The 132,639-nt window shown below is 46.5% G+C and overlaps 5 protein-coding genes, 1 long non-coding RNA gene and 1 pseudogene across 13 annotated transcripts; 3 read left to right on the top strand and 4 right to left on the bottom strand.

The window, feature by feature from the left end:
* Positions 1 to 4,342: 4,342 nt before the first annotated feature.
* On the bottom strand, positions 4,343 to 23,786 carry Pou6f1 (POU class 6 homeobox 1). 4 transcript variants are annotated; one of them, XM_048364298.1, is made up of 12 exons: positions 23,658 to 23,786; positions 20,868 to 21,087; positions 19,861 to 19,952; positions 17,153 to 17,348; positions 14,008 to 14,123; positions 12,999 to 13,224; positions 12,245 to 12,498; positions 11,478 to 11,606; positions 10,318 to 10,521; positions 8,113 to 8,254; positions 7,158 to 7,326; positions 4,343 to 5,337 (listed from the first exon to the last, which is right to left on the bottom strand). In XM_048364298.1, the coding sequence occupies exons 3-12, from the start codon at positions 19,906 to 19,908 to the stop codon at positions 4,992 to 4,994; spliced, it is 1,830 nt and encodes a 609-aa protein (XP_048220255.1). In that variant the 5' UTR covers positions 19,909 to 19,952; positions 20,868 to 21,087; positions 23,658 to 23,786; the 3' UTR covers positions 4,343 to 4,991. The 4 variants fall into 4 exon arrangements, with proteins under 4 accessions (XP_048220255.1, XP_048220262.1, XP_048220245.1 ...); XM_048364305.1 differs by lacking the exon at positions 20,868 to 21,087 and having other exon boundaries at positions 23,658 to 23,752; XM_048364288.1 differs by lacking the exon at positions 23,658 to 23,786 and having other exon boundaries at positions 20,868 to 21,262.
* Positions 23,787 to 38,385: 14,599 nt separating this feature from the next.
* Positions 38,386 to 61,614, top strand: LOC125364658. Its single transcript, XR_007213552.1, has 3 exons — positions 38,386 to 38,518; positions 39,317 to 39,319; positions 61,597 to 61,614. It is a non-coding gene; the product is annotated as an uncharacterized LOC125364658 (long non-coding RNA).
* Dazap2 (DAZ associated protein 2) lies at positions 40,577 to 45,450 on the top strand. Its single transcript, XM_048364234.1, has 4 exons — positions 40,577 to 40,723; positions 41,732 to 41,850; positions 42,762 to 43,007; positions 44,045 to 45,450. The coding sequence occupies exons 1-4, from the start codon at positions 40,711 to 40,713 to the stop codon at positions 44,171 to 44,173; spliced, it is 507 nt and encodes a 168-aa protein (XP_048220191.1). The 5' UTR covers positions 40,577 to 40,710; the 3' UTR covers positions 44,174 to 45,450.
* Positions 46,359 to 66,206, bottom strand: LOC125364640 (small cell adhesion glycoprotein). Of its 4 annotated transcripts, none has more exons than XM_048364255.1 (4): positions 66,141 to 66,206; positions 65,166 to 65,237; positions 48,156 to 48,239; positions 46,359 to 47,059 (listed from the first exon to the last, which is right to left on the bottom strand). In XM_048364255.1, the coding sequence occupies exons 2-4, from the start codon at positions 65,197 to 65,199 to the stop codon at positions 46,881 to 46,883; spliced, it is 297 nt and encodes a 98-aa protein (XP_048220212.1). In that variant the 5' UTR covers positions 65,200 to 65,237; positions 66,141 to 66,206; the 3' UTR covers positions 46,359 to 46,880. The 4 variants fall into 4 exon arrangements, with proteins under 4 accessions (XP_048220212.1, XP_048220226.1, XP_048220201.1 ...); XM_048364269.1 differs by having other exon boundaries at positions 65,166 to 65,219; positions 66,141 to 66,159; XM_048364244.1 differs by lacking the exon at positions 66,141 to 66,206 and adding an exon at positions 65,950 to 66,073.
* A 3,625-nt stretch (positions 66,207 to 69,831) lies between these two features.
* Bin2 (bridging integrator 2) lies at positions 69,832 to 107,370 on the bottom strand. Of its 2 annotated transcripts, none has more exons than XM_048364223.1 (12): positions 107,251 to 107,370; positions 93,931 to 94,011; positions 89,123 to 89,177; positions 88,751 to 88,845; positions 87,903 to 87,998; positions 83,131 to 83,238; positions 82,761 to 82,846; positions 80,433 to 80,508; positions 79,616 to 79,698; positions 74,056 to 74,818; positions 71,316 to 71,390; positions 69,832 to 70,334 (listed from the first exon to the last, which is right to left on the bottom strand). In XM_048364223.1, exons 1-12 carry the CDS (start codon positions 107,329 to 107,331, stop codon positions 70,305 to 70,307), a joined length of 1,629 nt encoding a protein of 542 aa, XP_048220180.1. In that variant the 5' UTR covers positions 107,332 to 107,370; the 3' UTR covers positions 69,832 to 70,304. The 2 variants fall into 2 exon arrangements, with proteins under 2 accessions (XP_048220180.1, XP_048220174.1); XM_048364217.1 differs by having other exon boundaries at positions 69,834 to 70,334; positions 74,056 to 74,821.
* A 3,033-nt stretch (positions 107,371 to 110,403) lies between these two features.
* On the bottom strand, positions 110,404 to 127,385 carry Cela1 (chymotrypsin like elastase 1). The gene is made up of 8 exons (XM_048350617.1): positions 127,343 to 127,385; positions 126,687 to 126,769; positions 124,464 to 124,564; positions 122,049 to 122,174; positions 121,143 to 121,279; positions 119,578 to 119,723; positions 112,074 to 112,223; positions 110,404 to 110,610 (listed from the first exon to the last, which is right to left on the bottom strand). Exons 1-8 carry the CDS (start codon positions 127,380 to 127,382, stop codon positions 110,593 to 110,595), a joined length of 801 nt encoding a protein of 266 aa, XP_048206574.1. The 5' UTR covers positions 127,383 to 127,385; the 3' UTR covers positions 110,404 to 110,592.
* Positions 113,857 to 114,036, top strand: LOC125341892 (annotated as a pseudogene).
* Positions 127,386 to 132,639: the final 5,254 nt, after the last annotated feature.

The raw sequence follows: 132,639 nt of genomic DNA, 5'->3' as shown, positions 1-132,639 counted from the left end.
ATCTAAGGATTGAAGTTTGAAGTCAGTCTAGGCAGGAAAGTCCATGATCTCCTGTTAGTGACTAAAAAAAGCCAGAAGTGGACATGTAGCTCAAGCGCCAGTCTTGAGTGAAAAAGCAAAGGTACAGTGCCCAGGCCTGAGTTCAAGCCCCAGTACTGGAACAAGAAGGAAAAGAAAGCAAAGAAGGAAGAATGGGATGAAGGAAGGAAAGAGAGGAAGAGGGAGGGACAAAGAGAAAAGAGGAAAGAAAAGGAAAGAAAGAAAATAAGAGGGAGAAAGAGGGAAAGAAAGGGAAAAAAAGAAAAGAGGGAGAGAGAAAAAAGGAAAAAGAGAACGAGAGGGAAGGGGGAAAGAAAGGGAAGAGAAAGTGAAGAAGAAGAAGAAAAGGAAAGAGAAAGAGAGAAAGAAAAAGGAGACAGAAGAAGAAGAGAGGGAGGAAAGGAGAGAAGAGAAAAAGGATAGAACTGTATAAATCAAACTAACTATTCACTCTATATTTCTATGTATCTAGATTAAGGCATGGTGGGAGAGCCCTCAGTGATCTTAAAAAAAGAGGCCTGAGGGAATGTTTGCTTTTTTGCTCTTTCATCATGTATGTTTCCAATGTAAAGATGTATATGTCACATCAGACACTAGATTACCAATGTCTTCATCTTTTACTTTATACTCTTCATAACTGTGAGCAGTTTATAAGCTACGCAGTCTAAGGTACTTTGTTATAACATCCCAAAGACTATTTACTTATTTGTATTTATTGTCAGTTTTGTGGGGCCTGAACTCAAGGCCTGGGTACTGTCCCTGAGCTCTTCTGCTCACGGTGCATGCTCTACCACTTGGAGCCGTCCCATAGCACCACTTCTGGGTTTCTGATGGTTAACTAGAGATAGGAGTCTCACAGACTTTCCTGTCCAGGTTTTGAACTGAGATCCTCAGATCTCAGCCTCCTTACAGACATCAGCCACCAGTGCCCAGTTCCAAAGACCTTTTAGACCTATAAGTGTGCATACCATCAGCGGAGTCTGCCAATGTTATACCCAGAGAAGAAGGGTACAAGAAATGAGGTTGGCAGAAGATTATGGGGTCCTTCAAAGAAACATGGACTCTATGGCCTCCCTTATTGGGAATAATTAGTACAGGTTTAGGCAAGCCATTGCAGAGCATCACAAGGTCCAATAGTTATACCCTTATGAACACATAAGATGATGCTAAGTGAAATGAACTCCATGTTATGGAAACAATTGTTATATCACAGTTGTAACTACTTTCAACGTCCAATGTGTATGTGTAGTTTCTATTATTGATGATGTTCTTGTATCACCTTCCTGTGGTTGTACCTACACTATCTCTGTAATCTTATCTGAGTATATTGGAAACCGTGTTTACTGGTATTGGAAGTAGGAAATTCAAAGGGAATACCAAATTTGAGAGACACAGGGTAAAAAAAGAGAAACAACTACAAAAGCAATACTTGCAAAACTGTTTGGTGTAAGTGAACTGATCACCTGGGGGGGGGGAGGGAAAGGAGGGGAGGGAGGGGGGCATGAGGGACAAGGTAACAAACAGTACAAGAAATGTATCCAATGCCTAACGTATGAAACTGTAACCTCTCTGTACATCAGTTTGATAATAAAAATTTGAAAAAAAATAACCCCCCCCAAAAAAAGAAGATTATGGGGTCCTTGATACCAGGAATGCAGCCTAGAAGGAAGAAGGGGTCCTGCAGCCCCATAGGGAGATGTGAAACTGAGGGCTAGACCAGGGGCTTCTGAAATAGGTTAACAGGACCCTGAAGCTCATCATTTTCCAGGCTGCAAGTTCATAGCAAAGGCAGTTTTCTGGCCTCTGATACTCATTCCTTTATGTTTCTACCTTGAGAAGTGACCAAGAAACAAGCAGAGTAGTACAAAAGAAAAAATACTGTTTATTCCACACAACTACATCAAGTACTTCTCCTCAGTTCTCCCCTTTCCCACTTCTTCCCTCCCGCCTCCCACCGGCATTGCTCAGCACCGAGGGACAGTCAGAACTTCAAAACCAGAATCTGGCCTGGGAGGCAGGAAAGGAAAGGAAATGTGGGCATGAGAATGTGACTGGATTTCTAAGAACACCAAAACAAGCAGGTTTATCATTCCATACTCAGTGTGTTCCTCAGTCCATGTGACAGGGTTCTTTCCTGGACTTTGCCTGAATAAAATGTCCTAGATTGTGCAGGGTCAAAGGCTCCAGCTGACTCAGCAAGCCATAGAAAGTTTTGGTCTCTCTTAAAAAAAAACCCAAATCATACAGTTAAACCATTCCTGCCCATTCTCGTCTTTTCCATTCTTGTTTTAACCCTTGCAAAGAAGCCACAGAGCTCTGGCTTCAGTCCAGAAAAATACTTTAAAAATAAAATGTCTATCAAGTCCCTGATGGTGTCTGATGGTATGAAAAACAAAAACTGCCTTGGGTAAGTGACCCAGGCCCCAGGTGTTTCACAGAGGTCCTTGGTAGGGAAGTTAGGACCAGGGATCACTGGTGAGTGAGCTCTGCTTTGGGTACCCTTTGGACACCTCCATTTTGGCCTTGGGATTGTTCCTCTGGTTTACTATTAGTTCATCCTTGGGAAGACAGATTTAGATGAGGGAGGGACTGAGAACTTGTGACTAGGCCTAATTTAGACCAGTGGTTCATGGGGTTTTGTTTTCCTGCCACGCCACAGGGCAGATGGTATCTCTTCTATACTCTGTATTATATGCTACATCTAGGACACCAGCTGTGACCCACTTGTCTCCCAGAAAAAGAAAGCACTGCTGAGTACAAGTGTTGGTGCAAGTCCCTAATTCACTGAAGTTTGAGTCACTGACTCCTTGACCAACTCAGGTACTGGTGATAATTCGGAATGAAAACTTGTCGACAATACCCCTCCCAAGAGGGCTGGTCATCTCCGGCAGGCAGGTAATAGCCATGACCGAGAGGGTGAAGTCTCTCTCTTGGAGATATATTCTCTCCTGGGAGGCTGAGTCAGGAAGCTGTCCACCTGGCTCTTCACTTCCACCACACTCTGGAAGGCTTGGTTGATGCAAATGGAGCATGGGAATGAGGGGACAGCTGCTAAAGACCAGGCTCTGGGACTGTGCTCATTTATGGAACAGCATACACAGCAAATTTGGAGAATCTAGAGTCACATGCTACATTTTTCTTTTTAAAAAAAAAGTGTTTGGGAGAGAATCCAGGTCCTTGTGTATTGATTGTTAGGCAAGCTCTCTATGGCTGAGCTGCCTCTCCAGCCCACAAACCAAATTTAAAAAGCTACCCAAGCGGCCAGGCGCTGGTGGCTCACTCCTGTATTCCTAGTTACTCAGGAGGCTAAGATCTGAGGATAGCAGTTCAAAACCAGCTCAGGCAGGAAAGTCCGAGAGTTTGTTTTCTCCAATTAACCACCAGAAAACCAGAAGTGGTGCTGTGGCTCAAGTAGTAGATTGCTAACCTTGAGCTGAAGAGCTCAGGGACAGCACCAGGCCCAGAGTTCAAGCCCTACAACCAATTTAAAAAAAAAGCTCTGCCCAGCCATAGTGAGGCTGAAAACTCCCTTGGTAGCTTAGATGAGATGTCCAACCTTCCACCATGGCTCCTCCCTCTAGAGGCAAACCCCTTCCACTCTGGAGCTTTCTTGACTCAGAAAACTGAGGGGAGGGGGAGGGGGACTGCTTACATACATGGTCTATGGCTCTGCAAGTGAGATTTCTCCACTTTCCAAGGTTTAAAATTACAAAGAACATTAGGTTTAAGTCAGCTTTTACACAAGACCTCCCCAGGCTGCCATCTGCTCTTTCTGGTGCTAACTTTCCCCTCAGTGCCTGGCTGTCTGTTTAGAAGTTCCAGTACTGGGTTAGGTATGAGAATAATGGTAGAGAGAAAGCATTTCTTTCCTCATTTTTTTTTCCTCCAGGATTGCTGGCTTGCTTGACTAGTGTAATGTTTTCCAACTCAAACTTTTTGTGGGCAGATGGTCATGAACAGAGATTAGATGGAAAACTGGAAGGATGGCCTTATAATGACTAAATTTCAGGGCAGCAGCAGACCCAGGCAACAGGTAAAGTTCACTGTTGCTTCCTTCCAATATTGATTACCCAAGAAAAAGGTTCTGTTTTAATGTCATCCCCTCCACCAAAGGAACCATGAGACAAACTCATGTTCTGTCCCAAGCTTTGGAAACCGTCTGACCTTGAAGGTCAACATAATGTTGAGGGCTGGGAATGTGGCCTAGTGGTAGAGAGCATGCCTCGCTTACACGAAGGCCTGGGTTCGATTCCTCAGCACCACATACACAGAAAAAGCCAGAAGTGGTGCTGTGGCCCAAGTGGTTAGAGTGCTAGCCTGGAGCAAAAAGAAGCCAGGGACAGTTCTCAGGCCCTGAGTTCAAGCCCCAGGACTGGCAAATAAAACAAACAAACAACATAGTGTTGAGTCTGACCTTCTACACTTTCCTAAATTCATGTCTGGGGTCCTTCCAGGGGTTTAGTATGTCTGTATGCAAAGTAGAAGAGGGCAGTGTAAGGCTGGATGAGTTGTCATAGCTGCCACAGTAGCACAAAGGAGCAGCAAAGGGGGTGGGTATGTAGAAAGGGAATGTCATCAAAAACAAGAGCTAATGCCACTGGACCCCAGGAGGTGCCACAGCCCTACTCAAACATGGGGTATTTCTGGTTCTCAACCAGAATTTACCCTTCAGAAACCATGTCTGCAAAGTGCTTCTCCATGAGACACTACACATGCCCTCCTTGGGAGTGCCTAGAGCCCAGAGCCTGGGGCTCTCATGTGGCCCTGTCCCTCTGCCTCCCAGGGTGTGAAAGATGTCAGGGGAGAAGAGGGCGGCATTGACACACATGCACATGGTGAGGCTCATGACCTAGGGCCAGAACAGCTGCACATAGTACTGTCAGGGCAGTGATGACAGCTGGGTGCCAAGGGAAGAGTACAAAGTGCTGGAACACAGGGCTGGGGACTGAGCCCTAGGGAATCTGAAAGACGTTCAGCTTGCTGGTGTTTTTGAGTGTCTGGCGCCGGTTACAGAACCAGACCCGCACCACCTCACGGTCATAGTTGAGCTCCTTCGCAATCTCCGTGATCTCCTGGCCAGTGGGCAGTGGGTTCTTCTCAAAATAGGCATTGAGAGCCTCGATGGCCTGTGGAGTAAAGGAGGTGCGGCGTTTGCGTTTCTTAGAGGGCTCACCTCCCACAAATTCCATCAGATTCTGCTGGCCTTCCTGGTTCCGAAGTTCAGCCTCGTTCAGCCACTTCTCCAGCACTGGTTTCAGCTTCTGAGCACTCTTGGGTGTAATGTCCAGCTTCTCAAACCTGCAAGTAATACAGATCCAGCAAGGGACACAGAGAGTGTCTCCATCTCCTTGGCATACTCCACACCTGGATGAAAGTACTATCCTCACAGGGTGGAGAGACTCTACCCAGGGTGCCCTCACTGCCTGTGTTGAGGGCTTGGAATGTGGCCTAGTGGTAGAGTGCTCGCCTTGCATACATGAAGCCCTAGGTTCCATTCCTCAGCACCACATAGACAGAAAAAGCCAGAAGTGGTGCTGTGGCTCAAGTGGTAGAGTGCTAGCCTGGAGCAAAAAGAAGTCAGGGACAGTGCTCAGGCCCACAGCAACATTATCCCAAGCCCAGACTCCTCAGTTTCTCCAGTGCACCAGACCAGGCCAGAGGCCTCATATCAGCAGGGCAATGACAGTTGTACCCTAAACAACAGGCCTAAAACTTTCACATTCAAATGAAAGAAGTCATCCTGAGTAGCCTGTAGAGGTCGCCAGTGTCACCAGTGTCACACATAGCTTCATAACTCACAAGTCAGGCTGTTCCTTCAAACTCTACTCAGTTAGCAGCAGCAGCAGCAGATGTAAACATTCAGCCATCAGTGAGCCATGCACTTATTCCTGTTCAAAATTCTAACTATCTCTCTTCTAATTCAGGCATGAAAACAAATTTACAAACTGCACACAGAAAAATCCAGCCCTTGGGGCTGGGAATGTGGCTTAATAGTAGAGTGCTTGCCTCGTATACATGAGGCCCTGGGTTCAATTCCCCAGCACCACATATACAGAAAATGGCCAGAAGTGGCGCTGTGGCTCAAGTGGTAGAGTGCTAGCCTTGAGCAAAAGGAAGCCAGGGACAGTGCTCAAGCCTTGAGTTCAAGCCCCAGGACTGGAACTGGAGAGAGAGACAGAGACAGAGACAGAGAGAGACAGAGAGAGAGACAGAGACAGAGACAAAGAGAGACAGAGACAGAGAGAGAGACAGATGAAAAACCCAGCCCTCTTACTTTCTAGTTATATCTTACATGAGGGGGAGGTAGGGGTGTGTCAAGAGTATTGAAGGCCAAGAAAAAATACCCATTTTTGTGTTTCATTTTATAAAATAGCCTCTCTCTCTCTCTCTCTCTCTCTCTCTCTCTCTCTCTCTCTCTCTCTCTCTCTGTGGTGTGTGTGTGTGTGTACGCGCACCAGAACTGGGGCTTGAACTAAGGGCCTCAAGCTCTCACTTGGCTTTTTCTTCCTCTACTACTTCTGGCCTGTTGCAGATTTTTTTTTTTTTTTTTTTTTTTTGCCAGTCCTGGGCCTTGGACTCAGGGCCTGAGCACTGTCCCTGGCTTCTTTTTGCTCAAGGCTAGCACTCTGCCACTTGAGTCACAGTGCCACTTCTGGCCATTTTCTGTATATGTGGTACTGAGGAATCGAACCCAGGGCTTCATGTATACGAGGCAAGCGCTCTTGCCACTAGGCCATATCCCCAGCCCTTTTGCAGATTATTTTGAGATAGGGGTCTCACTGACTTTTCTGTCCAGGCTAGCTTTGAACCAGGGTCCTCAGATCTCAGCCTCTTGAGTAGCTAGCTAGGATTATAGGCATGAGGGCACCAGCATCAGGCTTATAAACTACCTTTTGTGCTATAATTTCTAAATAGACCTGGGCCCTAGAATGACTCAGGCTTTGGTTACTGCAGTTGTGTGCATGCTCATCCTTAGACTAGACTTCTTTATCTGGAAGGATAAGGTTGGTAAGAAGGGGAAATATGGAAAGAGGCTGGATGCCCTGGTATCCATGAGTGCCCAGGGACAACAGGCCCTGAGCAGGTCTTGTGACCTTCTCCAGGGCACTCTTACTCACCGACAGATGGCGGACTGGCTGTAGGCTGGACCTTCTGTTGCAGTCAGAGCCTGGCCTACTTGAGTCTGTGTAAGGCCCAGAGAGAGCCGCCGAATCTTAAAGTTCTTGGCAAACTCCCGAATCTCTTCTAAGTTGATCCCGTCCTCATCCAGACTCGGAGTATGTGGCTCTAGGCCAGAGGAAGGGACCAGGGATGATCGTGTATCAGATGGGAATCATCTCTACCTATGTGACCCTTTGGCCTGGACTAGCTCAGTGGTGAGGGATGGGTGCACCCATCAAAAGGCTGTTTACCTTTTAAGATTCCTGCCAGGGAGACAAGCAAGACTTGTGGACAAGGGCCCTGAACCACCCTATGTGGGAGGGGGTGGTAAGATCCATTTTCAAGTTCCAGCTCTAACTGCTCCCTAGTCCTGCCTCAAGCATACATGCTGGCCATCCACATTCCTCAAATACTGGGTAAGAGAATGCAGCAGAGATAGCCAATGGTTTGGCATCTCTGAAAAACAGCCAGTCAGGAGCAACCTTCACTAATATCATGCTCATGCCTCAAATCCCGCCCAACAGGAATGGAAATAACAAAGTCAAGCCCTCATTTTGGGCCTTTTCCCTTTCCTTTGGAACTTCAGGAAGTAAGTTTCCCTCTTTCTCTTGGTCTTTCTGTCTGTCTGTTTCTTTCTTTCTTTCTTTCTTTCTTTCTTCCTTTCTTTCTTTCTTTCTTTCTTTCTGACAAGGTCTTGGGTCTCACTATGTTGCCTAGACTTGCCTTGAACAACTAGTCTCAAAAGATCTCAAGAAATCTCCTGCCTCAACTTGTGGAGTAGCTAGGATGACAGATGCATGCCTGGCACCCAGTTTTAGGAAGTTTATTAAGGAAAGCAGTATCTGAGGAGGTTGAGGCAACCCCCCCCACCCCCTACCCCCATTTCACATCCCTCTTCCAAGAGCCACTTACTGGATACCAACTGGCTGACTGTAGGGGTCTCTGAGCAGGTGATGGGGATAGGAGCAGAGGCCGATGGTTTGGCCACCGGAGTGGGACTAGCAATGACCACAGCAGGCTGGGGTGCAGCTGGTGTGGGCTGGATGGGCTGCACCTATGAGAAAAGAGAGAATCCTCTGTTGGTCCCTGCCAACTCAGAAAGTTGAAACTCCTGGGTAGATCAGAGGCAGGACAGAAATGGGCATGAGATTCTCACTCACCAAGCACACTCCTGTGACCTAAGCAAAACTGGCAGTTGCTTATTAACTCACACACCATGATAATGACCTTCTAAATATGCACAGCAAGATGTGCCACCTGAGACACAGGCTAGGAAGAGGCTCAGAAAAGTTTAGTGTACTTGGTCAAAGCCTCAATAAATAACCAGCCTTGTGCTAACTCTTACATCCTGCTTTCAAAAGAGAAACCTCAACTTTATTCCAGACTCTAAAAGTCTAGGAGTAGTAAACTGGTAGGTAATCACTGGCATCTTCCTACAGTGACAGAGTATGTAGTCATTAAAAATTATGGCTGGAAGCTAGACACTGGTGGCTCACACTTGTAATACTAACCACTCAGGAGGCTGAGATTTGAAGGTCGTGGTTCGAAGCCAGCCCAGGCAGAAACATCCATGACAGTCTTATCTCCAATTAGCCACAAAAAGCCAGAAGTGGAGCTATGGCTCAAGTGGTTGAGCACTAGCCTTGAGCACAAAAGCTCAGAGACAGCACTCAGGCCCTGAGTTCAAGCCCCAGGACCAAAAAAAAAAGAAGTAAGCTGGAGATGTGGCCCCGAGGTAGATTATGCACAGCATACAGGAAACCTTAAGTTTGATCTGTAGCACAGACCACCCCCCCCAAAAAAAATGTATCTCTGAACTACTTTGAATCATAGTGCTAAGTAAAAAACAGAAAGGTATGAAAAAAAGAAAGGTTTTATGGAATTCGCCTTTTAAAATACATATGAGTTTCCATGAAAAAAATAGAAAATATAAAATAAGCTGTCAACAGAAGTCATCTTTGGAGGTAGAACTAGAAGGGACTTTTTCTTTTTCTTTCTTTTCTTTTTTTTTTTTTTTTTTTTTGGTACTAGTGTTCGGCATTAAATCCAGGGCTTCATTCATGCTAGGCTTGCACTCTATCACCAGCCCAAGGACTTTTTTTTTGGAGTTCCAGTGGGCTTTTATTGAGATTGAAAAAAGAAATCAAGATTTTACCAACCGTCTTTTTTTAACCTTATTGACTCTGGTCCATATACGTGTACATAAAACCTAACACATCCCAACAAAAACAGAGCCTACTGGAACATCTACCAATTAACACAAAGCCAATTTTCCCTTTCCCCAAAATGGTTTCAAAATTTTGAGTTCCCACTGCTCCCTCCCCAGTGGAACTGGTCCCTTGTGGCTAGGGACATTAGAATTTTCTCCCATTTTTGCTGAACAAATTACATTTTTCAAGTTTATTCCAAAAAAGGGAAGTAATTTTGTTTTATCCATGCACCCCTCCCCAACAACCACTGGTTAAAATACAGCAGACTGTATCTCAATTGCCCGGCCCTACCCCCACCCCTGCCTTGCCCTGCCCTGCATTGTCTACTGGAGAATTTAAATACACTTCTGTTGGAATCTGTCAGCTGTGGAGGGCAGCCCAAGGACTTTTACTTAGAGCCAGGGCGCTGTCCCTAAGCTTTTTTTTGGCCAGTCCTGGGGCTTGAACTCAGGGCCTGTGCACTGTCCCTGAGCTTCTTTTGCTCAAGGATAACAATCTATCACTTGAATCACAGTGCCACTTCTGCCCTTTTCAGTGTATGTGGTAGTGAGGAATCGAACCCAGAGCTTCATGCATGCTAGGCAAGCCTTCTACCACTAAGCCGCCTCAGCAGAAAGTGAGGAGTGGGCAGTGGCAGGGGTGGGGGGGGGAAGCAGAAGAAGGGGTGCAAAATAAACTCCTGGGGCTTTTCTGCCAGTTTGTTCACCCTGTAGCTTAATCCAACCCATTCCACTTTGACCACCCATGGCACCTATCAGTTCTCATTGGCTTCTACTTGCAGGCCTCCCTCACTGTTGTAGGTGTCCTTTCCCAGAAACTTCAGAAGCTGTTCTGCAGCTCAGCAGTGTGACAGGAAGTAACCCATTCCCTCCCTCCCTCCAATCCCCAATGCCTCCATCCCTAGTACCTCACTCTTCACAGGGGACTCTGGAGTGCTTGGCTTCCGGACAGTCACAGGTGGAGGCAGGGGGCTGCTAGCCAGGGTCGCAATCACCTGGCCCTGGGCATTTAACAACAGTTGAGGGGTCACAGCCTGGACCTGAAGGCTTTGGGCTGGTGCTGAGGCAGCCACACTAGCTGAATTCACCACCCAAGGAAGTGTTCCGATAACCTGAGAGGAAATAAAGGAGGGGCCCCAAGTGTGAGAGTGGTATTCAGCTCTACCTTCAGCCCAATCCCCATACTGGCAGAGGAAAAAGCTAACGTGAACAAAACACATAAATCCTCTGGCTGTTTTTCTCATCAACAATCCATACCCTGGAGGCTCCTTTCTTTATTTCATCCTCAGAGTTGAGATATAGCCCTAAGTGGGACTATTTGGGAGCCTGAGACCTGAATGCTGATCAGTATTCTTAACCTTCCTTCTTTCCTTCCTTCCTTCCTTCCTTTCCTCCTTTCCTTTTTTTTTTTGTTCCAGTCTGTGCCTTTCTTTCTTTCTCTTTCCTTCCCTCAATTTCTCTCTCTCAATTTCTCTCTATCTCTCTCTCAATTTCTCTCTCTCTCTCTCTCTCTCTCTCTCTCTCTCTCTCTCTCTCTCTCTCTCTGCATTGGGGCTTGAAGCCAGGGCCTATGCACTGTTCTTTAGCTTCTTTGCTCAAGGCTGGCATTCTCCCACATGGTAGTTAATTGGAGATTGGAGTCTCCTGGACTTTCCTGATCACACTGGCTTTGTACTACAATGCTCAGATCTCACCCTCCTGAGTAGCTAGGATTACAGATGTGAGCCAGGGGTGTCCAACTTAGCTTAATATTTCTGAATGATTTTCTTCTCTCTAGAAAAATAAAAATCTCTACCAAATCTGTACTCAGAACAAAGTGAAATAAAGTACAAGAAAGCACCCAGCACAAAGACTGTCCATAGTATATGCCCCATAAATTAAATACTGCAGGTAGAATGGGTGCCTCTAGGGGACTGCGATGGTGGACCCCAACATCAGCAAAGTCACAACAGGGAGCTAGGGTTGACAGCTCGACATGCAGTTTGAGTTTCTAGGATGCTTACTTAGCCTTAGAGCTGGCAAGCTGTTCCACAGCACCCACCCCTCAGCCCTGGCTTTCACCACTTGCCTGTCCCTGAGCATTGGTGAGGATCTGACTGCTGATCCCTGGCATGCCGGGAATGGCGTTGGTAATGACCGGAGTTGTAGTGAGGGAGCCCAGGATCTGGGTCTGTCCCCCAAGGGAAGCAGCACTGATCTGTGGATGGAGGAAGAGCCTTGCTCAGAGGCCAAAGGGGTGAAAAGAGACCCAGACAGAGGAAAGGATGCAAGGACATTGGGGTGGGTGGGCATAAATGAGGGCTGCTGGCCCATGCCAACTAGATGAATACCCAGAGCAAGGTAGGGACCACCCAGGGCAACAGGGAAGAGTAGGGCACAGTCATGGGCCAGTTATTCTGTTTAATCTTTCCAGCCAGGCCTGGAAGGGCAGAGGGGCCAGACTGGAGGGACTGATGTGCTCTTAGTCACATCTGGCAGCTCCACTACTAAGCCAGGAGCCACATTATGAAGACACTGGCACAGAGCCGTGAGCCTCTAGCTGCGCCTTAGCAGCAGCTCACAAGGTTATAATCCCTAGACATCCCACCCTCCAAGGCTCATCCGGCGGTTCAGGTTCTGGAGAATTTGCCCCGGCCTCTTGGTAGAGGTTGCTTGCTTTTGTCTGGGCTGAACAGGCTGACAGCTGCAAGAAGACCTCAGAGGGAGCCCATCTCTGCTGGTGTTGGAAAGGGCTGGATTCAAGGGGCTAGTCCTCCACTGTGGGAAGGGTGATTTCCACCCGTGCCCAAGATTTGGTCCATCCCTGGTTAGCCCTGGGTGAGGGCAGCAGCTTACGATTCCTGGGCTAAATGCGAAGCCTGCAGGCTGAACAGTGATCTGTGGGGTGGCGTCCACTGGCTTGGGGGTGGGGGCAGCAGCGGTGGCAGCAGTGGGCTGTGGTATGATGGCAGGCGTGGTCTGTAGCAACGGCTGGGTCTGGAACAACGTCTGGGGCTGAGCTGGTGGCCGGGGTTGGGCTGGTGAAGCAGCCTGGATTGGTGGGGCAGCTTGTACAGGTGCAGGAAGGGCGGTGTTCAGCACAGCAGTTGCTATGGAGCAAGGCAGAGACAGAGGTGCTCAAGTGCCTAGCCACCAGCCCAAGAATGACAGGGGGCTGGGGCAGTGGGCATGGGAACAGGCAGCTGTAATTCCTTGGATGCCTGAAGGCCTGATGCATGTCAACATCTTTCATTCCCACCCCCCTCCCTTGGGCCAGTAGATGTATAGGTTCAAGAACCAGACGTTGAGTCTTCTTGCAGTCCTTCTCAGGAGGCTGGTCATGGATGAATTCTGGCATGGGGAAGAGAGCAGTCTCAGGCAGTTGGCTGAAGAAAGAAAGGCCTGCTGGCTGGCCTGGTGTCCTGGCCTAGAGTCCCAAAGTTGGTGCTGTGTCTCTGTGATTAGGTGCCGGGGACACTGGATCCAGACTCCAGGGCTCTTGGCCTGGGTGGGCCTCAGGTTCTGAGTCCAACATGGGAAGTACGCGTGCAAGGGTGGAAGTGTGGGGTAGTAGGGTGCCTGGTGCGGTCCTGGGGAGAGTTGCCATTACCTTGGAGACTGGCTAAAGGTGGCTTGAAAATTCCCCCCGTAGGAGAAGCAGCGGTCAGTCCTGGGAGGGCAGCCACAGTTGCTGTAGGAATTGTCCACACGGCCAGCCCCTGCTGCCCAGCCACTTGACCTGCAATACTGATGGGGATAAGAAGAGGTTGAGTAACTGCCCCTGCTGGAACCATAACTCCTGTCAGAACTGTGGCTAAGTTTTCCTGAGTCAAGACCTGCAAAAGCAAACAAGATTTCAAAAAAGAAAAGAAAAGAAAAAAAAAAGAAAAAGAAAAAATCAACATCCACAGAGAGCAAACACTGGGTCTCTCAGACCCAGTTGAGCACAAACAATTATTCTGAGGGCAATGGGGGAAAAGGCCACAGGAGGGTGAGGAAGAGCCCAAGGCCTAGCTGGAGGCCTCACTCTGAGGGGTGCCTGGACCAGATTATCCTGCCTGCAGAGAAGTAACCCAGCTCACCCCAGGGACCAGACCCACCCATAGACAGGGATGCACATGCCTCTTCCCCTGAAGCTTACTGCTTCCCCAACCTTCCCTGGGTCCTTGCCTACAGGACCAGCAATTTGTGAACAAAGAACAAGGGCAGAGGTGCAACTAGGTATAGTCCAGGGCCTTCTGAGGCTTACAAGAACTTGTGGTGGAGAATAATACCTTTGCCTGAATGCCTCAGAGCATAGTGCATAGAGCAAAGGTCACCGGGACTGCAGAACCCCACACATAGCCTCTCACTGTGCTGGAGATGCTCCTCAGCTTGGCAAGGAGAACCCTGAGACACCCCTTAACTTTTCCAAGCATGAAAGAGATCGTGTTGTTTCTACAAGGAGATTGCCCAGCAAATGCAAATCCTCCTTTCCAACGGGCTTTATCTAAGGCAGGGGTGTCTAGTAGGCATAGCCTCTACCCTATACTACCTCACAGTTTCTCAGACCCCGTGGCTCCTTCATGCCATACTCCTACCCACTGCCCTCTGGTCCAGCTCCCTGGGGTGGTCCTTACCTGGGGGGCAGCTTGTAGAGCCAGTGGTGTCAGGGTCTGTGGTGCCTGAGGCTGGGTTGGGGCTTGGCTGAAGGTGGCAATGGCAGGACTTGGAGGGATTCCCGGGAGTGACTTCACTTCACGTGGCATTGAGAGAAAGAAGAACAAGGAGTGAGGAGAGGGGTGAATGGAGTAAAACATCTTGTCTGCAGCCAGAAGTGGGAACTTCCAGCCCCATGTTTATTTCTTGCATAACAGAATACCAGTTGCTGGCTTTCTCTGGCCCAGCTTTCCCAGTGCTGCTCAGTGAGTGTGAGACTTAGACTGGAGAGCCTAGGTCACACAGGAAAGATACGCCACCCTTGTCTTCGCATCAACATGAAGAAAATGCAGGTCTGTGCACAGCTGGGTACCAACTCATTTCCTGGATCTAAAGGACAGTATGACCTGCTACTTAAGCAGTGGGATGGGGAGGGAAAGAGCTAGAACTGATGGGAACAGTTAAGGGGAGGTCAGCCAGCAACGGAATTCTTCATCCCATCTTCAGGCTACTTTTTGGATGCAAAAAGCCCTGGCTTAGCTGGACGCCCTTGACTCATACCTGTAATCCTAGCTACTAAGAAGACTGAGATCTGAGAATCTCAATTCTACGCCAGCTGGGCAGAAAAGTCTGTGAGACTCTTATCTCCAATTAACCACCAGAAAATCGGAAGTAGAGCTGTGGCTCAAAGTGATAGAATACTAGTCTTGAGTGAAAAATCTGGAAGTGGACCTGTGACTAAGTGGTAGAATGCTAACCTTAAGCAAAAAAGCTCAGGGACAGTGCCCAGGCCCTGAATTCAAGCCCCAATAAATAAATGTTTGAAAAATGCTGGCATGGGAATTCTTACAGGGCAAAATCCCTGAAAATTGGACATGTGTTTACCAAACTACAGGCTCATAGGAGCTCTTTAAGCCAGCCAGCTTTTCTCTGCCATCCCTGGAAGTCTGAAGTCAAGAAGAGTTTTTAGCCAGGTACTGGAGGCTTATGCCTTTAATCCTAGCTAGCTACTCAGGAGGCTGAGATATAAGGATTGAGGTTCAAAACCAGCCTAGGCAGGAAAGTCCATGAATGAGATTCTTATCTCCACTTAACTGCCAAAAAAAAGAGGTACAGTTCAAGTGGAAGAATGTCAGCCTTGAGTGGAAAAGCTAAAGGACAGTGTCCAGCCCTAAGTTCAAGTCCCAGTACTGGCACATACACACACACACACACACACACACACACACACACACACACACACACACACACAAGAAACGGGGGACAAAATGGATGGATTCAGAAAGGAAAGTGAGGAATGGGTGACAAATGGAAATGATAAAAGCTTACCATACAAAGAAATGAAATTTCCATCCCATCAGGATATATTTCCAAGATAGAACCATGAGCCCAAGGTTTGCATGTATTTAGAGGATTTTGTTACTTCTTGCCATGGAAAGACTGGTTTATAGAAAAAGGAAAGTCTTCTCAGAATCAAGGTTTCTTCACAGTACCACCCAGGTAGGCTTTTATCACTGTTTATATTCTGCCTTAACAGGCATGTGGTACCTTAAAAATCAATTTTTCCCCCCAAGTGCCCTGGGGCTTAAACTTAGGGCCTTGGTGCTGTCCCTGAGCCTTTTTGTAGTCAAGGCTAGTTACCACTTGAGGCACAGTGCCACTTTTGTTTTTTTCTGAGTAGTTTGTTGAAGATAAGAGTCTCATGGACTTTTCTTCCTGGGCTGGTTTGGACCTCAATCCTCAGATCTCAGCCTTCTGAGTAGCTAGGATTATAGGAATGAGCCACCCACACTTGGCTTGCTTTTCTTTTTCTTTCTTTCTTTTTTTTTTTTTTTTTTGATGACTTCCTTCTATGTCAACAATTGATTTCTCCTCAAAAGGAATTTCAGTGGACTACACCACTAGGAAAAAAGGACCAATAAAAGATATTCAAAGCAGTAATGTTTATAATAAGTAAATAAACAAACAAATAAATAAGCTGAGTGCCAGAGACTCACATCTGTAATCCTAGCAGGTTGAGATCTGAGGATCATGGTTTGAAGCCACCTCAGGCAGGAAAGTCCATGAAACTCTTATTGCCAATTAACCACCAAAAAGCTAGAAGTGAAGTTGTGGCACAAGTAGTAGAGCACTAGCCTTTAACAAAAAATCAGGGACAGAGCCCAGGCCCTAAGTTCAAGACCTAGGACTGGCAAAAAAAAAAAAAAAAAGGAAGGAAGGAAGAAAGAAAGGAAGGAAGACTTTCTGCAGAACAAGAGAGACAATGTCAACCTCTTGACAAGGTGTTTTAGTCAATGATGAGGAAAGGGTAGTCCAGGGCTGGAACGGCATCTAGGCCTATAGCTTAGTCTCCAGAACAGCCCTAGTTGTCTCACAGCTGTAGTGCACAAGCAGCCAGCTCACACCCTAAGGTCATCTTTGGAGGACAGCACTATAGGTCTGCTGAGAGGAGGGAAAAGTATTTTCAGGGTCCTAGCTAATCTGTATCTATAGTCTGAGGAGGGTAAGATGCCCTCCCATCTTCAGCTCCTGGAACCTTCCAGCTCTATCATAAAAACGATTGAGTTTGAAGGGCTGGCTGGGCGGAGCACTGGTGACTCACTCCTATAAGCCTAGCTACTCAGGAGGTGAGATCTGAGGATTGTGGTTCAAAGGCATCCTGGGCAGGAAAATAGTCTGTGAGACTCTTATTTCCAATGAAACACCAAAAACTTGGATGTGGCGCTGTGGCTCAAGTGGTTAAAGCACTAGCCTTGATTAAAAAAGCTCAGGGGCAGCACCCAGGCCCTGAGTTCAAGCCCCACAACTGGTAAAAAGAAAAGAAAAGGCTGGCTAGATCCTGAAGGTTCAGACCTCTCTGCATTGGACCGACACTCTAGTTTGTACCTAGGAGCCCACTGAGGCAGGTTCAAATTTCTTTTCTTTCCTCGTGTGTGTGTGTGTGTGTGTGTGTGTGTGTGTGTGTGTGTATGTGTGTGTGTGTGTGTGTGTGGTCATAGGCTATCCAGGAAGCAGGAAGACAAGGCTGTAATGCCGCTTGGGTCCCCAGGACTTATGCTGGCTCACCAGAAAACTGCAGAAGGGACCCAAGGGGAGCAAAACCACATTGGAACAATAGCCTCATACCGGCTGCATCGGCAGAGGGGTCTGGGTTGTTTGACCCAGCTTCACCAGCGGTTTTCCTGGTTTCAGCAGAGCCTTGGTTCTGGGAGCCCACGGTAGCCACACCCTCCAGTCCTTTCCCCTCTTCCTCAGCTGGCAGCTGGGCATCCACTCCAACCTCCAGCACGCGGATGGTCTCATGGCCCGACATCACAATGACCTGAAAACAGAGGATGGGGGATATTGCTGGAGGAGGGCGAGGGGCAAGTGCTCTGGGTATGGCTGGGCGAAAGAGGAGAGGGCGACTTCAGGATGTTCACCTCCTACTCAGATGACTGTGTCCTCTGGGGAATCATCAGAACCTGGGCCAGGCTTCACTCCCTAATTCCAGGGGAGAAGCTACTAAAACAAAGCAGGTCTTGGGGACAGGAAGTATGGACTGACAGAAACTGGGAAAAGTCTCACACAGCCAAAGCACTTGGGAGATATTCTTATTTGCTGTATTGGACCTAGTGCAGGCAGTGGGAAACGGTCTGACACCCAGCTTGCCAGGACAACCTCTTGGCTGCTAGGATATTGGAATGTGGCTATGCGGGCTTCCACTACTAGCTGTGTGTCCACATTTTAGGCTGGGCCATGACACAAATCCATCTTTACTTTTCTTGAAACCCTCTAGAAGTTTCCCAAAGATTAAGTGGATAGAAAAATGAGTGCTCCACAATGCTGAGAAACTGTAAAGCTCCTGAGACCATTATTTCCAAAACTCTGGGGTAAAGGCTTAGAATTGTCCTGCAAGCTAATTTCCTGAAAGAAGGGTCAGGAATCCTGAAGATGCAGACTCTCCTGCCTCACCCCGCCTTGATCCCCTGGGCCAGGCCTGGTGTCCCAGGGAACCTTCTTTCCATGTGTGCATGCTCAGACCACAAGGGCCCCTCCAAGAGCCTGTGGTGTGGACAGTCCTGGACCTTTCTTTCACTGGGGTTTCTTCTCGAGTGCCAGGCACTCAGCTCTTTACTCTTCCCCATACACGAAAATGCTACTGTTAGGACCTGGATGAACTCTATACACTAAAAAGTTTGTAAGGACTAAAGCCAGTGGCTCACGCCTATGATCCTAGCTATGTAAGACATAAAGATCTGAGAAAGGTTTGAAGCCAGCCTGGACAGGAATGTCCAAGAGACTCGTATTTCCAATTAACCAGGAAAAAAAAAGTTCAGGTTGGAAATGTGGTTCAAGTAGTAGGACACTAGCCATTAGTGCAATCCCTGAGTTCAAGCCCTTGTACCAACACGTGCATGTGTGTGTGCATACCACCCCCCACCCACACATATACACACATAAAGAGCTTTATGTCAGTATCAGCTCTCCCTACCCTTATCTGGTGTTTGCAACCTCTTCTACAATATACTCCTGAAGCTAGAAAACTGGAGCCAGCAGAGACTGGTCTTACTTTTTTTTTTCTTTTTTGCAGTAGTGGGATTTGAACTCAGGGCCTGGTACTTGCTAAGAAGGTACTCTACCAACTGAACCATGCCCCAACCCTCCATTATGGTTTAAGGAGTGTTAACCTTTTTTTCTGCATTTAAAAATAAGAAAGAAATAAAAATCACAAAGAGTAGGGGCTGAGAATATGGCCTAGTGATAGAGTGCTTGCCTTGTATACATGAAGCCCTGGGTTCGATTCCTCAGCACCACATATATAGAAAAAACCAGAAGTGGCGCTGTGGCTCAAGTGGTAGAGTGCTAACCTTGAGCAAAAAGAAGCCAGGGACAGTGCTCAAGCCCCTTAGTCCAAGCCCCAGGACTGGCAAAAAAAAAAAAAGTAAAGTTATTATGAAAAATTGCTATACATAAATAAATGTGTGTGTGTGCAAGAAGAAAAATGAAGAGTAAATTACCTGATGCCCAAACCTTTCCTCATGTAAACTTATATATACCTTTTTTTTCTTTCCTTCTTTCTTTCTTTTTTTTTTCCCCATTGTTGGTCATGGGGCTTAAACTCAGGCCCTGGGCCCTGTCCCTGAGCTTTTTCACTCAAGGCTAAAGGCTAGCACTCTACCACTTTAAGCCACAGTGCCACTTCTGGTTTTCTGATGGTTTACTGGAGATAAGAGTGTCCTGGACTTCTTCTCCTAGCTGGCATCAAACCATGATCCTCAGATCTCAGCCTCCTGAGTAGCTAGGATTACAGGCATGAGCCATCAGCACCTGGCTTATTGTTCTTCCTCCCTTCCTTTCTCCCCTTCCTTCCTTCCTTCCTTTCTTCCTTCCTCTCTCCCGTCACCCCTTGAGTGTATGCACACATGCATGTGTGTAAGGGTGCTGGTTCTAGGGCTTGAACTCAGAGCCTCACACACTTTCATTCATCTAGGTTGCTTGCACACAGCTGGTGCTCAATCATTTTTTTCCTCCAGCTCAGCTTTTTTTTTTTTTCTGGTTAGAGATAGAATCTCTCAGATTTCTCTGCTTTGGCTGACTTTGAACTGCTATCTTCCAGGTCTCAGTCTCTGAATAGCTTGGATTACACACATGTGCCCAGCTTTTAACTTGAATTTTAAAGTCAGTTTAAGTCCTAATCTCACCCCCTGAGAAACCTTGCCTGGTAACTCCCTCTACACAGGTGAAATGACTATGAACCTTCTAAGAAATCAACAATGAAGTCTTCCTCCGCTGCCCACAGCCCTTGCACCATAACCCTCACCACCCCTACCTCTTCTGGTCCCAGAAGATACCTGCTCATTGACAGTCAGAGATGACTCAGAGCCGGCTCCAGGATCCATGGTCACTGTAGGTTGGGGTGGGCACGGCCCACACCTAGTGCATCCTGGGTAAGATGGGATTGGAAAAGCAAAGGCTGATATGTCACAGTAATATAATTTCCAACCATCTAGAAAAGTTAGAAATAGTATGGTAGGAAGACAGAGGAGAGAAATGCTCCCAAATTTCTGGAGAAGTAAAGGAAACAGGATTTTTTTCTTTCTTCTTTATTTTTTTGGTACTAGAGTTTGAGCTCTTAGCTTTTTCTGCTTAAAGCTCTACCTCTTGAGCCACACCTCCACTTCCAGCTTTTTAGTGGTTAATTGCAGATAAGAGCCTCAGAGCCAGGTGCTATTGGCTTACTCCTATAAACCTAGCTACTTGGGGGCTAAGATCTGAGGATCACAGTTCAAATACAGCCCAATGAGACTCTCCAATTAGCCAGATGAAAGCCAAGAGTGGAGGTATAGCTCAAGTGGCATAGCATCAGCCTTGGGTGAAAAAGCCAAGTACAAGGTCCTGCGTTCGAAAATCAGTACTTATATACACACACTTTTTTTTTTTTAAGTCAGATTTGTCTGTCTGGGCTGGCTTTGAACTGTGATCCTCAGATCTCTGCCTCCTGAGTAGCTAGGATTACAGGCGTGAACCACCAGCACCCAGCAAGGAAACAGGATTCTAAGAACTTCTGAGTTTCACTCCCCCAGAGTGCAAGGCAAATCCACACTCAGGAGGAACCAAGGGTGACCAGAGCCAGACATTTGTCCCAAGGATTCTCCAATCCAATGGGAGGCAGTAGACCCAGCAGAACCCAAAGTGAATCTGACAAACATTTAGAACCTTAGATAAGGTAAACAGTACTCTGGGTTATCAGAGTGCTTTCTTAGAAGAAAATCTGGGCAGACTTCCTAGAAGAGATGGTAAAAACATTAACCTATGGTCTCAAACTTTAATATGCATGATTGTTACTTGGACAACTTACTAAAAAATGAAGATCTTCAGCAAGTCCCCCAACAGGCCTTGGGGTTCTACACAATCAGCTCCTGGATAATCCTGTGGCAGTGGCTCAAGGACCAGAGCAGCGTGCACACAGGAGGTAGGACATGGCCAATGGTGGACCAGCCTACCACAAGCAAGGACGAGTGACCGAACCCCATGAAGACAGGTTGTCTGTCTGGAGCCACAAAACAGAGTCACAAAAACTAGAGGAAATAATAAAGGGGATAAAGAGGTTTACACATGCACATAGAAAAGAGAGCAATTAGCATTTCATTTAAGTATTGATTGTGGGCTAAGTATTTTATATAATACTAATTAATATATCACTCACCCAACAATGGTGGTAAGTGATACATGGGGGGTTGAAGACACTATTATAACTTTGTTTTGTTTTGTTTTTGGCCAGTCCTGGGCCGTCAACTTAGGGCCTGAGCACTGTCCCTGGCTTCTTTTTTGCTCAAGGCTAGCACTCTGCCACTTAAGCCACAGCGCCGCTTCTGGCCATTTTCTGTATATGTGGTGCTGAGGAATTGAACCCAGGGCCTCATGTATACGAGGCAAGCACTCTTGCCACTAGGCCATATTCCCAGCCCCGACACTATTATAACTTTAACAGTTGAGCAAATGAAAGCCAGAAAGTTCTGGATTCCTCACCTTTCCATTTCTTTTCTTCCCCTGAGGTTGTTTTTCTGTTTGTGTGTTGGGTTTTTTTTGTGTGTGTGTGTGTTTTTGTTTTTTTTTTTTTTTGGCCAGTCCTGGGCCTTGGACTCAGGGCCTGAGCACTGTCCCTGGCTTCTTTTTGCTCATGGCTAGTACTCTGCCACTTGAACCACAGCACCACTTCTGGCCGCTTTCTATAGATATGGTGCTGGGGAATCAAACCCAGGGCTTCATGTTTACAAGGCAAGCACTCTTGCCACTAGGCCATATTCCCACCCCTGTTTGTTTTGTTTTGCTTGTTTTTGGTGCCAGTACTGGGACTTAAACTCAGGGCCTAAGAGCTGTCCCTTAACTTTTTTGCTCAAAGTTGATGCTCTACCACTTGAGTCACAGATCCACTTCCGGCTTTTTGGTGGTTAATTGGGGTTAAGAATCTCATGAACTTCCACGCCAAAAAAAAAAAAAAAAATTCTTAGCTGAGCACCGGTGTGTGTGTCTGTCTGTGTGTGTGTGTGTGTGTTTGTGTGTGTGTGTGTGTGTGTGTGTGTGTGTGTGTAATGAGTTTTAAACTCAGGGCCTTGCTCTTGGCCAAGTCCTAACTACTCATGACTCTGAGATCTGAGAATTGTAGTTTGAAGACAGAATGAGAGGGAAAGTCTATGAGATTCCAATTAACAAAAAGTCAGTGGTTCAAGTGGTAGAATGCCAGCCTTGAACAAAAAAGCTCAGGGTCAGCACCTAGAACCTGAGTTCAAGCCCCAGGACCTGCACCAAAACAAAACAAAACTTGTTCCCAATATATTGTAAGTTCCAAGACAGCAGGGACCAACTGGACTTAGTACCCTTTCCTCCCTCATAGCTAGGATTATAGAGAAATGTACCATTTGATAGGTCCTATTATAATTTTACAGTGATTAAATCTGTTTTCATGTTTATGACCTCCCTGCCCACTTCACAATGCCAACTCCAGACAGAAGAGGCTTCATCTGAATTGTTCAGATGTGGCCTTTGCTGGATATTTTTGTTTAGCCTAGGAAGGAAGGAATCAAATTGTAGAGAACATAGGCAAGGAAGATCCAATCCCAGAACCTCACCCTAGGCCTCTGTCTGCAGCCTATATGGCTTAGGCTACCAAGATAAGGAGAGTAGGAATGCAACCACGTGGGCTGAGGGCCAGCCCTCTACTTTTCAGAGGAGGCATCTTGAGGAGCAGACAAGGCCAGAATCTCTGCTTAGAGCCTCTGCTCCGTGGCCCAGTAAAGCTTCCTGAGGGCTTTTTATTTCCCAGGCCCGGCGGCCTAGGCGGTTCCAATCCCAGCCTTGAGGGCCATCTCAAAGCTAAAGTGAAGGTCAGAAGCCCTTCCACCCCCCACGCTCCGCGGACCCCTTGGCCATGCCAGGTATAAATGACCAGGGAGAAGAGATTGAGCCCATTTTGTGACTATTATTAATAGTAATATTGTGATGAAATATTTATGAGGTGCTCGGGTTCTGGGCAACGGTGACCCTCCCACCACTCCCCCACCCTTCCAGCATCCTCGGGTCTCTAACCCGGGAGTCTGCCAGTCGGTTCTTCCGTAGCGAGGTGACAGGTGGCCCAGACTGACGCCGGTTGTCGTTCCCCCCCCCCCCCCCCCCCCCGTCACCGGGAGTCCAGGTTGTCCTGGGGGGGGGAGGGACGGATCTGCTCTCGATCGCCATAGGGGGAGGGTCTGGGGATAGAGCCCCCTCTGTGATCAGTACCCCACTAGGGCTCCCGGGCCAGAAACGGGGAGGGGCCTGGGCCCGGTTCCCCCGCCGCGCCCGCGCGCACCTGGCGGCCGCCCCGCCCTCCCGCCGGCGCCGAGCCGGGCCGGGCCCCGAGGGGGGTCCGCGGCCCCAGGTGGGCAGCGGCGCGGCGCCCCGCTCCCGAGCTCCCCGCTGCCCGCCGGTCCGGGCCCCTCATCCAGCCGCCCCGGGTCCCGCGGCTTCCCCCACCCCCCCTCTCTTTATCATAAATATATAAATTATGCTAATTACGGGCATTGCATATTAACCAAACCCGAAACCTCCCCTGCCCGGCCCCCTCCCCCCTCCGTGCAAACCCCTCCCCGCCCCGGACCCCGCTACTCACCGGAGCCCGAGCCGCCTTCGCCCCGGGTGCCCGGCGGCCGCCGCTTAGAGATCCATCTCACAGCCCGGGCCGAGGGACCGGGGCCGGGGGCCCGGGCGGCCGCCGCCCGCAGACAAAGAAGCCAGGGCGGCTGGGCCGGGGCTCCGCTCGGCCCGGGAGTCGGTCGGGACCCGCCGCCGCCCCCGGGGGCCCCCCGGGCCGGGGCTGGGCAGGGCCGGAGGGGGCTCTGTGGGCTGCCGCCGGGCCGTGGAGCACGGCCGGGAAGCGGGAGGGGGGACAGCTAGGTGTGGGGGGGGGGCGGTCAGGTATATGTTTTTCTGCTTTCCCCCTTCCTCGGGCCCCCCCGGTTTCGCTCCCACCCCCCCTTTTCCCCTCCTTCGGCTACTTGGATTTTTTTAGCTGCTGCGTCATGAGCATAATTTATGCAAAGAGCTTTGCCGCATGCTGCACCGCCCGCGCCGGCCGCCGGGGGCGGCGGTCCGGGGAGGGAGGGGGTCCGGGGAGCCCCGAGCCGGGCGTGGGGGCGGGGCGGGGGCCCGGCGGCCTAGGCTGTGGCCCGGGTGCTCTCCCCGAGGTACCGCTGGAGCTGATCGCATTCTGCAGGGTTGCGCGGGGGCTGGAGCGCGGGAATCCGAACTGGGGGTTGGGGGTGGGGGGACACCCGAGGTCACCCTCGCTTCCACGGAGGGCTGGGGAGGTGACCGGGGTGACTCCCGGCTGCTGCCTTTCCTCTGGAGGTAGGCAGCTGCCCCTTCCCCACGTGGAAAGTCAAGTTCAAGTCTCCCATCCCTCAGAAGGACTTGGCAACAGCTGTGCCCTAGCTCCAAACCCGGGGGGGGGGGGAGGGGGTGGGGGGGAGCGTCCTGAATGCTCCCTCCCTCCCTCTCCCCCCACCTGCTCCCCACGCCATCAGCATCGTGGCCTGCCTCCCTTGCCCTCTTACCCTCTTGTCCAAGGGGACAGGATGCAGAGGAAAGATGATGGAGGAAAAGCAATGCTCTCCTTGGGTGGCCTTGGTGGTGATGAGGATGAAAGCAGGGAAAAGCTTTAAAAGCAGACTTGAGGGCCATGGGAAAGCAGATTGGAGAAGTAGTGGATGTGAGGAACATGGAGGAGAACGGAAAAGGAATAGGCCGGACTCGATCAACAGGCAGGACTCTTTATTGAGGATCAGTGAGGGGCGCAGACCTTCCCGGCTGTGGGCTTGGAGGTTGTGCCAGGGGGTGAATTTGGGGGTCAGGCTCATAAGGGGTCTGAGCAAGGAGGCAGAGGTTAATGAAGGCATCACTAGGTCTAGGAAGTTAGTGGCTTGTCCTTGGACCCCCAATGGATTGTTTATAGCTGGGCTCAGGAGAATTGCCCTGCTGGCACATCAAAGCAGGTCAGCACATATACCTGGGGTTTTGCCTGATGCCTGTATGGGCCTGGGAAAACTGGGCAGGGGTCAATCCTTCAGTGGAAAAGGAAACGGGGAAGAATTGGGGAGGAGGGAGGCCCCCTAAGTACAGTGAATGAATGAGATTCCAGCATCAGGCCCCTTACTGTCAGTTCATGGGGTCTCATTATCACGCCCCCACCTCCCTATCCTACCTTTGGTAGTCCATGATGAGCTTGAGTTGGTAAGAAGTAAGTGTGACAGAAAAAAAGTGGACACTAGAGCCCTCCCCCAGATGGTTCCACGTGGTATCAGACAACTGCAGGGGAGGAGGAGGTAAGGGGGTGGGGAGGCCTCATCAGCTGGACCATGGATTGATACTGGTCCATGTTACTTGGCACTTGCTCACGCCCAGAGGCTCTCCATAGCAGCTTGCCTCAGGAAGCCTGGAAGCACCATTGGCCAGGTTAGTAGAGCTCAGATTTTGGCCTCCTGAGCAGGTGAGGAGATAGCCTGTTGGTAGTTCACGGTTAGCAGTCAGAAGGCTTGAGTTTTAGTCTAAGCTTTTTTGTTTTGTTTTGTTTTTGTCAGTCCTGGGCCTTGAACTCAGGGCCTGAGCACTGTCCCTGGCTTCTTTTTGCTCAAGGCTAGCACTCTGCCACTTGAGCCACAGCGCCACTTCTGGCCATTTTCTGTATATGTGGTGCTGGGGAATCGAACCCAGGGCTTCATGTATACGAGGCAAGCACTCTTGCCACTAGGCCATATCCCCAGCCCCTAGTCTAAGCTTTTTACTACAGCCTAGGCAAGTAATAGAACTGCATTTCTAATAAAAAGAGGCATCCTGGTACTGGGAAAGCTGAGGCAAAATTTTTTGCTTCAGTCCAGGAGTGTCAGACCAGCCTGGGCAACAAAGTGAGACCCTCATCTCAACAACAAAAAGAGTTATAGCTGAGGGCTGGGAATATGGCCTAGTGGCAAGAGTGCTTGCCTCTTACACATGAAGCTCTCAGTTCGATTCCCCAGCACCACATATATGGAAAACGGCCAGAAGGCGCTGTGGCTCAGGTGGCAGAGTGCTAGCCTTGAGCGGGAAGAAGCCAGGGACAGTGCTCAGGCCCTGAGTCCAAGGCCCAGGACTGGCCAAAAAAAAAAAAAAGAGTTATAGCTGGGAACTAGTGGCTCACACTTGTAATCCTAGCTACTCAAGAGGCTAAGATGTGAGGATCATGGTTCAAAGCCAGACTGTATGTGGAAAAAAAAAAAAAAGACTTGAAAGGTGTAAACCCTGTACAGTTATAAAGTAACACTACCTCTGCAATAGTTTGAACCCATTTTGATGGACTTCTAAATGCATGGCATTGTATTATAGCACTTGGGCTTGTTTGGTCTAGAATAATCCTTCAATGTAAACTGTAAATTATCTTTCTCTTTCTTTCTTAGCCAGTCCTGGGACTTGAACTTAGGGCCTGGGCACTGTCCCTGAGCCTCTCTGTGCTTAAGGCTAGCACTCTACCACTTGAGCTACAGCACCACTTCTGGCTTTTTCTGTTTATGTGGTGCTGAGAAATCAAACCAAGGGCTTCATCCATGCTAGGCAAGCACTCTACCACTAAGCCACATTCCTAGCCTCATTCATTCATTCTTCATTCATTTCTTTCTCTCTCTTTCTTCCCTTCCTTCCTTCCTTCCTTCCTTCCCTCCCTCCTTTCTCCCTCCCTCCCTTCTTTCTCTCTCTCTCTCTTTCTTTCTTTCTTTGCCTATCTTTGGCTTGAACTCAAGGTCTGGGGCGCTGTCCCTGAACTTCTTTTACTCAAGGCTAGCAGTGCTCTATTACTTGAGCCACAGATCCACTTCTGGGTTTTTGCTAATTAGAGATGAGAGTCTCACAGACTTTCCTGCCCAGGCTGTCTTTGAACCATGATCCTCAGATCTCAGTCTCCTGAGTTAGTAGAATTATAGGCATGAGCCACCAGCACCCAGAAAGATTGTAAATTCTTTCAGAGTAGTGGTTGTGACTTAAACATCTTTGTGGTAACAACCTCTCATATGTGAAAAAGGGGCATAGTATGGCTACTGAATTTTGTCACATGAAGGCAAAAACTCCTATACATATATCGGTCAAAGGCTCTGGATGACACAAATGCCAGAGATATGAATAACATATAGATGTGATCAGAGAAGCTTGACGATCCATACATCAAAATGTTCCAGAATCCTATTTTTTTGGGTTGAGGAAATAAATGAAAACTTTATTGTTATTTTCCCATAGTACTAGGGTTTGAACTCTGGATCTTTTGCTTGCTAGGCAGCCACTCTACTGCTGAGCTATGCCTCCAGCCAGAGTATACACTTTTGTATTAAGATTTTTAATTCAAGTTAGTGACTATTAATTGTAATAAAGGGATTTCATTGTAATATGTCTATATAAACAGGTAATAATCTTTGTTCAAATTCACCCTATTACTGTAAGATTCCATTTAAAAATAATTTTAATGTGTTTATTATTCTATTTTCTTGTATACATAAAGTACTTCAATCTATTCAAGTCCCCAATCACCCTCTCATTTCACCCACCTACCTTCTGTTGGTCCCCTTCACAAACAGTTGCATTTTTACATTCAGGTCATTTTTTTAAACTCTTTTTTTTTTGTTTTGTTTTGTTTTTTGGCCAGTCCTGGGGACTGGACTCAGGGCCTGAGCACTGTCCCTGGCTTCTTCTTGCTCAAGGCTAGCACTCTGCCACTTGAGCCACAGCGCCCCTTCTGGCCATTTTCTGTATATGTGGTGCTGGGGAATCAAACCCAGGGCCTCATGTATATGAGGCAGGCACTCTTGCCACTAGGCCATATCCCCAGCCCCTTTTTAAACTCTTAAGTTTCATATCTGAGAGGAAACATTCAATATCTGTCTTTCTGAGTCTGGCTTATTTCGATTAGCATGATGATTTCCAGTTACCTGTAGACAATATAATTTTATTCTCTATGGCTGAATAATGTTCCACTGTGTATACATTTCACATTTTTAAAATCCATTTATCAGTTGATGATGTGGACCTTAGGCTGATTCCAGAGTTTGGCTGTTATACAGAGATATGTCCTGGTGTGGTACAGCTTGACCAGAGGACAGTCATATTTTGGGTGTTTTAAGGAACCTCCACACTGATTTCCATAGTGAATGCACCAATTCACATTCCCAACAGTGTATGAGGGTTCTTCCAGCCCACAACTTTGCCAGCATTTGTTGCTATTTATTCCTTGTATACGCTTCTGCATGGCTCCTATTTGGAGAGTATATAGCCCTCCCTCCCTCCCTCCCTCCCTTCCTTCCTTCCTTCCTTCCTTCCTTCCTTCCTTCCTTCCTCCTTTCCTCCTCCCTCCCTCCCAACCTCCCTCCCTCTCTCCATCCCTCCCTCCCTCTCTCCATCCCTCCCTCCCTCTCTCCTTCTTTCTTTCTTTTCTTTCCTTTCTTTTTTTTTTTTTTTTTTTGTTGGAGACTAGAATTCAAACTCTGTACCAGACACTTTCACTCATTGGCTAGTACTCTGCCAACTGAGCCACATGTCCAATCCCATCCTTTCATTTTTGTATTGGTATTTAAGATATACAAGTAAATACGCAAGCCTTTTTGTGATTTACTTATGTGAGGGTAGGTACTGGAAATTGAACTCAGGATTTTTCACATTGTAGGCAAGTACTCTACTACTGACTACACCTCTGGCTGGAAAAATGTAATTTTAATCTATGTTTTTTTCTATGTGTTTTTATCTATGGATACAGTGTAATGTTTCCAGACATATAAACAGTGTGTAACATGATTAGACCAGGATAATTGACACATCTATCTATGATCTATCCCCTCAAACATTTTGAAACATTCGTGTGTGTGTGTGTGTGTGTGTGTGTGTGTGTGTGTGTGCCAGTCAAGGGACTTGAACTCAGGGCCTGAGTGTTATCCCTGAGTCTCTGTGCTCAAGGATAACACTCTACCACTTGAGCCACAGCACCACTGTCTGGATTTTTCTGAGTAGTTTATTGGAGATCAGAGTCTCACGGACTTTTCTGCCTGGGCTGGCTTTGAACTGGAATCCTCTGATCTCAGCCTCCTGAGTAGCTAGGATTATAGCATGAGCCACTGGTGCTCGGTTTTTGACTCAGGCTTATACGTACATCCATGTAGACATAACACAAGACAAGATACAGAGTCTTTCTAGAACCTGAGAAACTTCTCTGGTGGTCTTTTCTAGAATTCTGAGTTTTATGTCTAGATTACTTTTTCTTATTCTTGAACTCGATTGTTTAAATGGATCGGACAGTGTGCACTCTTTCGTATCTCATTCCTGTCATTCAATATATGTTTGACAACCCCCTATACTTAGCAGCCATCTGGTATTTGACAAGGAAACCAAATGTATATGTTGGGAAGAAAAAGACAGCCTCTTCAGCAAATGGTGTTGGGAAAACTGAACATTGATTCATAGACTGAAATTAGACCCCTGTTGTCACTTTGAACTAATATCATCTCAAAATGGATCACAAACTTTAACATTAGACCTGAAACATTGAAACTACTACAGAAAGGAATAGGAGAAACATTAGAACATATTGGCATAGACAGGAACTTTCTGAGTTGAGTTCAAGGGGCTCAAAAAATTGGAGAGATAATTGACAAATTGCATTGCATTAAACGAGTTTTTTCACAGTTTAGTAGTTCAAAGGAGTTATATCATTGCACTCCTCCCCTACATATATCATGTGTCATTTGTCCCTTCAAGCCTGACTTACTTTGCTTAACATATTTTTTTTCTAGGTCAATCCATTTCTCTGCAAATGATATGATCTTATTCTTTCTAACAGATGAGTAAAATTCCATTGTGCATATGTACCCATGTTTTCTTGATGTGTTGTAGGGCATCTGGGCTGTTTCCATTGGCTGGCTATCATAAATAGAGCAACAATGAACATATAAGTGTCTTTATTATATCCTGATTTGTAATATTCTGGGTAGATGCCCAAGAGTGATATTGCTGGGTCATAGGGAAGTTCTATGTTTAGTTTAGTTGGGTTTTTTTGTTTTGTTTTGTTTTGTTTTTAAAGAATCTCCAAATCTGGGACTGGGAATGTAGCTTAGCAGTAGAGTGCTTGTCTAGCATGCATAAGCCTTGGGTTCTATTCCACAGTACTATACAAACTGAAAAAGCCAGAAGTGGTGCTGTAGCTCAAGTGGTAGAGTGCTAGCCTTGAGCACAGAGGCTCAGGACAGAGCCCAGGCCCTGAGTTCAAGCCCTAGAATTAGCCAAAAAAAAAAAAAAAGTGGTTGTACTAGTTTACATTCCAACCAACAGTAGCATTCCTTCCCCCCCCACCCACCATCCCCACCAGCATTTATTGTTGAAATTCTCAGTGATGGCCAATCTTACTGGAGTAAGATGAAATCTCAATGTTGTTTTGATTTGCATTTACTTTATGGCCAGGGATATTGAGCAATTCCTTATGTGTTTATTGATCATTCTTGCTTCTTATTCTGAGAAGTCTCTGTTTAGTTCCTTTACCCATTTCTTAACTGAGTTATTGATTGGGGAGGGAGGGTTAGGTTCTTGTGCTCCTTGTAGATGTAGAAAGATTGCACAGAATGAGATTTGCAAAGATAGGCAGAGCCCAAAATCAGCATTCCTGACCATATATCCCTCTTGTCTTTCTAATTAATTAGGTCTCTTCTTGTTTTGCAAACTACTCAAGATTTCCCTCCTCCAAGAATAAAGACCACATTTTATTTATTTATTATCGAATGAAGACCACGTTTTTCTAATGAATATTATTATTTTAATTATAGCATTGTTACAATAACTTCATCATACCATTTGTAGTTTTTAGGCCACTTACTGTTTCTTGGGAATGTGAGCTTTATTTGAGAGGTGAATGACACACCCCATATTACCTCCTTTGCTTGATCTCCAAGCACCCAGCATGCCAGAGACACTTTGTTGACTATGAGAGCCTTCCTTGTCACTGTGACCTTTAGAAATGTCCTAGAATGTTTTTTTTTTATTTTTTTATTTTTATTTTTTGCCAGTCCTTGGGCTTGACCTCAGGTCCTGAACACTGTCCCTGGCTTCTTTGTGCTCAAGGCTAGCACTCCCCCACTTGATATGTGCTGAGAAATCAAACCCAAGGCCTCATGTATACAAGGCAAGCACTCTACCATTAGGCCACATTCCCAGCCCCAGAAATGTCCTAGAATCTTAAACAAGTCTTGAGATCCCATCTTCCCTATCCTGAAAACGGATCCAGCTTCAGTTCTTCTAAAACTTCTTTTACAGAAATCAAGTTCCACCAAGATCTACCCATCTTTTCCCAAACACCTTCCTTAGATCCACAGATGTCTTACCCTTCTTCTCTAGTCAGCAGGCTAAAGGTATCCACTGCAGTTGCTAAGGGAATAGGGCTAGGCACTCAGGAGTTACAGCATTGGCTTCAGTTGGCCAATAGGGAAAACCTCTCAACTGTGAAGACAGGAAGAGCAACAATGCATTTCCAAGGGCCTAGGGCAGTTTTCATAAATCAAGGAAGCAGTTGTCAGATTGAAAGCCCACGAGGAGACTGGGCCATGGAGGAATGATCCCTGAGGGCCCGGAACAACCCAACAGTATTTTTTTTTTTTTTTGGCCAGTCCTGGGCCTTGGACTCAGGGCCTGAGCACTGTCCCTGGCTTCTTCCCGCTCAAGGCTAGCACTCTGCCACTTGAGCCACAGCGCCGCTTCTGGCCGTTTTCTGTATATGTGGTGCTGGGGAATCGAACCTAGGGCCTCGTGTATCCGAGGCAGGCACTCTTGCCACTAGGCTATATCCCCAGCCCAACCCAACAGTATTTTAAGGTTAGAAGCCCAAGTGTTGTAGGTGCAGGTGGCTCACACTTGTAATCTTAACTACTCAGGATCACAATGAAGATCACAATTCAAAGCCAGCCCAGACAGGAAAGTCACTGAGAGTCTTATTTCCAATTAGCCACCAAAAAACAATAAGTAGAGCTAGAAGAGATAGAGTACCAGCCCTAAGCACATAATCTCAGGGACAGTTTGGATTCATCAAATTAAAAAAAAAATTCTGCACAGCTAAGGACATAGTTACTAAGCTAAAAAAAGAAGCCTACAAAATGGGAAATGATCTTTATCAGCTTATACATCTGACAAGAGCCTAATATCTAAAATATACAAGGAGCTCATCTGAAATGCAGATGCTGTATTTTATTCTATTTAATTTTAGCAATGATGTATAAAACTATTGCTGGACTGTTGTCGCTGTCTGTGACAAATCACCCTACCAGCTCAAAGGGTAAATATGGTGGGTTTTTTTCCTTTAAGTTTTGTACAGTAATAAGGTGAGGAGCATTTTAGCTCATAAATTATTTACCAAACCTCACAGGCATAATAGGCTGTGTGCATATTCATCAGGATATCATACATTATTCATAAGAAGTTCACTTCAACTGTTAGAAGGAAATGAGGTTGTTGATTGAAATGCTGGAGGAATGTGGGCTTTTGTCCTCCTCTCTCCCCTTTCCCCTCTGATAAATCTGGAAGTTTCCATCAAAAATGCTATTCTAGGGGAAACTATTCCTGACATGCAGTTATATATAGAGAGAGAATGGAAGCTTGGAGTACCAAATAAATTGGTAAGTCAACCAGCATTCACTGCAGTTGGGCAATGACCCCTGACTCCTGCCTGCATGGCCACGGTGGGAAGGGGGGGAGCCTATGGGACTCCCTGCTAGTCTGCAAGGGTTCTGACTTACAGCCCCACACGGGTTACATTCTACAGCCTAGCAGGTATTTCTTACTATCTTTGTCCCACTACTATCATTGGTCCCACACCAAGTCTGTGAGGTAGAAATCAGTTTCAGAATGAAAAAAGCCCTTAGAGTCAGAGAAAACATAACTCACAGTGCAGGATTCATCCAAAGCAAAGCAGCTCATGAGAACCTGAACTAGGACTCGACCTAAACTGCCTTTGATGTTCTTCATAGTGAAGAATAGAGTTTTGCTGTGAATGTTGAGCCACCATTCCCCAATTACAGCCGTTCATGTTTCCCATGAGCCTGTATGCCTGTGTGCCTGCCTCCCTCCCTCCTTCCCTTCCTCTCCCTTCTTCCCTCCCTCCTTCCCTCCCTCCCTCCCTTCTTCCTTTCCTTTTATTTTTTCCTTCCATCACACTTCCAGCCCTACAGATTTTGTTGTTGTTGTTGGTTGTGGGGCTTGAACTCAGGGACTGGGTGTTGTTCCTGAGTGTCTTTGTGCTCGAGGCTAGCACTCTACCACTTGAACCACTGCACCACTTCCAGCTTTTGAGTGGTTAATTTACTGGAGATAAGAGTCTCATGGGAACTTATCTGCCCAGGCTGACTTCAAACCTCGATCCTCAGAGTTAGGCTCCTAAGTAGCTAAGATTGCAGGTGTGATGCACCAGCACCCGGCTACAAGGTTATTATTGACACAAAATGGAAGAAAATTACAATAATGGAAAATCACAACTATTCAACTTTGCAAGTATAAAACTGCCTGGCAGTTCAACCACTCCTAGAGTGAGAAGTCTCTCCATGGATAGACCTCAGACCCTAAGCTGCTTAAGGAACTCTGAACTGTTTCATTGCTTTCTGGGTGTCCCAGGTACTGACGCTTCTGGTCCCTCTGCCATCCCCAGAGGGCATTTCCCCAATCTTACAGCATAGAATACATTCTCATAGCATATTCCCCCCTATTTTGGATTGACAGCCTTCATCTTGGGTCATTCACAAGCCAGGCCAGCCACAGTTGCCCATTCCCACCAGAACTGCATGCACCCCCCAGCCCCAATGGCATCAGCAACATGTTGCTGCACAGTCAGGATGTCCATTCCCAGTCCCACGGCTATTTCTAGTATCCAGCTACAAAAGGTATTGTCTCGGCTATGTGCCAGATATAGGATGTTTTCTCTGGCTACAAGCCAGCTATAGACTGTCCTGCCCTGTCTGATATCTCCAGTGTCCATCTGTGACTACAAAAGATTTCCTGCTCCCAGCCCCTTCTGCCTTCATCCTCCTTAATACTATATAACTACCTCCCTGCCTAAAAGCAGACTGCTACTGTCTACCCCTGAGAGCTAGCCCGTCAGCCTCGGCTGACATGAAAATGCTTTCTTTTTTCTATGTGGCTATGTGTTCACGTGGTTTCTGGGTTGGTGTTTACAGATTCTAGATTAGTAAAAGGTTTGGAGTGTGTGTGTGTGTGTGTGTGTGTGTGTGTGTGTGTGTGTGTGTAGCGGTATGGCTGGGAAAAGTCACTGCAGCACCCTTGTGGGATGGGCACCCAGTCATTCTGTAGAATTGTCTAAGCGAGTCTGGTACCCAAGTCCACCCCTTCGAGTCCCCGTCTCAAGGTTTCCATATTGCTACCCAGATGAGGCTCCATTCTTCTGAGTGCCCCAGGTCACCAGTGGAACATGCATGAGTGCGCGCTCATGTACACACACTCACCCTTCAAACTTCAAACCAGCAAGCACATTTTGTTGTCTACTACTAGATGCACTCCATTGAACTTTCATTTTTAATTAATCTTATCTCCAATTAACTACCCAAAAGCTAGACGTGGAGCTGTGGCTAAAGTGGTAAGAGGGCCAGCCTTGAACAAAACAAGCTAAGGGACAGAGCCCAGGCCCTGAGTTCAAGCCCTAGTACAAACATCCCAACTAGGAGCTGATTTAGATGGAGATGAGCTCTCCTGAGAGTGAGTTGTTATCAAGCCATCCCAGGTGCATGCTTCCTTTGAAAGCTTCCAGGAGCCTTTTCCCTTCCCACTCCACCACATTCTAAGGCAGTCAGTGGACCCTCACTACAACACTGGTGCCCTCCTATGTGGACTGGTCAAGCACCAAGACTCTAAGCCAAATACCTCATCTGTCTCAGGTACTTTGTTATAGCAACACCAAACAGACTAAGACTGACTCTTCCTGGTGGACTGCCTAGTTTCAGTTAATTAGATTGATTCAATGTTTTATTTTGTTTGAATGTAATTTTACTGACCACTTACCACATGTTGTGCCCTTAGCTTTTGTAAAAAAGAACTAAAGAATCTCCTATTTCCCAGACCAAAGAGGAAGCCCAGAGCTCTGTGGAAGCATGTAGCCAGGCTTCTTTTTTTTTTTGGCCAGTCCTGGGCCTTGGACTCCGGGCCTGAGCACTGTCCCTGGCTTCTTCCCGCTCAAGGCTAGCACTCTGCCACTTGAGCCACAGCGCTGCTTCTGGCCGTTTTCTGTATATGTGGTGCTGGGGAATCGAACCTAGGGCCTCGTGTATCCGAGGCAGGCACTCTTGCCACTAGGCTATATCCCCAGCCCGTAGCCAGGCTTCTTGAAGGAACTTTTTTTTTGGCCAGTCCTGGGCCTTGGACTCAGGGCCTGAGCACTGTCCCTGGCTTCTTCCCGCTCAAGGCTAGCACTCTGCCACCTGAGCCACAGCGCCCCTTCTGGCCGTTTTCCATATATGTGGTGCTGGGGAATCGAACCAAGAGCTTCATGTGTAGGAGGAAAGCACTCTTGCCACTAGGCCATATTCCCAGCCCAGGAACTTTTTTTTTTAAGCTTTGGCTTCTCTCTGTGTAACAAAGGGAGCAGCTATTAAAAGATATATGGCTCAGAAATGGAGCCTCCTTTCTCATTCCTGGCAAGTCATTTTAGCAAAGGCCAGACACTGCTCTGCATAATAAATGTAAAGTGTCCAGTCTGTCTGGGCAGTCTAGTAAACCCAGGCAGTGTCTCTTCTTATTCAGTTTGTGCCAGCTTTTTCTTCACTGTGAAATCCCAAGAATGCTGAGCAAGCAGCATGTGGCCTTGAGTCCAAACTCTGACAGGCACAACAAAATAAAGTGAAATGAAACAGCAGAGCAAAAGGTATAGAGGTGTGGCTTGGGAAGTAGAATGACTGCCAGCTATCCATCAGTCTTGATTCAAACCTGATTACAGCCCAAAATAAATCAGGTAAGTAAATAAATAGTTCATTTGGACTTTTCCTTTTCTCCATCCAGATATTATTTGACTTGAGCTGTGGCTTAAGAATGCCGGTCTTGAATGGAAAAAGCTAAGCAAGAGTTCAGGGCCATGAATTTGAGCACCAGTTCTCACACTAAGAAGAGTCAATGAGCATCTTTATCTCATTAGAGAATCCATGAGAATGAAGAAAATGTAAATGCTTCACTCCTGTGCCAGAAAGTCACCAGTTACCCCTCACTTCCACCTGCTAGAGAAAGCAAGGGCCTAGAACCCCTCACTTTCACCTGCTAGAGAAAGTAGGGGCCTATAACCATTCCATTTCTGCCCTGGCTTTGCCAATGCCAGTTCTCTGGGTGTTAAGCAAAATTCTTACCACCTAGGCTGGAGGTTCTGCCCAATCTGAGGGCAGCTTCCATGAACAGAAGCTAAGTCCAGGAGAGTCCCTGGGTGCCAAGAATTAATACTTTCATTATTGGACCTCTGCATAGTCCAACAACGAAGAACTGGTAGGAACACTTGAATTGTTTTTTTTTGCCAGTCTTGGGACTTGAACTCAGGGCCTAGGCATTGTCCCTGAGCTTCTTTTGCTCAAGGATAGCACTTTACCACTTGAGCCACAATGCCACTTCTGGCTTTTTCTATTTATGTGATACTGAGGAATGGGACCTAGGGCTTCATGCATGCTAGGCAAGCACTCTACCAAGCCACATTCCCAAACCCAAGTATTTGAATTTTTAACAGTCATGGAGCCTGACTAGAATTTACAAGCTGATTATCTGCTGTGTCCTCTTCTCCTTCCTCTTGTCTTTTGTTCTTTTCCTTCTGTAACATAGTTTAGATTTAGAGCTGGGATGAAACAGGATTGTGTGGTCTCCAGCACATGATGAAATCAAGACCCTTGGAAGGTAACAGATTAAAAACACTAAGTGGCTGGGTGTTGGTTGCTCACACTTGTAATCCCAGATACTCAGGAGGCTGATATCTGAGGATCTGGTTCAAAGCCAGACAAAGCTGGCAAGTCTATGAGACTCTTATCTCCAATTAACCACCAAAAAGCTGGAAGAAGAGCTATGGTTTAAGTGGTAAAGCCCTAGCCTTGAGCAGAAAAAGCTAAGGGACAGTGCTCAGGCCCTTAGTTTGAGTCCCAGTGGCAACAAAAAACAAAAACAGGGTTGGGAATGTGGCTTAGTGGTAGAGTGCTTGCCTAGCATGCCTGGAGCCCTGGGTTCAATTCCTCAGGACCACAGAAACAGAAAAAGCCTAAAGTAGTGCTGTGGCTCAAGTGGTAGAGTGCTAGCCTTGAGCAAAAGAAGCTCAGGGACAAGTGCCCAGGCCCTGAGTTCAAACCCCAGAACAGGCAAAAAAGCAAATCAAACAACCAAAAAAACGAGGGGTCTGTGAAGTCACGTGTAGCAGAGTTTGAATGCTGGTTCTGCAACAGAGTACTTTCTGAAGTTCATTTCTTCCACCAGCACCTTCCTCGGAATCTTCTAGACATTAAATAGATATGTCTGGTGCAGTATCTGACGCATAAATAGTAGGAAATAAGCTGGAGTTAAATAGATGAGGATCAAGGTCAGTTAATTAGTTGCAGACTTTTTTTTAGGCTGTAGTCTGTGTTTCCTAGACTGTCCTTCAATTCCTAGACTCAAATGATCCACCCATCTTGCTATTCCAAGTACCTAGCACTATAGGCATGCCATGCCCAGCAGAACTATCATTTTGAGTTCACATCTATCTCCTGCATTTATACTGACATGGACTACTACAGTCAACACAACCTCAGAGTTCTTAACTGAACTCCTCGAAGGAGCATAAGGGAAATTTTCTTTCTTCAATTCCTTCCATTGTTTTCTGAGGTCTTGAGCACTGGGTGGAATGGGGATGGATGGGTGACTTCCACTTCAGACTCTGGGGTAGGATCCCTTTCAGGCTCTGACCTGAAAATGTTAGGATATAGACAAGATTTGCCTGAACTGACTTCTAATGAGTTACTTATTAATTTGTTCACTAATCACTGATTGGAACAAACTCATCCTAAGAAAAGTGCAAGGCCCTGAGGATGACAGTCCACTAAAAACAGTGCTTTTCAAACTCTGAGTCCTGACATGTTAATGTCATATGAAATCACAATAATAACTGGAAAAGAAAAAAGAGAGAAGATATATTTTTAAATTTAATTTTATTGTCAAGGTGATGCACAGAGGTGTTACAATTACAGACGCAAAGTAGTAAGTACATTTCTTGCCAAATTTGTCACCTCCTCCCTCATTTTCTCCCCACCTTCCCTCCTCCCCTACTCCCCCCCAATATTTTTTTAAAAAGGAAAGATAATATCTTAGTGTGGTAAACATAGAAAGATAAGCTACTTGCCAGGCTGGGATCTGAGGATTGAAGTTTGAAGCCAGCCCAATCAGAAAAGTCTTTGAGAATCTTATCTCCAGTTAACCATTAAAAAGCCAGAAGTGGTTGGGCTGGGGATATGGCCTAGTGGCAAGAGTGCTTGCCTCGTATACATGAGGCCCTGGGTTCAATTCCCCAGCACCACATATACAGAAAATGGTCAGAAGTGGTGTTGTGGCTCAAGTGGCAGAGTGCTAGCCTTGAGCAAAAAAGAAGCCAGGGACAGTGCTCAGGCCCTGAGTCCAAGCCCCAGGACTGGCAAAAAAAAAAAAAAAGCCAGAAGTGGAAGTGTGGTTTGAGTGTTAGAGCCCGAGTCTTGGGCAAAATAAGCCAAATGAAAGCCTGAAGTCAAGCTTCAGTATCTTTGCTCATGCATGGGCATGTGTGCACCCCCCCATAAGTACTATGGACTAATCCATATGGTTTGTTAATAAATGTGTGTACATGATCATGATTTACAGGTGTGATTTGATTCAAAAATTGCATTCAAAAGGCTTCTTTCCTTTCAGAACAGTGTGTGGCACTTGTAAGTGCTCCTCAAATAAGTGTTGAAAGGGCCTACCATCAAGATTAGAGTCATAAGTAGAGGAAAAGGTAAATAAATAGGTTTATTAATAATTCATTTAATTATTAATAACTTGAATATATTTACTGCTAGGAACAAAACCTAAAAGAACTCCAAAACCAGTATCTGGACTACCAGACTTGGTCATGCTTGGTCATGCTAGGCAGTGCTCATTGATAAGAAAACAAAGCAAAACGGAAACACTGGGCTGGGAATGTGGCTTAGGGGTAGAGTGCTTGCCTAGCATGCATGAAGCCCTGGGTTTGATTCTTCAGTACCACATACACAGAAAAAGCAGGAAGTGGTGCTGTGGCTCGAGAAGTAGAGTGCTAGCCTTGAGCAAAAAGAAGCCAGGGACAGTGCTCAGGCCCTGAGTCCCAAGCCCCAGGACTGGCAAAGAAACAAACAAAAAACCACAAACAAACAAACAAACAAACCAGAAACACTGATCTGGGAACCTGGGAGTCAAGACACAAAATCTAATTCTGTAACCTGTTGGTTAACTCTGTGACTTGGGACAAATCTCTTTTGATCTGTTCTTTAATTTGAAAACAGGAATGCTCCTACAAGCCCTGCCTGCCACACAGGTCAAGACCAGATGAGATTGTGCTCCTTAGGAGTGTTCTGTGAACTCTAATACAATCCTGGAGACAAAAGCAAATGATTACCCAGTTGCAGTAGGTTATGGGTCTTTTAAGTGGTTTAATCGATAAATACTTATCAGGAGTATATTTACCAAGAGCGTTTCTCTCCAAAATTCTCCTTTCTTTTATTCTTTCCCTTCTACCTCTTCTTTGAATCAGGTGGAGGGTCCATGAGAGTTCTGACTGGTTTTGTGTAGCTACATGATCATACTTGCATGTTTGTAACAGGTGTTCAGCACATAGTTTGGAATGAAGTAAAGAAAAACAAATTGTCCTACAGGATGCCCTTTTTACCCTTATGGACAACTAAGTTAGAGGCAACAAGAGATACACAAAATATCCTTGGGTTACAGATTCTGTAACAGTTGCCAAACAAAGGGCTGTCACAAACACTCCAGCAAAATCCAACAAAACCCAAAACACATCCCTTCCTTTGAGAAGCACCCAGACCCACCAAAGTATGAACAACCTGTCTCAGGAACACACAGGGCAGGAAGACTCCCAGATCAGGAAAAAAAAAAATGACCTGAACTGGATTGGCAAAATCCATCTTTATGGTGTTTAAGAATAAGCTGAGCTTGGTAGAAGAGGAACTTAAGATACACCAAGATGTGGGGAACGTATTTGGGACAGTTTGTAAAATTTGTAGGAATGTATGTTCCTGTGGAAATACTGTCAAGGTGAGGCGACCTTGACTTTATGAGCACTAGCGGAAAAGGCAATTGTTTCCTCGGCACAGAGGAAAGATCCAATTTCCAGACAATACCTGTACATATTTGGTTTTCCTCCAGTTGAGTGACAGGGGCGGGGAATACAGGACTAGAGTTGGTGGGTGGGGTCAACGCGAGTAGGCGGGACCACGCGGACACTCGCTGTAGCTACTGGAGGCTGGACGAAAGGGGCGGGGTTTCCGGCGGCAACTCACTCCGGTGTCGGGTGACGCCGGGGGCGGATGGCTCATCACGTGACACGGAAGTGACTCCGAACAGGAAGAGGACGAAAAAAATAACCGTCCGCGACGCCGAGTCTAACCGGACCCGCAGCCACCATGAACAGCAAAGGCAAGAAAAGGGGGCGGCTGAGGCCAGTTGGGGGAGTGGTGCTGGCCTGGAGTGAGCGGGTTCGGAGTCCAGGGCCACCAAACGCAAGGCTCGGGGTGGACTGCGCCGCTCTCCGCGGCCGGGCCCAGTTGTGCGGCCTGCACCTGATGCCTTCGTCATCCCTCGCCCGCGGCTGGTCGCTCTGGCCCGGCCCTTGGGCTCTAAAACACTGTGGCGCAGTTTGGAGCGACGGACTCAGACGTGTGGGGGGGCCTTGCTGTGATGGGCACGTGCCCGAGCAAATAGGAAGCTAGAGCAGAGATTTGGGTAGGCCAATGGAGAACCGGCGGAGGCGGGGCGCTGCGTTCCAGGACAACAGGCCGGGCCCGGAGCTTAACTAGTGAGGTACCGGCGCTGGTGGGCGGGCCGCGCGGCCTGCAAGATCACGGTACCCCCGGCCCACTGCTTTCCTGCTTCTTCTTGGGCAAGGCTGGAGTTTCTCCTCGTGCCTGCGATCGTGCCAGTTTATTTGTCAGCACACTATCCCCTTCTCTTTTTCTCCGATCTCTTAGTTCACTCTACTCTCTTTATTTGGAAGTCGACCTTGAATAGGACTCTGCGAGGTAAATTATCAGAACCACTATTATGCAGAGTCTGGGCAGGCTGCAGCTCAGCCTGTGGAGACTACCCCGAGCAGAAGCACTTTAGATACATCAGCACCTTGGACATTCCAGAACTTCAGGATCAGGTCCCCAGATCTGTCCTGCATTCCAGAGACAGTTAGATTTTTCTCTTCTATCGGTATGCTAGTCAGAACAGCGCCTTCCCTGTCCAGTCACAACCCAGCACCTTCCTTTATAAGGCTATAGACACAATGCTTTTTTTTTTTTTCTCCAGAAATGAGGCCCTTTGGGGCAGTCTGTTTGCCATCTGCTTTCTCCCACCAAGTTAGGTATCTAGTATGTCTTGCCTGCATTTTGGTGGCTCTGTAATAGTAGGCAACTTACATTTACCTCTTTTGTATTCCAGGTCAGTATCCAACACAGCCAACCTACCCTGTGCAGCCTCCTGGGAATCCAGTATACCCTCAGACCTTGCATCTTCCTCAGGCTCCACCATATACTGACGCTCCACCTGCCTACTCAGAGGTACTTCTAGTTGGCCAATTTGATCTAGTTGAGAATACACGTGGACCACAGTCCTTAGTTAAGTCTGGCTTCACAAGCAGAATAGTGCTTATATGAAAATTTTAAATATGAGTTGGGCACTGTGGCTCATGCCCGTAACCTTACTCAGAATGCTGAGGTCTGAGGATTGAGGTTCAAAGCCAAGTCAGGCAAAAAAGTGCATTTAGACCCTTTTGTCTCCAATTATCCAGTCAAAAGCTAGAAATGGAGCTTGTGGCTCAAATGGTGGAATTCCAGCCTTGAGCAAAAAAGCCAAGTGACAGCACAAAGCTCTGAGTTCAAGTCCCAGCACCCGCACAAAAAAAGAAAGAAAAAAGTCTAAAATATTATATAATTGGGCAATTTCATGTTATTTGTCATAAACAGAGATTAAGAAATTGAGTTTGTGTGTTTTCAGCCTACTATTAGCTTTAGCAGGAAATGATCCAGGAGAATACTAATGTCTGTGGCAAGGTAAATTATAGAACTCACAATAAGAATTAAGAATTGAGTTAGGGGCTGGGGATATGGCCTAGTGGCAAGAGTGCTTGCCTCGTATATATGAAGCCCTGGGTTTGATTCACCAGCACCACATATACAGACAACGGCCAGAAGTGGCGCTGTGGCTCAAGTGGTAGAGTGCTAGCCTTGAGCAAAAAGAAGCCAGGGACAGTGCTCAGGCCGAGTCCGAGCCTCAGGACTGGCAAAAAGAAAAAAAAAAGAATTGAGTTAGGAGTCAGGAGGCTGAGACAGGAGTATCAAGAGTTCCAGGCCAGCCCAGGCTATATAGTTAGACCTTGTCCCAGAAAACAAGTAACAAAAAGAATGGACTTATTAAGGAAATTTCAGATAGGAATGTTATTAAGTAACATTTGGCTTTCTCTTCTCTTTAGCTGTTTCGTCCAAACTTTGTGCACCCAGGGGCTGCCACAGTCCCCACCATGTCAGCTGCATTTCCTGGCGCCTCTCTGTATGTTCCTATGGCCCAGTCTGTAGCTGTTGGGCCTTTAGGTTCCACAATCCCCATGGCTTATTATCCAGTTGGTCCCATCTATCCTCCTGGTTCAACAGTGCTGGTGGAAGGAGGGTATGATGCAGGAGCCAGATTTGGAGCTGGGGCAACTGCTGGCAACATTCCTGTGAGTATCACCTGGCCTTTGTGTAGTTGAACTGTCTTAAGTGACTTCATGCTTATTCTCCCACCATCCCTGAAACATAGCTGCTGATACTGGTGTAACCAGTGCCATGTCACAGGAAAAAAAGTGGTTCAAGAAGCAAAAGTGTGGCAGATGAATAGCACTTGGCACATTTGCTAGTCTTAAGTTAACCTGATTCCTTTGTTTCCCTGCCTTGTGAGTCTTGCTGCTTTCCCAGTTTCTTTTAGTGTGGTATTGATCTTTAGTCATTCCATAAGCACACACTTAATATTTGCCATAAGCATGATTACCAAAGTACAAGGTTACATTATGTGAAAATTGAACTACATAACTTGAGGGTCGAGATAGATGCATTGTGCTCATAAGCTGACTTCTGGAATTGAAACCTCTTCATACAACTAAATAAATAATCTATGAAAGATTATAAAAAAGTAGAATGCATACTCTCTGGTAAATAGGTTCTAGAAAAATAGGGATTTTTGTTAGTGTCTCCTGCTTAGTTCTCTAGTGCTTGTGATTTAGAGTTCACAGGGTCCTTGATCAGGCCATCATTCAGGAACCAGAATCCTGTTGCTGGGATGGTTACATTAGCGAGCCTTTAGGGAATCCAGTGGTTTACCTAAAAACTAGAGGGGTGAGACTGTTGCTCGGTGGTGGAATATGTCTTTAGCACCTGCAAAATACCTTCCCCAACAACAAAACCCAAGGAACCACTCAGGCATCCTGTGGGATTTGGCCATGGACCTAGCCCCCTATTCCTGTTTTGGGAATGTGAGTGGGAGTGATTTCCTATCCTGAAAAGGACAAGATGAAGGTCTCAGAGCCTCTGGGTGCCAAAGCCCATAAGGGAGTGCTAGGCCTCAATTGTTTTACTGGGTTCAGGTCTGACTGGTAGCAGAATTAGCTCATTAGAGTGTGATTAGTGGGCACATTGCCATCTTAATAGACACTTTACTCCACACAAATCCCCTTCCCTGTTCCAGCTGCCCTGTGCCTATTCTCGTGTCCTTCCCTTTCAGCCTCCACCTCCTGGATGCCCTCCCAATGCTGCTCAGCTTGCAGTCATGCAGGGAGCCAACGTCCTTGTAACTCAGCGGAAGGGAAACTTCTTCATGGGTGGCTCCGATGGTGGCTACACCATCTGGTGAGGAAGCAAGGCCGCCTCTGTGCCGGGAAAGACATCACATACCTTCAGCACTTCTCACAATGTAACTGCTTTAGTCATATTAACCTGAACTTGCAGTTTAGACACATGTTGTTGGGGTGTCTTTCTGGTGCCCAAAACTTTCAGGCACTTTTCAAATTTAATAAGGAACCATGTAATGGTAGCAGTACCTCCCTAAAGCATTTTGAGGTAGGGGAGGTATCCATTCATAAAATGAATGTGGGTGAAGCAGCCCCAAGGATCTTCCTTTAATTCCTCTGGAGTAATACTGTACCATACTGGTCTTTGCTTTTAGTAATAAAATATCAAATTAGGTTTGAAGGGAACTTTGATCTTCCTAAGAATTGAAGTTGCCAAATTATTCTGATTGGTCTTTAATCTCCTTTAAGTCTTTTTTGATTTATAGTTCCTAGTAAATGAAACGCATTAGCTGTCTGCCTTTTCCTTTCCATTCTCCATCCCATGTGGCATCTCCATTCTGTCTTCCATCCCCCTCCAACCAATCTCCATTAACTCAGTGGTGCAGGATAGAAAGGCCATCAGATGAGTTTCCTTCTCTCCTTGCACTTCTCCCACTTGCCATCTTCCAGCTTGTCTTTCACAAGGATCCTCTGAAGCCCCCATTTTCTTGTTTTTGTATCTCAGGCAAAAATGGAGGGTGCCTTTTGGACCTTCTCACAGGTTGTCTCTGCATACACGAACCCAACTCAAATTTGCTTTGGTGCCAGAAAAACTGAGCTTTGTGTGAACTAAGGATATCAGTGTAAACTATCCCATTAAAAAAACGTGTTTAAAATGTGACAGGCAAGGAAAAGCATGCATTTCAAAAGCTTGACTTTGGCGCCAAATTAAGAGGTGTTTCAGATCAGTGATTGGTTACCATTTTTGGTCAGTGACCATTCTCATGGCTCTCAAGAGTTCCTAAGCCGAGTGAATAGGATCAGATGGTGAATGTCTCACTGTAAAGTGACTTGAGTCCAGTGGAATCTCATTAGGGTTAAGAACATTTCAGGGATCCTTAGTATTTGATTTTTGTTTTCTGAAATTGGATTTTATTTTATCTTATAATTTCAGTTCATCTAAATTTTGTGTTCTGTACATGTGATGTTTGACTGTACCATTGACTGTTATGGAAGTTCAGCGTTGTATGTCTCTCTCTACACTGTGGTGCACTTAACTTGTGGATTTTTTATACTAAAAATGTAGAATAAAGACTATTTTGAAGATTTGAATAAAGTGATGAAGTTGCATTACACCTCACTCCCAGGATTCTTTATTTAGCTTGTTTTATTTCTCCTATATCTTAATGTCCCACCTACATACTCAGCAAGGTGCTGCTATTATTGTTTTCTTTAATAAAGGCTTTGAAATAAATCCAGGAGTACAAGGCTAAGATTGGACTATTTCCATGAGTTTTTCTTTAGATGATACACATCTCTTCACTTTACCACCCAAACTCTTCCAGATTCTGAGATTCAGAACCTAATCTTAGGAGAAAAGGGAACAATTGTTTCTCCTCATTGCTCTGAAGTTTAGACTGAGGAAAATGCCTTAGTGTAACATCTGCATACCTTCAGGGTAATCTTCAGTTTGTCTCCAGGATTCTCTGAAAAACTGGGCTCTTAGAATCCAAGTTGCCAGATTGATTTCTCAGCCTTTGGCCCTTACCTTGGGTGGGCCTGAGCTTGGACAATAGGGAGTAAGTACACAAAGACCTCAAAAGGAAGTTTTAATTCCAAAGAAACTAGAGCAGCTCGTAAGATACCAAAGTATCACACCTTTTAGACACCCCTCACTTGAGGACTAAGTTAAATCCAAAAAGCTTTTAGGGTTGGTTCAGAAGACATTCATGGGAAAAGAGGTAGGTTTTTCCTGTGCACAGTCTCTCCCTGTGTACATCGGGAATTGGGATATTTGGGCCCTTGCTAGGATAGAGGCCAAACCAACTTCTCTTCCAGAATATGTTCCTGATAATGCTCCCTGGGTCGAGCCTCCTGGATCATCCTTCTCTTAAACTCCTAACATAGTTCTGGGAACTTGTGGAACTGCAGACTTGTTGCTTGAGCAACATAGATGCAAAAGAGTTAAGTAAGCTAAAGAAAATGTTAATGCGTAAACAAAGGTCAAATGTAAACGTAGTTACTTCTTGCACCTGAAAATCTGATTTCTGCATCAATGAAAACGTTTAATTCAGATAAAAAATAGCATGAGGTTGTTGGGGAATATGGAAAGAAGGGCTCAGATTAAGGAATGTAGCACATTATCAGGAGGTAAGATCCCCAGTGTCCTCTCCTTGCTGGCTTGGCCTTTTAGTGTGATATCCAGCCTCTAGGGGAGAACTATGGATGGCTTCCTTGGGGATAGCATAGGTGACCAGGAGGGGACAGAGTAGATCAAGCCACAAGCTCACTCTCCCTCCCCTTTCAACCTGAAGAAGGCACATACTCAACTATTCCTTTGCTGGCTAGTCACAAATACCAGCACTATTACAAAGGCCTGGTTAATGGCATCATAAGCAGCCTTTTCCACATCCTGGGTCCCAGGAGTCAGTGATGCTGGCATTTGGGTCTCTGTCCTACAAGGACCTTGGATTTGCCCACATTCACTGGCTTCTAATACAATTTTTACCTAGTACATTAAATAGTGTGAGTGCTGGAGCCAGGAATTCGCTCCTTGGGGTCTGGGAGCTGTTAGATGAAATACTCTTCCTTTTCTCTGCTCTTGGCTGAGTCAGTCTCCATCTGGAGGATGGCGCTGGGCTCGCCCTCCGCAGGTTCATATGTCACGTAGGTGCCTTTGTTCTTGTACAGGTAAAAGAAGATCAAGACCACGACCGAGAGCAGGGTGAGGAAGACCACGGTGATAACAACTTGGAAAGGAGAAGGAAATGGAGACGGTTTCAGGATTGGGGATGACTCAGGAATTCATTTGGGTCATTGTTAGACCATTTCCTCACTTTTCATAGATGATCATGTTAATCAACTAGCATCTGCTTCCACATTTGTATTCCCAGACCAAGCTCAGAGGCTATGTGACATAGTGTCCAGACACAATGCTTTTGATTTTCTAACAAAACTTAATTCCTAAACCAGTTCCTGAAATATGAAGGAGGAAAATGAAAAAAAAAAAAAAGCTTAGCCTGTTAGAAGAGGTGCTTTTATTTTTTTTTATTTTTTTTTTTTTTGGCCAGTCCTGGGGCTTGGACTCAGGGCCTGAGCACTGTCCCTGGCTTCTTCCCGCTCAAGGCTAGCACTCTGCCACTTGAGCCACAGCGCCGCTTCTGGCCGTTTTCTGTATATGTGGTGCTGGGGAATCGAACCTAGGGCCTCGTGTATCCGAGGCAGGCACTCTTGCCACTAGGCTATATCCCCAGCCCAGAAGAGGTGCTTTTAAATCCATAGCTTCCTGTAGTGTTTGCTGATCCTCCTTCCTTACTCAACAAACAACATGTATCCTCATCCTACCTACTGTAATGTCCACACACACGTGTGTGTGTGTGTGTGTATTTTTTTTGTTGTTGTTTGGTCATGGGGCTTGAACTCTGGGCCTGGGCGCTGTCCCTGAGCTCTTTAGCTAGCACTCTACAACTTGAGCCACAGCACCAGTTCTAGTTTTCTGGTGGTTAATTGGAGATAAGAGTCTCACAGACTTTCCTGCCCGGGCTGGCTGTGAATCATGATCTCCAGATCTCAGCCTCCTGAGTAGCTAGGATATAGGCGTAAGCCACTGGTGCCCAGCACCAGTATCTTTTTGTGGCCACCTTCCAGCCTATCATTTACTGGCCATGCTTATAAGTGTGTGTGTGTGTGTGTGTGTGTGTGTGTGTCTCCATACCAAGTTGAGGTATAAGTGTGTGTGTGTGTGTGTGTGTCTCCATACCAAGTTGAGTAATCCCAGTAACGGATGGGGTGATTTTCCAGTCTGTCTCTAGAGCGAGATAGGATTTGGGGCAGAGCCCTTAGTACCTGCAATGAGTGCAGTGCTGGCTTCTTCCACTTCTGGAGACAGGGTTTCAGTGGCCTGAAGCATTGGGGTGGTCATCAGCTCTTCTGGAAAGTTTAGAGAAGTGAGGGGAAAATGGGTTGAAATTTGTCCTTTAAATTTCTACCTTCTTTCCTATTCAAAAATTGTCATTACAGTAAATCCAAATAGAATAACCTAGAGAATAGAGAAACTACTTCCCAAAGACAACATCTGCTTAAGTAGTGGTTTTAAGTCTGTGTGAGCTGAGGAAAATAACCTGATTTCTCTAAGCATCAGTTTACCTCATCTGCAAACGGGATGAGATACTTTACTAGGGGTGATATGCTATAGTAAATAACTGTAAAACTAAGTCATTGTTAGGCATATTTTTATATAAATGAGATCAAACGATGTATGTTTTATATAAATGAGATCAAACGATGTATGTTTTATATAAAAGATCAAACGATGTATGTTCAGCATATATAGTTAGGGTCACATGGTATGTGTTATTTTTTCAGTGTTTTTACATACTCTGTATGTTATGTATGTTAAATATTTGCTGATACTGTAACTGGAACTCAAGACCTCTCATTCTCACTTGGCTTTTTCACTTAAGGTTGGTGTCTACCATTTGTGCCACGGCTCCACTTCTGGCTTTTTGCTGGTTAATTGGAGATAAGAATCTCCCAGGCTTTCCTGGTTTGGCTGACTTTGAACCACAACCCTTAGATCTCAGCCTAGTAGCTAGGATTACAGGCATGAGCCACCAGTGCCAAGCTCCTTACACACTCATTATTGGTGGCCTTGGAATTTTGAAATTAGGGCCTTCTGTGGCTTAGGCAAGCACTCTTAACACCTGAGCCACACCTCCAGCCCACAAACCTAATTTTAAAATAGTAAAATAATATTCCTCCCCTTCAAAACCCCCTTTTCTCTATTCTTGGGGCAGGTTGTGTACTTTGAAAGGCTGAAACAAAGCCTTTCCTACCCTAAAATATATCCTGAACCCCTCCTGGGTAGGTCTATTTATCCTTCACGTCTGAGAGCTCCAGTTAAGGTCATTCATTACCTAGGACCAGGACAGTACAAAACTGTGGTCTCCAAGGTCCCTTCTAAGTGTTTGCACAGGAAGTCAGAAAACCCTTCCATCCCTTCTTAATTAGCATTTGGATGCGATGGTTTGAAAAGGTAACAATTAAATAGAGGTCACTGGAGGCTAGAGGTGTCCCGGGAAGACAGGCTGGCTGGCTTTGAAATCACTCAGCACTCCCGCTCTGCCAGGGAACAGAATAGAGAGCAGACAGGGAGCTTTTCCTCCACCACGCCCACAGATCATGCAGCTCTGAGCCTAAGGAAATACACCGTCCCCCCCCCCCCCCCCCCCCCCCCCGGGTAGAGCTTGTGCAGTGGGGTGTCTAGCCTTCCAGCCAGGAGTGACCTCCCAAGGAAGTAGTATTTGAATGAGGAGTGGGAGCTAGGGTTGGTGTCTGCTGGGTACCAAGGATAAGACTCATTCCACACAGGGAGAAGAGCCTGGGCGAGGGGCATGGTGGGAGCACGGCTCCTGTCCAGCGCCAGGACATGCTTAGGCCTCCAGCTAGGGCAAAGGAAATGAAATCATCAGCTGTGGTCTGTGTTGAGAGGGGGCCAGTGGTGTTGAGAAGTCTTTGTCCGGGCCAGAGGGAGTGTCAGGAACCATGTAGGTCCTATACCAGGGCAAAGGTGGACCAGCTAGGGTGCTTTTGTCTTTTAGCCAGGTCCACTCCTTCTCCACTTTATCTTTAGGAATGGTAGGATATTCAGCCACTTTCAGGCCTTGATTCACGTACCAACTCTCGTCAGTTATACATGGGGTTTATACTAACCACTTTCGCAGGATTGTTGTGTAGACTAAATGAGAAAACACTGAAAGGGCTGGGGACATAGTGCCTGCTGGCATGCACAAGACCTTGGGCTGGATCCCCACCACCACCAAAACCCAATGTCTAAAATTTATATAGTAGGTAACATAAAATATCATGTAGGAACTGGGTGTGGTGGTACATGCCTGTAATGCCAATCAGAAAACTGAGGGTTAGGGATCCAAAGGGAAAGTTTGCTGAGTTTGGATCCTGCCCAGCCATAGTTACTAGGTGACCTAGAGGAAGTGATAAACTCTCTAGTCCTCAGTTTCTTGATCTGTAAAAATGGCAGTGGGCTGGTCAGCTCCTGCCATGGATTTCAGTGATCCTCGTCTCCTGCTCCTGCTCCTGTTCCAGGGGTTTGGGCTCTCCTGGCACTTGTGTGTGTGTGTGTGTGTGCCTGTGTATGTGCAAACACGCACCAGTCTGCTGGATTCAATGTCTCTAACAAACCACGTTCACAGTGATGGAATGTGACTTGGGAGTTGGGGTTACACAGCACTGAGTTCCATCAAAGAGAAACACCGAAGTGGCTGAGGCCTGGTCCTGGCCTCAGAGCGCCTCAGTCATACTTTGCTTCCCTCAATCCCCACCACCCCGATCTGTCTTCTATCTTGCCTCCATTCATCTGCAAGTCTAAACAATGGCTGATACTTTTGCCTTCCTGAAATATTTGAGAATTTAAAGCTATACCAAGGTCTGAGAAGATGACTGACTATACATCAGAAGCTTAAACAAAATGAGCATAACTTCAGTTGAATTAACCAACGACCACATCTCTGCATGGAGCGTCTGCCAGAGACTGGGGCCTGGGAACAAACCCTCAGAAAGGTCACTAGGGACCCAACCTGCATCTCATTGCTTCTAAGAACAGACCCATAGAAGTGCCTGGAAAGAGAATCTGGAAGGGAAGATGAGTCATGGTTGGAAAGTTCTGCAAAGGATCCTGGTTCTAAAAGGTGCCACTCACTATCCTGATTGAGCTAGGTCTTTTCCCCTTTTGCTTTCTCATTCATTCATTCATTCTTGCATGCCAGTCCTGGGGTTTGAACTCAGGGCCTAAGCACTGTCCCTGGCTTCTTTTTGCTTAAGGCTAGCACTCTCCCTCTTGAGCCACAGCGCCACTTCTGGCCTTTTCTGTTTATATGATGCTGAGGAATGGAACCCAAGGCTTCATGCATGCTAGGTGAGCACTCTACCACTAAGCCACATTCCCAGCCTCTTTTTTCTTTATTTTTTTTCTTGTGCTGGTCCTGGGGCTTGAACTCAGGGCTTGAGCTTTGTCCCTGAGCTTCTTTTGCTCAAAGCTAGCACTGTGCCACTTCCAGCTTTTTCTGATTAGTTTATTGGAGATAAGAGTTTCACGGACTTTCCTGACCCGCCTGGCTTTGGGTGTCAGCCACCACTGCCCAGCTGAGCTAGGTCTTTTACAAATATATTTATTATTAATCTTTACAATACTATCACTTCAGAGTGGGATTTTTATTTGTTGATGTGGGCCCTTCGTCCCTGGGGGAGTAAAATGTGATATGACTCTATTACATATGATGCTACAGCCAGAGTGAGTTATTCGCACTGAACCTTCCTATCACTGTCCTTTCCTTTTCCAAAATGGAAGAAGTAATGACAGGCAACTATGAAAAAACACAACAAGCTTTACAAAAAGGTCAAGAGTTTAAAAGGTGTGGATCCAGGCAGAAGACTTAGAATAGTGCCAGGAAGCTCTATGGAGCTTCAAATAAATAAACAGGAAAGTGGCAAATAAACAGGAAAGTCAATATCCTCCTCCTCCCTGCCCCCTCCTCCCCTTCTTCTTCTTCCATCCCTCTTCCCTCCTCCTCCTACTCCTCCTTCTTCTCCTTCTTCATTGATCACAGGGCCTGAATTGAGGGCCTGAGCACTGTCCCTGACCTTTTTTTGCTCAAAGGTAGTAGTGTTCTACCACTTTGAGCCACAGTGCCACTTCCACATTTCTGGGGGTTAACTGGAGATAAGAGTTTCATGGGCTTTTCCCCAGAGCTGGCTCTTAATTCAAAAACATATCTGGAAAAAAAAAACCCACACAAACCTGAAACAAGGACAAGGAGACAGCTAGGACTGATGCTTGTGTGTGAATGTGTCAAGTTAGAGGTCCGATTAGCCCAATTCCCCAACCTCTTTTGTTTTTTTTTCTCCTATCAAAGAAAACACTACTGAGCATTAGTGGTTTGGAGACGTGGGAAAATGAGAAGGGAAGGGAAACTGAGCCAGGTGTGAGGCTCAGGTCTGAATCCCAGAGTTGAGAGCCATAGGTAGGAGGCCACCCAGCACTTCATAGCAAAACCTTGTCTCCAAAGAAAACAACAAAGAAAAAACAAAAAACCAATCAAGCAAAACATCCCTCAAACCCTCTCTTCTTACAATTTATATTCTTTTCTTCTTTTTTCTATGTATTCCAGGTTGGCCTTGAAATTGCTATGTAGCCCAGACTGGCCTTGAACTCAAAATATTCCTGCCTTAACTTGCTCAGTGTTGAGATTATAGGCATGTGCTACTATACCCAGTTCCCATTTATATTCTTTTGTGTGTGTGCCAGTCCTGGGCCTTGGACTCAGGGCCTGAGCACTGTCCCTGGCCTCTTCTTGCTCAAGGCTAGCACTCTGCCACTTGAGCCACAGCGCCCCCTCTGGCCGTTTTCCATATATGTGGTGCTGGGGAATCGAACTGAGAGCTTCATGTGTAGGAGGCAAGCACTCTTGCCACTAGGCCATACTCCCAGCCCCCCATTTATATTCTTAAAAGGAGAGGACAGACAATACCAATATAAGTAGAAGAAATATTGTATTGGATATTGATTGATGCTATGTGGAAAAACAAGCAGGAAAGGGGCTAGGGAAATGAAATATGGGTGGAAGTTGCAATTGTTTTTTAAGGCTATTTGCCCAGCTTGTGCAACACTCTGGCTTTGGTCCTCATAACAACTGGGAGACCGTTCCAGACACAGGGGAACATCAAAGTCAGGGCAAGGTGGACTGTAATGCTGAAAAGCTGGCTCATACTTGGCCACTCAGGAGTCACAGAGAAGAAAAGAGTTTTCAAGTGAGCTGAAGAACACGGGCTTTGTGGCAAGGACTTCAGTGGAGTGCAAAACTTTTTTTTTTTTTTTTTTTTTTTTTTTTTTTTTACCAGTCCTGGGCCTTGGACTCAGGGCCTGAGCACTGTCCCTGGCTTCTTTTTGCTCAAGGCTAGCACTCTGCCACTTGAGCCACAGTGCCACTTCTGGCCATTTTCTGTATATGTGGTGCTGGGGAATAGAACCCAGGGCTTCATGTATACGAGGCAAGCACTCTTGCCACTAGGCCATATCCCCAGCCCGGAGTGCAAAACTTTTATATAGGTCGTGAGCAGAAATGGACAGGACTTACCCCTGGAAACCAATACTTCTTAAACTCTGTGGTACACAGCAACCTCCTAGAGATCCTAACAAAATGCAGATTTGGGACAGCAGTGTGTGTGTGGGGGGGGTGGTAGGTACTGAAATTCTGCTAGATGTGTGGGGGAGACCATTTTGAACCCTCCTGAAGATTCCTGCTGCATGAGTGAGAACAGGTGAAACTGGTAACCAAATGCCAACCCACACAGACTTTGTCATGTTTTGTTTTGTTTTTTCCTCCAGTTACATATATTGGAAAGAGATTGATTTCAAAGGATCCCTCTGACTGCATGAGGGACAGCAGATAGAAGAAATGGGAAGATAAGGGTAGAAGAATTTGGCACCCCAGTACACTGAAGGGGGAACCTTCTTCTAATTTGCATAAAAACCAAGCAGCCGGGGCTGGGGATATGGCCTAGTGGCAAGTGCTTGCCCCGTATACATGAGGCCCTGGGTTCAATTCCCCAGCACCACATATATAGAAAATGGCCAGAAGTGGCGCTGTGACTCAAGTGGCATAGTGCTAGCCTTGAGTAAAAAGAAGCCAGGGACGGTGCTCAGGCCCTGAGTCCAAGTCCCAGGACTGGCCAAAAACAAACAAACAAAAAAAAACAAGCAGAGAGAGAGAGAGAGAGAGAGAGAGAGAGAGAGAGAGAGAGAGAGAGAGAGAGAGAGAGAGAGAGAGAGAGAGAGGAGAGAGAGAGAGAGAATGCTGTAGAAGCCTGACCAGTGCATGTCTGTAATCCCTACGACTTGGGAGGTGGAGGTAGGTAGGAGGAATGAGGCTGCAGGACAGTCTGGGGAAAAGCAAAAGCACCAGACCCTATCTGAAAAATAACTAATGCTAAAGGGCTGGGGCATGGCTGAAGTGACTGAGACTATGTCTCTGAGGTGAAACTCCAGTACTGCCTTCCCCCTCGCCCCCCCCAAAAAAGCTGTAGGAGTCTCGATCTATTCTGAAACAAGGAGTGACAGGATTGGCTGTGAGGGCCCAAGTAACTGGATGAGAAATGGGGGGAAAACTTGACAGCTTAAGACCAGAATATAGGGAAGGGCTCTGGACTGAAGATTTTTGAAAAATAAAAGAGCTGGGTACCTGGGTCTCATGCCTGTCGTCCTACCTACTTAAGAGGCTAAGATCTGAGGATCAAGGTTTGAAGTCAGCCAAGGCAGAAACATCCATGAGGCTCTTACCTCCCATTAAACAGCAAAAAGCTGGAAGTGGAGCTGTGGCTCAACTGGTAGAACATCAATCAGCCTTGAGCAAAAAAGCTAAGGGACAGTGTCCAGGTTCTGAATTCAAGCTCTAGTACTGGTGCACATGCGCACACCACACAGTAGGGGCAGAAGAGGATTGTGCACTGCTGGGAAAGGAGACAAGCAGCAGACAGAGAGCCAGGTCAGGGGCTCATCACTGGATTTTACCAGAGTTCACAAACGACCTTTTCAACACGATCCTTTCAACCCAAGTTCTGGGCCGGTTGGGGGGTGTGGCTATGTGGTAGAGTGCTTGTCTAGCATGTACAAAGCCCTGGCTTCATTCCCTGGCAACACACACACACACACACACACACACACACACACACACACGTGTTTTGGTGAAATGCTGAATATAAATCTGTGGTTTAGGGTGGATTCAAGAGAGAAACAGGAGGAGGGACTGGAGGCAGAATATAAATAAACTCTTCTGTAAAGGTGAGCAGAACCCAGGCTGTGACCAGAGGGGAACAAGAGCTGTTTTCTTTTTTATGATGGGAGAAATGCCAGCATGTTTGTGTGTGGACAGGAATGACTCAGATGAGAGGGAGCAACTGATAACGCATGAGCGAGACAATGGCATAAGCCATGTTCCTGCAGGGAGCCAACTCAATGCCCAAATCAAGGGGTGGGCGGCAGAGAGAAGCAGAGAAGATCAATCCTTGGTAATCACCAGAAAAGCCAAGGACCTGGGCACAGATGCAGGGAGAAGGGAGATAGATGGCAAAGTGGGAGCCTTTTGGGGTTTGCTTCTGAGAACTTTAATTTGCTCAAGGAAACAGAATGTGTAGGGCATAGGAGGCTGAGTTCTAAGGTAACTGGTTTGATACCAGCCCAGGCAAAAAAGTTCCTGAGATACTTATCTTCAGTTTACCACCATAATGTCAGAAGTGGAGGTGTGACTCAAGTGGTAAGGCAGTAGCCTTAAGCGTGCATGAGTGTGCACACAGACAGATAGACACACAAACACACACCAAGCAAAAGTTGGATGCCAGTGGTTCAGACTTATAATCCTAGCCGCTCAAGAGGTTGAGATGTGAAGATTATGTAGCCTTGAGCAAAAAAGCTCAGGGACAGTGCATAGACCCTGGAGTTCAGCCCCAATACTAGCCTAAATAAATAAATAAAAATAGGGATCCCTAGAAAGCTATACACAATATAAAAGAACAGCAGGAGTTACAACTAAGTTGAAGAATTCTTCCTCTGTGTGTGTGTGTGTGTGTGTGTGTGTGTGTGTGTGTGTTGGTCCTAGTGCTTGAACTCAAGAACTAGATGCTGTCCTTGAGCTTTTTTGTTCAAGGCTAGCATTCTACCTCTTCAGCCATAGCTGGTACTTCCGTTTTTTGGAGGGTGGTTAATAGGAAATAAATATCTCATGGATTTTCCTGCCTAAGCTGGCTTTGAACCACGATCCTCAGATCTCAGTCTCCTGAGATCTTACAGGCAGCAGTTAGGCTGAAGAATTCTGAATGATTTTCTTCTATATACTTTATCTTTTGGATTTCTTATAAGGAAAATGACTTCTATAAGCATAAGAAATTCAAAATCTGGGGCTGGGAATGTGGCTTAGTGGTAGAGTGTTTGCCTAGCATGCATGAAGCCCTGGGTTCAATTCCTCAGTATCACATAAACAGAAAAAGCTGGAAGTGGTGCTGTGGTTCAAGTGGTAGAGTGTTAGCTTGAGCAAAAAAGAAGCTCAGAGACAGTGCCCAGGCCCTGAGTTCAAGCCCCAGGACTGGCCAAAAAAAAAATAAATTCAACATCTGCTGCTAGTTTAGGCACTGTCAATATACACAAGGTCTCTAGTTACGCTGGCCATGGTTTAGCTCTACTTTGTCCCACTCCTGAAATGCCGCCACATCTGGGTATCACAGCCTTGTGGTTGGTGGAACAATCATGTGGGATAAGGAAAGATGCTAGAGAAAATCCAGAGGGCTAGCATGTGGTGACTGTCTTCTAATAGCCAAAGTGTGGCCTGTATGAGAGGACTGAATGTAGAGCTGGAGGAGAAGACAGAGGTCCTCAAACAAGAAGAGAAAATCTGGACAAAGGACTGGCTGGGGGCTGGTGGCTTAGCTCACGCCAGTGATCCCAGCTACTCAGGAGGCTGAGATCTGAGGATTGTAGTCTGATGTCAGCCAGGGCAGGAGAATTTGTGAGACTCTTATTGTCAATTAACTACTAAAAACCCAAAAGGAGCTGTGGGTCAAGAGGTAGATTAGCATGAGCTTTAAGCAAAAAAAAAAAAGGCTCAAGGACAGCACCTAGGTCCTGAGGTCAAGCCCCACAACTAACAAAAACAACAACAACAAAAGAGAATTCAAGGGCTACTGGAGATAATTCTGGTGCAGAATGAGCAGTTAAAATAACTTGCCATCAGGATCACTTTCAGACTGAATTTTAGAGCTTTTTTCTTTTCTTTTTGTATCTATCCTGGGGCTTGAACTCAGGGCCTATGTGCTGTCCTTGAGCCTTTTTTGAGGATGGAGAGAGTAGGGTGAGTTTGATCCAGGTACAACGTCACTTTAAGACTCCCTCTTTTTTTTTTTTGTCAGTCATGGGTCTTGAACTCTGGTTCTGGGCATTGTCCCTGAGCTTTTCAGCTCAAGGTTAGTGCTCTACCACTTGAGCCACAGCTCCACTTCTGGGTTTTCTAGTAGTTAACTGGAGATAAGAGTCTCATGGGCTTTTTTTCGTGAGCTGGCTTTGAACTGTGATCCTCAGATCTCTGCTTTTTTTCTTTTTTGGTTGTGGGGCTTGAACTCTGGGCCTGGGTGCTGTCCCTGAGCTCTTCAGTTCAAGGCTAGAGCTCTACCACTTGAGCCATAGCACCACTTCTTGTTTTCTGAGTGGTTAAATGGGGTAAGAGTCTCATGGAGTCTCCCAGGGCTGGCTTTGAACCATGATCCTCAGATCTCAGCCTCCTGAGTAGCTAGGATGACAGGTGTGAATCACCAACAACTCCTGGCCAGATCTCTGCTTTCTGAGTAGCGAGGGTTATAGGCATGAGTCACTGGTGCCTGGCTTGTTTTGGTTTTTGAGACATGGTCTTATTGTGTAGCCCAGGGTCCTTCAGCCTCCCAAGTGCTGGTATTACAGGAATACTCCACTATACCTGGCTTTAATTTGGGGAGTTTAATTTGGGGAAAGTAAAAATTGTATCAAAATGCTTTTCAAGCTGGGTGCTGGCAGCTCACATTTGTAATTTTAGCTGTTCAGGATGCAGAGATCTGAGGATCAAGGTTCAAGGTTAGCCTGGGCTCTTATTTCCAAATAACCAGCCAAAAAACTTACAAGCTGAGATATGGCTCAAGTGGTAGAGCAACAGCCTTTTGTAAAAAAAAGTTAAGAGTACACATGAAGCCCCAAGTTCAAGCCACAATCGTGCCAATTTTTTTTAAGTAAAACAAAATGTTTAAGTAAAAAGAAACTAATCTGGCCCAAGTTTGGTTTTTTGGCCAGTCCTGGCACTTGGACTCAGGGCCTGAGCACTGTCCCTGGCTTCTTTTTGCTCAGGGGTAGCACTCTGCCACTTGAGCCACAGCATCTCTTCTGGCCTTTTCTATATATGTGGTGCTAAGGAACTGAATCCAGGGCTTCATCTATATGAGGCAAGCACTCTTGCCACTAGGTCATATTCCCAGCCCTTGTTTTTGTTTTTATTAGTCTAAATGCCACAGAGTATGCTGGGATCAGCATTATAACTATATTTGTGATTTGCAGTTTATAAAGTACTACAAGAATACACAGGGCAAAAATCTGAGGCCAGCCAGCAGGCTGGATCAAGCAACTCCCGATTCCTTAATGGACGGCCAAGCAGTGTTTCAAATCTGTCTCCAATCTCAGGGTTGTTTCCACAAAACAACCAACTCTCCAAGCTTCCTGCTCAGCCTCTAGCTGCATGTTTTGTCTTTTTCCATATCCCCTGGGCTGTGTTCTTTGAGTTTTACTGCAGATGGGAAGGTTTCTTACTGCGGGAGTTTGCAGCAAGGACACATATCTGAATGTCTATTGGTAGAGGAATGTTGAAATAAACTATAGCCCATCCATTTTGGAAACACTAAATAGTTATTTCAAAGAATGTGGTAAGGGCTGGGAATGTGGCTTAGTGGTAGAGTGCTTGCCTAGCATGCATGAAGCTCTGGGTTCCATTCCTCAGTACCACATACATAGAAAAAGCTGGAAGTGGCGCTGTGGTGCTAGCCTTGAGCAAAAAGAAGCCAAGGACAGTGCCCAGGCCCTGAGTTCAAGTACCAGGACTGGCCAAAAAAAAAAAAAAAAAAAGAAGAAGAAGAAGAATGTGGTAGGCCAAGAGCAGTGGTGCATGCCTGTAATCTCAACTACTTGGAAAGTTGAGGCAAGAGGCTTGCTTGAGACCAGGTGTTCAGGACCAGCTCAGGCAATGTAACAAGAGAACCCCCCCCTCTCTTATACACACATATACCCCAAATAACAACAACAACCAACAACAAATTCATGCCTATAATCATGTTTCCATATGTCTGTATATATACAACACACACACACACACACACACACACACACACACACGAAAGGTCTAGAAGGCTACTACCTAAAGGACAGGTAATTCACATTTTTTCTGGTCCAAGGCCTGGGCTACTATACCATAGCTTTTTCACTCAAAGAAGGCACTCTACCATTTGAGCTACAGCCCTACTTCTGGCTTTTTGCTGGTTAATCGGAGAAAAGAACTCACAGACTTTCCTGCTGGGGTTTGCTTCAAACTGTAATCCTCAGATCTTAGCCTCCTACATAGCTAGGATTACGGGCGTGAGCCACTAATGTTCAGACAGGCATTACCTTTTAAGCAAATAGACTACAACAAAGTAAGGTCAGAAAGTCTGGCATGAAAATGGAGGAAATGGGTCTGGGGTATATAGATCAGTGAAATAAAGGCTCAGCACATTCAAGCTCCTGGGCTCAATTCCCCACACCAATCCAACCAACCAACCAAACAAAAACAAAACCAACAATGGGATGAATTTTAACTTTCTCCTGTGATGATCCTCAACCTCAGTGTAGTCCTATCAACTTATTCAAACCCCAAAACAATAATGTCATAATGTCATTCTGTGTCTCTTCCTTTCTCAGACTTGGAAAGATGATAGCACTATTCTCCCACTGGGTGGGCAGCCAAAAAAGAGGACCCCAGCAAGATGCAAGGCTCCCCCAAACCATAGCCTGCTCCAATGACTTTCCGTCCATGCTGCTCCCTTGCCTCCTTTCTGTTGACCCAGATAGCGCATGGTTTCTTTGTGGCCCTTGTTCCCAGGCTGCGCTAAATCCCTTATCAAGAAGGCATCAGATCCATTTGCCACCAGAGGCTGCCAACCTACTTATTTGCTCTAGACCTGCCCAGCAAAGGGTGGCTTCCTCAATTCTCATTTCTGTGGGAACCTGCCCTGGAATTCTGTCCCTCTCCTCTTCCTTCTCTTTCATGTGTGCCGATAGAGCAGGGTGGAGATTTTGCAAGCCATATCAGGATGGAGTAAATCACAGTTGGCAGGAAACCATGCTTCTGCCATGATTAAGCTACCCCTTGAAACATTTTTTTTTTTTTCTGCCAGTCCTGGCCCTTGGACTCAGGGCCTGAGCACTGTCCCTGGCTAGCACTCTGCCACTTGAGCCACAAGCGCCACTTCTGGCTGTTTTCCGGAATTGAACCCAGGGCTTCATGTATATGAAGCAAGCACTCTTGCCACTAGGCCATATTCCCAGCCCCCATTTTTTTTTTTTTTTTGCCAGTCCTGGGGCTTGAACTCAGGGGGCCTGAGCACCGTCCCTGAGCCTCTTTTTGCTCAAGGCTAGCACTCTACCACTTGAGCCACAGCTCTACTTCAGCTTTTTCTGTTTATATGGTACCAATGAATGGAATGTAGGCCTTCATGCATGCTAGGCAAGCACTCTACTGCTAAGCCACATTCCCAGCCCTGAAACTTTTTTTTTTTTTTTTTTTTTTTTGCCAGTCCTGGGCCTTGGACTCAGGGCCTGAGCACTGTCCCTGGCTTCTTTTTGCTCAAGGCTAGCACTCTGCCACTTGAGCCACAGCACCACTTCTGGCTGTTTTCTATATATGTGGTGCTGGGGAATCGAACCCAGGGCTTCATGTATACGAGGCAAGCACTCTTGCCACTAGGCCATATCCCCAGCCCCCCTGGAACATTTTTCTTAATTATTGAAAATTGCTTAGCTTTACCTCATGGAAATGTTACTATGAAACCTCCCTTGCACAACTAACGTATGCTAATAAGAGACAACCTATCATAGGGCTGCGGGGAGGAACAGTGTCTCACCCATGCAAGGACAAGCTGAGGAGAGCCAGGTGGCAAAGAGGAAAGCTGTGGACTTCCCCTGGTCAGAGTCTGCATGGTAAGGCTTTGCTCTGCCCAACCTTCAACAGGCCTGGTTTGTGCTCTTCACATTACTGAGGGTCTACATGCTTCTCAGGGGCCTATGAAAATGTTTTGTTTTGATTTATGTGTGTGTTCAAGACCAGATCTTGAACTTGGTATCTGGCTGGCTGGTGCCCTACCACCTGAGCCATACCTCCCACTGTGAAAATAGTTTTGAAATGGCTTTCATTTAAGAATTTGTAATTTCCTTTAAAACCAGAAGGCAAAAATAAACTTTGCAATCAAATACATATTTCTTGAATTTGCTTGGACCCACTGGTTAGAAGACTTGTATTATGTCTTAAAATACTAAAAAATGGTCAAGGTAAGGGCTGGTGGCTTATTCCTGTAATCTTAACTCCTCAGGAGGCTGAGATCTGGAGGACTGTGGTTGAAAGCCATCCTAGACAGAAAATCTATGAGACTCCATCTCCAATTAACTAGCAAAATGCTGAAGGTGTGGCTCAAGTGGTAGAAAGCAAGGAAGAGAGCTGAGCAAGAGAGCAAGGCCCCAAGTTCTAGACCCTCAAAAAGGACAAGACCCTGACTAACAAATAAGACCAAGACTTCTCCAAAGTAATCTGGATGGCCAACAGGTACATGAAAAGACAGTCATCACTAATCATTAAGGAGATGCAAATCAAAGCCACAGAGGCTGGGTGCCATGGCTCTCACCTGGAACCCCAGCTATTTGGGAAGGGATTGGGAAGATAGAAGTTCAAGGCCAGCCCAGGCAAGAATTGATCAAGACTGAATTTCAACCAATAGCTGGGTATAGTGGTACATGCTGGTCAACTGAAGCAGGAAATCCTAAGGGCTAGGAATTGGCTCAAATGGTAGAGGACCAGCCCAGCAAGTACAAGGTTCTGAGTTCAAAGCCCAGTATACAACACAGCATGTGGAGACTAGTTTGGTAAGATGGTATAAGAGGTACTTAAAAGTTGTATCTGAAAAAAAAGTTGTATCTGCTGAACCTATAAATTAGCTACAAGCAAGAGAAAAGCTTGACACCTCTGCCTCCATTTTGCTTATGGTTTTGCTCTATGCCATTCAATCATGGTGGGTTCCTAAAAAGACAGGATTAATCAATAGTCTTTATGGTAAGGGACCAAAACTATTCCTACAGAATGATGACAGTGCCTCCTGAGGTCAGACCACGTGCCAGACAACAATAACTTGCTTCAATGACAGCGATAACATCCTTAAATAAGGACTAAAATCACAATCAGTCAGACTACACTGTAACTGGGACTATTTAATAATTATGCATACCTCTCTCCTCCTGTATTTCCCCCCCTCTCCAATTCTTGTCCATAAAACGCAGAGACCATGTCTGTACCCCTGAAGACAGCTCAAGATGTACTGATAGGCTATCTTTCCAGCCTGTGCAGTCTGTGCCTGTAAATAAACCTGCTTGCTCTGCCCTTCCGCATGGCTCTTTATCTGGTGCCTAGGGACACATGCCAGATCTGGCAGGTATAACTCTTTAAGAGTTTGAGTCTAGTCTCAGCAGTGCCTGTGTGTAATCCCAGGTGAATTGAGAGTTTGAGGCTATGGCTTCATAATGAGACTCTCTTCCACATTCTGGAATGAAAAAGAAAAGGAAAAAGGAAGGAAGGAAGGAAGGAAGGAAGGAAGGAAGGAAGGAAGGAAGGAAGGAAGGAAAGAGGGAAGGAAGAGAGGGAAGGAGGGAAGGGGAGGGAAGGGAAGGGAGGGAGGGGAAGGGCAGAGAGGCAGAAAGAGGGACGGAAAGAGAGAAGAGGGAGGGGAGGGGAGGGGAGGGAGGGGAGGGAGCCAACATAAGTCCACCAACAAATGAATAAACAGAATGTAGTATGCTATACAATGGCTTATTACTCAGACTTGAAAAAGGAAATTTGGGAGTACGAATGTGGCTTAGTGGTACAGTGCTTGCCTAGCATGCATGAAGCCCTGGGTTCAGCACCACCTAAACAGAAAAAGCCAGAAGTGGTGCTGTGGCTCAGATGGTAGGGTGCTAGCCTTGAGCAAAAGGAGCCAGGGACAGTGTTCAGGCCATGACTTCAAGCCCCAGGACTAGCAAAAAAAAAAAAAAAAGACAAAAGGAAATTCTGACATATACAACAACATGCAGGAATCTTGAAAGCATTGTGATGCTAAGTGACCAGCCAGAAGCAAAGCATAAATATTGTACCATTCTGTTTATATAGAGGTATCCTAGGAAGTCAAATTCATAGAAACAGAAAGTAAAAAGTTGCCAGAGGCTAGGAGGAGGGGATGGAGAGTTAATATTTAATGGGTGTGGGATTTCAGTATTAGAGATTGGAGGATGGTGGTGGAAACGTAAGGTACTTAATACCACAGAACTATACACACAAAATCAGTCGCAAAGATAACACTTGCAGTCTGGATGTTTTATTACAATTGTGTGTGTAGGCATGTATGTGTGTGTGCACGTGTGCCAGTTCAGGGGCTTGAACTCAAGGCCTGAGTGGTGTTCCTTTTCACTCAAAACTAGCACTCTACTTAAAACTACAGCTTCACTTCCAGGTTTTACTGGTTAATTGGAGATAAAATCCAACTGACTTTCCTTTCCCAGGCTGGCTTTGAACCATGATCCTCAGATTTCAGCCTCCTGAGTAGCTAGAATTACAGGTGTGAGTCACCAGCACCCTGCTTACTCCAAATTTTATTTTTAAAAAGGGAAACAAAAACAAATAAAAAGAACCCTTATTTCTCTTAGCCCAGGAGCTAATTCTGAGCTAGCAGGACAAGTATCACCTGTACTTACCTATGGGCAGGTATGTTCTACAAGTCTTTGCCTTCCCTCCTGAACATCCTCCAAGGCAAACCCCATCACTGTGGCTTGGGGGGGGGGGGAGGAGGGCGGGGCCTGTGTCCATAGAGTTTGCAGACCTCCTCCTTTCTCCAGGGTAAGGATGGAGGCCCCCCTCACACAGCAGGCCTATCAATCCCAACCATTCCAGATCTCTGGCTTTTCTCTCTCTTCTTATCTCTTCTCATAAATACCTAAAAGTCTGCATGGTGTGAATGGCCCATCAATGGAGACCACATCTTAGACCTGCCCCAGGGGTTGTCACTCACCTGCTTCCTTATCAGTAAAGCAGGGAATGCTGGTTCTAAGGGCAAGTAAGACTGGATGGGAAAACAAATGTATCTAGACCAACCAAGAGCTTCCTCTTCCCTCACCCCACCTAGCAGGGGGAGAGGTGGGGAAGGGGGCAAGGAGGGAGTGGCAACCAACAATCTACACTGAAAGGTGGTAGTTGCATGAAATGAAAGGATTCTCTGTGTAAAGAGTTGGATCCCAGTCTGGAATACTTTCAGGGAACAATGGAGTTTTGATCCTGGACCAGTAGGATCAGAGGAATAAAAATAGAAGTTTGTATCCCTTTCCAGGATTACAGGTGTGCAGTGCCATGCCCTCCCCTTTTTGTTGTGTTGGTCCTTGAGTTTGAACTCAGAGTCTAGGCATAGTCCCTGAATTTTGTTGCATTTGAGCCGCATCTCCAGTTCTGGCTGTTGGGTGGTTAATAAGAGTCTGAAGGACTTTCCTGCCCAGGCTGGCTTTGAACCATTGATCCTCAGATCTCAGCCTCCTGAGTAACTAGGGTTATAGGTGTGAGCCACCAGTGCTTGGCCTCAGTGCCATTAATTTTTTTTAAAATTTTCCTGTTATATGTGAAAGATTTCTTCTCCTCATTTAATCATGGCGGTTGCTGCCACCTCCTTTGCCACAGCTCTGAATGATTACAACGGTGACTGTAAAACCACTCCTTTAGCCTTGTAAAAGAATTTTACTAGCCAAGCTTACAAAGTGTTAAGTGGTAGAGGCAGGAACTGGTCTGGTCCGCACTAAAGGGCACCCTCTGGTTGCCTCCAGCTTCCCCCCCCCCCCCCCCAGGCAGGCAGGGAGGGGGAGGTCTTCCCAACCCCTGCCGAGGCCTAAGGAATTCCAGAACTGGTCAGACCACGAGGGACGCTAATCAATTCTCTCTCACAGGATAGCAAAAGGCCAACACCTACCTCCAGGAGAAGGCGTGGTCAGGAGGCTGGTCATCGCGGCCAGGGGGTCCGCACCTGGAGGGAGGGGCAGATCTGTGGGAAGGAGAAGAAAATCAAGAATGAAGGCGGGGACTCTGGGGGCTGTTTGGGCCTAGAGACCCCCGGGAAGCCTTTGGTGTCAGGTTTTCCGGAGTTCCCACCCCTATGTCCTGCTTTCCCCCTCAGAACCTGCCGGAATCTCCTTAGGTTCCAGATGCTAATCACCTCTCCCCGGAGTAGATCGGAGTATTTGGGGTGTGTCCCCTTTGTGACCCTCACGCTGGCCCCCCGACTTTTACCCAGATCTCTCAGAGCCTGAGAGAGTTGGTCCAGGACAAGCCGCGGATCCGGTTTCGCCAAAGCGCGATCCAGGGCAGCAAGCCGCCTGACCTCGCGGGGCCGGGGAGCTCGGGTGAAGCTATCCACTAGGTGTCAGGAGAGGGCGGGGGGGGGGGGGCTGGAGCCCCGGCTGGGGCGCGGGGTTCGGGCACGAGGTCGTCGTGCAGACACCAAGCGGGGCCCTCCCCCGCACCGCCGGGCCGGTGTCGGAGCCTCCCCTCGCTCCCCCTCGGCTCCGGGCTTGGCCCTCTTCCCGCCGTCCCCGCGGGGTCCCGGGCGCCGTCCACGCGCGGCTCAGCCAGCTCCGCCCGGCCCCCCACGACTCGGCGGCAGTGCGGGCCGGGGCGGGGTGCGGGCCGGGGCGGGGTGCGGGCCGACGCCGGGCCCCCCACCCCCGATCCTTCCCTCTTCCCATCCCCCACGTTACCCGCGCGTCCGAGGCTCCGCGCTCCGCTGGTGCGCGCCGGGCTGCGGCCGCTCTCGGTTTCAGTTCCTGCTGCGGCCGCCGTGGGAGTGTGGGCGACCCAACTCGCGGGGCCTCCCCGCCCCGCCCCGCCCCGTCCCGTCCCGTCCTGTCCCGTCCCTCTCCTCCCTCGCCGGCCCCGCGTGCTCTCCTACCTTTCCAGTCCGACGGGCCGCGGGGGGCCGGGCCCGACGCTCGCGTCCTCCGGCACTCGACGGGGGCGGGGTCGGCGGGGATTCGCTCCCGGGGCCGAGGGGTGCGGGACCCAGGGCAGCTGGGCGAGGGGGCGCCGCGCCGCCGGAGGCCGCGCCGGGACGCACCGAGGGGGCAGCCGCGTCCGGGCCCGGGCGGGGGTGGGGAGCGGGCGGCCTGGGTGGAACAGGAAAGAGGAGAGCAGCCGCCCTCGGCAGGTCCCGCTCCCCCGGGAGGAAAGGCGCCTTCCCTGCGCCCGCCGGGCCCGCGCTCGCCATCCGGAGCCGGCACCCGGGCTCCGTCTGCCCGCCCGCCCGCCCGAGCGCTCCGGGGCAAACCCGCCACTGCTCGAGCCTGAGTGTGCGGAGCTTTTCCGCACCTCGGGCTTGGGCTGCGGGCTCGCTCTGCCCGCACACCTGCCGCAGGGCACGCCGCTGAGGGGGCGAGAAGCAGGCATCTGCGTGTGCAGCAGCCCCTGTCCCACCTTCACTGGAGGTGCAGCGCGTCGTGAGCCAGCCCGGCGCCTCACGCCCGCAATCGGATCGGCCGGGGCAGCCAGCCAGGGCAGGAAAAATCTGTGAAGCTCTTGTCTCCAATTAACCACCAGAAAGCTGAAAGTGGAGCTGTGGCCCAGGTTGTAGAGCACCACCAGCCCTGGGCTAAAAAGCTAAAGGCTTGGGCTCAGGCCCTGAGTTAAAACCCTATTACACACACACACACACACACACACACACACACACACACACACACACACACACACACACACTGTCAGGAAGTTGATTCAAAGTCCCAGCTCCTTTGCTTACAAATTACAGAATACGTCTAAATGCGATTCGTATTTCTTAAATTGGGGGACTGAGAGTGAAAAGTGCTTTACAACTGTGGTTACAGCACATGATAAGCACCTCAATTCAAATATTTGTGTCACATTTCAGCAGCTTTTTGACTTACTTCTTTGTGGCAGGAAATGCTCCCACTTTAACCAGAGGAAGTCAGTGACTAAGCGGATGTAATTGTATAGAATCCAGGCTCTGTGATGGACTCTGCTGTGGGATCCGAGGCAGGTCACTTCTCTTTTTTTTTCTCTTTCCCCGGGCAATGCCTGTCTTATATAAACCATAGTGTTTTTGTGAGGATGGAATGAGTTGGTAAACAGGAAGCATTCCAACCTCACCTAGCACATACTAAAAAGTGCCCAGTAGCTGCTATTCTGATCTTGCCCACTCAGACTTGCAACCCTATGCTTACTCTGCCTCCCTTCCAGTGACACAGAGTTCTCTATTCCCGTCTTCCTCTGATGAGCTCTGTGGCTTTGGAAATGAACACTTATACCTATCAAGAAAATAAGAAGGGTATCACCAGGTGCTAGTGGCAGACTTCTCTTAATCTACCTACTCAAGAGATTGAGATTTGAGGATCATGGTTCCAAGTCAGCCAGGTCAGAAAATCCTTGGGCCTCTTATTTCCAGTTACCTAGCAAAATGCCAAAATGGAGGTGTGGTTCAAATGGTAGAGTGCCAGCCTTGAGCAAAATAGCCCATTGAGAGCTAAGTTCAAGCCCCAGCACCTCACCCCCTCCCCCAACCAGGGGAAAAACAAGTAGGAAGATGTCTACCCTGGGCATAAAGTGAGACCCTACCTTGAATATAATCACCACAGAAAAGGGCTGGAGGTATTGCCCAAGTGGTCATGTGCCTGACTAGAAAGCACAAAACATGAAGTTCAATTCCCAGTAACTCACACACACACACCACAAATGTATTTTTCCACTGGAAAAATAACATCATCTACCCTGGCCAGAAGGAGCTAGGATATAGGTGTGAGCCACTGGCACCTAGCCCAATGTATTCTTTACTACTTCATTTTGTCAGTTTGTTCAGAAGATGTAGATAAGTGCATTTCCTTTTGTAGTCATTGTTTCAGGAAATAATGCAACCAGATACTAGTCTCTCGAACCTAATCTACAATAATTCCTTAAAACCTGTGTTCAACAGGGCCTGTAATCCTTTTAGGAAGCTGAGATCTGAAGATGGTGGTTCAAAGTCAGCCCAGGCAGGAGAGCCAATAGACTCTTATCTTCAATTGACCACCAAAAAGCCAGAAGTGGAGCTGTGGTTCAAGGGCAGCACCCACCTCCTGAGTTCAAGCCTTATTAGGACCTGCACAAAAAAAGACAAGTGTCTCATTCTAGCTTACCATTAAATACTATCATTTCTGCTCTCTGCTCAACATTCTTTCTGCTTCTTTCAAGACTTTACTGGCAGAAATCTCTGCCAGTAAGTATAACTCATACCTATAATCCTAGCTACTGGGTAGGCTGAGATTGAAAGAACTGAGGTTCAAGGTCAGTTTTGGCAGAAAAATTCATGAGACTCTATATCTCAACATATAGCTGAGTACAGCAGCACACACTTGCTATCCTAGCAGTGACAGGAAGCCTAAAATAGGTGGATGGTGGATCTAGGTCTATGTTCTCTAGAAGGACACAAGACCCTATCACAATTAACTAGCAAAAAATAGAGCTGAAGGCATGGCTCAGTAAGAGCACCTATCTAGCAAGCATGAGACCCTGAGATCAAACCCCAGTACTAATGTATGTGTGTATGTGTGTATTTATACATACATATACATATATATATATATTCCCCCCCCCCCAGTCATGGGGCTTGACCTTGGCACTATCTTGAGCTCTTTTTCTCAAGGCTAGTGCTCTACCACTTTGAGGCACAGTTCCACTCTGGTTTTCTGGTAGTTACTTGGATATAAAAGTCTTATGAACTTTTCTGATAGGGCTGGCTTTGAGCTGTGATCCTCAGATCTCAATCAGCCTCCTGAGTAGGTAGGATTACAGGTATGAGCCACCAGTGGCCAGCTTAAAAGATCTTATTTCTTCCTCATCATGTCTAGTAACCAGTACTGGTGCTCAGTGCTTGGCAGAAGTGTTTGGTACATGCTTACTGAATGAAGAATGGTGACATCAATACTTCTATGAACAAACATGCGTATTTGTGCACGCATATGTGTTTGCCAAGGTAGTAGAACTTCAGAGTCACTTTTTAATGTCAAATGGTAGGACTTGAATTTTGACTCCAGAACGGATGCTATTCCTACTGTATTGTCAGGTTTTGTATCTATTCTCTTAAGAGTTTCATATACTTGTATCTGGCTCAGATCCTTATTCATGCCTAATATCAGATCATTAGCACTAGATCTAGCTCTAAAATATAACTCCTTTCCCAGAGTATTTGCCTTATTTTATCTATTTGTTTATTTTTGGTTCTGATCCTGGAGCTTGAACTCAGGGCACTGGCCTGAGCACTGTCCCTGAGTTTTTCTGCTCAAGGCTGGTGCTCTACCACTTGAGCCACAACTCCACTTCTGACTTTTTGTCAGTTAATTGGAGATAAGAGTCACAGACTTGCCTGCCTGGGGTGGCTTCAAACCATGATCCTCAGACTTCAGCCTCCTGAGTAGCTAGGATTAGATGTGAACCACAGTGCCCAGCTGAGAGTTTACTTTTATGTAGTAACACATCTAGATTGAAGGCAGGGATCAGGAAGGAATAACAGGCAGGAGGTAGGGTGAGCTGAGGTCAGAGATAGGACTGAAGATTCCTGAACCTGCGGTCAAATCAATAATGTATCTAAGTGGAAAACCAGTGTCCTAGGCTACAGCAATACCCTATGTCTAAACAACACATTCACACCTAGTCAAAATCACACTTTATTTAGCAATTTGAAAATCTGTTCTTTACAGTGGTCCAGGTGAAGGTGTGTATTTGTTCATGATCATGCGTTTGGGGTTATGTGTCTCTGTATGGGCAAGTGGATGTGTCTAAAACCACTTGTATTCTTTAGTCATTACAACTCCAGTTTCATATTTAAAGCCTTATTCTTCTAACAATGCTCACATCTGAATTTTTAAAAAATATCCAAGTCTGACAGTCTCCTCTTCCAAGTCTTCCTCCCTCCCATCCTCTTCAGCCTCCATTAATGAAATGCCATCTCTTTAGAGATTCCCAGCATTCATTCTGCCTGAGAATCTGGCATTATGCCCCTTGACCTCTCCCCTCTGCTGGAGGGGCTTCTTTGGAGAGATGGGGGTTGGGAGGTCTTGGCAGTTTCTCTTCAGAGTTGTGCATTCTCACTTGGACATGCCTGGAAAGTAAACATGATTGCATTAGATCCTGATTTGCAATGCCACCAACCATCAAGAGGGATGCAAACACAATTGTTTGAGTTCTCTCCAATCCTATTTCATGTCATGACACTCACTGGCCTCTATAGAGGGTAGTGATTATTGTAAGGACTGGGATTATTATTGTGAATTCTGTTCATTACGTCATTTGCCTCTCTGTAGAGGAATCACTAATGCAACCTTTTCAGTTCAGCAGCTGTTGTTTTCCTAAGGACAAGGGCCACCACAAATTGGGCAAAAATGACTAGGTATTGTTGTTGTTTTTTCTTCTTCTTGGATGTTGGGGAAAATCTGAAAATCTGAAATTTCCTGGCTCATCCTTAATAATTTTATCTTATATAATGTATTTTTTGTACTTGTTTAATTCATGCTTCCATATTCTGTCACTATTTTGTGTCAGACTTCTGAGTTTATTGTGCTTTTGTGTGTGTTTGTGTGTGTGTGTGGTCTGCATATATGCACACACATTTTGGGGCTTGAACTCAGGGCTATCCTTGGACTTTTAACTGAAGATCAGATTCTCGCAGTCTTTCTTGTCCAGGTTGGTTTCCAACTACAATCCTCAGATCTCAGCCCCTGAGTAGTTAGGAATACAGGCATGAGCCACTAGTGCCTGGCTTATTGTACCTTTTTGTGTGTGAGTATATTAAATATATCAGAGATATCTATGAAATTCTAGTAGGCCTTTTGACGTAATTAAATAAATACTTAGGAGATGAGGTTAGTCTAAGGCTACATGTTGGGAAATGTGCAAAGAAACACCATGACGTCCTAGTTCATTCTTGGTTCCTTGGCCCTGCCCTCTACTTGGTCTTATGCCTTAAGGTCATAGCTCACGGCTAGATTCTTTTTAAAGGCTCGTAATCCACATAGCCAAACCCCTGGCCACCCAATGCCCCATCTCACCATCTACACTGTCCTTTGTATGCCTGGGACCTTACCTCTTCTTGAGGCTCAGGTGCTATAACTTTGTTCTCTCCTGGATCCACAGAAGCAGGAAGTTGAAGGTCTTGGCTCTATAAAGACAAGAGTTCTGACTGGGAGATGGCTCAACCCACAGCCTCTCAGCTTCTGTGCTGCAGGTCTGCTGTGTCTATGCTCTTCTAGTGTGACATACAATACAAAGGGCAAATATTCAGTGTTGTCTAGGCCTGAAGCATCAGGGAAGGCCTTCAAAAGTGGGAAATGACTTGCTGGGACAGGAAAGCACGTCTTTGGATTGCAGTGCTGTTTCAGTGATTAACCAGACACCGTATGATGTGTGCGTCATTCATCTGTCCAGGTCCCTGTGTGGGTGTGAGGTCCTCAGACACTGACCTCCTCAGGACTGCACTGGGCTTCCAGGTTGGTGATCCAAACCTTGGTGAGCAATTAGGAGACAGGGGAAGTGTGTGGTTTCTTTGGGAAAAGTTCCAGGTCCTGAGCTCTGCCTAAAAACTTCCATGCCAGGAAGACATTAGTACTCAAAGGTCTGAAACACATGTGTTGAGGCTGTGGTTAAATGCTCACTTAACAAGCCAGGAAGCCCTGAGTTCAGTCCCTAGTGTATGTATGTATGTATGTATGTGTGTGTACATATATATGTATATATATGCATATATTATTTTAGATTGCCTGAGATACATATGCATATATACACATATATATCGAAAGCCCCTGAGAAATATATAGGAGTCCAAAATATACAAATCCAAATATATATGTGTATGTATATACACACACACACACACACACACACTCAATAGTAGATCACTTGCTTAGTGTGTACAAGGCCCTGAGTTCAATCCTAGCACTAAAACAAAACCCCAAAATCTATTTTTAATTAGTTAAAATTTTTTTAACTAATTAAGTCATGGGGCTTGAACTCTGGGCCTGGGCACTGTTCCTGAGCTCTTCAGCTCAAGGCTAGTGCTCTGACACTTTGAGCCACAGAACCACTTCTGGTTTTCTGGTGGTTAATTGGAGATAAGAGTCTTATGGAGGGCTGGGGATATAGCCTAGTGGCAAGAGCTCTTGCCTCATATACATGAAGCCCTGGGTTCGATTCCCCAGCACCACATATACAGAAAATGGCCAGAAGTGTCGCTGTGACTCAAGTGACAGAGTGCTAGCCTTGAGCAAAAGAAGCCAGGGACAGTGCTCAGGCCCTAAGTCCAAGGCCCAGGACTGGCAAAAAATAAATAAATAAATAAAAATATTTTAAAAAATAAAATATTAAAAAAAAAAGAGTCTTATGGACTTTCTTGCCTGGGCTGGCTTTGAACCTCAGATCCTCAGATGTCAGCCTCCTGAGTAGCTAGGATTACAGGCATGAGCCACCGGCACCTGGCTAATTTTTTTTCTTTTTTTTTGTGCCAGTGCTGGTGATTGAACTCAGGGCCTAGGCACTGTCCCTGAGCTTTATCTGCCACTTGAGCAACAGCTCCACTTAGGCTTCTTGGTAGTTAACTGGAGATGAGAGTCTCATGGACTTTCCTGCCTTGTCTGGCTTTGAGCTATGATCCTCAGATCTCAGCTTCCTGAGTAGCTAGAATTACAGGCATGAGCCACCAGTGCCCGACCCAAAAATCTATTGTTAATTGAAATTTAATTGACTCACTATAAAATTCATCCTAAAATCGAACCAATTACTAACAGGGTTGGCAGCCGGCTTTCAGGTCCTTCTAATCAAAGAAGGTAACTCTGGAAATCTGCCACTTTTCTCAGAGTCTGTTTACCATAGTCACAGCCTGATAAACTGAAGGGAGGCCTTCCTCCATCTTATCCTATCACATCCCCTCAAAGGGAAAGATTACATGATTGTGCACAGTTGTTATCCCAGCATTTGGGAGACTGAGGCAGAAGGACTGAGTTAGAGAGCAGCTTATGCTGCACTGGAAGACCTTACCTCAAAAACAGAAAGTCCAAAACAAACTCAAAAGACAGGAGGAAAAAAGAGGGGGGAGGAGAAACACTCTGGATGCTAGTTGTAGATTCTTTATATTGGAAACTCCCAGAATTGGAGTTAAAAGAAGAGTGAGAATCTGTTCCTAATAATGCTAGAAATAAGCCTTGAACAGAAGTTGGTTATCCTAAAATTATATTATGAAATTAGTTGCTATGAAGATCTTTAACAATCCCCAGAACAAAAGCAAGTGTCCAAGAGTAATAACTCTGAGAATGTAAAATAATGACCTCAACTACAGAGTTTCCTGATTATTTACATGAAAGTTATGCAAAAGAATAAAGGAGTGAGGTAGGCATGGTGGCTTGTGCCTGTAATCCTAGCTACATAGGAGGCAGAGATGGGAGGACCACAGTTTGAGTCCAGCCTAGAAACAAATGTTAAGTGAGGGCTGTTGGAAGCATGGCATAAGTGGTAGAGTATCTGTCTCACAAGTGCAAGGCCCTGAGTTCAAACCCCAGTACAGCAAAAAAAAAAAAAGGAATAGCCCAAACAAATTAAAGAAATAAATGGAATGGTGATCACAGGTAAATAAGAGGCAAAGATGGGAGGATCACAGTTCCAGAAGAGCCCAAGCAAAGGCAAAATTGGTGAGATCCTGCCTCAGAAACAAAACACAAACCAAAGGGCTAGGAGGTGACTCAAGTGATAGAGTGCTTGCCCTGCATTCCTGGGGCTGAGTTCAATCCCCAGTACCACCAAAAAAGGAGTAAAGATCCAATCAGATTCCTTCTTACCTGAGAGGTGCTCGAGGAGCGGGGAGTGCAAAGCTCTTCTGTGCTGGGACTGGGGGTCATCTCCTGTTCCAAGGCCTCAGGAGTTCTCAGCGGCTTCTCTGGAGGTTCTGGATGAGCAGAGGCCTCTAAGGAGCCCCCAGGACTTGGAGTCCCAGGGCTGGGGAGGGCTCGGGGGCTGGTGGGTGAATCCCCTCCAGAGGCAGGCGGGCTGGATGGCATGTTCCCCAAGGAGAGCCTGGGGCTCCCAGGGACTCTGGGTGGAGGGGGTCTACTAGGGGGTGCCAAGGTCCCCTGCATGGAGGCTTTCTTCTTGGGTTGTCCTGCTCCTTCACTTGAGGTGCGGGTCCGGGGAACTACTTCCGGGATGGATGAAGGAGGCTGATGGGCGGGGGTCAGGGATGTGCCTGGTGATGGGGAAGAGGAGCAAGGGAGATCTTCCTCTTGGGGCTTGTCACTCTCTGCAGCAGGAGAAGGCTGGGCCTGCGCGGAGCCATCGCAGGTTGGCAGAGGCTCTTCCTCCTCAGAGGAGCTTCCTTCACACTCATCCTCCTCCATCCCTTCATCTTTTGAGGACTTTTTTTTGATATCCAAATCATCTTGGCCCTGGGCTGACTCAGGTGGCAGGTCTTCCTCTGCTGCCAGGATGGCTTCGCTCTCACTGGTCAAGGAGCTGGCAGAAGGACTGGTAGGAGAGGTAGGAGGGCTGAAGCTGATCTCCAGAGAGGAACGAACTGGGGAAGAGATGACTAAAGAGCTCTTGCGGCCACTAGAAAAAGAACCATGTTCAGATTTAGCAGGGTCAGACTCTGCAGTCACTTCACTGTTCTTGCACTCATAATAAAGCAGAAGTGAGTACTGGTAGTTTGTGTCTATATTCCTAGCTACCTAGGAGGTAAAGATCTGAGGATCACAATTTGAAGCCAGCCTGGGCAAGGAAGTCCATGAGGCTCTTATCTCCAAATTAACCACCGAAAAGCTGAAAGCCTGGAGCTATGGCTCAAGTGGTAGAGCACTAGCCTTGAGTAAAAAAGCTCAGGGACAGCACCTAGACCCTGAGTTCAAGCACTACCAATATCAGCAGTAGCACACACACACACACACACACACACACACACACACACACACACACACACAGAATAAAGCGATTTAGAATGATGGTGGTTTGTCAGTTACACTTATGCTATAAAATAGCAAAATTTTATCTGTACTATGAGCTCCATTATGGAAAAAGAGAGAAGAAAAAGAAACTAGAATAACAAACATTTCCTCTAGAGAAAAGATTAATGGGTGCTACAGAGTTGAAGCATGCAGGTTTTGGATTTACCTACTGATTTCTTTGCAAGCTTCAAATCAATACTTCTGGTCATTTGTGGACCTGTGCACATGGTGAAAAATGATCTACTGGGCACACGACTCCTCCGCTAAGATCTCATAAGGAACCATCTGCCTTTTTCTTTCAGCTCTCAAACTGCGAATAGCTGATTCATCATGCTTTTTGTAGTTTTGTGCCTCTCTGTTGGGGACTTGGCTATTTCCAATGAACCCTGGCTGATGATGACCTGCTGTGCAGTAGAAGCATGTGCACTACACAAACTGCATTCAGGCATGAGTTACTTACTCAGGGTGCTCGTGGCTGTGAGTTCAGTATTAATGAAGAGACAGCATTATTAGACCTCACAAACTCACAGAAGGCAAGGTTATGCAGTAGTTAGTTGATTAAAATGTCACTGATGCTCGGAGCTGGTGGCTCATGCCTGTAATCAAGCTGAGCCTGATTACTCAAGAGGCCGAGTTCTGAGGATGGAAGTACAAAGCCAGCCCAGGAAGAAAGTCTATGAGATTCTGATCTCTAGTCAACACCAAAATGCCAGAAGTGGAGCTGTGGCTCAAGTGGTAGAGCTCCAGCATTGATTTGAAAAAGCACACACACACACACACACACACACACACACACACACACACACACACAATTGCCACTGGAGGCTGTTTGACATCTAACCCTGTGTTGGAATGAGCACTGATTCAGTACTCAAGTTTGTGGCAGCTTTATAGACCATATCTGGCAGGACCAGCACACAGTTGTCCTACTGTGTGCTCTGGACTGTGCTGGTGCTGAGGACTTGCCAGCCAACAGTAGCTTGAATCCTACTTCCTCCTTGTATGCCTCCCATTTTCCATCCACCAGAAGATAAAACAACTCACGACCAATGTGACAGGCTCCAACTAAGTGCTGTATCCTGGGCCTAAGGCTGAGGATCAGAACTGGAGAGAAACTTAGTTCTCACCCAGTGGGAACTTCTGATATAGGACATGTTGAACGACAAGGTTCTTTCTAGCACTAGCATCCTAGGACTCTCTACATTTAGAAGGCTCAGGACCTAAGGAGAGGAGAGGGGGTAGGGGGAGGAACAACTTTGCTGGGTGCGGGTGGCTCACATTTGTAATTCTAGCGACTCAGGAGGTTGAGATCTGAGGGTCAAGGTTGGAAGCCAGCCTGGGCAGGAAAAGTCTATGAGACTCTATCTCCAGTTAACCACAAAAAAAGCCAGAAGTGGAGCTATGGCAAAAGTGGTAGAGTGCCAACAAATTTGTATCCTTTGGTCTTTGTCTCCTTAGGTACAAGTTTTGTACTTGCAACATTTTGTGAATGTCACTAGGCAAAGACCAAGTCTCCTATGTTTATTGGATTCCTAAGGCCTGGTGCACAGTAAGAATGCACTGAAACTTCCTAAACAAAAAAAAAATTTTTTTTTTTGCCAGTCCTGAGACTTGAACTCACGGTCTGGGCCCTGTCCCTGGCTTCTTTTTGCTCAAGGCAGGCACTCTACCACTTGAGCTACAGCACCACTTCCACTTTTTCTGTTTGTGTGGTACTAAGGAATCGAACCCAGGGCTTGATGCATGCTAGGCAAGCACTCTACCAGTAAGCCAATTCCCAGCCCTAAATGAAAGCTTTGGAAAGAGCAAGGAATCATATTCCAAGGGACCAGAGAGTTGCTGACCCCATTATGAAGGTGAAAGACAGCATCCCAAAAAGAAAAAAAAAAGTATGCCATATAGATTGGTAAAAAAGATATGTGCATGCATACAATGAAAGGATTAGTATCCAGAATATGCCAATAAAAACCTCACATCAACCAATTTCTTCAATGCAACTGAAAATAGGGAAAGGATAAATGGGAAAGTCACAGAGGAGGACTTTAAATCATCAACCGGACTATGAAACAATGCTCAGAAGAGCTAGCAAGTGTGGCACTTGTGGCTTATAAAACCACAAAGAATTTCATTTTCTCTCATGGGCTTGGGAGAGAATTTCACATGCAGTAAGAATATAGAAGCACATAGGCTCCCACCCGTGGCTGACAAGTCATAAACTGGAACAATCACTTCCTAGAGCAATCTGGCGATGTCTATGAAGGAGGAAGGCCTGGTGACACATTATAATTCCCAAATCCCATTTTATGTAGAGACCTTAGAGAAACTTCACAGGATTCACAAGAAATGGCAGTCAAGGTGCTCACCCCTGTAGTCCTAGCACTCAGGAGGCTGAGACAAGAAGACTGAGTTCAAAGCTAGCCCACATTTTGTTTGCTGAGACAACCTAATGAGTCTCCTGTACTTTGATCCCTTTCAGTCTCATTTCCCTTGCTGCAGCTCTAATGATCTTTCTGAAAGGTAAATCTCTTTATGCCACTCTTCTTATGTAAAACCTTTTGAGGGCCCTAAGTTGGATCCCCCCAGCACTGCAAAAACAATTAGCTAATTAATTTTTCAAAAAAATTAAAAGAGACACATTGGTGGAGCACTGGCCTAGCTTGTGCAAAGCTAGGTTTGATCCCCAGCACCACAAACAAATGAATGGATGGATGAATAAATAAAACCAGAACTATAAAAGCCTTTCATACATCCCACAGCCACAGCAGTGGGCTCTCTTTCCCTGTGAGCTCCCCAGGATCTGGTCCTCACCTCTGCTTCTCCCCACTTCCCAGCTCTGCACTATGCCAACTGCACCCCTGTCTGCCCACTGTCCTGGCTGGCTCCCCACCTGTTGGCTCTTCAGCCTGGCTCCCTCCATCAGACCCTCATCCCATTACACTGGGGCCTCAACTCCTTTCCTGCTTCTCCTTGGTTTAGCCCAATCAAAGTACGTTACACCTGTAATCTCCTCTTTACTTTGTTTTCCCTATTGAACTATGATAACCTGAGGACAAAGAGAAAAAGACAGACACAGACAGAATTTTCAAGCCAGCCTTGGCTACCTAGTGACAGCCTTTCTCGAGACACAACAAAATAGAACAAAAAACTGAAGAAAAATATATACAATGTGAATTCATGTATATAAAATTTAAGAACATGAAACAGTATTTTGTGTGTCTGTGAAATCAAGTAAAAAAAAAAAGACATCCATGGAGATACTAAATACTGAATTAAACCAGTAGTTACTGTGGTGAGGGCAGGAATAGAAAAATGACAGAAGAAGGGACACTGGAAGCTTCAACTACATTTACAACAGTTCTTAAGTCTGGTGATAGGTAGATGGCTACTTGTGGCATTCTTCTTTTTTTTTTTTTTGGCCAGTCCTGGGGCTTGAACTCAGGGCCTGAGCACTATCACTGGCTTCTTTTTGCTGAAGGCTAGCACTCTGCCAACTTGAGCCACAGCTCCACTTCTGGCCGTTTTCTATAGATGTGGTGCTGAGGAATCAAACCTAGGGCTTTATGTATACAAGGCAAGCACTCTTGTCACTAGGCCATATTCCCAGCCCGGCATGCATTATTCTTTATACTTTTAGTTATGTCTGAAAGATTTCATGAAAAAGATTATATACATTTAAATCATATTTATGTAAATATTATATACATATATAATATACATATATTGGGGGGGGGGTCAGTTGTAGAGCTGGAACTCAGAGCTTGGGTGCTGTCCCTGAGCCTCGTTGTGCTCAAGGCTAGTACTCTACCAACTAAGCCACAGCTCCACTTCTGGTTTTTGAGTGGTTAATTGAAGATAAGAGTCTCATAGAGATTCTTCTGCCTGGGCCAGCTACAAAACATGATCCTCAGATCTCGGACTCCTGAGTAGCTAGGATTACAGATGTGAGCCACTGGTGCCCAGCTATAATGTATTTTAAATGTATAGGTATATGGAGAGAGAGAGAGAGAGAGAGAGAGAGAGAGAGAGAGAGAGAGAGAGAGAGAGAGAGAGAGAATGAGAATATATGCCAGGACTGGGACTGAGGCTTGAATTCAAGGCCTTATGCTTTTGCTTTTTCTCCTCAAAGTTGGTGCTCTATGACTTGAGCCACAGTCCACTTCTGGTTTTCTGCTGGTTAACTGGAGATCAGAGTTTTCTGCCTGGGCTGGCTTTGAACCATGGTCCTCAGATCTCAGCTTCCTTAACAGCTAGGGTTACCTATTATCTTTGTAGGGTTATATACTTGCTGTCAAAGGCCACATTGAGAAAGGGAAAGGCAAGGCCTGGATTCTGGACTGGAGCTGAGGCTGTTGGTATGTTCCCACGAGACAAGTGGTACAGAAAAGCCTTGGAAGCCGCTCACCTTGACAGTCCCTTCACCACAAAAACTTTGCTGGAATGTTGCTTCTCCAGTTTGCTCATCACCTCATAGAGATTGTGGTTCAGCTAGAGCCAGAAAGAAAGAACAGGATGCTAGCCAAATGGGAACGCCAAATCACCCACTCCACCAGACCTCATCCTCTATCCACTCTGCTCTGCAGTCACTCCTCCCACTCCCTGCCACAAAAACACCCCCTCTTTCTTCTTATTTCTTTGTGTCCTAAGGCCTGCTGCGTCCATCTGACTAGCAGCTTTCTCAAAGCATGGTCCATAACTGAGGCTCAAGCCTCAGTTGGTCCAGGTGGTCCAGGGAATAAAAAATCATCTTAGTATTAGCTAGGCAAATCATTATTTAACCAAAGGAGCTGTGGAGAGGAATATGTGTGAATATAATATTGTAGTAGAAGATCTCAGACTAGAAAAGACCCTATGAGGTCATGTTACGGGCTGCTTGTCACTGGCAAGACAGGTGCTACTGAAGACCAATCACCTAAGAAACCCACTTGTGCTTAGCCCCTCCCCCTGCTCCACAGCTTTCCATAGGCCTGAAGGCTTGACTTCTTTATTCATGCTGAAGCTTGCTGCTCTTCCACAGTTGCTAAAGGAGATAGAGAGAACTCTGATAACATGACTAGTGCTCTTTCCTAGAGTTCAACCCAGTCAATCTTAGGCTATTATTTAACATGAGATAAATCTGGGTTACCAATACAGATATTTAAAGGCATTATGTAAACCAAGGCTGACTTTTTATTTCCTAGAAAAATCTACTTAGGAGTCTCAGTGGGCCTGATGTCACTCACCTTGCTCATCTCTCTGTAGAAGACATCCCTCAAGTTGGAAATGTTCTGGAAGATGGTCACGTAACAACCGATGCGACTATTAGGAGGCAAATGACACATACATAAGGGGACAATCAAAAAGGTCTTTGTGGGCTGAGAATGTGGCTTAGTGGTAGAGTGTTTGCCTAGCATGCATGAAGCCCTGGGTTCGAGTCCTCAGTATCACATAAACAGAACAAGCCAGAAGTGATGTTGTGGCTCAAGTGGTAGAGTGCTAGTCTTGAGCAAAAGAAGCTCAGGGACAGTTCAAGCCCCAGGAATGCCCACCCCCACCCCCAAAAAAAGTCTTTGTTTGAAATGCAAAGTCCTTAAGCCAGAACTGGCCAATACCAAGGATTCTCAGCAAGGCATCCTACCACATCCAGGACCCAGAAGTTCCAGAATCTGAACTCATCAGAGCTGGGCCAGGAACAGCCTTGACTCTTGAGCCCAGGCTGACACCATTGTTTAACAGAACTCCAGTTTCATGAAGCTATCTGATCTGAGCTCTTAAAAGTGCTGAAGTAGACATGAAAGTGTGTTGAAGAATTTTTTGAACGGCTATATAAATAGGAGACCATGTAATTACAATTATTATAACAAGTACTTATTCTTTCTCTTAATGTAATACAGTACTAATATGCCTGTGTGCAACTTAATGGAATTCTCCTGTAAATGAATTAGTGACATTTAGATTGAAAGGGACTGTACTAAATTTCAATTCTATTTGAATGTGAAGTCTCACCATAAATATTTTACAATAAGTGTAGTTGTTAAAAAGGCTGCATTGTGGCTGGGAATATGGCCTAGTGGCAAGAGTGCTTGCCTCCTACACATGAAGCTCTCAGTTCGATTCCCCAGCACCACATATATGGAAAACGGCCAGAAGGGGCACTGTGGCTCAGGTGGCAGAGTGCTAGCCTTGAGCAGGAAGAAGCCAGGGACAGTGCTCAGGCCCTGAGTCCAAGGCCCAGGACTGGCCAAAAAAAAAAAAAAAAAGGCTGCACTGTAGAGGCTGGGAATATGACTTAGCGGAAGCCCTGGGTTTGATTCCTCAGCACCACATATATAGAAAACGGCCAGAAGTGGCACTGTGGCTCAAATGGCAGAGTGCTAGCCTTGAGCAAAAAGAAGCCAGGGACAGTGCTCAGGTCCTGAGTCCAAGGCCCAGGACTGGAAAAAAAATAAAAATAAAAAAGGCTTTATTGTATCAGTTGGGCATAATGGCACATGCCTGTAATCCAGCTAAGGTAGGAGGATCACAGGTTTAAGGCAGCCTGGGCTACATAGTGAGACTCTGTCTCCAAATAAAAATAAAATAAAGCTACATCACATATAGGCTAATTTTAAGTAACAATACTAATGTTCTGACTACAATTGTTTTACAGCATATTTGTACAGTGAACATAGAATAGAAGTGAAGCTGACCGGGCATGGGTGGCTCATGCCTGTAATTCTAGCTACTCAGGAGGCTGAGATCTGAGGATCTGAGATTCAAGGCAGCCTGGGCAGGAAAGTCCCTGACACTCTTATCTCTAACTTACCAAAAAGCCAAAAGTAGAGCTGGGGCTCAAATGGGAGAGTGCCAGCCTTGAGTGGAAAAGCTGAGACGGCACCCAGGCACCGAGTTTAAACCCTAGCACTGGCAAACATACAAAGTGAAGTTTCTGACCAGATTTCTCTATTTATTTATTCATTTTTCTTGCCAGTCCTGGGGCTTGAACTCAGGGCCTGAGCACTGTCCCTGGCTTCTTTTTGCTCAAGGCTAGCACTTTACCATTTGAGCTACAGTGCTCCTTCTGGCTTTTTCTATAGACGTGGTGCTGAGGAATCAAACCCGGGGTTCATGTATACGAGGAAAGAACTCTACCACTAGGCCATATTCCCAGCCCCCAGATTTCTCTTTCAATGTGGAAAAGTTTAAATCTTAAACACTTTTGTCTAGTGTGAAGTAAGAACTCCTCATTAATTATCCTCCCACGGCTAATCTATGTAAATCTAGATGTCTATCAACCAAGCTGGTTTGACTTAACACACACTCCACTGAGCAGATCCATGCGGTGTGGCAAGATCTTCCCTACCCAAGCAGCACCTCGTCTTCAGACCCAGAAAAGCTGGCAGGGCAAGGATGGTTATCTCCATATTGGAGGTGAAGAAACCAGGGCCTAGAGAGACAGGGCAGCTTGCCAGCAAGTTAGTGGCAAGGCTGAGGCTACCTCCCACTTTTGGACCAGTGGTCTGGTTACCAGGCGCCGGATGTGGGCTGTGGATGGCCCAGGAGTCCCCACTCTTGTGAATCTCAATTGTTACCTGTTATAAAGGAGGGGCAGCTCCTCCAGGAGTTCCTGGTTCAGGTCTTCAAAGACGTTCTGGGCTTTGGTGAATTCTTCCTCAGCCTAAGGGGTAAAAGTGACAAGTCAAACCCCCCTCTGCTGGGACACCATGACTTATAAGCTGTCGCCTTCATCTTTTGTGGGTTTCCAGGAACAACCCTCTCCCTTTCCCAGACCCATCTGACCCCCAGCCTTAAGACTGGCTATCCCTACAGCAGCAGGCTCAGAAGAAAACAGATTTCCTTTAGGACACTGAGTGCTGTGCTGATCATTTCCTGCATGGAGCACCGGCCACCCCTCTGGGGTGGGGCACAGGAAGGTTTGAATGGGCTGTTTTGTCTTGCTACCTTGGCAGCTTTGGCATCATCTTTCTTCTTAGCATTCTGCACTGCCTCCAGGTGGTGCCGGGCACTGTCATAGTCCACAAGTTTCCGACCACGCTTGGCAATTCTCTCCTAGTTCAGGGTGATGAGAAAGGGCGCAGATGACATCTACTTGTCAGTGGTCAGATGTGCATAACAGGGAGGTAGGATTCCTGGATCTCATTATCAAATTCTCCTTCCTGCCCCAGGATCTCCTTCACAGGACTTCTCAGGTGTGTTTGGGGGGGGGGGGGGATTCAATAAAGCATGTCAAAAACCTGTGGCTCACACCTGTAATTCTAGCTACTCAGAAGGCTGAGATCTGAAGATTGTGGTTGAAGTTAGCCTGGGCAGAAAAGTCCTCAAAATTATCTCCAATTAAGCAGCAAAATGCTGGACTGAAGGCATAGCTCAAATGGTAGAGCATCAGAGGTGAGCAAAAAATCCTAGTGAAAGTTTGAGGTTCTAACTCTGATAGTGTAAGGGCTGACCTGAAAACTGGAGTAACTAAATATAAGTTTTAGTGTTAAAATTATAACAGCTTCTAAATTCTGGTAATGACTCCATGATAGAGGGCTGCACCCCCACACGTAAGACTAGTTTCTTAGAGTTTGACATTTAAAAATGTAGGGAGCCCTTGTTCCCCTCTGTACCTGGGTAACAACCATGGTAACGGACAGTAAAAAAATTGACCATAATCATACACTATAGAAATAACCATAATAGTAGTAGAAATGCCATGGTAACTGTTGGGTTGGTTTACTTATGATTGAGGACTGGATTGTTTTAGCCCGCTCAAGCTTGCTTAGTGGTAATGGGAAAACATGGTCGCAATTGTTAAAATAAAGTTGGTACTAGGTCAGCCTGACCGCAATATTCTGCTTCTGTAAACATCCTTGCTTATCCCATTTGTGACTTGCTCTACCCCCTACACTAACCCCCTGCATCAGTGCTACGTGACCACCTGTTGTCAATTCCGGATATCGAGGCCAGTTCCCATTATCAAAGCCAAAATAGGTAACTGAAAGGGTAGATAGCCAATAGAAATAGGACAAGACTTGCTTGTTAAATGTCATCCAATCAAGTATCTGCCACGTTGGAAATACCCTGCCCCTGTTGTAATCACAATAAAAACCCTGCCTATCTGAGGGCTAGGGCTCTCAATCCTGATCCCCTGTGTTGGTGATGGTTGAGAGTCCAGGCTCGAGCCTGCAATAAAGACTCTCGTGCATTTGCATCGGTATTGACTCCTTGGTGGTCTTTGGGGACCGGAAATCTGGCATAACAATAGTACGGGCACTAGATAAACACAGGGCATGGGTGCTATCCCTGAGCTCTTTGCTCAAGGCTAGTGCTCTACCACTTTGAGCCATAGCACCAATTCTAGTTTTCTTTTCTTTTTCTTTTTTTTCTTTTTTTGGCCAGTCCTGGGCCTTGGACTCAGGGCCTGAGCACTGTCCCTGGCTTCTTCCCGCTCAAGGCTAGCACTCCGCCACTTGAGCCACAGCGCCGCTTCTGGCCGTTTTCTGTATATATGGTGCTGGGGAATCGAACCTAGGGCCTTGTGTATCCGAGGCAGGCACTCCTGCCACTAGGCTATATCCCCAGCCCCCAATTCTAGTTTTCTGATGGTTAAGTGGAGATAAGAGTTTCACATACTTTCCTGCCTGGGCTGCCTTTGAATTGTGATCTTTAGATCTCAGCCTCCCATCCCGAGTAGCTAGAATTATAGGCGAGTAGCTAGTATTATAGGTGTGAGGCACCAATGCCCAGTGTAAATAAATACTTTCTTTGTTTGCTGGTCCTAGGCTTGAATTCAGGGGCTGGTCACTATGCCTGAGCCTCTTTTTTTTTTTTTTGGCCAGTTCTGGGCCTTGGACTCAGGGCCTGAGCACTGTCCCTGGCTTCTTCCACTCAAGGCTAGCACTCTGCCACTTGAGCCACAGCGCCACTTCTGGCCGTTTTCTGTATATGTGGTGCTGGGGAATCGAACCTAGGGCCTCGTGTATCCGAGGCAGGCACTCTTGCCACTAGGCTATATCCCCAGCCCTATGGCTGAGCCTCTTTGTGCTCAAGGCTAGCACTCTACCACTTGATCCACAGCGCCACTTCCAGCTTTTGCTGTTTATATGGTACTAAGGAATCCAACCCAGAGCTTCATGTATGTTAGTCAAGCACTCTACCACTAAGCCACATTCCCAGCCAATAAATAATTCTTATGAAACCATATAAACTGGTTTTCCTCCAGGAGAAACAATTCTGAGAATTCCACTCAACTGAAAGTCTTAGTCTGGTCTTAGTCCCAGATCTGCTGATTATTGACCTTGTGACCTAGATTAAGGCCCATCTCTTCTGAGGCCTCAGGATCCTCTTCTGCCCTACACAAGCAATATTTTGGATCAGAAGTTGAACTGAGTAATAAAGTGCTGAGAGAACTCTAAAGCCCAGTAAACATCACAAATGATTGTAAGAAGTGAGAAAAACTACTCAATCTCATCAGAACTACGATGTTATTAGCCCATCTTGTCCTCTCAGCCACATGATCTGAAAAGATCTGGGTGATTATAATACCCAACTTCCTCTTCCTCTGTTGTTGTTTTTTGGTGGTGGTGAGGATCAAACGTAGGACCTCATAAATGCTAGGTAAGCTCTACCACTGAGCCACAGCTCCAGCCTGTGACTAACATCTGATGAAGTTACTCTACAATGAAGCAACTCTACAGTGTCTAATATAAGCAAAAGTTCAACTTCTAGAATGCAGTCAAGAATTCTATGTAGATCCTACAAAATTAAGAAAAGTGAGGGAGGGGATGGGTGAGAGTGATGAGAGGAATGACACTGATCGAGAAGCACCTGTTTTTCTAAACTGCTTTGTTAAATGACAACTCCTTTGTATAACTAAAGATTAAAAAATAATAAAATTTAAAAAAGAAGTTCAACTTCTACTTCAGCAGAGAACAACCTCATTTAATTGTTAGAAATCGTTAACTTCAAAGTCAAGTTTAAGGGCTGGGGTCCTGGCTTTAGTGGTAGGGCACCTGCTAGGCAAGCACAAGGCCCTGTGTTGAAACCTCAGTATTGCACTTCCTGGAAAAGTTAATTGTTAGCATAAACTTAGAAACCTCAGTCTGCCTCCCTCTGGTTTCTTCCTCTTAATCTAAAATCAGCACAGTACCCAACAGAGTAGATGTTTAATAAGTTTAGTTGAATGAATAAATTAAGTGGAACTCTGCCTTCTGGAAAAGTTTAGAATATGTTAAGTTTTTCTTTTACCTACCAGAATTTCCAGTATTTGAAGATAACTGTCTTCTATGTTTCTTCTTCTAGAAGATGAAGACTTTCAGTCCTGTTAATTGTTTCTCACATATTAAAAGGATGCTCTAGCTGGGTATTGTAGCGGACATCTATAATCCAGGACTCAGGTGTCTGAGGCAGGTGGATAGCAGTTTGGGTTTGGTTTTTGTTTTGTGTTTTGTGCTGATACCTGGGCTAGAACAGGGTCTTGAGCTGTTGATCATCCTGTGTCCTCATTGTGTGGTTTGGTGTGTGGCTCTCCCCACCCTACATCTCCCCACTACAGTTGAGAGCCTGCTACCTTGTGAACCATGCTTCTACTTTCAGTTTTTTGTTGGTTATTTGGAGATAGGAGTCTCGAGGGTTTATCTGCTTGGGCTGGCTTTGATCCTCAGATCTCAGGCTCTTGAGTAGCTAGAATCATAGGCCAGAAACACTTGAGTAGCAGATAGCAAACGTGAGGCCAGTCTGCGTACATAGGAAGACCTGCTTCCAAGGAAAAAAGTATGCCTTGACTAGGATCTCATTCACTGATCACTGAGCCTGAAATCTAACTTTAAACATAACCCTCAACCTTAACCTTGTCTAACCTTCAACCTTAAACCTTCTCCTGAGCTATGCAAGTTCATTCTTAACTCTGGGCTCCATGGCTACTAGTAATGTTTAACCTGATCTATTTTCTAATCAGTATAGGCAATCCACAGCCTTTTCTTTTTTTGTGCCAGTCTTGGGTCTTGCACTCAGGGCCTGGAGGCTAGTGCTCTATCAGTTGGGCTAAAGCTCCAAGCCTGGCGTTTTTTGCGGTTTAGTGGAGATAAAAGTCTCACAGAATGGCTTTGAACCACAATCCTTAGATCTCAGCCTTCTGAATAGCTAGGATTACAGGGGTGAGTCACCAGTGCCTGGCTTACAGCCTATCGTGTGTGTGTGTGTGTGTGTGTGTGTGTGTGTGTGTGTGTGTGTGTGTGTGTGTGTATGTATGTATGCCGGTCCTGAGGCTTGAACTCTGGGCCTGGGCACTGTCCCTGACCTCCTTTTGCTCAAGGATAGCACTCTACCACTTGAGCCATAGCACCACTTCCAGCTTTTTCTGTGACTTAATTGGAGATAAGAGTCTCAGAGTATCCTGCCTGGGATGGCTTTGAATCACAATCTTCAGATCTCACCCTTTTGAGTAGCTAGGATTACAGTGAGAACCACTGGCACCTGGCTTCACAGCCTAGCTTTTTTAAATTTATTTTATTTTATTTTTTTAAGGACTCAGGCCTGAGCACTGTCCCTGGCTTCTTTTTGCTCAAGGCTAGTACTCTGCCACTTGAGCCACAGCGCCACTTCTGGCCATTTTCTGTATATGTGGTGCTGGGGAATCGAACCCAGGGCCTCATGTATATGAGGCAGGCACTCTTGCCACTAGGCCATATCCCCAGCCCCACAGCCTAGCTTTGACTCTACAAATTAAGTACCTTAATCTCGCTGAACTGGGCCACATAGTTTTCCATGGTCCTTAAAACCTGGTCAGTCAGTTTCTCTTCATAGTCCTCCCAAAGGAGATCATTATTCTGTGGAAAAGAGGCAGGGCAGTGAGAGCTCTCACTTCTCAGCAGCCTTATACTAGGGAATACTCAGATTCTTCCTGTAAAAAGCCTTTTTGTAGCACTGTATTTAAAATAGGTTGTGGGGAAAAGTCAGAATAAGAAGAGTTAAGCCAAGCCTGCCCTCAGGAACTATCCAGTAGGACAGCAGACACACATTAAGAGATGGAGAACAGAATCACACCATCAAAGCCCAGGACTCAGGAGCTTAGAGAAAAAGCTGAGAGGGAAAGTTGGGACAAGAAGTAACTGTATAAGATCAGTTTTCAAAAACAATCCATCTTCATGAGATGAAAGTTCTAAAAGGGGAGAGCAGATCAAAGCCAAAGGAATCCACAGATTAGGGAAAACTTTCTTTTTTTGCTAGTCGGGGGGCTTGAACTCAAGGCTTGAGCCTTAGCTATTTCACTCAAGCCACAGCTTTACTTTCAGCTTTCTGGTGGTTAACTGGAATTAAGAGTCTCACAGGTTTTCCTGTCCAAATTGGGTTTGATCCTCAGATCTCAACCTCCTGAATAGCTAGGATTACAGGCATGAGCCACCAGTGCTGGGCTATGGAAAGTCATTTGTACCCTAACAATTGTAGTTTCTCCCCACTACCCAGAGGCTGATGCAATCCAAATGCAGAGTGGGAAGTAGATTCTTGGATGAAGATGTTCAGCTGAGCTGAGTTGTGGACAGTTTTTGAGGAAGAATGGGTATGCCCAAGCTGCCCTTACCCCTACAATGGTCTTCAGGTCTTCATGCCCATCCCACTCGCTGCTGTAGATCTCCTGCAGGGTCTCGGACACTCTCTTGGAACTGTCATGCATCACTGAAAGGAGAGAACTCAGTCCTAACATTAAGTTTCCCAAAGGACAGTCTATGGTCACTGCAGGAGTGACAAGCAGAGGATCCAATTCAGAAGGCCAAACTTAGAAGGTTATCAGTGAAAGATGTTGGGATGGAGCTGGGCTAGGAAAAAAATAATAACTCCCAGGCCCATAGAGCACCTGGAGGCAAGTGGAAAGAAACCCAGGTGTGGTGGTTTAGCAACCCCATTCCCAGCCTCTCCATAAATGCCTAGTGATTCTCCTGTGCAAAATACCCACCTTTGACTGCACTAAGGAAGTTCTTCAGGTCCTTGTATAGCTTGTGGCCTTCTGCCTGAAGGGAAAAATAGCTTTGGTGACTAAATAGACAGATTTTAATTTTTAAAAAATATGGTGTGTGTGTGTGTGTGTGTGTGTGTGTGTGTGTGTGTGTGTGTGTGTGTGTCAGTGTCAGTCCTGGGCTTGAACTCAAGGCCTGAGCACTGTCCTTGAGCTTCTTTTGCTCAAGGCTAGCACTGTACTGCTTGAGCCACAGCTCCACATTCAGCTTTCTGGTGGTTAACTGGAGATAAGAGTCTTATGGACCTTCCTGCTCAGGCTGGGTTTGAACCATGAGCCTCAGATCACAGCCTCCTGAGTAGCTAGGAGTAGCAGCATGAGCCAGTGATGCTGAGAAGGCACATGCACACAGTATAAGACAATGATGGAACAAGAATCTCACAGACAGCCAGGTGCCAGTGGCTCACACCTATAATCCTAGCTACTCAGGAGGCTGAAATCTGAGGATTGTGGTTCAAAGCCAGCCTCCTGAATGACTAGGCTTACAGGCACCACTGCCCTACAACACAGCACATAGTAGATAAGTATCAGCTTTCGAGTTTTGAAATGTAGTAATCAAGGTTTTAAAGAGCTTTGAAAGAATTTGGAGGATTATAAAAACGAGCAAGTATTTCAGATTCTTTCTCAAAAGAAAAACAATGTGGACTTATTATTTCACCATGAAAATGATTTCAAAAAAAATTTTCTGAGGGGCTGGGAATGGCCTAGTGGTAAAGTGCTCGCCTCGTATACATGAAGCTCTGGGTTTGATTCCTCAGCACCACATATATAGAGGAAAGCTGGACATGGCGCTGTGGCTCAAGTGGCAGAGTGCTAGCCTTGAACAAAAAGAAGCCAGGGACAGTGCTCAGGCCCTGAGTTCAAGCCCCAGGACTGGCAACAAAAACCAAACAAAAAAAAATTCTGAGTAATAAAAATGATTACACTATTTTATGTTAAGTTCTCCATCCTCTTCTTTTTGCTACCACAGCATTGAAGCCAGAGCACATGCTCTGCACATGCTAAGCAAGAGTTCTACCATTTGAACCACGCCTTTTTTCAGTTTGGGCACAGGATCTTATTTATATAGTCTAAGCTAGCCTCAAACTCATAATCTTCCTGCCTCAACCTCCTGAATGCTAGGCTTATAAGTATGCACCATCATACCTGGCTTACTTTTTTTTTCCCCCCATTCCTGGGGCTTGAACTCAGGGCCTGAGCACTGTCCCTGGCTTCTTTTTGCTCAAGGCTAGCACTCTACCACTTGAGCCACAGCGCCACTTCCAGCTTTTTCTGTTTATGTGGTGCTGAGAAATTGAACCTAGGGCTTCATGCGTGTTAGGCAAGCACTCTACCGCTAAGCCACATTCCCAGCCCTACTTTGCGTAATCCTAACAAATAAAAATCCCTATTTTTTTTTCCTCAGTAGAACAATATCCTCAGTCTGAAAAATATTGGAGATCAAGTCTTGGACCATGCACTGTTCAAAACGATAAGGTACTTACCATTTCTGTCATAGCCCAGAAAACGTGAATGCCCTGTGCCTTGCATTGCACCTCAGGGAGTCATCTCCACTTGTGGTTTAGAATCAAGCCTCTTACTCAAACATTCTTCCTTTATGCTACTGTTCCTCCCTTTGGGGAGATGCAGTATAGGAGTTGATGTGGAAGGGGTTGGTGGCAGGACGCGACATAGAGTAAGATGGCACATCACTGACTGTCACTTTACTTCTCTGACCTGTCCATCCTTTCCTGAAATGACTGCAGGCTGATTAACCCCAGCATCCTTTCCCTTCCTGAGAGATGGAATTCTCCCAGTCCTGTGTTCTCACTTGTCTGGGGCGTCAGGTAACTTGGCTCTCCTCCCAACTAGCAAGTTATTCCACTTCTTTGGTTCAGTTTCCGCATCCATAAATGTAGGAGTAAGGCCAGTTCTACTCCAGATCTTATGGTTTTATCACCCTGCTCTATGAAACCTTGCTAAATTCTTGGCATTGTCATCAAGAGTCAGTCAGTCCTTGCCACCCCTTATACAAACAATCCCAGCCCTCAGTTAATGAACCACTGGCTTCAGAAGCTTGTCTCCGGCAGCTAGCATGCTGGGAAGTAGCTGAGTGATAGGGCACTGGCCTAGGCAGTCAGCTAGACACCAACGACTAAAGAGACAGGGGCGGGGTGCTAGAAGGAACAAAAAGATTCTTGTCTGGACTTCCTTACTTGCTAAACAAAAATAGACTTATAGAAAACCAAACTCTTGGCAGAACAAGAGCAAAGAGTGTGATCAGGTGCTGAGCAAGTGTTTGATCTAGTGGAGATCTAGGAAGGGAAAAAAAGAATAGTTCTGTTTTATTATTATTGTTATTGTCAGCACCAGTGCCTGAACTCAGGGTCTTGACTCTAAGCCTCCAGCTGAGTTTTTTTTCTGGTTAATTGGAGGTAGAATCTCAAGCATTTTCTTCCAAGGCTGGCTCTGATCCATAATCCTCTAGGTCTCAGCTTCTTAAACATGAATTCCAGGTGTGAAGCACAAACACTATGTGCCTTCTGATGGAAGACTATAGTAACATTTATGAAGTAGTTTTTCTTTTTTATTTCCTGGCAATTCCAGAGATTGAACTCAGGGCCTCATGCTTGCTAGGAAGGGCTCTACAATTTGAACCACACACTTTTGCTCGGGCCAGCCTCAAACCTAGATCTTTCCACCTTAGCCTCCTGAATGGGTTATAGGCATACACCACTTTATTCAGACTACTTAGATTTTTTGCCATCAAAACAAACTAAACCAAAAGCCCAAACTTCAGTAGACCTCTAAATTGATCAATTTACAGGAAATGCAGGGGACAGAAAATAAAATAAAATCCAATCAGCGAAGTATAAATTGCAGGGCCCTGCAAGACAACCTGGTTTCAATAAATAAACTACAATAAGAGAGGGATTAGAGTCTATAGATTAAGAGATTTAACTTAATATCCAAGAGACTTAAACATGCCAATGAATAGCTGATTTCAACTAAAAAATGATGACTCAGTCAGGGGAATATGAATACTGGCTTTTGTTTTATTTAATTAATTTTAACTTTTTTGTTTTGTTTTGGTACTAGGTTTTGAATCATCGGCCTTGCATATGCTAAGCAAGCATTCTACCACTTGAACTACATCCCAGCCCTTGATTGGACATCTCTCTCTTTTTTTTTTTTTGCCATCATAGGGCTTGAACTCAGGGCCTGGGAGCTATCCTTGAGCCTCTTTGTGCTCAAGGCTAGCACTCTACCATTTGTGCCACAGCTCTACTTCCAGTTTTTGAGTGGTTAACTGGAGCTAAGAGTCTCATGGAACTTTTCTGCCCAGGCTGGTTGTGAACCATGATCCTCAGATCTCAGCCTCCTGAGTAGCTAGGATTACAGGGATGATCCACAGGCACCTGGCTTGGATATCTTTTTTTTTTTTTTTTGTCAGTCCTGGGGCTTGGACTAAGGGCTTGAGCACTGTCCCTGGCTTCTTTTTGCTCAAGGCTAGCACTCTGCAGCTTGAGCCATAGCGCAACTTCTGGCCTTTTTTATATATGTGGTGCTGGGGAATCGAACCCAGGGCTTCATGTATATGAAGCAAGCACTCTTGCCACTAGGCCACACATTCCCAGACCCTGGCTTGGATATCTTGATATTAAAGAATGCTGCTATATTATTTTTTTGATAGCTCTAACACATTTGGCTGAATACTTAATCTGAAATATCTAAACATATATTTGTATCATGTTATCAAGTGAAAAGAAAGCAAGTTGCAAAACCATCTGCATGTAACAAGTTGTGAAGCAGAAGCTTAGAATTCCAGGCCTGGGGAAGCTAAGGCAAGAGAGTCCTGAGTTTGAGGCCAGACTGGGCTACACAGGAAGACCCTGACCCCCCACAAAGAAAAAAAAACAAACAAAACCCCCACCACAACAAAAAAATCAATGCAATAATTTCACATGTATTTATTATGGGCATATCTAGGTACCATATAGATACATACAAAAAAATTTCAAGGATATGAAATAATGGTGGATGGTGGACGTAGTTTAGGAAGTGTAGAAATCACTATTGTTTTGAAGCTCATTTTCTTCCCTTTTTCCTGATACTGTCTAACAATCTGGTAACATAGCACCTTGGTAATACTAAGAAAAAATCACTGGGAGAAAAAAAAGGCCTTTGAAACCAAGGACTGGTGGCTCACACCTGTAATCCCAGCTACTCAGGAGGCTGAGATTTGACGATCACAGCTCAAAGCCAGCCTGGGCATGTACATTTGTGAGACTCTTATCTCCAATTAACCAAAAGCCCGAAGAAGAGCTGTGGCTCAAATGCTAGAATGACAGCCTTGAGCAAAACAGCTAAGAGACAGTGCCCAGACTCTAAGTTCAAGCCCCAGTACTAGCACAAAGAAAGAAAAAAGAGCCCCCTCTGTCCCCTAAACTTTTTTGTTTTTGCCAGTCCTGGGGCTTGAACTCGGAGCCTGAGCACGACCCTGGCTTCTTTGTGCTCAAGGTTAGCACTCTACCACTTGTATCACAGAGCCACTTCTGGTCTTTTCTGTTTATGTGGTACTAAGAAATGGAACCCAGGGCTTCATGCATGCTAGGCAAGCACTCTATCGCTAGGCCACATTCCCAGCACCCCCCCCCCCCAAAACTTTTGGTAAGGATGTTTGCTGTCTAGCAAACCCTGTGTTCTGCCACTTAAGCCTGGTGTCTTCTTTCTTCCTCCGGATTCCCCTTCCCCCCAGTCCGGATTACCTGCTGTTGGTAGAAGTTGCTGGCATTTTGCTCAAATCGCTCATCTTTGGTTTCTACAGTTTTTCCCAATTTTTGCAGTACCTGGGGACATAAAACAGAAAAATCCAGTAATATTACAGTTAAACTATGATGAAAATGAACTGTATACCTTGGGGGTGGGGTCGGAAGGAAAAAACTGGGAGAGAGCAAGGGACGAAGTAACACTGTCCAAAAAGAAATGTACTCTTTACCTGACTTATGTACTGTAATCCCTCTGTATATCACCTTTATAATAACAATAGAAAATTAAAAGAACAGGGGCTGGGAGTATGGCCTAGTGGCAAAGAGTGCTTACCTCATATACATGAAGCCCTGGGTTCGATTCCTCAGCACCACATATATAGAAAAAGTCAGAAGTGGAGCTGTGGCTCAAGTGGCAGTGTGCTAGCCTTGAGCAAAAAGAAGCCAGGGACAGTGCTCAGGCCCTGAGTTCAAGGCCCAGGACTGGCAAAAAAAAAAAAAAAAAAAAAGAAGTGGTGCTGTGGCTCAAGTGTTAGAGTGCTAGTCTTGAGCAAAAAGAAGCCAGAGACAGTGCTCAGACCCTAAGTTCAAGCCCCAGGACTGGCAAAAAGAAAATTAAAAGAACAGATTATAGTCAAGTATATTATAAACATCTATAGTCTTCTATCAGAGTCTGGGACATGACACATACAATTAGCAATGTAATATGTTGCTGACAAAAATGATAATGTTTTGTGGTTCTGCTCAAAATTAGCTAACTGAGGGTAAGTGGTAGTGTACTCAAGAATATGTATCTCAGATATATACCTCACAAAAAATAAGGTAAGCCAGGTGCCTAGTGGCTCATACCTGTAATCCTAGCTACTTAGGAGGCTGAGATCTGAGGACTGTGGCTTGTAGCTAGTGCAGGCAGGAAAGTCTGTGTGACTCTCATCTCCAACTACCTGCCAAAAAAGCTAGAAGTGGAGTTGTTGCTCAAGTGTTATAGTGCCAGCCTTGAGCAAAAGAAAAAAATGCTCAGGGACAGTGCTTATGCCCTGAGTTCAAGCCCTAGGGTGGGGTAAAACAAACAAACAAACAAACATAAATTAATAAATAAATAAGATCTAATTTTCTGGAATCTCATTGATTTTAATTATTTCATTTTTTAAGTGCAATTTCTTTCTATTTTTTAAACACTATTGGGGATTGTATTTGTGGCCTCACACTTGCTTGCTAGGTGAATACTCTACCACTTAAGTCATGTCTCCAAGAGCCTTTTCTCACAGGTTATTTATTTTATTTATTTTATTTTTTGCCAGTCCTGGAGCTTGAACTCAGGGTCTGAGCACTGTCCCTGGCTTCTTTTTGCTCAAGGCTAGCACTCTACCACTTGAGTCACAGCCCCACTTCTGGCCATTTTCTGTATATGTGGTACCGAGGAATCGAACCCAGGTCTTCATGTATACGAGGCAAGCACTCTTGCCACTAGGCCATGTTCCCAGCCCCGTCACAGGTTATTTTTATGGGGTAGGGTCTTGCTTCAGATCCTGCTGGCCTGGTTGCAATCCTCCCACTGTGCTTCTGCCACAACACCAGCTATTGGGTGCGATGGAGTCACCCAAACTTGTATTCATGCCCTTGGACTACAGTGATCCCCTGCCTCTCCCCCACACCCCAGCAGTTGGAATGATTGTATCACAACATGCAAGGCTCCGTATTGCTATTTAAAGTGTGTGGCGGCTGGGAATGTGGCCTAGTGGTAGAGTGCTTGTCTAGCACGCATGAAGCCCTGGGTTCCATTCCTCAGTACCACATGAACTGAAAAGGCCAGAAGTGGCGCTGTGGCTCAAATGGTAGAGTGCTAGCCTTGAGCAAAAGGAAGCCAGGGACAGTACCCAAGCCCTGAGTCCAGTCCCCAGGACTGGCAAAAAATAAAGTGTGTTGGGGCTGGGAATATGGCCTAGTGGCAAGAGCGCTTGCCTCGAATACATGAAGCCCTGGGTTCGATTCCCCAGTACCACATATATAGAAAACAGCCAGAAGGGGCGCTGTACTGTGGCTCAAGTGGTAGAGTGCTAGCCTTGAGCAAAGAGAAGCCAGGGACAGTGCTCAGGCCCTGAGCTCAAGGCCCAGGACTGGCAAAAAAATAAAAAATAAAGTATGTGGCTTTTGTTTGTTCCGTGTGTGTGTGTGTGTGTATGTGCGTGTGTGTGTGCGCACGAGTGTGTACTGGACACTTGAAGAAGCCTGGCTGAAGCTAAGCACATGCTCTACTACTGAGTTACACTCTCAGCCCTAAAGTGATTTTTAAGAGGAATGAGAGAGGTCATTATATTAAAATGGGAATTAATGAAACAGTGTAAAACATGCACCTTCCAGCCACAGTGACAGATTTCTATCCATAGATGAAGTGAAGAGAGGTGGGCACAAGATCTTCTCTCAGGAAGCTCTGATATACATTCAGAGCCCAGCATGGGTGGCTCATGCCTAAAATCCTAACTACTCAGGAGGCTGAGGGCAGAGGGTTGAGGTTCGAAGACAGCCCAAGCAGCCAAATCCATGTGACTCTTATCTCCAGTTAACCAACAAAAAGCCAGAGTTCAAGCCTCCCCCCACCCAATGCATGCACAACTGGATCTCAACTAGAAATGAATGCTATTAGTGTCTATCTCCTCTCAGGTAGGAAACACTACAGCCAACCATCACACTGGTGTCCGTGCAAGTGAAATGCAGGGTGATGCAGTACAGTCTCTGTCAGAGGGAACACTCACTTCTAGACAAGTAAGTACACGTGGTGAGAAGGGCAGGAGTTTGCTGCAGCAACCCCTGTCTTGGAAAGAGTCACCATCACCCCCCTGGGCTCGAGGAAGAACCTTAGGAGCAGCCGTCGGTTATTTCTTCCTCACCCTCTTCTTCTTTTTTTTTTTTGGCCAGTCCTGGGCCTTGGACTCAGGGCCTGAGCACTGTCCCTGGCTTCTTCCTGCTCAAGGCTAGCACTCCGCCACTTGAGCCACAGCGCCGCTTCTGGCCGTTTTCTGTATATGTGGTGCTGGGGAATCGAACCTAGGGCCTCATGTATCCGAGGCAGGCACTCTTGCCACTAGGCTATATCCCCAGCCCCCTCACCCTCTTCATGGACTCCTTCAACATGTCCACCTCTGGAAACCAGCCTATGCTTTCTGCCCTCACTGCCAGAGCTCTAGTCCAGTACAACTAATATATGCTAGGGCCAGAGGCATGGCTCAAGTGGGAGAGCGTCTGCTTAGCAATCAAGAAGCTCTGAGTTCAAATCTCAGTGCCACAACTAACAAAAAAAAAGGGGGGGGGAGAATAAGCTAAAAACCAAAATTCATAACAAACCAAAAAGCAAACAGGCTTTAGTGCTTTAACCACAGCACTGCTTAAAACCTAATAACTCCTGACTCGCCTCTGTTCAACTCGTATCAAATGCCCATCATACATCCATTAAGAAATAGTCAAAGGGGGAGGGGGAGGGAGAAAATGAGGGAGGAAGTAACAAATTTTACAAGAAATGTACCCACTGCCCACTGCCTTACGTATGAAACTGTAACCCCTCTGCACATCACTTTGACAATAAATAATTGTTCAGAAAAAAATAGTCAAAATTCTAGCATGCATACACAGATCTGATGATGGGACTCTTTAAGTAGCTCTACTCCTATGGGCTGAAGGTCTCCCTACACAAACTACAGCTTTTTTTAAATTTTTTTAAAGATTCATGAATAAGCCACTGTTACTTAGGCAGGAAGTGGCCTCTTTCTCAAAAGTCCTTGCCAGCTTTGTCTGCCAGGCAAATATCTAAAAACAAATACAAATACCCAGTTCCTACTATACATACTTTATAGCTTCTATCTACATCTACTTCATTCCCTTAATCACTCTCTCCTAAGTGCTTATGGCTTTGGTTAGGTACCTTGTGTATACTTTTTATTTTATTATTGCTGTTGTTTGTATGTATTTATCTATGTCTCCTTCTAAAGAGACTCCTTAACAACTGGATATTCACTTTACTTCTTTAGATCACCCAGGAACTATCAAAAGCAGTTAGTGGTCACAACAGAAGGAGTTAGACTGGAATACAGTGTGAAGAATGAGTCCAAGGAGTCCTACGAGACAAGGGCATCAGCAAAGCCGTGGGAATGAGGAACTTCCCAACAGCTTCCTGGAAGGGTTTGGCCTGTCTAGCTTAGGGTGTGTTATGGGGAGTGATGGGGAATGTAGATGGAAAGGCAGAGTGGAGGTTCATTATGAAGGGCTTTGAATTACATTGAGAGTGCCCAAGTGTGCGGAGCAGGGCCAGCTCCATGTAGACACTGTGACTTGAGTGTCTGCAGTCTTACTGGTGGTGAGTGTAATGGCTCTCACTTCCCGATTAAGATCAAGAGCTCTTGGAGTCAGATATCAACTCTCATCTTGGCCTTTCCATTTACTGGTACAAGCTTTGGGACAAGTCACTTAACTCTTGAACCTTGCTTTACAGTTTCTTTTCCTCATTAAGGTAATATTTATCGCTGATAGCTCATGCCTATAATCCTGGCTACTTAGGAGGCTGAGATCTGAGGATCACGATTCCAAGCCAGCCCAGTCAGGAAAGTCTGTAAGACTCTTACTGAAGAACCTGAGCAGCTGGTGCACCTCAATGTTGTAGCTTGGGCCTGACCAGGCCCTGAAGCTTCCTGGAATCACTGCAGAAGATATCAATGTGAAGAGCCTGAACAAAATGCAGTCTAAAATAATGAAGGTGGCCTGAGAGACTTCATTTGACCACAGGTGTCAGTTAAAGTTAGAATGCTAAAAGCCATTGTGGCACAAAGGAAATGTGTTGGAGTGTGGCCAGTATGTTTTGTGTTCCTGAAACACGGTTAATGTGTCCCCTCAAGCTAAGAATGACTCCCGGGACCCAACCCAGATCAAGAGATAACAGGAAATACTTGAAGTTTCAGATGCCCCCTCAAGCTAAGGAAGACTCGATGACACCCTTGTGACCCAATCCAGATCATTTGTCTAAACCAATCATTTCGAACCCCATAAACTAACCAATCACCTTCGACCAGGCCCGTCCCGCCACTGATTAGGCCAGTCATTCTTAAGAATTATTTTATAACTTTCCCGCGGTGTGACACGATTTGCTCTGTGATGATGTGACGCATGGAATGTTCTCCAAAACCCTATAAAAACCCTGCTGAATGGAGGATCAAGCTCTCGATTCACACCTGCTGCATCCGTGATGATCCTGAGCCCAGGCTCAAGCTTGCAATAAAGACTCTCATGTGATAATAGCGCTTTCAACTCCTTGGTGGTCTTTGGGGACCCCAAAATCTGGGCATAACATTATCTCCAATTAATACCCCCCCCCCACAAAAGCTGGAAGTATCTCAAGTGATAGAGCACTAACCTAGAGCAAGAAAAAAAACCCTCAGGGACAGTGCTTAGGTCCTGAATTCAAGCACCAGGACCAGCACAAAAAGGAAAAAGGAAAATTATTTCCTGGAGTTGTTGGTGTGATTAAATGAGATTATGCATGTAAAGTGCTTCCTACCTGTTGCCCTACAATAAGCAATGTCCACTCTTCCCACATCTATTCTCCAACCCTCAGCCCTGGTCCTGGGACTTAAATCAGGGCCTGGGCACTGTCCCTGAGCTTTTGCAGTGTTCTACCATTTAAGCCACAGCTCCACTTCCAGGTTTTCTGCAGTTTATTGGAGATACAGTCTCATGGACTTTCCTGACACAGCTAGTTTGGAACCATGATCCTCAGATCTCAGCCTCCTGAATAGATAGGTTTGGGCCACACTCACTCAGCCCCCACAGGCTCTTCTCTTTCTCCCCTCTCCTCTCCTCTCTTTTCTTCCTCTTCCCTCCCCAACAGAACTGGGTGTCCCACCAGAAAGTTGCAAAACCACCTGGTTTAGTGTTAAGTATAACTCCTACTTCCTATTTGCAACTCCTCCCTTCCTTTGTCTAGGGCTTGGTTCTTCTTAGGTGAAGGGGTCAGAAAAGCTGGAGAACTGTTTGGAGTCTGTGTTGAGAATGTCTGTGTGGGCTAGTCTCCCCAGTCCCCCAAAGGCTCAAGGCATGGAGAAGTGAGGGGTTGGTGTGTGCTGAGGAAACCTTTCTACCTCAACTCTGAAAGTGCAAACTTTGGAAACTCAGCACTCTGGGCCATCGTTCATGGTCATAAGCAAATGGTCTGTGTGTTAGGTACTGCTGTACTACACCTGTTCTTCCTTCTAGGAAACAGGGTGTACAGATGCTCAACAGAAAATTACTTAAAGAAAGCATAAATTCTACTTTTGGATCATGGAAGTCCATGTAATGACTATCCCTAAAGTCCTGTCTTGAGAATTCTCAATTTTGCTGGCCTGGCAGCTAAGAAGTTAGTGTTCTGATTCTTACAAAAAGAGTAAGGAAAGTGTGATAAAAATGTTCACACAGGGCTGGGAATATAGCCTAGTGGCAGGAGTGCTTACCTTGTATACATGAAGCCCTGGGTTCGCTCCCTCAGCAAGACATATATAGAAAATGGCCAGAAGTGGCGTTGTAGCTCAAGTGGCAGAGTGCTAGCCTTGAGCAAAAAGAAGCCAGGGGCAGTGCTCAGGCCCTGAGTCCAAGCCCCAGGACTGGCAATAAATAAATAAATAAATACCAAAAAAAAAATGTTCACACTTGGTGAAGATGGGTGAATGGGTGAAAGATGTCCCAGTGGTTACTGACCTATTCTTTTTATTTTGTTACTATTGTTATTATTATATTGTGTGTATATGTATATGTGCACACACTTGAAAACAAGGTCTCACATTTTCACTCGATTTTTTTTTCCACTTAAGGCTATCATTCTACCACATGAACCACAGCTCCACTTTCCAGCTGTTTGGCGACTAATTGGAGGTAAGAGTCTCAAAGGGGCTGGAAGTGTGGCTTTGTGGTAGAGTGCTTGCCTAGCAAGCATGGGTTTGATTCCTCAGTACCACATAAACAGAACAAGCCAGAAGTGGCGCTGTGGCTCAAGTGGTAGAGTGCTAGCCTTGAGCAAAAGCAGCTCAGGGAAAGTTCAAGCCCCAGGACTGGCAAAAAAAAAAAAAAGTCTCAAGGACTTTCCTGTCCCAGCTGGCTTCAAACCACCATCCTCAGATTCCACCTCCTGACTATCTTAGGATTATAGACATGAGCTCAACTACCAGTGCCCAGCATGCTCTATTCTTTTAACTTTATTGACTCAGGTAGGAGGTTTAAAGGCTCAGTTCCTTACAAACGGTTATTACATACTTAACTAACTCTTGTCAATTAGGGCAATTTAAGTAGGGCCTCATGTCAGATGGTATTATGGAATATTCTTCATTTGTTTTCTTAGGGGTTAGTAGTTTGATTTTTGGAATGTCAAAATCTTTAGGATACATGCTAAAGTCAGTCAGCTTTCCTTAATGTGGCCTCAACATACTTTTTCCAGGCTTTTTTCCACCACTCCCAAGCTCCCAGCCCGGCTGCATTCCTCATAGCTCTGCCTAAAAGGATTAGCAGACTCGGCCTGGCTCCTGCTGGCATTTCTCAGCAGGGCCGTCCTCTACCCAGCCAGAGAAACTCCCAACTCCTCTACAGTTCTCATTTCAAATGTGGCCTCCAACACATACTCCCTCCAGGCTCCCAGCTTTCTATCCTCCAGTTCTCACGGACTATCTCATAGCTCATTCATTCTTACTTTATCCCTTCCCCCCCCCCCCCCCACCTAGACTGTAAGCTTCCGGCAGGCAAGATGCCGGTTTCTTACTCATCTGTAAATTCTCTTGGGTCCAGCTCAGCCTGGATGAACAATGCAATCTTGTGCAAATATTTGGTGAATTCAACCCGGTGAGATCTAAGTTGAGTAAAAGTCAACAGAAGAGACCAAAAAGGGGTGGGAACTAAAACGAAATAAAAAGAAAAAAAGCCTTTGCGCAGGGGTGATCTGAGAAGTCTGCCACAGAGAAATCACAAACAGATGGTGTGAAGGCAGTTTACAATGTCAGGATGTCTCATACTGTAAAATACAATACAGTCTGCCCAAATCTGGCCTCATGTTGAGTTTGGGTGGGAAATGGAAAACAGAAGAAGGATGCTTCTTTATCCATGTTGTATGTAACAGTCACCAGACTGTCACCCCAGCTTTTCAGAGGAAGATGGGCCTATTTGAAAATGTGTTTCCAGGGCTAGGTCTGCTCCTGGGAAAGGAGAGGCCGGAAGTGGGGAAGGGCACAGATATCAGGGTGACTTATCAGAAAGGTGGTTAGCCAGCTGCCTGAGGTTAGGGCTGAAAGGCAGGGTAGCTGGATTTCAGGAGTGGTTGCCATTTACCAATCTCTTTCAAAAATGCCACCCCCTCTCTGGTGTGGGTGCTGGGACTTGAACTCAGAGCCTCATACAGTCACTTAGCTTTTTCCCTCGAGGAGGATGCTCTATCACTTTCTACTGGTTAGTTGTTGATAGTCTCTCAAGATTTGCCTGCCCTGGCTGGCTTCAAACCTTGATCTTCAGATATTAGCCTCCTGAATAGGCCTGAGTTTAGTAATTCTTCTTTCTAAGATTAGAATATGAGGGCTGAGGGCTGTAGCTCCAGTTGGGTGTTTATCTGACATGTGTTCAATCCCCAGCACTAGGAGAAAGGGGGAAACGAACAATCTGCTTAAAGAGATGAAGTGAAATCATACCATTAGGATGTTGGTTCCCCGTGGGAGAAATCACGAAGAGTTCTTATATCCCCGTGCCGGCTTTTGCTGAAAAAGCAGTGGTACCTTACTTATTTATGCCTTTGAATTAACTAAATGCAAAAGAAAATCTTGGTATCAGGGCTGGGAATGTGGCTTAGTGGTAGAGTGCTTGCCTAGCATGCATGAAGCCCTGAGTTTAATTCCTCAGTACCACATAAACAGAAAAGGCTGGATGTGGCACTGTAGTGCAAGTGGTAACGTGCTAGGTAGCCTTGAGCACAACGAGGCTCAGGGCAGTGCCTAGGCCTTGAGTTCAAGCCCCAGGACTAGCAAAGAAGAAAAGAAGAAAGAAAGAGAGAAAGAAAGGAAGGAAGAAAGGGAGGGAGGGGGAAGAAGGAAAGCAAAGCTTAGCTAGCCAGATGCCAGTGGCTCATGCCTGTAATCCTAGCTACTCAGGAGACAGAGATCTGAGGACTGTGGTTCAAAGCCAGCCTGGGCAGGAAAGTCCCTCAGACTCTTATCTCCAATTAACCACCAAGAAATGGGAAGTGGCTCTGTGACTCAAGTGGTAGAGCACTAGCCTTGAAATGAAGAGCTCAGAGACAGTGCCCAGGCCTAGAGTTGAAGCCCCACAACCAACAAAGAGAGAGAGAGAGAGAGAGAGAGAGAGAGAGAGAGAGAGAGAGAGAGAGAGAGAGAGAGAGAAAGAGAGAGAGAAAAGCTTGGTATCTCTGTGCCCAATTTGTAGACCCATCTATTTTGTTCTAAGCCATATGCTTTGCAGACACGTCAGAATCCGGGAATAAAAAGAACAGATACCTTTAAGACAAGAGACTGAAATTACCCCTAAGGAACAGCAGAGTCTTGAAGGTCACACCCTCACCCCAATAGAAGACCTGCAAATGACGATGGGGCTGCATCCTGCCTGGCACAGGAGGAACTATCTCATGGGAACCAGACTGCTCCCCTCAAATGAGGACAGGGATAATTTCACCGGAACTCATGGAGAACCAGGGCGAACCATGGAGAACTACCATGCTGGTAGTTGGGACGGTTTATGCAGATCTTTCACCTCCTCTGCCAATTGTTTGTCTATTCAAAGCTAAAAGTAACATAAACAATCTTAATTCCCAGGCCACATAATAAACCTCCTTTATCTGCCCTTCACCATTACCATCATCTATTTACTGAGTACATCTTTAGGACAAGTGGCCAGACCTGATATGTGAAATCCCAGGAGTGTAGACCTGGAGACTAAAACTCAGGTTTCAAGGCGGGAAGAACAGTGACCAAAGAAGATTTTCCCTTGGGAAATATTTGACACAGGCTCAAGGAGTCATCTCCTCCCCTTTCCAACTTGGTCTTACCTCATTCAGTTTCATAAAGAATAACAACCCTCTTATTTTATGGATGCATGGTTGGAAGCAGGACATGTAGCTAAAGTTTTAGAGTCCAAACTTAGAAAAAGGACACATAGCCTAAGGTAAGAGAATTGTATGATGATAGGTTGAAAGACATGGTATCAAAATGAATTTCAGGAAGTGGAAATGAGGTTTTTATAATTTTGTTGTTTATGGTTGTTTTTTTTTTCTTTCTGTCTTGTTTGTTCATTTATCTGTCTTTGGCAGGGTAACAGAAATGGAGGCAAAGGGATGAACAAATGCAGCAGTGGTACTCACTAGACACTATGTGGAAAACGAACTATACAACTTGTGGGTGGGGGCAGAAGGGAAAAACTGGGAGAGACTGAGGAAAGGAGTAACATTGTCCCAGTGACATTGTTACCTGACTTACGTAACAGTAAATACTCTGCACTTCATCTTTATACTAAGAATAAAAATAAAAATATTTTTTGGGGAAAAGAGCAAAGCAAAAATCAATTGGTATGCATGCCTTCTAAAAAAATTACGAGCTTTGCGCTGGTGGCTCACATATCAAATCTTAGCCACTCAGGAGGCTGAGATCTGAGAATCAAGGTTGGATGCTCATCAGGGCAGGGACTCTTATCTCCAATTAAGGACCAAAAAGCTGGAAGTGGTGCTGTGGCTCAGTGGCAGAGTGCTAGCCCTGAGCAAAAAGGCTCAGGGACAGTGCTCAGGCCCTGAGTTCATGCCCCAGGACTGGCACTGGCACACATGCACACACACGCATGTGTGTGTACATATATATACATATACAGTACACACACATATTATATATATATATATAATTTATATAATTTTATTTTGTGGTTCTGAGACCTGAAACCAGGGCCTCGTGAATGCCAGGCAAGTGCTCTACTACTGAGCTGTACTGCAGCCCTTGGTATGTCTTTGAATGTTTGTTTTGGGGGCTTCTGTTTTGTTTGTCCACAGTGGCGCTTTCCCTAGGAGAACCGGTTTGTCCCTCATACTATGTGTAGTTAGTTGTTCCAGGGGCACTGTACTTGGCTCTATCAGAATTCTAACTACTTCAGAAAGGCTGAAGCAATGAGAAATGGGTTAGAGTAAGTGATGTAACAAAGTCTGGCAACATCAAACCTTTCCTTCCCCTCCCCGCTGTCAATGACTTCAAAAAAAGAAATAAGAAAAAGTAGCTACATACAGTGGCTTCGAGGCTGTCACTGTATCTACTTGGAAGGCCAGATTGAGGATCATGGTTCAAGGTCAATCCAGGTACAAAAGTTTCATCTTCATCAATGGCTGGACATGGCCAAAAGTTCCTGTTATCCCACTCTATTAGGGAAGCACAATGGCGGGGGCCCAGTGGCTCCAAACCTATCATCCCAGTGACAGAGCAAAGCAGCCAGCCTGGGGAATAAAGTGAGACTCTGTCTTGAAAATCGCCAAAGGAAAACCAGGCTGGCAGAATAGGTCAAGTGGTGAGCGCTTGCTTAGCAAGCACAAGGCCTTGAGTTGGAACCCCAATATCATAAAAAAAAAAAAGATAGAAAAAAATATATAGAATGCTTGGCTTCCATTGTAGCTTCTTAAAAGTCAGGAACTAAATGACTCCAAAAGCAATACTTGCAAAACCATTTGGTGTAAACCAACTGAACAACTCATGGGGGGAGAGGGAAAGGGGGAAAGGGGGAAAGGGGAGGGGGGAATGAGGGAGGAGGTAACAAATAGTACAAGAAATGTACCCATGGCCTAACATATAAAACTGTAACCCTTCTGTACATCACTTTGACAATAAATCAGTAGTTATTATTTTTTTAAAAAAAGTCAGGAACTGCAATTCTATCCCATCAGTTTTCCATTTATAAGGGCTGGTGGCTTTTAATTCTTCCTGGGGCTCATGCTGGTGCTCTACCTTTAAAAAGTAATACAAATATTCCCATCATTAAACATGGGCTGTTCATTTAGTCTGCTAAGACCACGAACACTAAGAAAACCACGAATATATCTGAAGTTCTCCTAGCGCGCGCCCCCGACCCCCTCTTTTTTTTTTTTAACTAGTGGGGTTTGAATTGAGGGCCTCAGCTTTGTTACTCAAGGTTTTCTACTTGCTCCACACCTCTAGCCCTTTTTGCTTTTAGGTTATTTTTTTCAGACAGGTCTCAATTTTTGTCTAGGGCTTGCCCTGGGCTGTGATCCTCCCACCTCTACTGCCTGCACAGCGGTGATGACAGCTGGATTGTTTGTGAGATGGGGAGTCTTCCTAACTTTTTGTTCAGGCTGGCCTTAAATCTTCATCCTCTTCATCTCCACCTCCAGAGTAGCCACGATTATAGGCGTGAGCCACCACCCACCATGCCCTATCCTTCTCTCCCTGTTTTTCTTCTGGTTTATGTCTCTTTTCGCGTCATCTTTTCTCTTAGGAAGTTGGTAGGTGGTGGTTAAAAGCAAAAAACAAATCATTCTGAACTGGTGGAAACAAAAAATACTATTAAAATATATAGTGTGAGCCAGACACAAATGACTCACACTGTAATCCTAGCTACTCAGGAAGCTGAGACCTGAAAATCCAGGTTCAAAGCCAGCTTGTTCAGGAAAGTCCCTGAAGACTCTTAACTCTCATTTACCAGTAAAAAGCCAGAAGTAGAGCTGAGGCTCAAGAGTGCCAGCGTTGAGAGAAAACACTCAATGAGAGTTCAAGGTCCTGAGTTCAGGCCCAGTACCAACACACACTTAGTGCCCACATAATCTAGGTAGGAGGGCAGTTAGATGGGCACGCACTCTCCCTAAATGCCGGTGCTACAGTTGGGCTACCCAGGGCTGAGGAAGACCCCAACTGAAGGCAGATGTCCGCTTGTCATCCTGGGTGGTGTACTCTCCAACGCCCAGGAGTGGCTACAGGAAGCGGATCCCAACCACTGCTTCTATCAGCGTCAACAATACGCAGGGCCCGACCCAGCCTCGAAGAATGATGTCTAGTTCTCAGTGGAATTCCCAGCTCCAGCTGCCCGGTGGGGATCCTGGCATTTCACCACCGGCGAGCAGATTCACCTCGGGGTTAGCAGTCCAGCGCGGCCTGCTACCAAGCTGGCGGCCGATCTTTGCTTCACCTTTCCTGGGTGGGCCTGCGGGTTCCGGCGAGGCGGTCGTCGCCTCGGTTGCTTTGGGGGTTCTTCATGGACTGCCACTGCCCCGTTTCCAGTTCCCGGGCCTCGGGGGCTCCCTTCCCGGCAGCCCAGGTGTCCCCTCGGCCTTACCTTCTCCTGGGCTCTGCTGAACTTCTTCTGCACCTGCTTGGCGAAGAGGCCCGCTGCGCCGCCCGCCTTGCCCTCCGACATCCTGCCGGCCCTGCCGGCTCCCCGGGGCCCGGGCCTGCGGTTTCCACAGGCCCCCGAGGAGGAAGTGCGGCTCCCAGCAGGCCTTGCACCCGCGGTGGGGGCGGGCCTCTCCTCCCCCACCCCCACCCGGCACGGGCCCAGCCCACCCGGACCACCACCCCCCACCCGGACCCCCCCACCCCCCCACCCTCCGAGGCCCGGGCCTGGCCCCACTGCGAGCCCAGGCCCACTGCAGGCCACCACCAGGCCCAGCTCCAGGCCCAGCTGGGGTGGGGCCCTGGGGACCCGAGGATTTGGAGGAGGGGGAGGGAGGGAAAGGAGGAGGGGAGAGGGAGGGAAAGGAGGAGGGGAGAGGGAGGGGAGTCGGACTGGGCCTGCCTTCAGTTACCTCTCACTCTACACCAACTCCCCAACCCCAGCCTCCCCACACTCACTCCCCTTTGGCTGAATGGGGCCTTCCCGTGCGGGCTACTACGTGGGACCCCTTCCTCTCAGGCGGGTGGGAGCCCAACAGGCGCAGGGAAGGGCTTGGGATTGGGATGGAGAGAGGAAAATGCAGAGATGGTGGTATGGCTGAACCCTGGGCCCATACCTGAGACCTCACGGCCACCCTTACTGACATCCCCCATCCCAGCCACCACCCCCAGAAGCTCTCTTTAGGGCCAGGATCTTGGGAACTGAAATTCTCTCTTGCCCAACCAGCCCTGAAGGGAGGGCAGAGGTGTTGTCCAGTTCCATTCTCCGAGGGTGTTTATGGACTCCGGCCTGGTTGCCACAAGCAGAGGAACAACTGGAGTCTTGTGTAATTAGACGGAAGGAGAACGTGAACTCACACACAGATTGTGACAGTCGGGGCAGCGCCAATGAGATTGTCATTATTGTTTCTCTAGGGAAAAGGCCCCCGGATGGAAGTTTCTTTCTGTCTCATTGGAATGGATGGCTGGAAGTTAGGATTCTGTTTGAGTTCAATCCATTTACTCAGAGATTTTACAAAGCAGGTGGAATTTCTCTCAGTGAAAGAAAGACATTTTCTGTGGAGTGCAGAGGGAAAGTGCAAGTGTGCCCCAAAATTACTTTTTTTCCTCATCCCCCCCCCCAACCACTGCAGTCAAGTAAGCAGGGTGACAGGCTTTGTGAGGTGTTGGGAAGCCAAGAATAAACAAAATGCGATCCTTAACCTCAAGATGCTTAACATCTGGAGGGGAGATAGGTTACTAGCCAGATATTTATACTGGTTTTTTTTTTTTTTTTTTTTTTGGTATTAAGGTTTGAACCCAGGGCTTCTCAGCTTGCTTGCTCCCCTGGTACTCTACCACTTGAGTCATGCTTCAACCCAACTCTGCTGGTTAGTTAGAGATGAAGTCTTACAAATTCTTCTGCCCAGGCTGGCTTAGAACTGTGATCTCCTGGATCTCAGCCTTCTGAGTAGCCAGTATTACAGATGTGAGCCACCACTGGATAGCTTGTCCTATTCTTAATTCATCTATAACAATGGCTACAACATTTTTCAGGCAATAGGTGGTTGGGGTTTATTCTGAATTTTAGCTTTGGTATGGGCCCAGAGGAGGCAGAATGAAACAAATAGAGGGATTTCGTGTTTGAGGGAAAGACAGGAAATAGCCCTGGAGGATAGTGGTATTGCTAAACACTGAGAGAAGATGATGGTGACCACAAATGTGTCATTAGCATGAGGCTGATGCCTGCATCATTCCCAGGACCCCATATCGCCCTTAGCAATATATTTACCTCCTTAGAAACTCTCTTTCGTATCAATACCTTGAGAACCAAAATCAAAGGATACTAACTCATGTTGTATTAGAGTAGATACAACCCACAGAAGTGAAGTAGATGGGGAAACTGAGTCATAGAAGAGGCTGGAAAGGTGCCCAAGGTTACCCCATCCTCAGCCATAGAACTGGGACACAGGTAACCTGACTCAGCCTCAGCCTCTCTCATATTTTGAAGCCGGGTCTCCTCTGGCCAGTTCCTCTCCAGTCCCTCCTTTGTCTGCTCTTCAGTGCTTGCTGTGGAAAGCGAATTCTCTTCCACCCAGACTTCTTCTTTCAGTTCCCCCTTAATTTTCTCCTAGGCTACTCTTGACAGCTGAGGGCCGGCCAGGAAAGAGCAGAGCTACTGGTTTCCCGGCTCTTGGGGATGGATAAAGCCTGAATCCGGTTGGTGTGCCTATTATAGTCACAGGCTGAAAGTGCTGATTCACACTCAGCAGAGGAGCAAGCTCTATTGTGGCCTCTTCCTCTCGGTTCTGCCTCTTCCCCTCAACCCCTTCCTTTCTTTGTATAGTACCTTCTTTTCTCCTTTACCCTCCTCCTTTCTTTCTAATTTGTCACTTCATTCGTCTGACTACTTCCTAACCCAACTCCTATCTATCACTGGGGCATCCTACTAGCTGCTGGCTCTCAGGAGTTTGAACTAAGTAGCTGTTCTAGGCACTGAAGGGGTGGGGTGGGGACCAGAAGTGGCAGCCTGGGGTCTACCTTGGAGAGTTAGGGCACCTAGAGTCACTTGAGAAGTTGGATTTTGGGTGTATTTTGTTATTTTATGCCATTCCTGGGGCTAGAACTCAGAACCTGGGCGCTGTCACTGAGCTTTTGTGCTTAAGGCTAGTGCTCTACCCTATAAGCCACAGCTCCACTTTCAGTTTTTTGATGGTTAACTGGAGTTGAAAGTCTCATGGACTTTCCTGCCCAGGCTGACTTTGAATTGTGACCCTCAGATCTCAGCCTCTTGAGTAGCCAGGATTACAGGTGTGAACCACTGGTATTAGCTTTGGGAAGCTTTTAAAGAACTTTGTGCCTGTGACACAGCAAATAGGACAGGAGAAAGGGACAGAGGAAAGGATTAATACATAAGTAGATCCTACAATAATCCCAAATAATGATGTAGGATGGCTTCCAATGAGCTTAGTTTGTGGACTAATCTAAAGCAGCAAAGAGAAGCAGCAGCCCATAGAGATGGTAGGACCCAGTGTGGGCCTCTAGAGGGCTCAGTTACAAGTCAAAACAGGGTGGGTGAGAATGTATAGCTTTATTTACTCTTCTTTGTCTAGCTTAATAGTGTCTGATTTTTTTTATTTTTTTATTTTATTTTTTAATTCTCTGAGTGCTGAGCATTGAACTCAGGGCTTCTTGCATGCTAGACAAGTGCTCAAGTACTGAGCTCCACCCAGCCCTGCTTTTGCTGGTTGACCTCAAGTCCTATTGCAGATCTAAGAATCATCTTGGAAAGGCCACGAGAGTATGTTCAATTGGAGGCAATGACCTGAAGGAAAAGACAGTTATATCTATAGTTAGTAACTTTGTGAGTGTGTGTGTGTGTGTATGTGAGTGTGTATATGTATGTGTTGGTGGGTACTGGGGCTTGAACTCAGGGCCTTGCTCTCTCACTTGGCTTTTTTCACTCAAGGCTGGTACTCTACCACTTGAGCCACAGCTCTACTTCTGGGTTTTTGCTAGTTAATTGAGATAGAAGTCTCATGGACTTTCCTGCCTGGGCTGGCTTTGAACCCCGATTCTCAGATCTCAACTGTCTGAAAAGCTAGGATTACAGGTGTGAGCCACCAGTACTCAGCTTGTTGTTGGTTTTTTGTTTTGTTTTTATTTTTTTCCTCCTTTGGACAGTACTGGGGATTGAACTCAGGGCTTCCTGTTTAGGTAAATACTCTGTCACTTGAGTTATGCTTCTGTCCACCATTCTTTTTCTTTGGTCTGGAACTTGAACTTAATACCTGATACTTTTGCTCATTGGCTGTTGCTCTATCAACAGAGCCACACCTCCAACCCTGACTTTTTAAAAATTCCTCAGGGCTTCCAGTTAAGTATGGCCATGTACTTCGTTTACTGGAAGGAAGGCAGACAGTGGATTTGAGTCATCAGGACGCCTCAGTATTATAAGCACATACCAGGTCCTAGAGGCAAGGACAGACCTTGAAATGACCACAAGCCCAGATGCATACATATAACCAGTCTCCAGGTTGCGTGTGGAGGCTGGCGAGCACAGTGCCATGTGTTGTGGGCCAATGTTACTAAGGCATTATAGGCAGAGTTTAACTCTCAAGCACTATTTAAAATGGCAAAACTTCTTTTAAAAGTTAAAGCAGCCAGGTGCCAGTGGCTTATACCTATAATCCTGGCTATTTAGGAGGCTGAGATCTGAGGATCACCATTTGAAGCCAGCCTGGGTAGGAAAGTCCATGAGACTCTTGTCTCCAATAACCAGGAAAAAAAAACAAATGCTGAAATGGAGCTGTGGCTCAAGTTGTAGGGCACTCACCTTGAGCAACAAAGTTCAGGGATAGCACCTAGGCCCTGAGTTTAAGTTCCTATGCTGGTGTGTACACACACACACACACACACACACACACACACACACACACAGAGCAAATTCTTACAGTGCTCTTAGAGGGAAAGGAACCTCTAGGCCTTTCTGAAGCTTTTCCCCTTGGCTTTGTCTTAGGACAGCACTGCTAGATGCCTGTGTCAGACATCTGCTGCTGGCACTTGGGGTAGCAGCGAGCAACATGTTAAGTCTGCCCATGGGAATGCAAAAGGGGAGCTTGAGACAGGCAGTATCACCCAGTGAGCATTCACTATGGAGGGAGGGGAAGGAGTAAACACACCAATGGAGGAGGAAGACAATGGCCTCCTCAGGCCAACTTTGCCTCTCTAGCCAGTGTGGGGATCTCCAGGGGAGCCTATTGTACCCTATCATGTGAGAGGACTCACGTTATTTATCCAAGAGATGTAAGCAGAAACCCGGGTGAAGACTGTGGGCTTCCTGGAGACGTTGCAGCCCAGGCTGGACACAAAGCTGGTCACTCCATGGACAGAATACTGGCCATTCACCAAGCAGTGCAGGGGGCCTCCGGAGTCACCCTGCAGGGAGAGAAGCACAGTCCTCAAATGCCAGCCCATCCAGCTCCATGATGAAGTTCCTTAGTTTCAAGGCTTGAATTCAAATCTCCACTTTCAAGATAGGTGCTGGTGGCATCCTAGCTATATGGGAGGCTGAGATTTGACGTCACAGCCTGGATGGGAAAGGCCATGAGACTCTTATCTCCAATGACCCACCAAAAGCCAGAAGTGGTGCTGTGGCTCAAGTGGTAGAGTGCTAGCTTTGAGCAAAAGAAGCTCAGAGACCGTTCCAGGCCCTGAGTTCAAGCCTCAGGATTGGCACGCCCTTGTGCACACCCCCGCGCGCGCACACACACACACACACACACACACATTTCCACTTTCTTCATATCATTACAGTCAAAACCAAGCTCTTCTTCCTTTCTAAACCACCCCCCTCCTTCCTCTCTGTTGTAGCAGTGTCATGCTCTGCCTTGTATTTTGGTTTCGAAATTTATTTTTGCCTCCCACACATATCCTTGAGCTCCTTGAACCAGGAACTATACCTTACTGATCTTCTCTCCCCCTAATACTAGCATAGAACCTATTTTTTTTTTAAGTTGTTGTGGTCTGTTTGTTTTTGTGGTGCTGAGGTTTGAACTACGGTCTCATGCATCTTAATCACACACTCCTGCCTCTGACTTAGGTTAGCATTGCAAAATAAAATTAAAAACATTAAAAAGAATTGAGGCAGGGTCTTGCTATACAGCCCACTAGCCTCCTGAATGCTGGGATTACAGGTGTGTACTGCTATATCTGACTAAGCATAGAATCTGGAGCATCTTAAATTTAATATAAGATTTTACTGACTTAAACTGGACCTGGGATGGGAAAGTAGAGAGTTCTAATAATTCCTTTATCCCTAGCATTGAGGGCAATGGGTCTAATTAGATCAAATGTTTAGATTCAGAGTACAGAGTCAACCCATGTTTAACCAACCAGAGTGACAGGAGTAGTGTGGGGGTGGGCAGTGGTTAGAGGCTCAGGCTTAGTACTGGGCAAGGAGGGGAGGAAAAAAAAATTAGACAGGGCCAGATGCTGGTGGCTCATGCCATAATCCTAGCTACTCACTAGGCTGAGGTCTGAGGGTCACAGTCTGACACCAGCCTTGAGACTTATCTCCAATTAACTACCTAAAAGCCAGAAGTAGAGCTGTAGTTCAAGGTGATAGAACACTAGGCTTAAGTGACTAAGTCCAGGGACAGTGCCCAGGCCTGAGTTCAAGCCCCACAACTGACAAAAATAAATAAATAAAGAAAGAATTAGAAATGATCCTCACTGGCTGGGGGTGGTGGGGAAAAGCAGCAGAGTGGAGTCAAAACAATGTTTCACCATTGAGCCTCAATCGGATCTGTCAACTTCAGCCTGTTAATAGGTATGACTTTAATACAAATTAATTAATTTGGGGGTGGGAGTGTCAGTTGTGGGACTTGAACTCAGGGTCTGGGTACTGTCCCTGAGTATCTTTGTGCTCAAGGCTAACACTCTACCACGTAAGCCACAGTGCCACTTCTGTTTTTTGAGTGGTTAATTGAAGATAAGGTCTGATAGATTTCCTTGCCTAGACTGGCTTTGAACCACAATCCTCAGATCTCAGCCTCCTGAGTAGCTAGGAATCGCTTCTCGGCCTTTTGGCTAAGATCAAGTGTAGTATCTGAGTAGCTAGGATTTCAGGCGTGAGTCACTGGTGCCTGGCTTACAAAATAAATTTAACAATGCATACATGTGTGAACATGGCACCATGTTTAAAAATCTAATTAATTAATTAATTTTAAAAAGAACTAGCTAAAAAGTAGGGAAACAGACCAAAAGTTCAAATCAAAGTAGTTCTCTTAAAGAGGAACTAGCTACACCCCACCCCAACTATTTGGTAAAGATTTTATTTATTTATTTATTTTTGCCAGTCCTGGGCCTTGGACTCAGGGCCTGAGCACTGTCCCTGGCTTCTTTTTGCTCAAGGCTAGCACTCTACCACTTGAGCCACAGCGCCACTTCTGGCCGTTTTCTATATATGTGGTGCTTGGGAATCGAACCCAGGGCTTCATGTATACGAGGCAAGTACTCTTGCCACTAGGCCATATTCCCAGCCCAAGATTATGTTTTTTTTTTAGATTATTTTATTCAAAGCAAAACAACCTACATCTGTTCCTACCTGGAGTTTCAGAGTATTTCAGAGTTGGAGGAATGGAAGAGAGTTGAATCTTATGTAATGCTATTGTCTTATGCTCATTGATCAGAAGGAAGAGCTGGAGAATTTAGTGGGAATAGATTGGCTATGCTGTCGGTCAGTCCATCTTGTAAGGAGAGGAAGGACTCAACTCTGAGAAAGCCAGATGGCCCACACATCTGGAGCTTTAGTGGGAAAGGACCTAGAGACACACTTGTCTGAATATTCTCAATTTGGAGTGGCAGCCAGAAGCATTTAGAGTTGGAGATGGAGCAGAAGTTGAATTAATATAGAAAGGCTAAGCTTTAGGGAGGTTATCAGTGACGCTCACAGTGGGAAGGGCCTGCACTGTGCATGCGCTGTCCATCAGTCTCTCTCTCTCTCTCTCTCTCTCTCTCTCTCTCTCTCTCTCTCTCTCTCTCTCTCTCTCTCTCTCTCTCTCTCTCCTTCCCTCTCCAGGCCCCCTCTAGCCTCTCCCTCCCCCCGATTTTTGTGTGTGCTAGTACTGGGGCTTGAACTTAGGTCCTGGTTGCTGTCTCTTAGTGGAGCCACAGAGCTGCTTCTGGCATTATTATTACTAATTATTATTACCATTATTTTGGTTATTTGGAGATTATAATGTCATGGACTTTCCTGCCCAAGTTGGCTTTGAACCTTAATCCTCAGATCTCAGCCTCCTTGAGCATCTAGGGTTATAGGCGTGAGCCCCTGGTGCCAGCACCTCTGCTTTTTGTGTGGTAATGGAGATAGAACACAGGGCTTCATACATACTAGGCAAGCACTTTGCTGTTGGAGTCACATATCCCCAGCCCCCCTTTTAAAAAATATTTATTATATTTTTTTTTACCAGTCCTGGGCCTTGAACTCTGGGCCTGGGCGCTGTCCCTAAGCTTCTTTTACTCAAGGCTAGCACTCTACCACTTATCCTGAGGCACCACTTCTGGCTTCTGTTATTAATAGGAAATAAGGGTCTCACAGACCTTCCTGCCAAGGCTGGCTTTGAGCCATGATACTCAAATCTCAGCCTCCTGAGTAGTTAGGATTATAGGCATGAGCACCCAGCTCCTTTTTTGCTTTTATTGTGTTTTTGTGTTACCCTCTGTCATCTGAGTAGCTGGGATTACAGGAATATTCCATCTACTATGCCTGAATTTTCTCATTTTAACCAAGCAGAGTCATTAAAAACAAAACCAGGGGCTGGGGATATGGCCTAGTGGCAAGAGTGCTTGCCTTGTATACATGAGGCCCTGGGTTCGATTCCCCAGCACCACATATACAGAAAATGGCCAGAAGTGGCGCTGTGGCTCAAGTGGCAGAGTGTATCCAATGTCTAATATATGAAACTGTAACCTCTCTGTAATTCAGTTTGATAATAAAAAATATATATGTAAAAAGTAAAAAAAAAATGTTTAAATAAAAAAAACAAAACCAAACTGGGATAGGCTAATCACTTCCAATTGCATACATTTTTGGGGGGGGAGGGGTTCACAAAAATCCCTTTAATTCTTTCATTCTGCTATTTCAGGCAGCCTGCCAGTCTCCTGAGAGCAACTTCTCTTCTCCAAAGATCTTGGATCTGTAATCCTGTTCTACTGCTATGTTTGTGCAACACCATGGAGTAACCCAGTCCTGCAAGAATCTGTCCCCTACATCCCTGACTCCATTCTCAGCATCTTAGGGGACAATCCTCCCATTCGCCTTCATTATTCCAGACACATGCAACCTTTGCAACTGTGGTCAAGTTGACTCCTCCTAGTTCATGAATAACCGGACAATATTACAGAGCACTTGTGAATCTCAGCCACCCAACCCATGAATGCCTCTACACTTCATGCTCACGCATGGTGTTCCTCCTGCTCGGAGCCAGCTCCCTCTGTGCCCTTGGTCCCATCTCTTCCAGCTCCTCTGGTATCTGTGCCACCCAGCCTCCCTTCTCTGACTTCCTGCCTGTTAATGTGCTCAATTTTCTTCCTCTTTGTCAGATCCACCCCATTCATGACTTGGTGTCCTCCAAGCAACCTTTGTCTTTTCCTCTCCTTCTGCCAAGATTCTTGGAAAAGTCCTCTACATCTCCGGCTGCATTTCTCTGCTTCTTCATCCCTTACCCACCAGTCAGGCTCTGCTCATCTCCACTCCATAGACACCAAGTTTGCCATAACTAACAGCCATCAACCTGTTGCTAGAGTTGCCACTTTGGGTTCTTGTCCATGGGGGCTTCTGGCTACTCTGTGTACTGGGAACACCAGTCAAGAACAGACGGGCAATCATGCTTGTTCCCAAGGGTGTCACCAACCCAGCTGTCTCCTCAAATCTTGCTCTTTCCTTCCTTTCCTTTCTTTCCCTTCCCTTCACTTCCTTCCTTCCTTCCTTCCTTCCTTCCTTCCTTCCTTCCTTCCTTCCTTCCTTCCTTCTTTCCTTCCTTCCTTTCCTTGTTTCTTTTTCTTCCTTTTTGGCCATATGCTTGCTCAGCTGGCACTCTATCTCTTGAGCCATGCCCTCAGCCTTGCTTTTTATTCTGGTTATTTAGGGGATGGAGTCTCACTCACTTTTCTGCCTGGGCTGGCCTCCAATCTCGATCCTCTGGATTTTAGCCTCCCAAAGATTAAGGCTACTGGTGACTGGCTCCAAGCCCTCTTTTTCTCTCAAAGAAATTTAGATTTCCTCATTCTCTCTCTCTGTCTCTGTCTGTCTCTCTCTCTCTGTCTCGCTCTCGCTCTCCCTCTCTCCTCAATATCTAATTTCTTACTGGATGTAATTGCTATGAATCATGTCTCCTTTGAGGCTGTATCTCCCAATCCCCCATCACTTAAGCTAGGTGCCTGGAAATCATCCCGGAACCTCTTCCTTCCCTCTTGTTCTCCATTTCTACAACCCTTGACGGCTAGATAAAGCATGTGTACATCTTCATCAGGGAGCTTGTCTTAAGGTAAGCCTCATTACCCTGTTCTGGGCCTGACACTTGCCTGGGAGATACAGGGTCCTGTGGCCCCTGCTGGCCTCTTTAGTCTCATCTCTAATAATTTATGTTCTAGTCCAGGGGTCAACAAGCTTTTCCTGTAAGGGGCCAAACAGTAAATATCTTAGCCTTGACAGGCCATAGTTTCTGTTGGAATCTCTGTGCTAAAATACAAAAGCAGTCATAAATTAATATGTAAATGACCAATTATATCCACATTCCAATAAAATGCTATTTATGAATACTGTCAATTCATGTATTTTTCACATGTAATGATTTCTTTTTTGAGATACTACCTCACTGTGTAGCTCTGGCTAGCCTCAAATTCACAATCCTCTTGCCTCAGCCTCCCCAGTGCTGGGATTACAGGTATGTACCACTGTGCTCCATAATTGAAATACTATTTTTTTTCCTATCCATTTCAAAATATAATAGTTACTGTCAGCTTGTGGATCATCACAAAAGCAAGCATCAGGCTGGACTGGCAGAGAGCCTCCAACTTCTGCCATGCCCTTGCTGGGAGGGAATGCTCAATAATTCTCAATATGATCTAAATTGGTTTTTGGCCTAATGCCTATCCATCGTGTTCCCTTCCTTTAAATATCTTTCCTCAGGCTGGGAATATGGCCTAGTGGGAAGAGCGCTTGCCTCCTACACATGAAGCTCTCCGCTCGATTCCCCAGCACCACATATATGGAAAACGGCCAGAAGGGGTGCTGTGGTTCAGGTGGCAGAGTGCTAGCCTTGAGCGGGAAGAAGCCAGGGACAGTGCTCAGGCCCTGAGTCCAAGGCCCAGGACTGGCCAAAAAATAAAAAATAAAAAATAAATAAAATAAATATCTTTCCTCCCTTTCTTTCACCTGCTTATTTCTATTTAACCTTCACTGTGGATTCTAGTCTTTTCTTTCTTGTTGTTTTTCTTTTCTTTTTGCCAGTCCTGGGGCTTGAACTCAGGGCCTGAGCACTGTCCCTGGCTTCTTTTTGCTCAAGGCTAGCACTCTGCCACTTGAGCCATAGCGTCACTTCTGGCTTTTTCTATATATGTGGTGCTGAGGAATCGAACCCAGGGCTTCATGTATTGTCAGGATCTCTGAGGACCCCTTCTCCTCCCTTCCCCAGAGGAGATGTTCCAATATCGGGGTCTCGAGGACACCTTCCCACCCTATCTCCCGGGGGGAAATGCCTGAACCTCGATTTTATGGAAGAAACTCCGCCCTACCCCTCATACCGGCAGAAGGAGTAAGGTGTGTCCTTATCGGACAGCCCTAAGCTGAAGTGGGATGCCGAAATACCTTCCTCGGCCCCCATAATGTGTCAGGAACCGCAGGACAAAGATAACGGGGAGACGGCTGGATGGTTGAATGAGTCTCAAAATCTTCAATAGGGAAAGGGACTTATATAGAGGTAATGGTGGGAAAGAAAGGGAGCTGGCCAAAAGGCCATTCATAGGCTAAAGACCATGTCCATCAGGTGATGTCATGAAACCTCCCTTGTGGGCTGGACAACCCCACCATGGTGGCACGCACGTGTTCGCCCCCGGGCCTCCCCTCCGGTTGAGGCCGGAAGATGGGAGGGGTCCCCCCCCCCCCCACCGTCCCAGGGCTGGAGGAAGGGCAGCGTCTCGCTCTTGGCGCCCTTCCCCCACCAAGGCCAAAACTGAGTCCCCAACAATGTTTGTGAGGCAAACACTCTACCGCTAGGTCATATTCCCAGCTCTTTTTTTTTTTTTTTTTTGTGCCAGTACTGGGTTTGAACTCGGGGCCTTGTGCTTTCACTTGACTTTTCTGCTCAAGGCTCTAGTACTTGAGCCATAGCTTCACTTCTGGCTTTTTGGTAGTTAATTGGAAATAAAAATCTCACAGACTTTCTTTTCTGTGCTGGCTTGAGCCCATGATCCTCAGCTCTCAGTCTCCTGAGTAGCTAGGATTACAAGATGGGCCACCAGCGTGTGCTAAGGTCTTTATGTCCTGCTCAGGTGTGGCGCGTGAACACACATACACACGCATACAGAGTAGGTGTGGAGGGGGTGACATTGTCCAAAAAGAAATATATTCTTTACCTGACTATCCAACTGTAACCACTTTTTAATATCACCTTTATAATAACAATAATAAATGAAGTAATAATAGAAAGAGTAGGTGTGGAATGTGGGCCAAGCTGCGTGTACAGGGTGTGGGGGGAGGAATGGGAGAGCAGCTGGCACTTGTGCTTACCTGGCATCCTGAGCGAACACCGTCCCCGCCAGCACACACCATGCTCGTCTTCACTGTGGAGCCCCAGTAGGAAGAGCTGGAGCAGATGGTGTAGTCCACAGTGGGCAGATAAGCCTGCTGCAGAGTCTGGGCCAGCTGTCCATTGGCTGAACAGGACACAAGCACTGGAGGTCGGCTCCACATGCACAAGGGAAAATAGTCCTCCCACTCCCTCTCAAGCCTTCCCAGGTGCTGGTAAAACCTGAACTCAGGACAAGCTCCTTCTCAATCCTCTCTTGATGGCAGCTACAGGCCTCTTCCTCCAGGAAGTCATCCTTGCTTACTGTTTCACTAATTCTACTCCTGTTTTTTTTCATTCATGGATACCTTAGTCAAGTAATTCGATTTTTATTTTATTCATTTATTTTTATTTTTGGTGTCAATACTGGTGCTTGAACTCAGGGCTTGGATACTTACTGTCCTTCAGCTTTTTCTTTCAAGGCTGGTGCTCTACCACTTGAGCCATAGCTCCGGTGGTTAAGATAAGAATCTCACAGACTTTCCTGCCCAAGCTGGTTTTGAACTGTAATCGTTAGATCTCAGCCTCCTGAGCAGCTAGGATTACAGGTGTGAGCCTGTACAGGACTAGTCTAACTTGTTGACAACTTATTTGGCTCTTCTGCTTGTTACACCTTAAGTATCACAGAGTAGAAATGGCTTTTGCAATTCTGTTTTCATCTTTCTTCCTCCCCTCCTTCCCTCCCTTCTTTTCTTCATTCCTTTTTCTTAAGACAAGGTCTCACTAATTGCCCGGGCTGGCCTAGAACTCACAGTTCTCCTGCCTAGCCACAGAGTATTTGGTATCCTTCCTTCCTTCTTCTTTTTTTTTTTTTTTTTTTTTTTTTGTCAGTACTAGGGGTTGAACTCAGGGCCTCCCACTTGCTTGGTTTGCTTACTTTGCTGGTGCTTTGCCACATGAATAATATCTCTAGTTCAGCTGTTTTGCGGATTATATCTCAGACTTTTCTTCCAGAGTTGTCTCTGAACCATTATCCTTCAGATCTCAGCCTTCTTAGTAGCTAGGAATATAGGTGTAATCCACAAGCACCAAACTTGTTAAGCATCTGTCTGTCTATTATTTCTGTCAGTTGTGGGGCTTGAACTTGATGCCTGGGCACTGTTCCTGAGCATTCCAACTTAAGGTTAGTGCTCTACCACTGTGAGCCACAGTGCTACTTCCAGTTTTCTGGTGGCTAATTGGAGATAAGAGTCTCAAGGATTTTCCTATCTGGGCTGGCTTTGAACTGCAATCCTCAGATCTCAGCCCCCCTGAGTTGCTAGGATTGCAAGCGTCAGCCTCCAGGGTCTAGCTATTTATTTAATTATTCTTTAGTTCTATGAGTATGCATTTCTGACTTGACTATTCCACAGCCTATTCTTAGCTTGGTTATCAGTTATTTTACCTGTGGTCCCTTAAATTGGTGGTCTCTGACTTTAAATACTTAGGATCATAGAAAAAAATGTCCTACAGATCCGATACTAATCAAGATCCCAAAGGTGGATGGTGTGAAATATACACGACTTACTCCTGGTCCTGCCCCAGCCTGTAATGTAGCAGGGAGTGTTGTTAGCCAGGACAGTTCCCTCCCTGGGCAGAACACCCAGCTGGACGTAGCTATTGAGGGTTACACTCTGGGCCAGTCGCAGCAGGGCGATGTCATAGCTGCAGGAAGAAAAGAGACAGCTCACTTGTGGCATCAGAACAGCATGTGTGCTCATGGTCCTTTGTGCCCTCACGGAGTTGCATACCACTTTGAAGGAGGGGGCCAACTTGCCAAGTTCAACCCTAGGACATCATATGTTTAACAGAGGCATCGTCTGGTTGAGTTTGGTATTGCAGCATAGCTGTGCTCTCTGCAATCCTGAGGATGAGAACCATAGGCCAGAGTCCCTGGAGCCCAGCTTTACCATCGGACTTATGGTGCTTCTGTGTAGATTCACTTTAAGACATCTCCTTTGGGGCAGAGCTCAGTGGAAGAACATGTGTTCTAGCATGTTTGAGCCCCCGAGTCTGATCTCCAGCAGGAGAGGAAACTGTGAGGTTATTATCTCCACTTAGCCATCAAAAAGCCAGAAGTGGGGCTAGGTAGCCTTAAGTAAAAAAAGTTCAAGGACAGAGCCTAGGCTCTGAGTTCAAGCCTTAGGACTGGTACAACAAAACAAACCAAAAAGCACAAGATTCTCCCCCCGCCTCCCCAACTACAAAGAGGTTTCAGTGGTGCACACCTGTCCCCCTCAAACGAATCCTAAACGTCTTCAGACATCCTCCATCTGCGGCTCCCTGCATGAGTGGGTGCCCTCTCTCAGGCGCACAGACCAAGTGTCAGGCAGTGCCATCTCCAGCCCTCTGGGAACACATGTGGAGGAAGCCAAGACCCGGCCACCGGCCAGGCAGCCATTGCCCTCCCGGCCAAGCCCAGCCTTGTTCCTACCCGGCAGCCACGTTGTTGCTGTTCCACTTTGAATGCACCAGGATCTTCTGCACACTTACATACTGCTCTGTGCCGTCGTTCTGACTCAGGCTGTGTTCTCCCACGACCACGCGGAAGGTCAGGGTTCTGCAGTAAGGGAAAAGAGCTCAGGGGGGGAGTCTCAGGAGTTCCCTTTCCCCTTGGAGAAAAGTTGGATAGTCGTTTTTTTTTTTTTGTTTTGTTTTTTGCCAGTCCTCCTGGGGCTTGAGCTCAGGGCCTGGGCACTGTCCCTGAGCTTCTTTTGCTCAAGGCTAGCACTCTACCGCTTGAGCCACAGCGCCACTTCTGGCCTTTTCTGTTTACGTGGTACTGAGGAATCGGAACCCAGGGTTTTATGCGTGCTAGGCAAGCACTCTACCATTCAGCCACATTCCCAGCCCCGTGGGGGGCCATTTTGTGTCTTATCTTTAGGACAGGAACTCATTTGGCTTCATCAGAGGAGGAAGAAAGACCCTTGCAGATTAGAAAGAAACAAAGCCAGGCGCTGGTGGCTCAGGCCTGTAATCCTAGCTACTCAGGAGGCTGAGATCTGGGGATTACAGTTCAAAGCCAGCCAAGGTAGGAAAGTTTGTGATACTCTTATCTCCAATTAACCACAAGAAAATCAGAAGTGGTGCTGTGGCTCAAGTAGTAGAGCACTAGCCTTGAGCTGAAGAGCTTAGGGACAGAGCTTAGGCTTAGAGTTCAAGCCCCATGACCAAAAAGAGAGGAAGAGAGAAAGGAAGGATGGATGGAAGGAAGGAAGGAAGGAAGGAAGGAAGGAAGAGAAATTTTCCTATTCCTTAATTTACTGACATGTTGTTCCACAGTTTACTAAGCTAACACTACAAGGCTGAATACCTCAGAATCTGGGGGAGGTGAATAATGGCACTCAGCCACAGAGGGACTTTCAGGTAAATAGAAACTTCTAGACTAGTAATCTTTAAATGTTTGTTTTGTTTTGACACAGGATTTCATTTATGTGGCCCAGGCTGGCCTCAGATTCCAGGTCCTCCTGTTTTAGCCTCTAATGCTGGGATTCTAGGTATATGCCACCATGCCCAGTACTGGAGCTTGAACTCAGGTCCTAGATGTTGCCCCTTAGCTTTGTCACTTAAGGATGGCACTCTACCACTTGAGCCACAGTTCTACTTCTGGCTTTTTTGGTGGTTCATTGAAGTTAAGAGTCTCACAGACTTTCTTGCCCAGGCTGGTTTCAAACTGTGATCCTCAGATCTCAGCCTCCTGACTAGTTAGGATTATAGGCATAAGCCATGGATACTGGCTTAGACAAGTAATTCTTGAAATGTGCTCCCAAGGCCAGCATCATTAGCATGGGTCACCTGAAAGCTTGCTAGAAATAAAATCATTACCAGGGACCTTCTGAGTCGGAAACTCTGCTGGGTGGGCCCGAAATCTACGCCTTTCATGTTTTCCTGAGTCATGCTCAGATTTGAGAACTGCCTATTACAAATGTGGGGGAAAAAAAACCCTAGTTACCAGTCCTATATTGATTAAGTGTTTAAATATTTACTCAGTTCTCACAACAATTCTATCAAAGTTGTAATGACTGCTATTGTAGAGATAAGAGAATGGTACAGTAGAGAAGCTAAAGAAATGTACAGAGCTAGAAGCTGGTGGAATTGCAACAGGGGCTTCAATGCTGCTTTTGTTGAGGACCATTGAAACTTTGCTTAGCCCCACAAATGAGCAGCAAGCATGATACAAGCTAGGCATGCCAGCCTCCATCATTTTGTGTCTATGTCCTTCTTTCCTGTAGTCCCTTTACAGACATCTTGGAAGCCACAAAGAAGCAGACCACAGACCAGACCACCTGCTGGGCATCAAGGACTCTCTGCTATACTAAGGCACTACTTGACCAGTCCAGAGACAATGGACTGCTCTACTACATCCCACCACCCTGAACATGTCTGTGACTGAATCCATTTAGCCCTTCATTCCCTTTGCTCCATCTCCTCTTCTTGGCTTTTTAAAACCAAGAGCTCATGTCTGTACCCCAAAGATGGCTGAAGTACTGTCTTCCCACACAATAAATTTATTATGCAACACAATAAATCTCCCCTCTCTGCCCTTCACCAAGCCTTTGCACTTGACCTCGGGGGTGAGGAGCTAGATGTGACAGTTCCTGGGATTTGGGTCTGAGGTGGAAAACTCCAGTTTCAGAAGGAGATTTGAACCCGAGCTTGCCTGATGGCAAAAGATGTACTTTTCTCTTGACGATTCACCCTCACTTAGCCCCCAAATACAAATGGGGTGGGTAGTGGCCCCGAGCCAACCCCTTGAACTCCCTATCCTGAGAAGTCATGTTATGCAGTCCCACCCAGAAAGACCAGCGTGTGTGGACCCTCCCAGGGGCTCAGAAAGGAGTCCTCTCACCTGTCCACGCAGTGCGCGGCTGTCATCACCCAGTTCCGCTTAATGAGGGTACCCCCGCATGTATGATGCCACTGCCCGCCCGACAAATACTGGAGGGAGATCTACATGGGAAGGAAGGAGAGAGGGACAGGTTGGTGCTCCCTAAAAGGCTTTACCACCAAACAGATCGCCTCCTTAAATTCCTGACATCCTTCAAACGTTCCCCAAAGTTCTGGGTCAGTGGTAGCAAACTGGTTTCTCTTCTTCTGCCACTTGCAGGTCGTGGCGGCCAGGCTGCTGGGAACAGGCATAGAGATGCCTCTGGGATCAGTGGGAAAGGATGCTGCCCTGTTTGGAGGGTTGGCTGTTGTCTCCTATGGGGGAGTAAGCACCCACAGTGCCTGTGACATCCTCACTGGAGGTTGTTGCCCTGGGCCTCTGTTCCCTCTCAGAGAGAAAAATGTAGCCAAGGCATTTCTCCTTCTCAGAGCCGACAGGCTTAGGGCTCCCGGGCTCTCCCTTTGACGTTTTCATGAAATCCCCTGCCCTCCATTTGTGGATTTCTTAGAAATGCCACCGGAAGTCAGGCATTAGTGGCTCCTGCCTGTAATCCTTGCTACTCAGGGAGCTGAAATCTGAAGACTGACATACAAAGCCACCTAAGGCAGAAAATCGGAGAGACTCTTACCTCCAATGAACCAGCCAAAAGCTGGACCTGGAGGAATGGCTCAAGTGGTAGAGTGCTAGCTGTGAGCAAAAAAGCCACGTGAGAGGGCAAGACCCTGAGTTCAAGCCTCAGTACTGGCAAAAAGAAATTCCAATTGTTTCAGTGTTACCAGTTCATGTTTCTTTATATTACACAATAGATCTGTTACTGAACACTGGGGCTCAAAACTATTATACACCAAAGGTAATTGAAGGTGTAGGGATTTCTGTCCAAGTGTGACTATTCACCAATTAATTGCTAGTTTTATACATTGGACTTGCTTAAATTAGGGTGCAGCTGCTCTGTTACAAACAAACTTTTTAGCCAAATAAGCAATCTTCTGTGCCACACGTGTCAGTGTAAGTGGGGAGGGGGTGACACACAGTGTGGAGAGATGAGCGCACCTGTGTTCTAGGTAGGTAGAGCTCACCAGGTGCCAGTGGCTCACACATGCAATGCTAGCTTATTCAGGAGGCTGAGATCCAGAGGATTGAAATCTGAGGCCAGACTGAGTAGAAAAGTCTGAGATTCCCTCTCCAAAATCAATTAGCAAAAAGCTGGGCTGGAGACATGTCTCAAGTGGGGAGAATGGCAGCCAAGCAAACTGAGCAAGCATACTCTCAGGAGTTCAAACCCCATCCTTGTGAAAAACAAACGATGTGGAGCTGGATATGTGGGTCTTGTGAATTTCTTTCTTTCTTCTTCTTCTTTTTTTTTTTGGCCAGTCCTAGAGCTTGAACTCAGGGCCTAAGTACTGTCCCTGGCTTCTTTTTTGCTCAAGGCTAGCACTCTACCACTTGAGTCACAGCACCACTTCTGGCCATTTTCTATATATGTGGTGCTGGGGAATTGAACCCAGGGGTTCATGTATACAAGGCAAGCACTCTTGCCACTAGGCCATATTCCCAGTCCCATTGTGAGTTTCTTATACGTGGTGTCACTGGGTATATGAAAGTAGTTAATGGGCTGAGCATGTAGCTCAATGGTATAGTGCTTGCCTAGGACGTGGAAAGTTTTGGGTTCAAGCCCCGGTACCTCTAAAAAGAAAATGTACTTTGGTTAGGATATATGCCTGGGAGAGCCTGCTTGGTGTACAAGCACCCCACTTTCCAAGCCTTCTGGATTTGGAAACAACACGTGACCTGCTCAGAGCAATCTTTAAGATCAACAGGAGCCCGGCACCAGGGGCTCATACCTGGAATCCCAGCTGCTCAGGAGGCTGAACTCTGAGGATCGTGGTTCTAAGCCAGCCTGGGCAACAACGTCTGTAAAACCCTAATCTCTAATTAACCACCACCAAAAAAAAAAAAAAGCCAGAAATGGTACTATGGCTCAAGTGGTAGAGTGCTAGCCTTGAGCAAAAGAAGCTCAAGAACAGCACCCAAGTCCCAGGTTCAAGCCCTGGACCAGCACATACCCCCCCACAGAAATCTAGCAGTTGATGAATGGCCTGTTCACACACACACACACACACACACACACACACACACTCACTCACATTCCTTCTGGAAAAAGCCTGGCTGTGAAGAAGCACCCACCTGAGAGGGCCAGGAATTCCTTTGGGCCTCAGTCCCTCCAACTACACGTGCATTGGTTTCTGGAAAATCCTGGGTGCTGTGTCCTTTGTGGCAGAAGAGAAGTGTGTGATGACTAAGCATGGGGTCAGCCGGGGTGGGGGTGGGGCAGTGGCCCTGGCTTTGACTGAGGCTTAGCTTTGTCTGCAAAATCACAGCTCTTCCCTAACCTTCCCCCCACCCCCCACCATCCTGTGACTCCTCCAAGCCCCTTCGGAAAGCAGTGCCATGCCGGAGCCTTCTGCAGTTCCCCCAAACCAAGTAGCACAGCACCCCACAGCACCCATGAGGGCTTAGCTTGCCGTAGGTCTCACTTGGGGCTTGAGAGAACCCTCTTGCTAGGTTTTGGCAGAGCTTTTCTCCCCGGGACCAGGCATCGGCTGGCCAGAGCCTCCCATCTAGGCACAAAAGGGAAAGCTGGGGCTTCCCTTGCGAGGGCCGCATTCTGCTTGGTGGCTCAGGGGATCTGAGGTCCAAAAGGCCCTTGCTGAGCCTGCCAGGGGCCCTGGCTCCCCTCCTGCCTTGCGCTACAGGAGAGGAAAGGCAGAGCATCGCACCTGGGCTGAGGGATGGCTTTCCCACTGGCTGTGGCCCTCAGGCAGAGCCATCCATCCACTTACCATAGAGGACCAGGGTGGTGAGCAGCAGGAAGCGGAGCATGGTGCCGGCTAGGAGACCACTGCCCCTGCCATGAAGCAGCCCTCTTTATTCCCCTCTTATCAGCAGCCTTGCTGCCTGCCTTCCTGCCAGCTGGCAGGGCTGTGGGGGAAGGCAGAAAAAAAGCACAGGTGCCATGGAAGGACAAAGGAAAAAGATTTCTCATTCAATCAACTCATTTATCTGTTGTCCAAAGACAGAACAAGGTCGGAGCTCAGTTAATCATCTGGTGTTTGTTGAAAAGCATCCAAAAAAAAAAAAAAGTCTTTTGTAGAAATCAAATGAAGAGCCCAGAACTGTTTTCATTCCCCCCTCTCAGAGTGTACCCCTCATTGTCCTGCCCTCATTATCCATCACTGTCCCTCTGTGGTCGGTGGCGGGGACCTGCCCTACACACGGGGAGCTGAAGGCAGAGGTGGGAGGGGAGGAGGGGAGCAGGCATGGGGGCGTCTAACTTCGTCCACATGGGAGACGGGACTAGACCCCAGCATGCAGAGGCTGAGAGGGAGAACCGGGGAAGACTCAGAAACAGAGCCCAAAGGGTATCTCTCAAGCAGGGGCAAGTGAGGCAGGATGGGGAGAGAGTGTGAGGGCTCTGGGGGTGAAGGGCAGGGGACACGGGGTGGGGGTGGGGGTGGAGGTGGGGTGGGGTGGGGCAGGCAGGCCCTGCAGAGGTGAAGGGCTCTCAGTGTGGAGGAGGGACGAGAGAAGCAGGAGGAGGGAGGGCACCATGCCTTGAGATGGACGAGGACCTTCGGGTGGGCACAAAGTGACCAGAATCATTGCAGGCACCAGGGTTGTGGTAGCAAACAGCAGGAACTTTTATTTTTTCATATTTTTTATTTTTGTCAGTCATGAGGCTTCAGGCTTAAACTCCGGGCCTGGGCGCTGCCCCTCAAGCTCTTTTGCTCAAGGCTAGCCCTCTACCACTTGAGCTACAGCGCCATTTCTGGGTTCCTGGTGGTTCATTGGAGTCTCTCAGACTGGCGTTCCCTAGGCTGGCTTCAAACCATGATCCTCAGATCTAAGTCTCCTGAGTAGCTAGAATTACAGGTGCGAGCCACCAGTGCCTGGCTAGAAGCTTTTATTTTTTTAATTAAAACATTTTTTTTCCCCTTGAGACAGCACCTTATATAGCCTAGGCTGGCCTCAACCCCCCTCCCCCAATTCTCCTGCTCCAATCTCCCAAGAACTGGTATTACAGGCATACACTACTGTCATTGGCTTTGATGCAGAGCTTGATTTGGGAAGGGAGAAGCCTAGAACCTCCAGGGAAGTGTGAAAATCCCCTGGCTCACCCTGGTTTTGGTGGCCCACACACTTGAGAGTCTAGACTTCCTTTCTGCAGGGCTGGGAGGGACAAGGAAGGGGTGTTTGAAGGGGTGGGCACAATATTTAGCTTTCCGGTCCCTTGAGCTATTGGGAGTGGTTTCACTTTGATATGAGGCTGGTCTCTCTCACTTCCCTGCCTCTCGGGAGAGAAAGAGTCTCTGCCTAAGGTCGTTAGGGCAGGGCCTTATGCACACAAACTCAATCTGTATTTGCTTACAACCCAAAGCTTCAGGCTGGGTGCAGTGACTCAGGCCTGTAATCCTTGTTACCTGGAGGCTGAGATATGGAAGATGTGCAAAGCCACACCTGATAAAAGCTGGGCACAATGGAGTATACTTCTCATCCCACCTGATAAATAGGAGGATGGTGGTCTAAGCTAACCAAAGAAAAAAGTGAGACCCTATCTGAAAAATAACTAAGTAACAAAAGGGGCTAGGGGAGTGGCTTGAGTGGTAGAGTACCTGCTTTGCTAGCAGGAGGCCCTGAGGTCAAATCCTAGAACCTACAGTCGCTCCCTCCCTCCCCCAAGAATAAGACTTAAATGAATTGACATGAAAAGATAGTCACAAACAGTGTGGCATGCATAGGGGAAGGTGTACCCATCAAACTGTCAACAGTTGTTCTAGAGAAGAAATCTGCAGGGACAGGACATTTTGCATTCTTTTCCTTTTTGGGGGTGGGGTAGGGAGTGGTTCTGGGGCTTGAGCTCAGAGCCACATGCTTGCTAGGTTGATGTTCTATTACTGAGCCACTCCAAAATAGAGTGTTTGTAATTTAAAATAATAAGTCCTAGGATAACTGTTTGGGGCAATGGTTTAATGCTCTTCATATGGGAAACTGATCTCCAGAGGGATTAACATGTGAATGTCAAGATGTCAGAAAAGTTTCATAGGGCTAGCTGCAGGTTTTATGAGGTGAGGGCTCTGGGTTAGCTTACAGAGTGGTCAGGAAGAAGGGCACAGGTGTCAAGTTAAGGGAATGGAAGCTACAGCAGGAAGGCTCAGGAGCTAGTGTTTCTTAGCTGCTGCTGCCTTTCTCCTCTTCCTCCTCTTTATCTTCTCCTCCTACTGCTGCTGCTCCTCTTCTCCCTCCTTCTTTATCTTCTTTTTTTCTCCTTTTGCCAGTCCTGGGACTTGGACTCAGGGCCTGAACACTGTCCCGGGCTTCTTTTTGCTCAAGACTAGCACTCTACCATTTGAGCCACAGCGCCACTTCTGGCCGTTTTCTATATATGTGGTGCTGAGGAATTGAACTCAGGACTTCATGTATATGAGGCAAGCACTCTTGCCACTAAGCCATATTCCCAGCCTCTCTTTATCTTCTTTTAGTCCTTGTACCTTGGCTTGAACTCAAGGCTTGCACATGCATTCTGCTCTTTCTATCAAGGGTGCTTCTACCACTTGAGCCATACTTCCAGTGTAGCATTTTGCTAGTTAATTGGAGAGAAAGTCTGAGGGATCCTCAGATCTCAGCCTGCTGGTAGCTAGGATTACAGGTGTGAGCCACCTTCTTACCACCATAGTCAGTGCCTTTCCTTCCCTGTGTTTCTCTTATCCCTCACCTGGGCCCATTGGGATGGGTGTGTGTGTGTGTGTGTGTGTGTGTGTGTGTGTGTGTGTGTGTGTGTGTGTGTGTCCTACCACACCTCATGCTTCCTGAGCGTGGTCACTGTCAGCTGCTAGCTCCTGGAAGATGCCATGTTACTTGGGACATGTTATAGGTGGAGGTGTGTTGGCACTGAAACAGATCACTTTGGCTAGAAACTGTATAAGTGGGCTGGGTGTTGCTGGGTGCTGTGATCCACATGCAAAGATTTCTTTTGTTCTTTTTTTCCAGTCCTGGGCCTTGGACTCAGGGCCTGAGCACTGTCCCTAGCCTCTTTTTGCTCAAGGCTAGCACTCTACACTTCAGCCATGGCACCACTTCTGGCTTTTTCTATATATGTAGTGCTGAGGAATAGAACCCAGGGCTTCATATATACGAGGCAAGCACTGTACCACTAAGCCATATTCCTAGCCCCTAATGCAAAGATTTCTGCCTGACAATGTTTAGGTGTTTAATGCCACTAATGGACTCAAGATTAGGGATTATGACTTCTCACAGCTAACCTAATTTATCAACGTGACACTCACATCCCTTCTCAGCTGGGTGCCAACCTGCTCTTCTACAGGGCAGTTGGCCAGCAGGCATGGTGCCTAGGGCCCAGAATACTTCAAGGGGCCCATAAACAAAGATGCTTTAGTTTCTCTTCAGATCAGAAGAAAGAAAATAAATAATCTGTATATTCACCTTTAGAACAATGTAATCATTTATTTTATGACTACATAAATTACACATAAAATATAATTAGGTGTGTGTGTGTGTTTGGTGCTCTCCTAGAGCTTGAGCTCAGAACCTGGGTGTTGTCCCTGAGCTTCTTTTGTTCAAGACTAGCACTCTTCCACTTGAGCCAGAGCTCTACTTCTGGCTTTGGGCTGGATAGAGATAAGAGTCTCAAAGACTTTTCTGTCCAGGTTAGCTTAGAACCATGTCCTCCTATCTCAGCCTCCTGAGTAGCTAGGGTTTGTGTGAGTCTTTTTTTTTTTTTTTTGCCAGTCCTGGGGCTTGAACTCAGGGCCTGAGCACTGTCCCTGGCTTCTTTTTGCTCAAGGCTAGCACTCTGCCACTTGAGCCATAGCACCACTTCCGGCTTTTTCAATGTATGTGGTGCTGAGGAATCGAACCCAGGGCTTCATGTATACGGGACAAGCACTTTACCACTAGGCCATATTCCCAGCCCCTTGTGTGAGTCTTGTGACCGTGGTTATCATTAGTTTGTTTTAATGACACAAGAGTACTATGAAGACCAAAGTCCAGATGTCACCTTTGGGACAGACATGTGGCTCAGTAGAATGCCTCACATACACAAAGCCCTGAGTTCCATTCCTAGCACAGCAAGAAACAAGACTTCTAGTGCTGGGCAGGTGTAGTGGTACCTATCTGTAATCTCAGCACCCGCGAAACTGAGACAAGATCTCCAGCTTGAGGACAACCTAAGCAACATACACAACAAAAACAAAACATCCAGGTGCCAGTGTTCATGCCTGTAAGTGTAGCTACTCACCAGGCTGAGAGCTGAGGATCGAGGCTTAAAGCCAGCATGGGCAAGAAAGTGCAGGAGATTCCAATTCATTCAATTAACCAGCATAAAAGCCAGAAGCAGAGATGTAGCTCAAGTGATAGAGCACTAACCTTGAGTGGAAAAAGCTCAGGGGCAGTGCCCAGGCTGAGTTCAAGCCCCAGAGTCAGCACAAACAACAAAACCCCAAACAGAGCAAAACAAACAATGAAACCCAACCACTGGCCTTCATCTTCTCGCTTTCATATCTATTGCTCCCTCACCCTGCCGTCCTCTTGGTTTTCTAGTCCCGCTTCTGCCTTTGTTACCCGGAAGCTCTTGTTCATTCTAGATGGTGCTAACGTCCTTCCCACCTGAGGACTTGTCCTTGGATGGTTTTTGTGAGTGGAAGGGGCTGTTCTTTCTAGCTCACCTAGCACACTTTTGGATGTCTTTTGGCCTGTCCAGTTTACGGGCTCCATTTGGGGCCACAGGAGATTTGGGGAGAAGAGATAAGGCGGTGAACAAGCTTTTCAGCAAAGGGACAACACCGGGAAAGCAGAGCTCAGCCCAACTTCCTCTACCAATGCCATAAAATCTTTATTTCCACTGGAATCCCATTCCCCATTCCTTTCAATTTCACCACTTCAGATCCTAGCTTGGTTGGGTCATTCCAGAATGTCTCCCCTTTTCTGGAATGCTCCTAGGGATCAGGGGGTCTCTGCAGTGTTGGGGGTACAGGGAAGTGGCAGCTGTGGTTCCATAGCACCATCTTGTGGCCACAGCCTGCTTTTGCACCCAGAGAAGCCTCCCTCCCCTCCCGCCCCCCAA

The sequence above is a fragment of the Perognathus longimembris genome, chromosome 1, assembly GCF_023159225.1.
Source record: "Perognathus longimembris pacificus isolate PPM17 chromosome 1, ASM2315922v1, whole genome shotgun sequence".
In the NCBI taxonomy this organism is placed as follows: Eukaryota; Metazoa; Chordata; class Mammalia; order Rodentia; family Heteromyidae; genus Perognathus; species Perognathus longimembris.
The sequence above is the reverse complement of the archived record's forward strand: the minus strand, read 5'-3'. Positions and strand labels throughout refer to the sequence as shown.

What these genes read in the sequence shown, in the direction of transcription:
- Pou6f1 (XM_048364298.1), bottom strand. Translation starts at nt 19,908, where the DNA reads ATGGATCCTGGAGCCGGCTCTGAGTCATCTCTGACTGTCAATGAGCAG. An exon ending in CTCTGACTGTCAATGAGCAG is followed by an intron (nt 17,349 to 19,860) that starts GTATCTTCTGGG and finishes CTCTGTTTTCAG; the next exon opens with GTCATTGTGATGTCGGGCCA. An exon ending in CTCTACAAGCTGCCCCCCAG is followed by an intron (nt 13,225 to 14,007) that starts GTAAGGACCACC and finishes TTGCTTTTGCAG; the next exon opens with GTCTTGACTCAGGAAAACTT.
- Dazap2 (XM_048364234.1), top strand. An exon ending in CTCCACCTGCCTACTCAGAG is followed by an intron (nt 41,851 to 42,761) that starts GTACTTCTAGTT and finishes TCTTCTCTTTAG; the next exon opens with CTGTTTCGTCCAAACTTTGT. An exon ending in CAACTGCTGGCAACATTCCT is followed by an intron (nt 43,008 to 44,044) that starts GTGAGTATCACC and finishes CTTCCCTTTCAG; the next exon opens with CCTCCACCTCCTGGATGCCC.
- LOC125364640 (XM_048364255.1), bottom strand. Translation starts at nt 65,199, where the DNA reads ATGACCAGCCTCCTGACCACGCCTTCTCCTGGAG. An exon ending in GACCACGCCTTCTCCTGGAG is followed by an intron (nt 48,240 to 65,165) that starts GTAGGTGTTGGC and finishes TAAACTTTCCAG; the next exon opens with AAGAGCTGATGACCACCCCA. An exon ending in CAGCACTGCACTCATTGCAG is followed by an intron (nt 47,060 to 48,155) that starts GTACTAAGGGCT and finishes CTCCTTTCCAAG; the next exon opens with TTGTTATCACCGTGGTCTTC.
- Bin2 (XM_048364217.1), bottom strand. Translation starts at nt 107,331, where the DNA reads ATGTCGGAGGGCAAGGCGGGCGGCGCAGCGGGCCTCTTCGCCAAGCAG. An exon ending in TCTACAGAGAGATGAGCAAG is followed by an intron (nt 79,699 to 80,432) that starts GTGAGTGACATC and finishes TTCTGGCTCTAG; the next exon opens with CTGAACCACAATCTCTATGA. An exon ending in GTGGTGAAGGGACTGTCAAG is followed by an intron (nt 74,822 to 79,615) that starts GTGAGCGGCTTC and finishes TTCTTTTTCTAG; the next exon opens with TGGCCGCAAGAGCTCTTTAG.
- Cela1 (XM_048350617.1), bottom strand. Translation starts at nt 127,382, where the DNA reads ATGCTCCGCTTCCTGCTGCTCACCACCCTGGTCCTCTATG. An exon ending in GCCGCGCACTGCGTGGACAG is followed by an intron (nt 122,175 to 124,463) that starts GTGAGAGGACTC and finishes CCCTTACTGCAG; the next exon opens with AACCCTGACCTTCCGCGTGG. An exon ending in AGGCTGGGGCAGGACCAGGA is followed by an intron (nt 119,724 to 121,142) that starts GTAAGTCGTGTA and finishes TGTCCTGTTCAG; the next exon opens with CCAATGGACAGCTGGCCCAG.